The 124,197-nt window shown below is 42.6% G+C and overlaps 5 protein-coding genes and 1 long non-coding RNA gene across 6 annotated transcripts; 2 read left to right on the top strand and 4 right to left on the bottom strand.

The window, feature by feature from the left end:
* Positions 1 to 18,626: 18,626 nt before the first annotated feature.
* Positions 18,627 to 19,731, bottom strand: c8h15orf61 (chromosome 8 C15orf61 homolog). Its single transcript, XM_061076931.1, has 2 exons — positions 19,000 to 19,731; positions 18,627 to 18,906 (listed from the first exon to the last, which is right to left on the bottom strand). Exons 1-2 carry the CDS (start codon positions 19,376 to 19,378, stop codon positions 18,779 to 18,781), a joined length of 507 nt encoding a protein of 168 aa, XP_060932914.1. The 5' UTR covers positions 19,379 to 19,731; the 3' UTR covers positions 18,627 to 18,778.
* On the top strand, positions 19,278 to 32,137 carry LOC133009429 (uncharacterized). The gene is made up of 3 exons (XR_009680538.1): positions 19,278 to 19,420; positions 20,271 to 20,354; positions 31,961 to 32,137. It is a non-coding gene; the product is annotated as an uncharacterized LOC133009429 (long non-coding RNA).
* iqch (IQ motif containing H) lies at positions 21,022 to 41,347 on the bottom strand. The gene is made up of 22 exons (XM_061076930.1): positions 41,303 to 41,347; positions 40,912 to 41,031; positions 40,714 to 40,811; positions 40,523 to 40,598; positions 39,715 to 39,828; positions 38,354 to 38,359; positions 37,655 to 37,754; positions 37,397 to 37,483; positions 36,811 to 37,007; positions 36,186 to 36,731; positions 34,747 to 34,813; positions 33,702 to 33,785; positions 33,444 to 33,625; positions 32,280 to 32,552; positions 31,937 to 32,125; positions 27,383 to 27,503; positions 26,895 to 27,181; positions 23,574 to 23,726; positions 22,351 to 22,473; positions 21,855 to 21,916; positions 21,285 to 21,393; positions 21,022 to 21,105 (listed from the first exon to the last, which is right to left on the bottom strand). The coding sequence occupies exons 1-22, from the start codon at positions 41,345 to 41,347 to the stop codon at positions 21,022 to 21,024; spliced, it is 3,123 nt and encodes a 1,040-aa protein (XP_060932913.1).
* A 524-nt stretch (positions 41,348 to 41,871) lies between these two features.
* aagab (alpha and gamma adaptin binding protein) lies at positions 41,872 to 45,501 on the top strand. Its single transcript, XM_061076472.1, has 10 exons — positions 41,872 to 42,032; positions 42,315 to 42,505; positions 42,598 to 42,694; positions 42,798 to 42,887; positions 43,458 to 43,541; positions 43,737 to 43,816; positions 43,980 to 44,076; positions 44,227 to 44,331; positions 44,519 to 44,568; positions 44,949 to 45,501. The coding sequence occupies exons 1-10, from the start codon at positions 41,939 to 41,941 to the stop codon at positions 45,024 to 45,026; spliced, it is 966 nt and encodes a 321-aa protein (XP_060932455.1). The 5' UTR covers positions 41,872 to 41,938; the 3' UTR covers positions 45,027 to 45,501.
* A 634-nt stretch (positions 45,502 to 46,135) lies between these two features.
* Positions 46,136 to 54,986, bottom strand: smad3b (SMAD family member 3b). The gene is made up of 9 exons (XM_061076061.1): positions 54,576 to 54,986; positions 50,817 to 51,010; positions 50,519 to 50,653; positions 50,313 to 50,387; positions 50,178 to 50,228; positions 49,030 to 49,242; positions 48,775 to 48,912; positions 48,499 to 48,643; positions 46,136 to 47,744 (listed from the first exon to the last, which is right to left on the bottom strand). The coding sequence occupies exons 1-9, from the start codon at positions 54,776 to 54,778 to the stop codon at positions 47,621 to 47,623; spliced, it is 1,278 nt and encodes a 425-aa protein (XP_060932044.1). The 5' UTR covers positions 54,779 to 54,986; the 3' UTR covers positions 46,136 to 47,620.
* Positions 54,987 to 80,287: 25,301 nt separating this feature from the next.
* On the bottom strand, positions 80,288 to 99,994 carry smad6b (SMAD family member 6b). The gene is made up of 4 exons (XM_061076660.1): positions 98,452 to 99,994; positions 95,444 to 95,500; positions 94,731 to 94,808; positions 80,288 to 81,177 (listed from the first exon to the last, which is right to left on the bottom strand). The coding sequence occupies exons 1-4, from the start codon at positions 99,275 to 99,277 to the stop codon at positions 80,636 to 80,638; spliced, it is 1,503 nt and encodes a 500-aa protein (XP_060932643.1). The 5' UTR covers positions 99,278 to 99,994; the 3' UTR covers positions 80,288 to 80,635.
* Between the last annotated feature and the right edge of the window lie 24,203 nt (positions 99,995 to 124,197).

Raw genomic sequence — 124,197 nt, 5'->3', positions numbered from 1 at the left:
AACCATAGAAAGACATCACCTCCGGTTCTTGGAAATAGAATGGGCATTTTTACATTTTAGTTGATAAAGAATTAATCATTAGTTATAGCCCTATCCATTATGTAACGTCTATGTCAATGTTAATGACAATTCAGACAAGAAGAGAGTAAGAAAACTGGAGTGACTAATTACAAATGGGGACACTAAATTAGAGTCATCAGAATCTGGTGTTATAACACTGAATGACGACATTGGTTGACTTTAAATATGGATACGATCTAATCAATCTAATTGACACGTAAATAAAAGCTCTGAGTTTTGATCATGATAAAACAAATCCTTGCACTACAGACTCTTCAACACGTAGTCTGATGACAACCCTTTCCTTCTTTAAAGGATATGTTACCATTTATATCCTATATGCCCAACTGTGCATACAAGGTATTGTTTTCATCCCTTTTGCGTGTATGTGTGTGAAAGTAAGTCAAAAAACCATGAACAGATTTTCATTATATTTAAAGGGGTTATTAAATCAGATGGTATCTCCCGTCAAGTAACTTGTGGTCGAGGGTCAAACAAACATATGGTCAAAAAACACGTTTTCCAAAACAAATATAGGACACTTTTTAAATCCTATATTGATCTGGAAATGATTCCCTGTCATATCATTACATGTTATGAGTGGCATCATAAAGAAATCACAAAGAGGTCAAGAAGAAAATAATAACAAATATTGCTGTGCAAATTACTAATATACAAGAGAATAACAGGATTTGGAAGCAAGCCACAGTAAACACAGAGGTGAGAGGCTGTTGTGTTGTAGAATTCACGGCAGACTACATTGTCAAAAGAGCAGTGGTAAGCTCTATAGCCACAGTCAAGTGACTCAATTACCTCATTTGCTCTTTGTGTTGACCCCTCAATTAGTGTGGAACTGTAACAATCTTCCCAACAAATACAGTCATTCATCACCAACTGCCCAAGCCACCGGTCTGCCTCCGCCAGCCACCTCGGTGGAGAAGAGGGCAGACAGAGGTCAAATTAAAGTCTGGCCTTTGTAACTACCCTCCTTAATATCCTCAGTTCAACAGGACAAGCTCTGATAGGTCCACAGTCATTACACAAGCTGCGCAACAAGCCACTGGATATTAAGGGAACAAGGAGCGGACATGACTGCAAGCCTCTCGCTGCAGCACTGCTTGTTGGAGGATGGGGATTCAATATCATTCAGTATCTGACGGCAAAAGAAAGACATATATAGGTTTTTGAAGGAGCAGGTAATCTGCAGGTTATTAACTAGATTTGCACCCTCCTTCTCCAAGGTAATGAACAATGTTTAAAAGGAGTGCGGTAAGTAAGGGTAATGTAGGAGTAACTAAGAGAGTGATAGCACAGATATCCAGATAAGGTCTAAGCAGGTGTTTAGGGGGGGTGGCTGTCGCACCCCCAGCTCCCTCCTTTCTAAACCACTCAGGGCGGCTCTCAGCTCCGGGTTTCACTGTCATCACAGGCGAGCGCAGCCACGCTCCTCTTACCCCTCTCCTGCAGTGGTTAGGGTTGCAAGCCCAGTAAAAGCGAAGCAGTGATGATTTAATTATGATACTGGTTCATTCAGTCACACAGGTTAGGTTTCCAGACAAGGGTGATCTGATATGAGCTAGGGTTGGTTTAGGTTTACACAAGCACATGTTGGATTCCAAGCTGATAACATTTAATCTAGCCGGGCCGACTGGCCAGAGGGTGTGGGGTCTCTGGGGGAAAGGTCCCATTCGGGGGTCCAGCTCAGCCCCGTGGAGCCAGGCCGGTCGCTCGGGTCTCTGAGGCCTAGTTTATTCATGATAGATAACATCCATTGTCTTGCTACCTGCACCGGCTCATCTCCTGCCTGGCAAAGTGAGTGACGCTCCTCACTCTGGGGGATTGACTTCCTCACAAAACTGCTTCACAGGTTCCTGACTGACTGTTTTGATTAATGAGCAAAATCTGCTCCTGAGTGGTAACTATCATAATTGATATTCAACTCAAATGTGTCGGCTACAGTGCTACTTCACCTTATTTAACTTCATCATCTTCATAAAGCGATGTAGCCAACCAGTGTGTGGCTGCCTGTCTTTGGTCTGTCAGAGTTAATCCCTCACTGTCCACTCACGACTTTTAGTTTGACCACTTACTCCTCTTTTAACCTATAATCAATGCATGTGAAGCAAAAAAAAAAGTGATTTCTTAATTAAAACTAGCTGGAGATATCAATCTGGAGCCATTATGCACCAGGCCTTATGGTGTCTGGCATTTAGTTGTGATTACACCAGAGCCTGTATACTCATTAGTCATTAGGCTGCTGTCATCTCAACATGTTTTTTCTGGCCTCATTAACACTGCCTTCAGATTGCAACATGACTGCTACCTATAATCTTAAACTTGGAGGAGTGGTTAATTTTTCCATTAGCATTTATGAAAGGGGTTCTATTTGGGGATGGAGATGAGTCAGTCCATCACTTTGGTCCAGAAAACCACTGATGGATGTTTGTCATTAACTATATTCAGACATTCATAGTCCCCATTGATGAATCTTATTGGTAAACTTGCGATCATATGGTCAAAAATTGTGTGTAATAATTTGGACAAATAACTGGAATAACATTCCCATTACTCACAGGTGTAATTTGTGTTGAGTGCTTCTGCTGCCCCATCTCTGATCTTGACCGTGCAGGAACGCCAGATGCCACTTTTGTATCCAGGATATTTTGGCTTCATTGCTGGATAGTGGGGGAGGAAGTGGAAACATCTTTGGATCTATCTTTATATCCATCTACTTGTTGATCAGTTCCAGATTTTTGTATTTTGGTATCTGGATACATTTCCTTTCAGATCAACAAAAAGGTCAGTTTAACAAGTAATCTAGTACCACTCACATCATCAGATAAGATTATACAAAATACAAAACTAATGGTCGGGTGGTTTGCGTGAACAGGGCAGCCCCGGCCTACTCTTGTCTGCTTCAAATGAATGGGAGGGCTTTATTTCTATACTCAAGCACTATTGTCGGTATGAACACATCTTTACTCTTGTTTCTGTGCTGCTACTGGGAAATGTGCAAATAGAAAAGCCACATGAAACCGAGCTGCAGTCAGCCTGACCCTTGAAATGGTGTCCCAGTCACCTGCATCTTATTTACATCCATGTCTGGGCCACACTGAATGCTTGGACATCAACTATTCATGGAGCTTTCTAAAGCGCCCATCAGATGACAGTCATGACCCTCAGTGAGAACAGGGAGCTCTGTTACAAATACTGACACTCCAGCACCACTGGACCAAGACCAAAATCCTACTCTAATTTGAACTTTAGTGCTTTAAGTGACCACTATCCACTTTGCAATGCTGGGTTATGAATAAATAAAAACCGGACTTGTCTTTACTCAGAAGAACCGTCATCTGCTCAGTATCTAAAGACCTTACACACTTTTCTGCTCGACACCCCCTCCCCAAAAGCGGTTTTCTCAAACTAACCTGTGACTGAGGAAACACAAAACATACTTCAAGAGCTTGACACAAGGTGCCAGACTGGAAAATTATATTTAAGTAGCGGTGTTGTTCCTGGATGATTGAATTTACGTTAACACGGGTAAAATGTTCAATTGAAAATAGCTCGTAGGAGAAAGCAACATATTTCTTTCATCATCCAAGGTGCAGTCTGCAATAGCACATATTCTCTTGCACGGACTGGAACTCCCTGAGCTGTTTTTTGGTTGTTGTTTTAATTAAAAAGACAGATGGGTGAGTAAAAAAACAAGGGTGTAATTGTGTGTATTCAAACAGTTCTCTTTCTGAGTGTAAGTGCACACGATCCTGCCTGACAGATACACAGAGTAAAGGCCAACAGACCACCTGGCAGAATTATTTTCTGGAAAAGCAATCTAATGTAATATCCCCCATGACCTGCTGCACACAAATAAACCAGGCGTGGCGGTCAGCCTGGTTGGGTTTTTACAGGAGTCACTGCATGTACATGAGCTGGAGCACAAAACAAATTACAAAGTAGGTAAATGGCCACAAGGCCTCACAAGCTATACTGAATACAGCCAACAGAGGAAACATCCCACACAGCATTCATTCTGTGGAGGCTGCTGGAAGCTAAATGATATCGCCGGCGTTAATAATCAATTCTGTGGGATTAGTTAAAAGTGGAGGACAAAACACTAACAAATCAGGTGGCTTCTTCTGAAACGGCGCCATAAAGACATAGAGCAGCAGAGCATATAGATTTTCCACAGGGCTCAATTGTGTGAGAAGTTGTTGGGCTTGCATTATTGACTTTCTCAGTATGGTGGAACTGTGGTAGTTAGGTGCCTTTCTTCAACTCTAATTATGGTGTCATAAACAGGAGAGACCATTAATGAAACCCACTCATGGCTTTAAAAACCACAGATAGGATTTGGAGAGGAAAGAGGCAGGGAGGAGGAAGGGGGGGGGTGTGAGAGGTCTTAGAGTAGTCATGGTATCAATCACAGCAAACTACTCCTCTGTTGAGTAACAAGCATGAGAGCTGGTCAATAAGTCAGCCCAAGAGCCAACAGATTGTAATAGAGACACAGCGGAGGATGGGAGACGGAGGTATTTGACCTGAGACTGCCTGTCATGTTCACAGGGCGGCGGTCGTGCATCATCGGGGGGAAAAGTCACACTGCCATGTGCTTGTCCGCAAAAATCAATATCATACAATATCACTGCATTTGATGTATTTCCCATCTTTGTTAGAAAAACACTCCTCAGAATAATCCGATTTTAATTGTCTTTTAGCGGCTGGAGTGCTGACCCACAACCTTTGCCCGTGCTGTAAATCAACTTTCACTGAAATGAGATGAAACTAACTAACAAATTTGCAAAGGTCAAGCTGAAAGATTGAAATGCCAAGGCTGCATCGTCCCACCTCTTAACATCGGGGCGGGTCACCTCAAGTTCAGCTGCTGTGAGAGGTGGGAGATCAATATAACATTTGCTGTACAATAAAACCATAATACCAGGGAGCAGAAGCTGATGGACAAATCTAATGACAAATTTGTTTGGCTGGAATTGTTTCATCTGATTTTGATAAAAGCTGTCAGAGGAGAATTGTGAAAATGAAGTCCCCACACTGGAATTATTGGACATGAACAATTCTCTGAAATGGCCCAGAGATAGTGCACATTTAATTTCTTTGAAACAGAGTTACTGGTGTCAACAAAAGACTAGTAGGTCCTGTGAGTTTTCAGTTTCTGCTTGTTTATATGAAAAGACTGACCGCTCTCTTGGCCGTCGACACAAAAAAGGGAAAAGCAATCGCAATTATGGATGTCCTTTTTCGTAAATGAAAGATTATACAGTTTACAATAAAAGGGTCATTTTGGTCCATTTTCATATTTGCATAACAAGCATTTTCTGTCATTAGCTGTGACTGAAGTGTTAAAATGAAAAAGCCACAAGTGAATTATCAAGTGAAGAAGACGAGGAGATCTAAAACGTCCTTGCTGTGACCTGTCTCTTCATCCTGCCATCACGGCTGTTAGTCAAGTGAAGTCAAATTTTGTTTATATGGACCAATCCCACAAATCACTAATTTGTCTTAAGAGACTTAACAATCTGTTCAGTGAAGAGCAACACACAAGCAATAGATGTTGCATTCAAGAATGAACTATATTTGGCCAATCATAGAAAGGACAATCAAAATATATTAGACAGGTGACACAGAAGAGATCTGACAAAATGGCTGAATAAAGCACGAGAGCAAATGTAAAACTGTCTTTTTCTGCAGCTATTGAAACAGAAGCAGCATATTTTGATGCTGACTATAGAAGACTGATCCTAGGTGCTCCTGTCTTGGCTGCTCTTTACCTGCTGTACAAACAAAGTATCTAACCATCTGCAATAGTACATGTTTTTATGTACTATTTCAGTTTTTATGATGTCTGTATAACTCACAGTTATCAGTTTGGACCTGCAGCCACACGATGACACCAACTTCAAAAACTTAAAATCCAAAGTGTCTACTCTAAACGCATGCTTCATTATATGCTGTAGAAATGAAATTTAAATAATAATAGTCCACATAAAATATTAAGACTCCTGCAGTCCCGATTTAGGCATTTCTGTTTTCTCCTCATGTTTACGGGTTTGACCAGCTCCTCCAGTGATGTCGTGACACGTGGCAGGTCTACGGTATGATGGCCTGTGTAAAGCCATTCTGATTTTCTCGAGTGAGAGGCTATAAAATATAATTACAACATGTTTTACTATTAACTCCGAGACCGAGTTACAACAGCCAAAGCAATTTCATGCTGCCTGTAAAAACAGTATCCAACAAGAAGGAAAGGCAGAGTCATGGCTGAGTGGCGTGAGCGCAGACTTGATAGCCCTCCGTGGGCTAACCACAGTCGCGCTTTGTACCTTAACTAGACAAATCTATTTCAGACACATATAAGATAAATATTTATATACCATAAACTGTATCAATAAATCCCTTGGGGAGGGGAAGCTATTCCACAGCGTGTCAATAACTGATTCCAGCAGCAGATAATCATTTTTCTCTCAATGGCGGAGCTTGATATGACGTCGATACCTGCTGTCAGTGTTCATTTTGTCTGCAGCCGTTAGAGAGAGCGTCACTGAGAGGATATGGCACCCTTCTACTCAGCTCCATTGATTGGGAGGCAGTCTGTTAGTGGGGGGGGGGGGAGAAGAGCTGGCTGTCATGTCCTATGTCTTATGATGTGTGCTGTGTTAAGCTGGAGGGAGACGACGGGTCGTGTGGAGGGTCTACGGCTCCATTTGACCGCAGCGTTGCAGAGGACACAGGGGAGTCGGGTCTTTTAATTGTCTCATCGAGACCCGGCTGCATACAAGGAGCCGTGATGCACAGGAGCAGGAGCACAGAGCGGGGGTTCATGGGTCTGAAATGGCAATTGCACAACGGCGCGCTGATACGATGAACATATACAATCAGTCAGGATAAAGATCTCACCCTTGGCGGCGTGAGAGGGGGGAAGTGAGGAGAGCTCAGGAAAAATCAATACGGAACCGCTCATTTTGGAGGGACATGTGTGTCACAGTCAATAGGAGTTAATAGGCTGGGTTGTTCAGCGAAGACAGGCGGCTTGGGAGAGCAGCACACTCTGACAGCTTAATACATGCTGAATGGCAAGCTGGTTGCATGTAACAGTCACTATGGACACATCAAGTGTGGAATGGAAGCTGATGGGCGCAGGCAAGAGTTAATTATAGAATAGAGCTGAAGGTCTTACACACAGAAGTACAGAATTACCCATCCAGTAATCAGAACAGACACATGCAGCTGACCCACAGTACACACAAACACACATATCTATTCCCTGTTATTAACCATGACTGTAATATACAGTGTCTGCCATTCGGACTGATGTATTATACCAGGTGTTGAGTCATTTTTTAAGCATCTTCAGTGATTTCACAAATGTTTTCCAATGTCTTTGCACTTAAAAAAACAAATATAATGAATTATTCAAGTTCAAAAGAAAACAACAACTGAACGCATTTCGACTGAGAAAACATCACTCAACTAATTTTCATTATATTAAGAACCTGAACAATATTTTTCCTATTTCTGTTTTTATTGGCAATTAATATAATTATATTAAATTATTGATTTAGTTACTTTTCTATTTTTACAATCCCCTTTATTGCTGTAACATGGCAAATTTCCGCACAGCGCGACTAATAAAGAATTATCTTTATCTGTTATCTTTTGGTAATGTTTTATGAATTAGATAATATGCAGCTCTGCCATTCATCATGGTTTTCAAATTGCAAAGTATTGTACTTCACTTACCTAATCACTGTAATAAATCTGTATTTTGAAGCATTTTGCGGATATCATGCTCCACTGTGGTTGTGATGCAAATGACTTTTGCTTTGTGTCCTTTATGATCCTGTTGAACACCTCTTTTCTGGAAATATGTAAATAAATTACCTATAACAATGGATAAATGTGATATTAGTGATAAGAGTAAAAAGTGTTACTATCTCATCCTAATCAAATAGCTTCTTCATGTCTAAGCTGTTTTTTAGTGTCTGAATGACTAAGACTTCAATGTGTTTCAGTTCCCACTCGTGTGGATAAAGGCAACAGATAACTGCCTGTACTAACATGTGCTCACCTGAGGGCTTCTCCACAGCGTCATGTGTGGATCTCTTCCCTGCTCTAATTAATCAGCGTTGTACCAACGGGCTCGTCACAGGTTAATTGGCTTGGAGGACGGGAGGAAGCTGTAGGAAAAAAACAAACAGGAACACATTTCCAACAGTTTAGTAACAAATGTTGCTTCCTGTTGAACAAGATCCAGATTAGCCAAACACGGGGAAATGGCTAATAATAGCTTAATTAATTGGGGTCTGCAGGTCACACTGTTTGGCTCCATAAAGAAGGATTCTCCACTTAATTAGTGCCCATTAAGACCTCATTTGGATTAGTATCATCTCTTAATTCTATCCAGCTAATTATCAATTAATTACAATTTCAGTATACAGCAGTTCAAATCGTACATTTTTATTTCAAAAATGACAGCAATTCTGCAAGTCATTGTTTTATTTAGAGAAGAAGAAGCTAATCTATTCTGTAGAGCTCTTTGTATATAAACCGTATCATAACACTCATCATGAGAACACAAAGGGTTTGGAAGTTGAGAGAGGAAAGAGGAAATATCTTATTCAGTTTTACTCCTGTAGCAATGGTTAGGACTCATGGAAGGAGAGGTGAAGCAGTCACACTGCAACGAGGAAGAGTGAGAAGAGAAGTAAAAGGGTCTTGGCTCCAATTGACATTTCAATAAGTGGAACAGAGCATTAGCAATCCATTCCCAACTTTTCTGAAACAATTATTGAGATGGTACCTCCAGGCGATGTATGTTCCTGGTCCCCGGAGTCCTGCTGGCTGAAACAGTAATTGACTAAATTGTAGAACACATCAGGGCCATTTACAAATTTGCCAAAAATGAATCGTTTAAAATGAAATGAGGGTGACTCTCAAATTAGCAAGGAGTATGATTGAGATGTGGCTCTGGGAATTAAGAAACATGATTTAGAGTTGTGCAGAGGAGCATCTGTGAATAGTCCAGTGTTACTCACCAGCCTGCTCTGACTCGTATTTAAATATCACTGTGGTTTAACAGATGTTCACTAAAACACAGCGACTCATATTTAAATGTTTGACTATTCATATTTAAATGTTTCAACGTGGGATGGATAGAGTAGATAGATAGAGAGAGATAGATAGACAGAGAGATAGAGAGATAGACAGAGATAGATAGAGATATCCCCTCACTTTATTTTAGTTCCCTCTCTACTGATTCCTTGTATTATATATATAGAAATATAAATATGTGTATATAAATAAATAAATAAACAAACTCACAAACTTCTGCTTTGTTATTCATATGTTTCAAATATATGTCATTGTTTGTCGAGCTGCTGCCAAAGTGTAACATCGTCTCATTCTCACAACACGAAATGCATGATTGACTAGACGTTAAAGTGAAAAACAAAGCAAAGCAAATAACAAAAAACCACTGAGCTGTAACACTAAGCCAAAAAAAAATGAAGGAAAGCAACATTTAACCACACAGTACAGTGTATTGTAAAAATAACTGACTTCAAGCTCCAGTGGAGTCATTTGAGTCCATGAAACAGTTCCTCAGCTAAAAATACAAATTTTTCAGAGAGCAATGTGATAAATCATATGGCAGAGATCCCATTGGTTTAAACATATTGTGCTGCAAGGTGTTTGGGAAAGTGATCTTAGCTACATTTTACAAGGTGTACTCATTTCTGAAAAACAACAGCAAATTACTGTGAGTGTTAAGGGCCTGACAGTTTTGATTGATTGTTGTGCAGACACTGTGTTGATTGTTGCCTGTTGTGCCGTTCCTGTGGCTCCCAGCAGCCACTGCTTTCATCTCACCCGGGCTAAACTCTCCCAACCAGTGATGAGTAATTACTAAGTTCATTAGCCACGCCAGTGGCCTGGAGATTTATTAAAACAAGATTTGCCATCAACGCTCTCTGCTGCTTTAGAACATCTTAACTGACTACATTTGGCATAGGTGGGCAATTATTAGCTTCTCTGTTCAAATGACTTCACAGGTGAAACAGCCAAAATAAACTATTTGGGAAAATGGGTCGACAGTAAACGTTTAATTGAAAACCATTATAAGACAGTGTCAGAGGGTCTGGATGATCACAAACATCCCCAGCTTTCCAGGGAAAATGAGTAATAACACTGTTTACTTGGTATTATTTAGTCTTGTGACATAAAGGATGTTCAAAAAATATCAGATTAGCAAGTAAACTGCTGTAAAAACTCTTTGAAACCTGTTTACCTTACTAATTACCTCCACCAAGGAGCTTGTTTTTTGCTCCGTTTGTTTTTTGTTTAGTTGGTTTAAATGTTAGTGAGTTTGTTTTTAAACAAGAATCCATCAGAACAACTGATTGCATTTCCACGAAAACTTGGAAGGATGTGGGATGGGTCAGTGAAGAATCCATTACATTTAGGTGCAGAACCAGTTGAGGGAGCGGTTCCAGGGAACAATTTTTAAAACTTTCTTAAAAAATTTTACCAGTTAATAACTCAAGGAGTTTGACATACTAAGGGAACTGATATGTACGAGTGTGTGAAATTTGGTGAAGCTTGATTGGATTTTAAGAGAATGTTGGGCCTTGGCAGAGGTGTATGTGCTCTATTGAGTGCCATTCTCGTTTCGTTAATTATTCCCTGTAAAACATTAGGTGTTAATCAAATGTTCTGCTTCGGATCTGATTGAAACATGAATATAATAATGTCTCAGCTCAAGTAACGTCTTTACATGTAAAAATGTCAAGTTCAATCAGGTCAAATTTGAGGATTTGGTTGGGAGTTAAAGTACATTTAAGAAAAATAAATTACATACTTAACCTGAACCAAAAAATTATGTGACAGCAGAATATTTGTTTTGCAATAAACAACCACTTTCACTTAATTGGATGGACAAGGGGTCCAACATTAGCTCCACCTTTTTCCATTCCATATTAAAAAAAACCCACTTAATTATTACCAAACACTAGAAGGACTGAAAAGCAATAACATCTCAGATTAAATGACACAAACCTTCTTTCAACAAGAAGCCTTCCCTGCACAACTGGTCTGAAGTGAAAGAGCCACAAGCTATCTTAGTGCAATGTCCAGGTAATTTTTCTTTAATAGGAAAATGGTTACTTATTGATCTGCACTTTGTGAAGCCTTCCAGCGCTGCTCCAATCACCACAGCTGTCAAAACCACGGAAAAGGACTCTGCTCCTTTGCGATTTGATGGCACACTGATTCCCATTACTGGCACATTTCCAGCGTTAATTACCTTCAACATAACATCATGTCCCTCATAAGAGTCTCGTTCAGGCTACCAGTGTCCCGCCACAGGACAGCGGGGGGGAAAGGGGGACGGGGGGGGGGGGCTACAGTGGTATGGCAAGTGTAGAGATATCATGCTTTGCCCGTCTAGAGCTCATGTTGAATCTGTGCACCACTGAGTCCGGCCATTAGGCAGCATGATGGGCTTTTCTTTTCCAGACCATTTCCCATGGTCAAAATAGCATAAAAACACCATTTTGGTTCAATAGCAAAGACTTCAACTGAATAATCACAAGGGTGAAACTGTAACTATTACAGAGGCACCTCTGGGATAACCATACATAACAGGGGTGTCAAAAACACTGTAGGTTTTCTGGAGGGCAAAGTGTTTAAAGTGTATGCTGTTGGCGCTTGCTCTAACATCTGCTTTTAATTACTCAATTAGCGCAATCATTTAGTCTCCTTGACGTTCATCCAAATGGCAAATCATAGCCGGAAGTTGTTCGGTTTAAACAGAGCGTTAAGAAGATTCATGAAAAATGCATACACAATAATGTATATGGATACTTAACTAATTGAACCAATTAAAGGGAGGGAAGTGGTTGGAGCGAGACCAGCGCCGGCGGTGCCCTCCGGGAAGAAGCTCTGACACCTCTGATCTACAGCCTCCCCACTCCCTATTCACAGGCCCGGGCCTCAGGTCATATTTCAGCAGACAAAAGGTTTTTGACTTCAGTCAAACAGCAACAATGAAACCAAAAATGTAAAAGCCATGCAGATTGAAGGCAGTAAAAGGAAAGGATTAACCATTATGGTGCAAACTAATAACACATCCAGATTCCTTTAAGAAGACTTGCGGGGTGTTTTGAACACTGGATTTGTCCTCAGATATAGTAGGAAAATAGGATTTCAAAATAAAATTCTGTCTTCATTGCAAGGGGAACCAATACCAAACCAGAGTCCAAAACTATGCCATGCACACGGAAGTATAAACCTTTCTTTATTTGCACAGTCAGGACCTTTTTTTGTACTTTACGTCATAAAAACATTTCTTTCAGATGAGAATATTTATTTTTTATTTGAGCAGAGACATACCAGCAGATCAAGATCAGGGTTAAATGAATATCTGCTCGGTTTAAGACGAGCTGGCTTACCTCCTCCCAAAGTTAAACCGATGCAATCCCCCCACCACAAAAAAGAATGATTGTACCCCTGCGGTGGTGATTTCCTGCATGCTATGGATGCATAAATAAACATAGGCATAAATACACAGAGGACACTGACTGGGACTAGCTGGCCAAGTAGGGCAGCTGTTATTAAAAGGGCTATTTATCACTGTCACCCCTCTCAGGTTCCATCCCTCTCTGGCCTCCAGCGATGTCACTAGGCCGCACAGGAACAATGTGGCTCATCCAACCAAACCTACCCCCTCCACCATATATACACAAACACAAACACACACACACACATGCTCCTGGTCACACCTACATGGACACAAAGTAAATACGTGCAGCTTTACCAGCTTGCATATGTATATCGCAGGCAGAAACTGGAATCAACCTCTCTTTTGCTGACTCGGCTGGAACCTACAAACAAAAAAAAACAAGAACCTCGCGTTTTTTCGATTTCTGTCAAATATCTACAACACAGCTACACTGCACACACCGTTCATTTTCCGCTCGGTTACTTTATTGATTGTGGCCACAATTATCCACTTTTCTGAAACACTGCATTAAGTGAATTCCCCCTTTGTTGGACAATAAGTACAGAGGGTTGGCTAAGTCATGCTATTCCTCAGCCTGAGGGGACAGACTACTTCTCCTGCACCCTCATCATCATTAGCAAGCCCAGATAAAAACACACCTCAATTAGTCCAGCTTTGCTAGGGGAGGCATGTCAAGTGAGGCAGACGCTTCCAACTGACCTACGCCATAACTTCACCTACTGCTGCTGAGGCTGTGTCCGAACTGAGAGCCACAGTTTACATCACTGAACAGTTGCCCGATGGTTTCAGCATTAACAGAATAAAGACGCCTATTATCAAATGAAAGCCCTTAAATTTGTATCTCATAGTTAAAGTTGAAAAGAAGAATAAAAGTCCCAAACGTTACACAGAACTTGGACTAGGACAAAACACACAGCATAAAGTCAGGACAGTTATACTGACACTCAGTCAGTGGCTAAAATGCATAATAATATTGTTAGATCGATAAAAATGCCACAAAAAACCTTAACTTTCCAAAGACCCTGGTGATGTCTTGAAATGTCTTGTTATGACCAAAAGTCCAAAACCAAAATGTTTCCACCAAACCAGCAGCAATTTCTCCAGTTGGAGGAATCAGAACCAGAAAGGTTCCAACACCTTTTCACTACTTTGCTTGATAAATGACAAAAATTATCAATCAATTATTAAAATAGGTGCCAATTAGTTCTTGATTAACTAACTGATGAATCAACTAATCTTTTTAATTCTCTATTATGTGATATGTATGAGATCGCTTGGCTACATACTGAGCACCATCCCGCTCTTTCATCCACACCTTCCCTCCCTTTTCTCTCATCTAAGTACCAGCACTCTACACCACCTATAAACCTCTCTCACACAGCAATCCAGTCACGATTAATGAAGTGCTTACTTAACCAATTTAAGCCCTTAATTCCTATTAATTCAACATAATAGCCACGCTTTCTGCCAGAATTAACACTCCAGCAGAAACCCGCAAATCTCTGCAGGCCAGAAAGAGTCAAGCCAGCAGATTCCATATTCTTTGATAAATATGTAACAGTATGTATATCACTGTGAAAATGCATAACCCTCGTGTAAGACCCCCATCAAGTCTGCTTTACACCTGTATTACATTTCCCCCTCAATCAGCAGCTTTTCTCAGACAGCGGCCTCCCACGAGGAGCAGAAACCATTACATGGGACCGCAGCTCATTTGCAGAAAGATTGGAGATCACACTGCATCAGAAAGTATGTGAAGCATTTCTGAGAACAAAATTGATTTATTCCATTTCTGTGTTTGCATGCAGCATCAGTATCAGTGTACTTAATGTAAATCTCCAGTCTAGCATTGAGTTGCTGTGTGGGCAGCTGCACATTGTGCATGTAAGAAGCAAGGCAATCACAAGGGGCCTGGTCTGGTGCAAAATTAGGGTACATACGGTATTACTAATATACATAAAAGATATTTTGTCTTGAAGCAAGTGATAAAACATATATGAACGTGCAATTAATTACATCTGTCAAACAAAACCAAGCAATATGAACCTTTTGTGATCCAGCGATGCCGCTCGTTTGGGCTACAAACACATTAGGCTGTTCTTATCTTTAGAGAAAGAAAAAGGCATAAACAAATGAATAAATATTTCGGAGTATTTCAATTTTTGACTTAGGAAAAACAGATCAAGCAGAGCCTGTGGCAAGAGGAGCCCGACTGCATGCTGGTGGGGGGTAAAAGACAGCCTGGGGGTGTGTGGAGGGCGTCTGTTTTTTAATGAGCTGAAACTTTAAATACTGCATAATATATAATAAAAACGGATAGTTCATTTAACTCCGCGGATAAGTCGTGGAAAAACTATTAAAATCCACTACTCTCTTAATGTCAACAGAGTAAGCATTAAGTATGAATGAAGTGAACATGATACCACATCATCAACAAGAGAGGAAAACAAAGCAATAATCAACTTCAACTCCAGAAAAAAGGAGGTTTTGGCAGGAAGTTAAGTGCTCGGGCTTAAGGGCATCGACTAAACACAGAATAAGCAATGACAATGATAAATTAAACTCAATAAATTTAGACCCACACTACGGATACAAAATTAGCGTTTGTATCATGTTTTTGCTGTGAAGTAAATCATAAAAGACCTTGATGAAAATTGTCTGAAGATTGCATTTGTTAAAACTTTGTCCTGATGTCAGATGAGAGTGGTCATGAGGCAGAAAGCCAGAGAAGATGACTGACAGATATTTTAGCCACCCACTGACAGTAGCTTTGGAAACACTTATAGGCACAGCAGGCATATAACCCCCCTTTCCCCTACTCACACACACACACACACACACACACACACACACACACACACACACACACACACACACACACACACACACACACACACACACACACACACACACACACACACACACACACACACACACACACACACACACACACACACACACACACACACACGTCATAAAGATAAAGAAGTAAAGGGGGATGTAAAGAAAAGAATGATGGTGCTTCTTGTCATCCCTTGGGTGAAGAAATACACCATAATAGATTTTTAATGGCTTCAATACGCTACCCCACTCCAAAAGATAAAAGGAAAGGTATTTCAAATGTAAGGTAAGGCGAGAGGTGAACGATTATCAACTACTGAAAATATATTTTAACTACATCAAAACTAAGTATTTGATTTATCGCACATTACTTAAAAAGTCCTTTATTAACGCGTTCAAAGTGTTTATATGCCTTCTGGTTGAAAAGTAATGAGCTGTATGTTTTTCGGTCGTCTCATTATAATTTTGAAAAAAGGAAATGTCACGTCGAAGGGAGCGTTGCGACACTGTCGGCTGACACTTGTGTATTAAGATGTAATTCCATCGTGATCCTTAAAGTGATCTGAGTGATGGCTCCAGTACCCCTGCTGATCGTGGAGCAAGCATGGAGACGGAGCTGCTGGCCTATCCAGAGGCTTCATAATGATAACCTCACCAGCATTAGCTGCAGGGGTTGTTCACACAATAATTGTTTCTGCCAAGCTATATATCTATATGACAGAGGAAAGAAAAACATGGCGTGACTTGTCCTGCTAAATAATTGATTTAAGAATCAGCTGCATCACCTATTTCAAGGAAGTCAACATGCTGTGGACTGCTTTTTTGCTTCTCTTAACACCGAGGAATCTGATGAGTTATTAGCTAATTAGAAGATAATTACAAGTCTGTGCAAGTTGATTAGCAATTTCTCTGCTAAACATTAACAATTTACAGCAACACTACACTCAATTCCAGCACTTGTTTTGCTTTACTTACCTAAATCCTAAACAGTACAAGTATTTAAAGATTTCACCTTGACAAAACTTATTACCAGCTCCAGCGTGCAATTAAACGTGCCAAACAGGCATTCATTCTGTGTTCATTACTATGTTAGATGTGTGCTGGGTAATTTAGACTTTTCAATACAGGGCTACAATTAAAAGGCATCCATCTCACACCAAACACCGATATATTTTTGTTAATTTACAGAAGTCAATTTGCTGTCAGGATGCCCTGGAACTGCCTCGGACGGTGACAGAGGTTCAATGTGTAATGCTTTAGCCTCTGCTCGGTCCGGAGGGTTGCCCCCCCCCTTCCCTGCAGTTTCAGTTCTAGGACGAAGCCCTGAAAACAAATACAATGTGCTCACCTGCTGCACAGTTTAGATTTCACTGGCTCCCATCACCCTGTATAAAGCCACACACTAAGCTGCAGTCCGCCGCAACCCCATGCGACTGTGGGTCCGGCTGTATACGGTGGTATCAATGCATCTCGTGGGTCAAAGGGTCAATGAGTAATTAAGACATGGTTGCCTGAGCATTCCCCATGCACACCGTCAGTCCTGCTGAAAGGTTGGAAATGAAAGGAGGGGGATTTAAGTGCAGCCTGATACTATGGATCAGATTTCCATAAGTGTGTCTAAATGTTCCTCGTTCAAGGCAATTAGCATGATTACAGGATAGTGTGGTGTCATCAGGCTGTTTAACGGGATTTCGCAGATGAATTCTGCATGAGGTTTCGAAATTTGGTGCTAATGACAAAGGTTTGCATTGTTGGCAATAAAAAACCTGTGTATTTAAGGGTTTTTGTGGAAGGTAACTGAAGAGATGAACAAATTACTGCATATTCAGGAGCTTTAAACAACTGTTGGATAAATGATTTGTTAATTAAAGAGCTAAGCCAATAAGCCTTCTCGTAAGGCCTACAAATCTACGCAGCCTCCAATTGAGGTTATTCTTTTATAACCTCCTTTGAGAATGTTATGGTTTCAGCCCTGTCCATGTTTTTTGTTTGATTGTCAGCAGGATTTATCCAAAAACTTGGTGACAGGATGGGACATGCCCCAAGAGAGAACACATTCTCCAAAATTTCACACAACTAATTCAGAGATCATGATGAAAAACATCTGGCATATTAAGGAGAACGATATTTATGAGTTTGAGCATTTTGTTGCAAATAAAAATCTGTCTCTAACAGATTTAAATGTGGTTTTGTAAGGGGATAGGATTTTTCTCAGGAGCTGCACAGTTATTAATATAATTTAAATGTAAATGCTTGTGCATAGGACGTCACCCGTGAAGACGTTGTACACCATCAGATGCCAATAGGTGGATCCCGTAACCTTTAAGAGCAGAGAAGGTCAAAAGGTGCATTGATTTACATGTAGAACAAGAAATTGTTCGCATGGTTTCTTTGTTGCTGAAAACGAAGAGGCCAAGGCCAGAAAACTGAGGTCGCTGATAAACGCTATTAGTAGGAGATGCTGAGGGGTGAAGAAATCAATATGGCAGTTTGTCAACCTGCCTCTCGGAGGGAGCAGGACTCTGCGGCGGAGGTAAGTGTGCCCTGTCAGCAAAGCACATTACCAGAAATCAAAGGCCAGAGAGGGCCTGAAGGAAGGGATGTAGATGTCTCTACAGGAAGGCCACACTTTGGTAATTAAAACCTATTTTATCAGACCTGTCTTGTCACCGTTTTTTTCTCTAACACGATTGACTATCTGTTGCATGGAGAGTGATCACTAATTTACCTTTAAATAAATGAGCCGCAGTCATTTACATTCCTGTGTTTGTCACAGATACTATAGCAAAGGGCAAGGCAATTACATATAAATTATGCAACTCGATATTCATTTCAAAGCGAGAACCATCTTATCTTTTTTTTGTGTTGATCTCGATCATTTGAAGTCCCCATTGTCGTCCAAATTCCCTGTGCTGCTTTAATATTTGTTGCACAAATTACTTACAACACAGTAAGTATTGTAAGTAATCTCAGTGATACAGTGTGTACACACCCACATTAACAGCAGGCAGTAAATGAAACGTGTAGGTCAGTGAAGACATTGTGTCCAACAGTCTAATTAGAATTCCTGAACTTTACATTAAATATTGATGTAAAGTAAATGCAGTCAGCTATCTGAATCAACACTGCCCGTGTTGTATGTCAGTGCAATAACATGCATAAGTGACTCCCTCCTTTACAACCTGAAATCTTTAATAATTTAAACACAACTGAACCTGTGCTCTCACACAATGAGAAGACTTGTGACAGCGGATGCCGAAACACCACCTGAGGAAATGCTGTAAATACAGCAACTAAATAAATATATAACATATGATCTTACGATTCAAAAAAGTCTTAGGGTTAATATTGTGAGCCTTCATCTTCTTTGTAGGCGAAGTAGACTGTGACAGGTCCGACACTGGTCTGCACTGTTTCTGTAGCGCCCACTACCATCCAGCAGCCAATGCCATAGGCCAGACAGGGGATCCCTGCAAGAACAAGGTGCACAGTGAGTGTGAGAAGTCTGCAGAGCAGGAACATACTGAAATGAGTGATGCGGGGCAGCAGATGCATCCACTGACCCAGATTAATCACTTTCAGCGCGGTGAAGAACCTGTTCTCAAAGTCCAGGTTCTGTGCAGGTGCCTTGCTGCAGTGGTACTTGATGAAGGGGAAGCAGCCGGTCCTCAGGATCTGGTAGTTGGACCCCTGCACTGCCCAGTTGAAGTTGGACAGGCCGAACTGGTCGTTGTGGACCGAGCTGTAGCGGACACAGAACGAGGTCCAGGGCGGGAGGCGGCGCTGCAGCAGGTGGCAGGTCAGCACCTCGGAGGCGCGCGGCCGCGGGGGGCAGGTCAGCAGCTCGGAGGCGCGCGGCCGCGGGCCCGTCCTAAGGAGCGAGCCGGGGAACAGGACGATCTTCAGGAAGAGCCGGTGTGCTGCCCTCAGGAAGTCCGTCATGATTCGTGAGGAACGCGGCGTCACTCCCCACCTGCACCGTCTGTGAGCCACTTCCTGGGAAGCCTTAGGTTAAATGCACAGGAACCTGAAATCAGATGATGCAGGACACACGTCCTTGAGAGCAGAGCAGGAAGCAGCGTGCTGCTGCTCCCCGGTCTGTTTACATGGGAAACAAGCGAGAGCTAATGTTAGCAAACAGCACAGCCCCTGGTTCTGAGATTGGCTAAAGCTAGCAACATCACTCCCGTGCACAGAGCTACCTGTTCGGACAAACATACTATGAATCCTAACATGATTTAAACCAGCAAACAGTACAATAGAGCAGCTCCTCTGCAGCACTGCAAGAGCTGACCTGGTACTCCTTCCAAAGTCATCCGACTGGAAACGCAGTGCTGCGCCCTGGTTCCTGCTCAGCAGAAACATCAACTATCGCCTGCGTGGATAAGGATCATAGACTGTATAAGGATCATAGGACTCACCTGTTAAGCGACCGGATATTCTCCATGTGCTCAGACTGCTGTTCACTCCAGACCAGACAATCATATAATACACACCAATCCGCTGCCATAGTTTAAATGTTTGAATAGTATGTTGCTGTTTATTACATTTTTTTTTAATTTGCTTTCTGAAATGTCCTTTAGGTTTTACGATTGTAAAAAAGAAAACAAAAACAAAAAAAAGATCAAATAAACAACTCTATCAGAAACTAACATCCATCGAGACAGATAATATTTAAATCTCTTAAAGAATAAGCGTGAAGGGTTAATCAGACAGTATTGAAACGCATGGCCTACAGTGTATTTACTGACATACAAGTGATCTAAGACTTGTACATTCACAGCTAATGACAATAATAAATATTCGTTAATAATTTTCTGTGTATCATTTCCAGAGATGAAGGGGGATCGGTGAAGTCACACATCCAGTTCCTTTCTGTACTAACTGAACTCTGCCCCCTCATCTGACCCTGGATCAGGTAAAATAACGTGTACACACCTGCTGCAAATGTTATATCACACATGTAGATTTATTGTAAAATATTCACCTTTAATCTTGATATAAGTGAATAATATGTACTGACAAAGCAAGGAACCACACAGCAATTACAAAACATGATGACTTATGAACGGGCTAAAACACGAGCTGGTAAGCCCTTCACTGCAAACACAATACTGTATTTAAATTAAAAATAATAATTGATAATAAACTGTGTTACAGAAGAAATTAAGTAAATATAGTCAATGTACAAAAGAAAACATTTCAAAATCGGATCACTTTCTCAACTGTCCACAGCAGATATACAACTCCAGATACTGTACAGTTCCAGATGAAACTGCTTGTTTTGCTGTTACTTTATGAGTACTTGAACAAAGCCTTCTCATTCCTCAGTGGTATTTATTAAGTGCACAGTTTATTATATTTGTTTTCAAGTATAAACAGACAGTGTATTCAGGCTATAGATCTAGATAACAAAAACTGTTTATATGACAGATTTTAACAATGTTTCTCAGCAATTTATTTTGCTCAACATCGATAAATCTCCAGGGCCAAAACATTCCCAGTGTAATGTGACATTAAAGTTGGCAAAGACACGATGAATTAGCTTGGTATGGGCGATGTAAGCTTATCTTTGAAGCCGCCATCTAAGCGGCCGGTTTATCCTTCACCGCTCGCAGCTTGTTCTGAACAATTGTCTGCAGCACGTCCTCTATGTTCTTGGTCAGCTCCTCCAAAATACAAATAGAGAGAAACAGTGAATTTTAAGAGCTGTGAGCACCATCCTTCATTTCATCTATATTTTTACACAATAAACTCAACAAAAGAATTCCAACTGATTTTAGCTTCGCTGAATATGTAAGTTTCATGATGTAGAGAAGAGGAAATCATTAAGTCGTTAACGTGGTACCTTGAAATTGGTTTCCTCTTGCATCTTAGAAGATGATATTTCCTGATGAATGACTGACAGATTCCGAGCAAAGGTCACCAGAGCTCCCTGGAGATCCTCGGAGACCGTTCTATTAACAACACCCCAAACAAACGAGTTTTCTAATGATCCCCACGTTGCCAGCTAAGAAACAATCACCTTGTTCATCTGACGGGGGGGTTGTTAAATGAAACTTTGGGCAGACAACATCGTCAGTCTTAAGGGGGATGAGCACAGCTTGAATTAACTGTTACAGCACAGTGTAAGCTAAAGGATTTGTGTGATAAATATGTTCAAAACCCTTCTGCTGAACAACTTGTAAAGTTTATAACAACAGTTAGAAAAGCCGGAGGTGGCATCTCAATCCCCTGAAAGAATTGTCTTTACTCTCAGGCTGCAGAAGACTTTAACCCACATAATCCTTTTCTCTTGTGCTTTACTCTTTTTTAGCTTATGAGATTGGCAACCTTTATTTGATATTTTCTTAGTGGGGAAAACCGTGATTTCATCTATACGTATATGTATACATTTGATGCAAAAGGAAATACTCACATCATTCCAATCCTGCATCGCTCACTGCTGTCATAAAGAGCAAAGACGGTACCTTCCTTCCTCTGTAATTTAGGAAACACAAACAGTTTAAAGTAAATCCCTTATCATGACAGTGTTTCCCCTATAAAAGAACCCCCGCCAGGCCAAAAATATATATTTTGTAATAACAAGTAACGAAAAATAAATACCAAATAAATTACAAGCAGCAAAACTTCCATATCATGACGCCATGGTGAGATTTGTCTCCAAGTGCAGCAACAAATCATGCTCACTTCATGGTGTGCCATAGGTTACACAGATTATTTTTACACAATCAAATATTTCTGTTGTTGTTTTTAGTTAGAATAAGGTTTTTTATTCGCCGGATGCTGCGTTTATGAGCGCCACATATTTTCTTGCTCGACGTGCTCCGCTTTATGATCATCACCGGGTCAGTTGCAAAAAAAATTAGCAAGAAGGACATAAGCATAAATAGGTTAATCATGACCGTTTTTACCTTCATGTTAAATCTTATGCCATGAGCCCTGCACATCATAAGGAACACATTGTGGTACAACATGGAAAGGTTAGAGTGAAACAAGTGGCTCCCGAGAACTGCATAACGATTCACCACAGCACTCTGTAAAAGAAGAAGACACAGAAGGCACGTGTATTATCATTGGCCTGAGCCTGAAAATAATTTTATGTTCTCTTACATTTGGAGCTTCAGCGTATGTGCATGGTGTCTTGTATCTAATGGGCAGAGACCCCATAAATGACTCATAAGGGGTCTCGGGCACGTGGAGTAAACTGTTGGGTCTTTCTTAATTAACCGCGGGGAGGAACAATTAAAGCTTAGAAGACACGCCAAACACAAGATGAGGCGGAAATCGAGGAAAATACACTAAGAATGTTTGCATCCAATTCTAAATACCCATCACCATATTAGAGCGGGTTCTGGGTGTGTGAGTGTCATAAGTAACACTAGAGAGGTTGATTACTTGTAAGTGGCAGGGCTCAAGAGGATAAATATGTTCCTGGTTCTCTGGCACCTTTGGGAGACAAAGAGCACAGCCATAAGCCCCTGTGAGCTCAGGAGAGGGCCCATAACTCGCTGTGATGGCCGCGTGTTTGCAGTTGTCAAACCCGGGACTCTCACACGACAATAAAAGTGTCCAACAGGGATTTAATTGTGTTTGTAATATGCAGGCCCCTAATGATGGCCACTGCTAAAGCCATTAACCACCGCGGTGGCTCAACTGCTGCACTGAAGCACCAGGCCACCAACTAAATGAACGTTTGATAAAATAATACAAGTCGCAGATTAACAAGCGTAAACTCCGGCATACTGCTAATAAAAGGCGTCTATTGTTTAAGGCCTGGCACCAGGTTGATGAGGTGTTCAAGCATGCATACACATGCATAATGGAAATGGTATGAATTATTAATGTGTTGATTATTTAGGCTCATCTATCAAAATGATAATGAATTCAGCACCTAAACACCAATTGAGCTCAGTGCATAATTACAGCATTTAGTTGTATTTAACAAAAATGAGGAGCAGAACTTGATGTAGCTTCCCGGTATAATAATATTCTCTAAAGTATCAGCTCGCTTTAGAGGTTACTGTCTTGTCGACTGCATAAATTAACAACAATTTGCGAAAAAACACTCAAAACAAATCCAAATTCAGCATTTAAAATCCATATTCTGATGTTTAAGAAAAATAGAAAATGTTACTTTGGCTGCGGGTTGGTCTTCAGAGTATTTCTCCCCGACTGGCCCTTCTAAACAGCCTGTGTGGCAATTCAACGTTCCTCCAGTCCTCATCAGAAGCATCTGGGTCATGGCCAGCTGGTCACTGTATGTGAGGTCCAGATCAGTAGCCCACACCTGAAAAGAAGACAACATGCACCCGGTGTCAAAGCAGAGCCAAACAGACGCTGTGAAATGTGTAATTCCGATTTAATCACAAAAATGGACCCTCAAAGTATTTCACCCACCAGTCCTTATAAAGAGAAGGGTCAGTACCTTTTAATCCTCACAATCTTCTCCATGTTGAGAGGCAGGGGAAGAGGGAAAACACGGTTAATGGCGTGTGCTCGACAGAGATAGGTAAGCCAGCTGTGGAGTGACACGTGCACAAAGTAGATCCCTCCCTGCATATTTGGATTCAGTCTGCCCTGGGCTACTTTGTTTGGCTCAGGTCTGATGAGAAGCTATGTTCAGATATGTATGGTAAATGGCGTCATTATAAGTATATTAAGGGGTCAGGTATGGTCGTAGCCTCCTGCTTAAACAGGGCTAATTTCCCCAATAATAACCTAATCGCTATGCCCTCTCTTCAAAAGTGGCAAATAAATCACGAGTGAAGGAGTTGTTAATAACTAAGTGGCAGTCGGCTGCCTCCTTTTGCTGTTCCTATTTGTCAAAGTAAACGCTGCTGCCACTGAATGCAAATCGCTGCCTGTCGGAACCCTGCAGTCTGTGTAACCCGAGCACTTTATCTCCACTAACACATGGATGTCTGACCACGCACAGTCTTTCTCTTTTATATTTTACTCTCTATTAAGTTCAATGATATAACAAATCATAGGTCATGGTCGTGGGGATGCAAGTAATGATTATGTTCATAATTGATTGATAGTTCTCAATTCATATTTCTTAAAAAGTCAGAAATCACAGAATCACATATTCCAAATCGAGTTTTTCAAATCTCTTCTTTTGTCCAAACATTTGCTTTCAAAATAATCAAAAATTATGAATCAATTATCATAATTGTTGCAAATTTTTCGGTCTAGTTAAATCTATTAAAATCAAAACGAGATGTCTGAATTTTAAACAGGGTGTCATATAAAGAAATACTCAACACCTCTCGTGGAGATATTCTAAATAATATATTACGATATCATAGAGGGGAAAACAATTCTGTACGTTATAATAATTTCAGACAAGTAATCTAATTTATAGAAAAGAAATAATGCGCTTATGTGAAGTAATTCATAATCTCGTCCACAGTAGATTTTATAATTTCAATATTTTTTATAAGCTTTAAAATAGAATTTAAGCTACTGTGCACAGGAATGCTATAAAACTGAATATGATCACATAAAGTGATATCAACTATTCACATGTACATTCATTTTGAGCAACAGCTCAGCAGTATGTACCCCACTCAGTCACCTTTACTGTCGGGGCTACAGTTACCACCACTGGGTAGATGCTCTATGCATCAGATACCTGGGCCTGAGTGACGGACACACTCCGCTGGGCCATTCACTCGACTCACTAAAAATCATACTCCAATGTTCCATTGTCGCTCTTAACAAAGCAGTGGGAAATGTAAGCCTGGATTGCACCTGTTTTCTATTGCCTTGAATTTTCATTAAAAACCCTGATGCTGCAGCTGGGGCCCCACCATTCCACAATGTGAGGAACGACTGCAAGGGCAAACATATGTGACCCACTTCCTCCCATCAAATAAAGTAGGCAGCTTTTAGCAACAGGTTTGAATCTAAATTGATGTTTAAATCCAGACAGGTTTGCCCATGTGGCTCTCTTCTGTCTGAGCTGCGTGTGCGGGGGGGAGATGGTTAAGAATCTGCCTTTAATATTCCTGCTTCCATTGAAGCACATGCTGTTTATCGTCTATTCTTAATCATACTGTCTGTGATTCACATTCAATTTCAGGTCAACATTGAAACTCAAAATGTATTTTAAGGCTGTCATTATATCATTCTAAGCAGTTAAAGTAAAAAGGGAATCTTCTCAACATTTTCTGTTTGAGTCAAAGCTTTGTCACAGGAAGGGCAATTTGGTTTGACCATAAATCCTGCAAGGTAAAAAATACAGTTATGTGTGTATATATATATATATAGTATGTGCATTTTTAATACCTGAAAGGATCAATTAAATATGGTGAGCTAAATGGTCCAAATGAGGACTATTCGTCCTTAAAAAAAATATTAACTGCATTCAAAATCTAAATGAAAACAAGAATGTTAATGTGCTGTGTTAGAATCAAGTTCATTAGAAATATATTTTAAGTTTCACATTGTGTGAACACTGCTTCACTCACACTGTTAACATCTAATCCATAAGATACTACCCTCTAGTGGCAAGTGTGCCCTTAGCTACTGTCTACCCTTTTTTTAATTGGGAATACAATATGACTGTAAACATAAATAAAGCTTTAGCAGTGAACAGCAAACAAAAACAAATAACAGAGATTTATTGAAGTGTTCAGAATAAAAAAAAAGGCTGTTTTGATATTTGGTGGATTTTTTTTATGAAAGAAAAGAAATCCAAACTCTTTGAACAGGAATTGTATTGACACTCTTTCTGTGTCGTTTTTTCATACCCTTTGTGACACTGTAAAGCAGCCCCAGTGCTTTCTCCACTGTTTTACAGGTTTAGTATTTTATACACCATATTGTAAAGAGAGCATTTCATTTTACAGCTCCGGATCAATACACAGTCAATGTAGCCACATGTTAGGAGCAGCGCTTAAACCATCATAAACCAGTCCCTTTCCCCTATCATAAATCAAGGAGGTTTCCACAAAAAGTAATCCTGACGAATGAGATATACGGTTCTGATGGCGTTTTGCTATAACAGGGAGAAACATTTCAGCAGACCGAGCAGTTAGGGGTTAAACACTGACAGGGCATCGCCGTGGAGCTGCCAAATCACTTTAGAATGACCCTTTGTCTAGAAAAGATAGGTGCCTCTGAAATTCTCTGCGTCGCAAGGTTAAAGGGCAAGCCTTAAATGGCGGAATGAGTGTATTGACACAATAAGACCTGACAGTTTATTAGATGGCCTTGTCACACATGTGGTGCCTGTGCCCACTGTTTGCCTTGCCTGTTTTCCACATCCCTGGGGAGCAGAATGGGAGGCACCTATCTTCTCATATGGATCCCTGTTCCAGCCTGAGAATTGATCCCTTTCACCAGCGTGGTGATATAGAGAGCTTTGACACCATGTGTTACAACAGCTCAGGTCATATTTATCGTGGAAGCGAGTGCATAATGGCCTTGTCTTGCCCTCGCTGTGTCTCACCTCCTGCTCCATGGTGTCCTGGTTCAGGAAAGTAGCCAGGTCCACGGAGACATGACCCACGATGCAGCGCTGCAGACAGGCCCGGCCCACGCGCGTGCAGATGGAGTGCAGGGTCTCTGGGTGTACAGAGGTCTGAGGAACAGTGCAGCCTATCGCTTCCAGTTGACAGGAGCCATGAAGCTGGTCTCCACAGGACAACACGGCCACCTCGCCCCCGGGCTCCAGGAGCAGATCTACTGTCAGACAGGTGACACTGTCTGATGGAGGGTAGGCCTCCACCACTCCGCCTGGACAGACAGTGAGAGCAGAGTGTTACCCATGATACAGCTCCTGGAACTCTCCTATAATAAACAGCTAAAATAACATCACATTAAATCACATCATGAACATCTGAGGTCTAGGTAGAAAATGGGGAAAAGCTGTTAACATATTCAAATGGCTGTTTTAGCAGGTGAATAGTTTCCAGTGCCTGACAATAGATATCTGACCTTGCCTGAGGAAGGTCTTAAGGAAGCAGGCCCAGTTGGGATAGCGGGAGGTTTTAGCGGGCCGGGCGTAACGGGTCAGCCACTCTGGGATCTCATCTGAATATCTGAGCAGAACAGACTCCTGCAAAAAGAAAGTCAGGGTGCATCAGAAAGCTACTGAAAAGGATTTGGTGATATAGGCAATCATGTACGTTTGGTGAATCAAACACGAGTCGATAAGAAGTCCTGGCTACATTATTTTGTGTCGACTGCATTATTGGAAATGCTCTGGTGTTATCCGGATGACTCCAGTGACTGCTTGTTATCCGTTAGACCTTTGGTGGCTGCTTCAATTTCTGTGCGAGTGCCTGACGGATACTGCGCGAGGGCCTGTGAGTGACAGCCTATTATCAGAAGGCCTCAGGAGTCTAATGGCTTTAACTTACAGCCACAGAGACAGCACCTGCCCTCAATAACAACTCTCTCCTCATGGCAGCTGATGAATACCTAAGCTAACCCCATCTATCTGGGGATCAATCAGGGCTGGACTGGGATCGATATCACTCTTGTTTCTGTAAGTAGGAAATGCCATAATGGTTTCACCACTTAATTACGCTGTTAATTTCTAACTTTTGTTTTAGGTGTCTCTTTAACAGTCCGGCGACTCAAGTGAACCCTTTCCTCAGACACTTTTAGGTTTATGACAACAATCTAAAATAATTTTAAATAAAAGACATCCGATTTTATCAGGTTACTTGACTTATTTCTATCTTTGTCATAGGTGTTTTCAAAAATGGCAACATAGGACCTCTAGTTAACATTGTATTACAAATCTATAACTAAATGCTTACATTGACTGTATGATACAAATGCTAGGGGTTCTTTTAAATACAGGCTTCTGTATGCAATAGTGTCTTTGTATGACTAATAGACAGGAATTCCGTTTGGTCATACACAATAAAATGTGAAAACTGTCTGAGAGTTGACTAAATTCTGAATGGAAATATTATCTTTGTTCTCTCACTGTTCTACCCAGAGCATCACTTTGTTTTGAGTACACGCCGTCTGGCTTCACTGGAGACAGGACCGGAGATTATGCTGTTGACATTCCAGTCATGTAACAGCCATCATCATATTCAAGTACTGTAAGAGGCGAGGTCAAATGCGACACAGTGATTCCCCCTACACAAACCATAAAGCACACAATGGTGCGGCAAAAAGTGTAAGGGAACGGTTGTCATTTTCAACGGAAGAGCAGGCTCACCCCAGGACTTTGCCTATGCAGTTCACAGAAGCAGCGGGACAGGGGGGAGAAGAAAGAGCTGTACTCTGCAATAAATTATTTGGACTTAAACTGCGTACAGTGCCCTGTGATAGGATTCCAGCGTTGCTTTGTGTCCACATAAAACCAAGCAATCTGCTCATAAATGAAATAGATGTTGCCCCTGCCTCTGTGATTGCCATTACACACTGAGACAACTGAGAGGATCTTGAGAATAGAGCGATATAATCTGATTCGTTTTGTACGAAGATTCATTTTTCTGTGACACTGACAAACCAGTGCTTCAACTTCAAACTGCTTGACGTCGTGTCTAATTCAATGTGTAATATTAAATAAAACATTTAGTTCTCACATTATCTTCATCTGGTTAAAATCTTAGAACGGGGCGGAAGCCTTTTGTCTGTTTAAACATTGCACACAAAGCTTTTATGACTTCCAATGAATTGAGAGGAACCGACGAGCAACTGCACTAAAATGTGCACCACAAAAAAAAAAAAAAAAAAGGTAAATTCTCATTAATTGTGTTCAGGCGGATCCTTACATATTTAAACTTCTCCATGCACGCACAGGCTGCACAATATTTAGACAGAAAACATCTGTATGTTCCTCTACCTCTTCAGTGGTAGTGATTATCAAATGACCCATTTCAACGACAAACGGAACCTAAATAAGGTGTTGCTCAAGATCTGTTTGTACACAGCGTGACAAAAAGAACTACTCCATCTGTTGACGCTATTAGGTGTAATTTTTACCCTCTTGTGCCTAATGATCCATATGCAAGCTGTGTGAGCGCTTAAGTGTGTGTATGGCCCCCTTCAGGCATTGCATGGGAGCAGATCTACATGTCTTTAACCTCTCTCTGTGTAAATGCTAAAAGAGGCCCGGGGGCTTTCTGCGGGCTGTAACATTGTGCTGGAGGCCTCACAATATTTAGAGGAGCACACACACTCCGTCTCCAGACCTCCGTGTAAGCTGCTATAGTGTGGATGCGATCCCTCCTCCTCTTTCTTGTATCCTTTTAGGCTTTCTTTTGCGTTGCCAGAAGGGATCTGACTGTTGGATCTATTCAGAAAGGCCACATGGTTTTTCTTGTGAGTCGGGCTTCTTCCTGCTGAGCCCTTCAGAACAAGCAATAATTAAAAAAAATATGTGTCTGTAGGCTCAAGCCAAGTGTCCGCTCTAATCCACTCTCAGTGTTTTTTAATGGACTGTGATATCTTTTTGAACTGTGAAACTAATTTTTATTGCATAAAATTAAATCATCACTTATTTTTTGGTAAAAAATAATCTTAGTGAAGAATTATGAATTAATATTTAAAATGCTTCATTTGATAATTTGTATTACATTAATAATTAACTGTATTGCTACCATTTCCATAAACATAGCTTTAAACATCTATTAACCAAATTCCTAAATGCATGCAAATATTCAGCATTGTGAATATCTATCCTATTCACTGGCTGTCATTGGGATCGCAATTAAGTCTACTTCTTTCCAACAAAGTGCTCCATTAATGAGCATTATATCTCAGAATATACTGCCATCTTTACACATCCATCCACAGTTTCTGCTGTGAGAAGATACCCTGATATTAAATATTCATATGTTTGAATCTAATCACCAACATTGCTCTGTAATCTTTCAGCATATAGAGGCAAATTGCTATCTTCAAAATAAACTAATACAACAGCAGACGGACTTTTAAGGGGTTACTACATTTTTAGGGGACAACAATGTCATAACAAAAACATCATGCAATCAGGAGCACAGGATGTGTGCTTTGCTTTGATTAAAAGAGCAAGGTGTAGAATAAAGGCTAGTTAAAGTGTTGTGTCCATATGGCCCTCAAGCCCCGGGGCTGTCAGCCCTACACTGGGGGCCTCGGCACTCTTCCCTCTCCATGGGACCCCAGCTGGTGAAACAAACCCCATTTACTTTGCTGTGCTGCCTCCGCCACCATTATGGACCTTGGCTGTGGCTCAGCCACTCTCTGCCATAATTAACAGCACCGATGCCACAACAATTACAGCCCCGCATTGCACATACACTATGAGTCAAAGAACAAGCTAATAGGAACAAAACAGAGTGAGCCATAAGAAGCTTTGAGATGACGGCTGTTCTTTCAAATGGAATAAAAAGTAAAATCGTTGTGCTCCAAGCCCACAATCATTAGCCTGTAATTAGTTTACACAAAGCTCCGAGTTAAATGGCAAAATACGGTAATTAACACATGACAGAAAATCAAAGGCTACTATGTAAGCATATGAGAAATAAGAGCCAGGGGCTCAGGAGCTGTGTACAGATTGCACCGCTACTAATTGAATGGTTTACCAATGATTAAATACATTTATTTGTTTTGAATAGGTCTAAATGCAACCTGAATTCATTTTTGAGGTGAAAGCAAATTGTGATATTTTAGAGAATAACCACAATGTCACATTAAGTCTATCAATACCTTTTTGTATTATGAGGTTATCTTTACAAAAGGCTGAGACAAATCCAGTGAGTGTTACTGACAAACAGAAAGATCAATGTATTAAAATACTAGATCAGCTACAATTAAAGATGTTAGGTGTTTGGTGTTATTTGCACTTTAATATACTTTCAAGACATTCGTAAGTCTGTGTGACATTAATCTAAAAAATAGTTTCAGACAAATATATTCACAAGAAATGCTCTGTTGAGCAGAATGTCTGTACTGCGATTTAATTGTCAGTTCCAGGTGATTTTAGTGCCATTGTACAGGCTTTTGTTCTCCAAACCACAATGACACTAGTTGATGTGTGTGCCCCAGAGAATGGATAATGGCTGCTTGTATAAACAGATATTTTATGTATTGATTTAATGCTCTGTGGCTCTGGGGACGATGCTCAAAATACTGTACAACAGGGACTGGAATTGTGACTGTTACTTTAACACGTTTGACTCTAATCTAAATGATGGCCTCTTTGTGACCCCGGTGTGACCTGTGCTTTTGATCATTCAGTGACAGAAGGGAATCTAACCCTTCTTTGAGGTGTTGCTGAAATTTGATCTGCTAAGTATCTTGTTGTTACCATGTTTACTTTAAATGGCCAATTCCTGACTGGTATGAGAGTAATAATAATAGCAATAAACATTATTTGTATTGCGTTTTCAAAAAACCTGTTCATCACTTTACAGGGTAATAAGGTGAACAAATAAAAAATAAAAGCACAAACCTGTAATTCATGCAAATTCAATAAAACAAAAGTAATTCTACAAAAAGTGCTTCAGGAGAGAAATTACGTCATCCTCAAAGGCGCATCTTTACCTGAATCCATTTTGTGTTCCACAGCTCGACACCATGGCGACGGTATTCCTGCAGCGTCCAACTGTAGCAGCTCAGATGGCAAACATCACAGTATGCTGTACCACGGCCACTGTGCTCCGAGTCGATCTTGAAGAGCCAGCGCTGCACACCCAAGTTTTGAGTCATAATCTCTGCCAGTGCTTCATGAAGCTAAACCAAAAGAAAAAGATATGAGTAACAAACACCTACAAATAAAGGTGACGTAAACATTTTTTTAATGTGTTCTTTCATGCAATCAGTTACTGATTAGGGACCTCAGGCTGTTTTGGGGTCTGCGAATGCATTTCTGTTTTTGACCTCTGACCTTGTTTAGTGTGTAGATGTCTCCTTGACCAGGGGGAACATCAACCTCTGCTCCCTTGAAGATCCTGCGCCCCCCAGACTTGGTGCTGTAGAGTTGTGCAATAGCTGGTTCTGGACCCAGGATGGGCACTCCCAGCTCATCAGCCACTGCCAGGTCATCCACATGGGCCACTCCACCCACAATATAGGCCTGCTTCCCCTGGATCAGGTGTCTTATGCGCTTTAGGGTGCGTGGACTGTACTTTAGGAGCGTGGACAGGCACATGTTACGGGTCTGGAAGAGAGGAGAGGAGAAAGATTACTGCAGGAGCTATGGGTTCTCAGCGTGTCTTCCAAGGGTTGTTTCTTGACCTGATTTATCACAGTGTACACACAACAGATCTATTATTGTAATAGCCAGCAGGGTTTTGACCCCTCCTGTATTCCAGCAGGTTGAATTGATAAAAGCTGCCTGTGGGAGGCCTCCCCTATCCTTCACATCTTTAATGTGCGCTAGCAATGAGCTCCTTGGGAATACAACTAATTACTTCACATCTGTATTTATTTGATCCACATGGAATTATCCCTTCTGTCACTGGCAGAATGCGCTGCCAGCCGTGGGTAGCAGTGATTCATCTCAGCAACACGTCTGGCACACTTTAACAACAAAACAGCAGGAAAATCAATAGAAAGAGAAGAAGACCACGTCACGTTGCACATTCAATCTGGTGCAAATGGATGTTAAAAGATGGATAGAATGGATGGATGCCATAGAAACTTTTACAACACCTTCATTTTTTTATATTAAGGTGACCAAAACAGTTCAGGATTTCTAAAAACAAAATCACAGCAGCAACCTGGAATTAATAGTTGATGGAATGGAATATGGAATTTGACTATATGCTGCGAATCAGCAAGAGACCATTTAATTAGGTAAATCTTAATATAGCTCTAGTGTGTTTACTTTAAAACAACAAATGTAGTAAAGGGAAATTGAAAATATCAAACTGTTACAGGGTAAGAGTAGAGTAACAATCTCCTCTAGTACCCTCTAGAGGAGAATTCACAAACTACAGGTCCATGTTGCATCTCTACCGCACAAGATTGTTGATTTATCCACAGAGAGATCCTGCTGAAAACACACGTCAAGTTTACATGTACAAAATGTGAATGTGATTGACCTTACCGGGAAATAATCTACAGCCTCAGGTGTGAGGATGATAAAGGGCCTGACGGAGGATGAGGCCTCAGTAGTTCTGTGTTCAGCCCCGTCTGTGGCTCCATCACGCACCAGGAGGCTGGTGTAATAGTGCAAGATGTCCTCCCCCAGATGCCGAGGGCAAACATAGATCACCTCCACATTTTTGTCTAAAAATGTGCAAAGCGGACGCCATTAATCACATGTTCACGGGGAAGCTTACGGGGAAAGTGGGGAAGTTCCTACCTCTGATATCACACAGCCTGTTTATCTGGATGTTCTGTCGGGTGTCAAACTCCCTCAAGTTCAGCCGCTGACTCGGCGAGTATCCTGTCAAAACAAGGTCACAGCAACTCTCACAAGGCTTTCAGAGAGAGATCTGTGTCTTCTATAATTGATTCAAAATCTGTTGCTCCGCACAGATGTATGCGCTGCTAGATTTGGGGCATGAGGTAGTCAAGTCTAATCACACAGTAATGCGATCTGATGATTAATTTAGCTTCATAACTAGCAGGTGCAGAGTGTGGTGTGTGCTGGGAGTCCTGTTGCACCATGTCCAGCCACCGCTGAGCTCCATCCAGTGACACCTCCAGGATTCTATTCTATGTCTGTCTGGATTTCTGCCTGGGAGAGAATCCTCAGCTGAATCAAGGTAATTAAATGATTGGATTCATGCTAATTAACAACAATGGGGTTCAACTTTCTAATTATCCTTGCTCACACAGCACTCGGTGTAGCCACCCCAAGTGCAAATAAAGCATTCCATCTGCTAGTAATTAGGCTTAATAATTTTAGACAATCGCTCAATGATTTACAATGCACATGCCTGATTACAGTCTAAATGTGAGAGCTGAGGTAAAATTAGAACAAGAACGCAGTATAGTCTGTGTCTCGTGCAAAAACATAACAGCTTCTTCCTCTTTTGTGTGTGCTTTTTTTTTTTTTTTTGCCGTGCAATAAAATAAGACCTTTGTGCCTTTTGCAAATATTCGACAAAATGGCTTTTCATTTGCTTAATCTGCAAATTAAATGGCGATTGAGACTAAATTGTTCAGTTCCCTGGCATGGGGACTGTCATCATCCTGTGAGTGCTTTCCTGTGGAGAGTCATTTGAATGAGACGGAGTGACTCCACCAGGGCCACAGACTGGAGCAGCAGAGTGGTGAGACATGGGATGACTGCAGCTATGCATGTGTGTGCGCGCGTGCGTGAGTGTGTGTGTGTGTGTGTGCGCATGTTTGCGTGCATGTGTGTGTGTGTGTATGCGTGTGCAGCAGGCAGAGAAAGCTACCTAATGAAGGGATGTGGATAATGGTTCTCTTGGAGGACTGGATGTGTTTCCAGTTGGCTGCCAGATTCTGTGGATGGAGAAAAGGAGTGATCACAGAGGGGACTGCCTCAAACACACACACACACACAAACACACACACACACACACAAATCATCACACATCACTGCATAGCTAAAACACATCAAGCCAATCTCTCTCTGGGCTAACAGAAGCAAACCAAGCATAAAATACCACCTTAATTAAATTGAGCGTTTACTTTAGAAACATCTTCCCACAATTAATTCAATAAGGAAGGTACATGATGCCACTGCCAGGGGAAGATTATCAGGCTTAATTAACAGGGTATGAATGTTTATTGAGTGAGAACATACATTTAGTGCATGTATACACACACACGGCGATGTTAAAACTAAATTAACTTGCAGGCACTAATTAATATTATGTCAGCGCACAAAAAAGATGTTCAAGACAAATGACAGTCCAGACATTTTATCTATAGTGGACTTTTTTTTTTTAAAGTGTTAATCATGTGGAAAAAATGTGCTGTCATACTGATGAAGATTTCATGAGCTGGAGAAAAAAAAAAGAAAAAACATAAGAATTTCCATTTACAATCAGTTTTCAAATTAAAACCTACTGTCACTACAACAAAACAACTTTAATTATTTAAACTGGCTATAATATTTATTGTACGTCATTATATATTTAACTGCCTCTATTATATTTTAATAGGCCATTGGGATGGATTGTGAACTTTTTTGTCTTTGTTCTAACGCCCTCATAATCACACTTTCTACATTTGTCTTCTTTTATTTGAAGCGTGGCTCCAGTGTTTCTTTGTTCATCCGTCTCTCTCCATCTCTTTGCTGTTCTCTACTGCTCATCCGTCTCACTTGTCTCCGCTCATGTCCTGCTTAAGTGCCTCACTGTTTCTTGCTGTTGTTCCCTTTCCTTTTTGTTTCATTAGAAATGTTTTTCATTAACCTGGCTGAATGTTCTATCTTTATTAGTGTCTCTATTAATCTCAAACTGGGAGTACTAAATAAAATGACAATGATTATTAACACTGTATGCATATGGACTTGACATTCCCTCCCTTCTGTCTTCGGTCTTGTTCTTTATTTAATGTCCTAGAATAAAGACTCATAACACAGATTGTGATTGCCCCTTATTAAATCACTGGAGTTTGTAACTAAATAGGAAACAGAACTTCATACCCACAAGATGAAATGTAATAACATATCATTTTTGTCCTGAATTATAAAAACAGTAAAAGTTTTTAATTTGTAAATAAATAAAACTCTTATATCTAAATCTTTAGTCACACAAGCACAGGGTTATCTAATTTAATTTAGAAATCATGAAGAAAAGGTGAGAGAGCAATTTTAAGTAAGGGAGCGGTAGAGAGAATCGAGGCATTTGGATAAAAGCAACATCACCTGCGCTCTGCTGCGGTGACTCTCCAGCTGTCTGAGACGTCGAGCCTGCAGGGCCTTCCTGACACTCAGCATCTGAGAGCGCATCAACCATGAGATGGAGATGGTGCCCGCCGCCCACTTGCGGCGGCAGTGGCGCAGGTAGGCTGTCCGGGCCACACAGTGCCTCCAGCAGGACTGGATGTGGATGGCAGCTGCCTCGATGCCTCCTTCTCCCTTGAAGCGCTGACCTGGGCGTGATACCAGACCCAACACCTCCTCCCAGTTCTCGAGCACTGAGACGAGGCCAATCACTGGACGAGCGGTTCTCCAACCACAGTCCCAACCACGGGAGAAATCCACCAGTCGCTCCCCACTCACTTTGGCCATAGGCACAGCAAAGTCCCTGAGCAGCTTCTCCAGGGCCTCCAGAGCATGAACCACACTACTCCAACCCGAGCTGAAGCTCTGCTTGAAGAGACAGAAATCAGCTGCCAATGGATCCATCCTCCCCTCTGTGATGGTGAAGGGGTATTTGCTGATATTTACAGGAACTGGCACAAGTAAATTCTGCAGAACAAAGTCAGAGTAGTGAGAGGCCACCTAGACTTTAAATATAGGGTTAAAGGAATTTTGATATTATTCATACCTGATGATTTTTACTGAGAAGATTGTTGGCGGCTTGCATCATACTCCTGTGCTCCATGCTCTGTGAGGATGTGGAGGGAGGCGGTGTCCTGGTGGTGCAGAATGTTGTGCATTTGCTATCTGTTTCTTCGCAGGTGTATCCAGGTGTTTGTTCCCATTTCAGCTGCTTGTGACACAGAGACTTTGAGCCCATCAGACCTAAAGTCACAAACGGACAAGCTCAATTGAACTGTGTAAGTAATTAATCATCAGTCCAAATTAAAGCGGTCAAGGCCGTTCTACCAACTATGGGCTTAAAACCTAAAGACAATCAAAAACAATGAGAGAAACGGCAGAAGAGCAATGCTGATGGGCAAGTGCATATCTGTTATTGTTGTAGTAATTAATCCTGTCAAAGTATTGGATGTGAGAACGAGACACTGCAGACTTTTTTTTTTTCTAAAGACAGAGCTTTTCTTTCTGCGTACCAGAGCATTAAACCTGAACCAGTCCACAACATTTCTTTCCATCCCGCACACTTTTATGAACACAATCATTGGGAGATTTAACTATCACATAAAAATGTAAAGTCTTTAGAAAGCACTGACCTGTCTTACAAGAATATGGCTCCTGTCTTGGGTGAAGAGAAGCAGCCTTGTGCTGGATCGACATATAGAGAGAACTTGTATCTGGCACTGAAGAAAATATAAATGTAAAAAAAGCAATTTTCTAAATATGTGTCCTTGTTTATGAAAAGGTTGGGTTAGGCTGAGATAGATAATAAAATACAAGATACATAACGAGTCTGAACATCCAATCTGCAGGAGGAGAAGGACTGGTGATAAGAAGGTGAAATGTCTGCTTACGTGTCCCTGTGGCGTCCTCAAGTACAGCCAGGTTGTGATTGCCCCTTGGCCATGGTTTCAGTCTCCCTGCAGGGCCAGCGATCATTCTGGGATGTTTTGCCTGAATCGAACATGTTTATAAGCTTAGAGATTTTCGATTCAATGTATATGAAGTAAAAGAAATGCTACCAGATTCAGGTTCGTCCCTGGAAAGTTAAAGAAGCTTTCCCTTAACATCTCAAATGTGAATGCAACCATTAAAAGATTGAAGCTTGATTAAATGTGCTGTGACTTTAGTAACTTTCATCAGTCTCATGACAGCTTAGCAGCAAAAGAGATAAAATAACTTAGCAAAATTAGTACGAAGGAGAGACCTGATACATAATTATGAAAAAGCGTTTCTTAAGTGTATTAACTTTCCTGTGACCCACTTCCTTTAACAATCATGCAAACACATCAAGTCAAGATTAAAAACTGATCTTAACATACTATAACTCAGAGAAGTTTGGTTGGTAGCTGACACATTCAATGCACAGTACTGTATCAGAATTTAAAGATGTATTATAGATGTAATGTCCTAATTTAAGATAACAGGAGTTTCATCCGATGTTTCATCCATCATTACTCATAAAACCCAAGATCCTCCAGACTTGTCACCTAATGTCCTCTCCTTCGTTCTCCTCAGACCAGTGAGCTCTCTGACAGACCACAGGTAGTAGCCAGGTGCTGGGAAAATCTCCCCTCAAAGGCACACATCTGTTTCAGATGGGGTTTGGAAAAGGTGGCACCTTTTGTAAAATTGCTAAAATGCAAAAGCTCATTCCCTGGCACGGGTGTGGAGAAGAGAATAGCTGGCCTGAGATGCAGGAGGAGGCAGCAGGCAGAGAGCCAGTGGTTAGCAGTTGGGGAAGCTACGGCTGTCTTATTGGCATGCTGGACCAGGTACCCACTTCTGTCCTGAGACAGCTGTAAACCAGTAGCCCATAGCACAGCAATCAGGCGCCTGTTTCTTTAGAAGAATGCTGATGTGCTGCAATCTGCTGCTTTCCGCTTTCTGCAGCCAGTTCTTCTACTTCTCCTATATCAGAGTGACAGTCTTGGCCTCTATTTCTCATGTCAGGTATAGATTCCCAAAAACAGATTGGAGAGGAAAGTGTGTAAAATATATCTAAAACTAATGCCGACCTTTGCAAAGATTAATTTGTTTTCTGTGACAAGTGTTGGCTGTCAACACTAATGCAAGTGACCTTTGTGTCAGTGTCCCCCTGAGCAGGAGACTTGAGGAATCTTTTAATGCAAACCTGTGCCATCATTCTTCACTGCAGCATGAACCCTATTCTGGGGATTAAAGGTGACAGTATCAAGGAAAATAACAATGATATCAAATCCATCTTAACTCTAGCAGAACCTCTTGTGATACTTCCTAATCAAGTCTTTCCTGACGTATGGGCTGTATATTACAATTAACATCAACAAACCCAACAGGAGTCTATTTCTCACCGCACAAAAAAAAGCTTTTTTGCACTGACCTGTGTCTTTTATTAGAGATAAATGTGAAGTATGATGAGAATACCTGCTCCATAAGTAAGAAGGCCAATATATCAGGTGTAGCCTTTGTTCGCCACAAATAAAAAGTTCACATTCTCCTGAGTAGGTCGTTGAATTAACTGCCATCCACAGCACATAATAAGTAATGATAACGTCAATCACCTCAATTCTACATAAGGCGTAAATTGCTCTCGTGCAGACCTGCGTTTTAAACCCACCTGGAGGACAAAGCAAGTCACAATGAGAACAACAGATCTTATACTGATCTTATAGTCAAAGACAATATTTCAAGCATAGTAAGTGTAGCAATATGTATCATGATACCCAAACTATGCTGTATTTTGGAAATTAGGATTTTGTCATGCATGATCTCTTTTGAGAGCTGTGTACAATGATAACACATACATGTTAAAGATAGAAACCAATGCAATACTTAATAAAAGCTTTCTGTGTGTGTTATTTCTATAGAAAGCATAGAATACATCCTATTTATAATTCAAACTAAATTTACCTATTGTGACATTACTCACCACATTTGTTCTCTTGTGGACATCGGGAAGTGATGTCCCACTTTTCCTGTACATAATAGCTCTGTTGTTTGAGTAAGCCGGATTCCAAAGCGAATGCATGGATAACGTTGACTTGTGCTGAATGAGACAGGTGGAGGATGAGTTTAAATATTTTATAATAATAATTAGACTGACTGTAGAATCAGCAATATTCGATATTAAAATTGTAATATTCAGTCAGCTAGAAGCTCATTAAAGGTATCACTTGCGCAAAAAATTATTCAGTCTAATACAATAGTCCTTTCTTACCATTATGTTTTACTGATTACTTAAAATTGAGAGTTGCTGATTAAACTGTATGGTCATTTTGGGGGATGCAGTTTGTGGTAGTGCTGGACAGTACACAGTACAGAGAGATACTTATTTTATTTAGCTATATATAAATAAAAATGCTATGAGCAAAATAATATAAAAGACCTGCCTATATAACACAATATGACTCAACAGCACAACAAACCCCAGCTTTCAAAATGACAATAAAGTAGAATCAAAAACTCTCTAAAATAGTTCCAGTATAAAATTTACATAACTATCATGGCAACAGGATTTATTGTGGGGCTGCTGTAATGTACACTGTATTTGTTTGAGCCATGCTAAATAGAAAAGTGTCAGCGTGCTTTTTCCCCCTGTGCTGCTCTATCTACTTTTACTTTAACATGTAATACTCCAGAATAGATGGATGTCTAACATATCTGTGATTCATATTGTTAATTTTACACAATATTATATTATCAAATAAAAACAGCGTATTTAATTGTGAATAGTAATCTACCTTTTCCCTCTGAGATGCTACTGGCAGGACTTCCCTTTGTGGAGGCATATCTGGGAAACTGTCCAGATCAGGTTTCCTGTGTAAAGACTTGCTTTCAGGATAAAAATATCCATCATCAGATGTACAAATATTTGTTCACGTATCTTCAACCTGCTTAAGGAGATGCTCCCCACTTAAATACAAATACTTACCATTTGGGAATCTGCACGGCCTTTTTGTGAATGTCTTCAATGCATGGAAGAACCAGCAGCTGCTCAGTCACTGTTTTCAAATAATCTTCAGCGTGTTTCTTTTTACAATTGAAGAACATAGAGATGATCAGCCACATTCACCTGATGTCTATAACATTACATTGTTATCAGTGCTTAATCTGAATAAACCATCATCACCTTGATGCTGTTCTCTGTCTTGCGAATGGCGTCGTCCAGGGCTTGGAGGTCCAGTGTGGTTCTCTCACTGAGATGGATTTTCTCTAGATTACCTCTCAGTTGACTCAAATCATCTTGAACCTGCAATAAACAGTTTTGTGCAAACACAATTTGGCCTGACTCTTGCATATTGGGAGTTTAGCTACACATTGGTTACACATTAAGAGAAATGTTAACACACAATAGCATGCAAATATTTATATAAATCTATATATTTAAGCACTGTGGTCAGATTAGCAAACATCAAACCAAGCTAAATGCAAAACAAACAAACTTTAAGCTAATGGCCAATGGGCAAGTGTATTCTCTCAGGAAGTTAGAGTTGTTAGCTGAGCTTAACTAGAAACATTACCTGAAGTAAAACTGCTCCAAATTTATCTTGGTTTCTATGAGACATATTTTCGCATATTGGGTTAAACAGCGAACTACTGCGACCAAACTCTTTAAATTCAGTCCATCGACCAAAGTCTTTCCCTAGCTGTCATTGAAACAGTACACGTAGCCATGACAACGAGAGCTGGTGTTTTATTTGTCCCGTGAAAAGACTGTAAGGCAAACACACCTCCATTAAATGTCGCTATTATAGGCTGATCAAAACATAGATCATGACTTTATTTCCATCCTCTTCCTTCATAAACATGAATATGTATTATTTATTAATGAAGCTTTAGGAAGAGGTACTGCTCAGCCTGAAAGACCAAACTCAGGAATGACTGTCTGTCATCACTGAGAGCACACAGCATCAACTTCAATATCGCCATGAACACAAATTACACGTATTGATTATACCATATATATTTATATATTTATTGAAGTAATCGGCTCTATTGAAAATAGGTTTTAAAATACACCTGCGATCTTTAGCGAAACGCTGCACCGGAAGTGACCGGCGCATCGGCTCGGTCACAGTTGAAAGGTTGTCAAAGTTGAGCTAACGTAGCGCTAAGCTAACACCAGGGGCTAGCGCGTCTTTACATATCTTTTTAAAATGTCTGACACGGAGGAAACCACGGAGATGACCATTCCCTGCGTGCTCCTCACCAGCTGTGACAGTGGCTTCAAAGAGGAGGAGCTGATAACACGTAAGTTTAGCATCTACATGTAGGATGTGGTCAGAGAGGCTAACGCCAAACAAAGCTAACGCTCCTAGCTTGCATGGCACTAGTAACACAGGTTATTAACTCGTTTGTGTGGGGTTGTCAAGCTAGTGGGTCAAGTCAGTAACTCTTGTGCAAGTAGCGATGCTAAGGCTTTGGAACGAGGTTAAACAAACCTTGTTTCTGCAGCTAGCATGTTTAGCAGCCTAACCTAGCGTCTATTGTTGTTTTGGGTCATTTGATAGAAGAAATGTGTGTTTTCCGCAGAGATCCTCAGCTCGAAGACTCTGCCGGAGCCGATCAAGCGAGAGGACACGGTGACCTGGTACCCGTGGGAAATCAACAACAAATACTACACAGCAGACGTCAGGCTATGCGTCGTTCCCAGCACCTTCCAGATGTCATCAGAGATCGCCCAGTCCACCCAGGCTTTCATCGCTTATTTTGACAGTAAAGCGGTACGTGACCTAAAAATAAGGTCCTGTTTTTAAGATCTAGGAAGTATATCGACTGATTTCTAATGTGTATCGTGCCTGCATTGTGTTTGCAGAAGGATGGTTTGGAAAAACTCCATCCCTGGTTATCAGTGGTGGAGGATCTGAATCCGGAGGTGCTCATCCTGGTGTGTGACAGAGTTTGTGAAACAGGTTCGTTCTGCAGCACTTTGTGGTGACTTGTGATTGCAGAAAGGCACCAGAATGCACAATTTCAGGTTGTTATATGGCGTTAAAAGTGATATTCATATTGCAGGGGTCAGCAGACATGAAGCACAGCAGTGGTGTTTGGCTCATGCCTTTGAGCTGGTGGAGCTCAGTCCACTGGAGGTGCCGGATGAAGATGGTGAGCATACATCACAATCGCCATTTCAGAAATTACCTCTGGAGGATGTCTGCAGAATAAGATTAGGTCTTTGACACATGAAGAGCTCAGAAGGAGATTTTCCGCTCAGACGCGTTCACAGCTGCAGCAAATCATCCGGTGGAGGCAGGACCCAACATGTACATTCTGTGGTGTCGGCCCATATCACCCAAAGCTCTCTTGACATCCTTGTTAGGGTGGCACCTCTTTTTCATGCAGAGATATTAGTATTCTTTATTTATCATGTTTCATCAACAACCCCACTTGCTCGTGTTGAAAACTACAGAGTATCTCCTGGTGTGTTCTCACTTCGGTTCTTTCGGACTTTCTGCTGACCTCTTACTAGGGAGATGGCCGGAGAAAGTCCCCAGAAAGGCTTTTATTCGGATATTTACATTCACACATACAGCCCCTTCTTAGAATGTCTTGATGATCTCCGGAGTTCAGTGCATGTCTGAAAAAACGCTAATGACGATATAGACATGTTTTCATTCATCGTGGTTTGTAAACATTTTTATTGACATTCATCACAGTCTTTGTTTCTTTCACCAGATGACTTTCCAGAATCAACTGGAGTAAAGAGAATTGTTCAAGCTCTCAATGCAAACGTGTGGTCCAGTATGGAGATGAAAGATGGTGAGATTAAGTCCCCAGTAGAGTGTGGATAACTGACTTGAGTCTGTCGGATCCTGATGGGTCCTGAAGGGCTTGGGCCTGGTTCAGACATACATTTTGAAATGATAGACGGGTTCGGTCATGTCATCTTACTATTGAGTTTAACTGTGTATGCTGTTTGAATCGCGTGTGACAGTTGATTTCTCCTTCTAACAGAGCACAACCAGGGGTTTGGTCTGTTGAGCAGTTTGGTGGCCTCCAGACACAACAACCCACGCACCTGCCAAGATACAGCAGTGAGGAGCTTTTTCTTTAACCATTTTAATTTCTTTTGATTGAAGTTTCCCTTTGTAATCCTCTTTAACTCACTTGTTACATAAATACATTCATTTCCCCTTAAATTTAATTTTAAAATCTGTCAGTTTTCAAGCAGGCAACCTAACCTCTTATCTGTGACAGTCCTCCAGCTTGCCAGAAGAGGGCACAGTAGTTACTGAGGCCAACCATACAGAGGAGAGGAGCACAGAGACAGTAACACAAGGGCAGACAGTAGTCGGTAAGTGAACGGCTCAGGATGGAATCTGTTTTCAACATTTAGTTATTCTCTTCCTCAAAGCCATTTGGTTATCCTGCTGTCAAGTTTAATTCAATGTTTTTTCCCAAATGTGAATATCTTGATCATTTTCACTTGTGTTTATTTTCTCAGATGAATTGACTGATTTGGACATTCAGGAACTCGCTAATCTGACATCTGGAGATGCGGATGTGGATAACTTTGAACGTCTCTTTACCAAATTAAAAGAGATGAAAGGTAATGGGAGAATGAAAACACACACACGCAATACTGTCGAGAAACTATTCACAGCCTGTGTTTTTACTTTTAAAACTTAAAATCAAAAAGTGTATGTATATATATCTGTCATTGTTCATATGGAGATCAAATCTTTGCACAGCTGATGCCATTCATGTTGACTTGCTCTGTGAATTTCAACCTACAGATAAAGCTTCTTCGTTACCTCATGAGCAGAGGAAGGTTCATGCAGAGAAGGTGAGACACTGCAACATGCTCCCCACAAGACATCAAGCATGTTCATTCTTCTAGTTTTTTTTTGTAGATGCAAGTTTAAATAAACTGAATGTTTCAAAAAAATGTTATGGTATTACCATATAATTGTTTGGATGAGTGTACAAACTGGTTATTAACTTTATGTAGGGAAGATGCAATGATAATACTAGATCTAAATGCATCCCCCCCACTTGGTAGACACACAGCCTAATACGCTGTCGTGCAAACCACTCATTCAATTTTAAACATTTACCACTTGGCAACGTTTCTGTTGAAATCCATAATCGACTCAATCAAATTGTTTTAGCAAACGTACTAATGCAAAATCGAATTATTTATATTACACTAAATGTCATTCGCAGGTAGCAAAAGCGTTTTGGACGGCCATCGGTGGTGATGTGGATGAGATAGATGGATTGTCATCGGGTGAGGAAAGCTAAAAAAAGAATTGGCTTCCAGAGACTAATCTCCAGATCCTCCTCCTTTTTTGGGACTTCCACATGATCCAGCGTCCTTTCACCTGCTTCTTGCACTTGGAAAGTGGAGATGCTTACAGATGGTACTGTAGGCATAGTCATGTTTAGAAACCTTGGATTACTCAAATGAAATGATTTCATTACTGGTGTAAAAGTGAGAAGCAGATGGAAATTGATAATAGGGATACAAAGCCAGTGAGGGGCCACGACCCTCAGTCCTATTTCCTGGGTCCTGTCACTATATTTTAAGCCCTGAGTTGAACGTGAACACATGATGGTGTTACATATGAAAAAAATCATTCATTAAAGTGTGTTGGCTTTGATTAATGTATTTGTTCTTTGGGTGCAGTTGTCACATATATTTTGAAGTGACATATTGTGCCTTAGAGGAGTGGTAATGCACATTCTGTTGACTCAACATAAAGACTTGTGATTTTAATTTTGTTCCTGCTCTTTAGTGGGTGTGTGGCTCATTTATTGTGAAGACAAGACTAGCATACTACAAAAGTACATGCAGCTCAGTAGGGCACATACAGTACAGTACTTCTGCAAAAGTCCACTTATAAAACCACATTTAAATTGACTAGATCTGGATTTTTATTTGGATCTGCACCAAATTACACACACTCAATAAAAATGTTGAAATACGCCCTAACTCACACTGTTTAAGAAAGTGAAAAAGAAAAGATCCTGGATAAGTCCTCTGATCTGGATCTGCACCAAAACTTAAAGGCTTCTCTCCTGACCCATGAAGCATCTTTCCACAAAGTTCCGTGGTAATCCATCCAGTAGTTTGTATTTGATCAATGAAAACAACCCTGTCAAAGGTTAATATGCAGAACAGAAAAACACTTACAACTATGTTGCAAGGTGTGAGAGAAGCAAGAATGATTGACATATTACACTTTCTAACAAGATGACCTCCAGAAACCTGTAGGGCTGACTCTTAGTTTCTCCGACGGTAGCAATCATTACAGTAAAGTGATATTTGATTTTAATTAATGTGCAGATGTAGTTTCCCCAGTCACTGAATCAACAAGCCATTTGGTTTTAATTCAATTTCTTTACCCAGTTGCAATTTATTAAATTTTCACAGATAACAAAACAATCGTCAATTGACAACAAATATTAGACTACATGAAATAAACATGTACATAAGACTTCGAACAGAAAACCAACTGCAAACATCAAGGAACACAAGTACTGATACAGATCTAGCAACTACCTAATGCATTGCAGTACACAGTATTTCAGTTTAGCACCATGTTTTTAATGGATAACACGGTGTCTCAGTCTTATGCACTGTAAGTAAATGCAGGGTTAACTCGGTGGCTTCATAGACAATGACAGCGAGTATATGACATGCCTCATACTGTAGCAATGTACATGTAATATACAGTATTTACTGGACAAGTCAAATTACCACTGGAACTAAAGCTTTACACTGATCAACACATTAAACTTGAAGTGCATCATGTACCCACAAGGAGCATAGTGTACTACTGGCTAACGGATGGTTAAAAAACCAGCGTGGAAGAACCACAGCCACGGTTCATGCTACTAAATACTGTTCACACTGAAGTCACACTTAAATGCATTCAGTCCACTATGAGCACTCTTACTTTGTGTCATTATGAAACAACAGTATGAGCTGGTACAGTAATCCTATGTGTTAGAAAGTTTTTGGGTCATTCAAAAGTCTTGTGTTTGTGAATCTACTCATGCCAGAGGTCAGTCAGGTCCACAGTTTCAAGCAACGCATGACCACAAGAAATCACAAGCTATAAATATCTATGTACAATTATATCGAGGCAATAATAAAAATATATTCCCATGCAGGACAATATGCAAAAATAACTTATAAAATGTCTCTTTCACTGAGCAAAATAGTTTTCATACAAGGGTTCTCATCAAGAAACAATGGTGCTAATGTCTATATTTAGTTAAAAATAGATAAAATACCAATTAAATTATCATTCCAATAATTAAGTTTTCATTAATACAGATAAATCAATATGGGCAAAGTACCTTGTACTTAAAATATTAATTCTATATATTCTATTTAGTTTAGTATTTAGTGACTAAACAGAATAACTTTTTTCAAGTTAAAGCATTTTGATAAATAATCCTCCTGATTCAGTGTTTACACGAGTGGTTCTGACACCAGTGATGGCAGCTTGTTCACAATTTCAGCTAATTCATAGAATCAAAAATGAAACATGTAGATGATGACATTTCTATCCCCTGTATAAATATTTGACCAAGCACAGACATTATTTCTGAATGAACAATGAGTAAAATTAGGGTATTCTATTGAATCCTACGGCAAATACCCTGGTTCCCTGTTGAACACGTGAAAACAAAACGATGTCTTGACTCAATGGAAACACTAGATGGTTCTAGGGAAAGTGCTATGCTGTACATGTGCGGTGAAAAGTTCTAGACAAAGGAGGTGAGATACTTGACGAATGGCGTCTCTTTCGTTATCGTCACTGAAGGATACTTGAGTTTGCCCATGTGGTTTGTATTTAAGTGAGTTGGGGGACAGGGGGCCGCTCCTATGACACACTGGAGCAGTGGATGCTGGGAGAGCCCATCTGTGTGAGGACCTTGTCCAGCCACTGCAAAGGACCGTTGAGATGCAGCTCTATCCAACAGGGGGTGCTGGTCACCGTCTGCCGCCTGCAGGGAAGAAAAGGAGAGAGGCAATGCAGTTTGTTTTCAAACTTCAAGTCATGGTACCATACAAATTCAAATGACTATGAGTCATCTCAGTGTTCATATAACCTCAATGCAGTCAATGCAAAGATGCAGTCCACTATTTTAAGTTGAGCACAAACCGTGAAGCCAAATCTACCGGCTCTTCTAAGTCATTCAAGTTTCCACAAGAGATGTTTTTCTCCGAGGTGTTCGGTGCCAGAAATTTAACCCCCCCTACTCTTAGTCCAGTGGGAGTCCCCTCGCAAAGGTTGTCTGAAATGAGTTCACCTTCCCATGTCCCCCACATCCCTGCATGCCTGCTGCATTCTTCCACCGTTACTCATCCCTCTCTTACACACTCACAGCTGCACCCTCCCCCATCACCCTCTTTTTCATTTACAAGTCTGCTACCCTCTGTGTGGAAGCACCCCTTCATCCTTCTTTTTCACCCCCAAACTGAATGGAATCATCCTGATCATAAATATCAGGCCCACGCACGTTTGGTGTTCAGCTTAATAAAACTTGTGAAGTGTTATGCTGCCATTGTCTGACCTCTTATTCAGTACAAGTTTGTCATTTTTAAGCCTTTAACCATTAAATACGTTAAAACATATCAAGTAAACAACAGTAATTGTTCAACAAATGGGGCCAATACAGATACATTAAAAATGACTAGATGTAACAAATATAATTATAGATATCCATTATTTAGCAGATGAATTGATATTTTATTTACCTGTACTCCGCTCCCCAACCCTTGACAAAACTCATACGAATGGTGCACATCCTTGTGAGCTGGTAGACAGCCTCGAAGCCCTGATTGACGGACTGTGCGAGCAGCGCAGCAAACTCCTGGTTGTTGAAGATCTTCAGGTTGCAGCCTGACAGACAAAAGATTCATTATTAGGGTCATTAGCACCGAGAAGCACGTGGATTGTCGTGTCAGTGGGTCATAAGAACTGATTTATGCTCTGGTCACGTCAAGGGTTTGTACACATCTTCTCCTACTAACCTGGAGGGATTTTGCAGACAGTGGCCGGATGCCAGCTGTAGCGCTGGTTGCAGTTTGGGCTCTGGACAAAGATGGCACTGTCACTGAGACACTCTGCAAACACCTCGCCCCCGATGTAGTACAGCCTCACGCCCCGCCCTGGAAGGGGAGGAGCAAAGATTGTCGCTCAGAAACCACCTGATTATGTCAAGTGCAGATAAAAAATGCAGATTTGATCAAATCGTATGTGATACTCGTTTAAAATCAAATGGCCACCTATGTGTCTGCGTGTGAGCTCTACTGCCGAGTTGCGGTTGACGTTGGACAACAGGCCCAGACAGAAGCGCTCAGAGTTGGAGGGGTCTGTGAACCCATCCACTGTGAGGGAGGGCTGGGAGGCATGGAAGGTTTCTCCTACACGCTGGTTCAGCTCGTAGTAGGAGATGGAACACCAGAAGGCAGATTCACAGTACGTCACGGGTTGTAAGTCTGTGTGAACAGCGGGTGAGAGGGGAGAGAGAGAGATAAATGTACAAAGCAAGCTTCAGTAGGAGCCATGAGAAAAGACTTCATGGGAACAGGTAAAGTGCTTTGTGGTCAAACAACCATTTGACTGGGAAGATGTACACTGCTGATAAAAGTTCCCTTTGATTTCTCTTCGATGGCTCTTTCCCACGACCCTCACGGCCCCAGCCAGGAAGAGCTAAGACATGACACGCGTGTATATTTTCTTTAAACAGTGACCTGCTTGTGGCTTTGCACATGGATAAAATAACCAGGCAACAGGATGTTACTGTTATTGCATTATCACTAACTGTCTGTAGTTGGCCTTTCCACAGATGAGGACGGACCTGGACAAAGACTCCATTCATACCATCCTTCCTCTGTTACTGCCCCGAGGCCCTCTCAGAAGTAATCCACTTCTCCTGTATATTACTGGTCTGTCCCTCACCCACATAAACACATGCTAAAAGATGTTGGTCTACTTCAAGAGAAGCGTTTGATCACCCTATCATGGAAGAAGCATCAAAGACCACTGTTGGCCCTAGAGATATAACCAACTGTAATTCAACCAATAAGGAATGATGATTTGTCAGACATGATATATATATATATATATATGTATAAAAAATAGTCAATATATAGCAAATCTGATCTACAAATAGGAACTCTTTCTCACTGCCACATATGACAATTAATGAATTAACCTTAATATCCATGTTTTCCCCCATGCCTTAAATGTCTTGTTTATTTCTTGGTTGTATATCTTTGTTGTAAATTTAACTTATTAAAAAACCCAATACATTTAATAACCAAAATACTTTACACAGCAGAGAGGATGAATGAATGTGATTTCAGTTGAACTTATGACTGCACATAATGAAGGTTATGCTCTGTAAGTGAAGCTCACTGCCTTTGCTTACCAAGATTACTGTTTGTGGGGGACACAGGATTGGGCGACAGGCTGGGTGAACCTGAAATAGAGCAGAGATACAGGACTGGGTCATGATCTTGATGAGGCATAATTAGAAACAGTGTGAGGTTGAATTGTGTCTCACTGGTGTCCATGCTGTGGTTGAGCTGGTGATCATTGGTCTCTCCATCCTCACTCAGATACCCAGGGGGGGGAGTTTCTGTGAAAAGCATTAGTAGACTTAATGAATACTATATATTTTGTTAGAGAATTAAAAAAGGACAAAATCAATCAATGATAAGAATTAAAGTTGTTTTCTGCCTTCAGAATGAGAGGCTTGGTTTTTCTCACCAGGAATATAGTTACTCCGGGGCTCAATGCCAGCGGGGAAGTTGGTGTTCTCAGGAATAGATGGACTGTAGTCATCCAGTGGTGGGAACACTGCGGGGATGTCTGTATGCCGTGGGACAAGGACAGGAGGCAAAACTACACATATACACACACACACACACACACACAAACACACACATACACATACACATACACACAGATAAATTCATTAAAAAACATGTTCGGTTCTGTGGAGCCCTGTCAAAAGAATTATTTTGAAAACCGTAATTTGGATCACGTAGCAATTAACTGCACTCACTTGGCGTCTCCACCCTCTGGTAGTGATAGGGGTTGACGCACACTTCGTCCTTCTTGGTGTGGAAGGCAAATTCACAGTGGTCCACGGCTCTCAGCTCATGGTGGGACTGCAGATCGGGCCAGCGCCACAAGCGGCAGTAGATCACGTGGGGAAGACCTTTTCTGTGGGAGACCTGGAGACGCCCATCTAAAGATCTGAGAGATACCATCAAAAGAAACATGATACATGCGGATTAGATGTAACCACTCTGAGTTGCTTTGCTCTAATTTATGCTGAAACAATGTCTTTGAAGTACAGGATAAAATGTATAAACAATTTATTACCTTGTTCTACATAAATCAACATTACCAGTTGGGCAGAACACCAAAGCATTTCACTAACGTCAGACCAGTTCATTTTTTCCAATACACAACTTTAATATACATTTTTTTTTCATTGACTGTATTTACATAGGTTTGAAAGAGGCTCTTCTGTGCCAACCATTCCCTCAGTTCTTCCCACGCAGCAACACCAGTCAGTGAAAACATCATCTGAAGTGATGATGTTCTACTATAAAGTTGTGACTGCATAAAGAGACAGCTGTGAGCAAAAAGTGATGAAAACTCATACTAACAGTAATTATGTACCTTTGAAGTGTAGGACCATGAGTAGGTTGCCATGAAAATCAAATGACTAAAAGGGAAAAGAAGGGCTGTAACAGAGCCTTGATCTGTCTGTTCACATTGACTACACAGTGGTGACAGGTTTTTTCCACTTGAACTCGACAACAGTTCAGCTCATTGTTAACCTGTCAGACAAGCAACATATGGTTCTCATTCTTTACCACGGCCGGGCCTCCCGTGAAGTATGTCAGAGGGGGACTTGGGTTCAAGGAAAAACAAGTTATAGCTCGCTGGGCACTAGTTTTTTGAGGTGACCGACAATATATCTTATTAATGTTGTTAAATTAAAGCAAGGTACTATAATTTCCAATAAACAGTTCAGTTGGGGAATAAACCAGATAATTCCAGGATACATTAGCAATAGGTCCTCCAGGGAATTGAAGAAAATGTGATCCACTTTCTTTCTAGCTCAAAATCATAAATAAAGCATTTTCAGCCCTTTATGTAATTGAAAAAATCAAAAGCCACATCAACCAGTGGATAACCAAGAGAACCATAACAACAGGCCCTGACTCAGTTTGCACCAATCATACACAAAAAGTGCACATCTCAAAAACAAAAAGTTGATCAACTGGACTGAGATGGAGACTTTTACCATAAGGTTTGATTTTGAGATAAGCATGTCTTTTTTGTAATACTTTGTTATATATGTTTATCAGTGATTTAAACTAAATTACAGCAGGAGGCAACATTGTGTTACCTCAGAAAACAGTCAGGCAATCGGACACAAAACACCTTGTTCTAGTGAAGAGAGTAGAAAAGTGTGTGAGAGGAGATGTAAGAACTCCATATAAGAAAACAGAAAGGTGTAGAAATGGGACTATGGGTCACCGAAAAAGAAATGGCTTCAGACTAATTTTCCAGCACTGCCTCCTGCATAGAGGTTGTGTTTGTTGGGGCAGCTGAGGTCAGCACTGCCATGCCTCTGTTGAGAGACAGGCCTGGGCCTTGTCCTGTCATCCCTGATTTGTCCCTCTGACATGATGACCACTCAGCCACACAGCTGGACTGAGGCAACCCTCTTATCCAACAGACGATACAAACAACTGTACAGCTTCCAGCCGGTGATTCACCGCCATCCCATCACCAATCCTTCACCTTATCATAAGAAAATCCTGAGAGGGAGAGAAACCACCGTCTGTTGAAGAGTTTCACTGCAGGAGCAACAAAAATAAACACTTTTGATGATGTTACACAAGCAAATAAGTGTGTATGGCCCAGTACCTCCTTGCCTCCTAACAACCTAACCCTATACTTATGTTTAGAATGATTTATTTCTGTAATTTTGTCTCTCATAGTTAGCTGCCACCTCAATACTGACTAGTTAGGTATTAAAAAGCAAAAGCCCTCCAGTTATTATTAATTTCTTCTTAACCAACAAACTTTTGATACTGTCTGCAAGTTGTGTACCACATATAATAAGAGGCAATTATAAAAAGTCTTAGCTTATTGTTGTATTCTGTCAAAATAAACACATGTACCATAAGTGAGCAGGTTTGCCTTTTCACCAAACAAATCAAAAACACTAAGTTTATGGTGTAGTTATACAACTCTCCACATACTACAGAGGACCAGACAATTGATCTGCTCTTGAAACTACCACAATGGAGATGTATTAATCCATAATAATTTCCTGTTGGCTCCAGTCCACTCTAAGTTGGAGCATCTCCGGCCTGCATTTACCTCTTCTAAACGCTGACACACTGAGATTGAACCACAATCCAAAGAGTGGCCCACACCCTCCTTAAAGCCTGGAGCACATTCCCAAGAACAGAGAATTGGGTTTGAACGTAAGGTTACCTCCCATGCTCTGACTTCTCTACACACTAGGATCGCCATTCCTAGTTTTATTGATCCTGCGAGTTAAGTGATGAAATATACAAAAAGAAAAGTTCAAGGATGAATTACAACTCGAAAGTTACTGATGGGTGTATTTAACCTCCCTCAACACTGCCTCCTACCAGCGGGGCCAGTATTTGCTTGATTCACTTCATATAAGAACAAAGAGCAAAGAGAAAAAATAAATCTATATTAAAACAGGAAAATTGGAAAAGAGTGACTGTGCCAATGCCATAAATAGTTCACAATGTAGAAATGGTGAAATGTATGTACAGTCTACGCCATGTTGTTATGTCTCTGTATGTTGTTCTTTCTGGCTGAGTTTTGTGCAAACAGTATCCACTTTTATTTACAGTTACATTTTTCACATCAGGCCAGGTCAACAGGTGGAAATACACATTTGACATTTGCAGAGTTACTACAGATGGAAGAAGGGTGTCCAGTGAATGGACTTATAAAACTGCATTCATACTTATCAATCCATCACTATGTTGTGACTCATTCAAACCTCTGAGAATAAAACTGTACAAGGAACCTGCCCTCATGTGTCAGAAAAACTTACCTCAGACAGATGGGTATCTAACACGGGGAGTACCACTTTTCCACAGTGCACACACTCCAGCCTAAACATCCTCTGTGAGTCAGCCCTTCTCCTCCTGCACAACACACGTGTGAACTGTGGACACACTTGTCTATGCACACAAACCTGCAGCATGGACACTTTCAGAGACACTCCATCACATTCACTTCACAACAGGGACATTTTGGGAAAGGTTGCCTCGGGTCCACTGTGCATCCTCCTGCTGCACAACTAACGCCGGAGTGTGACATAACACAATCCAATGTGTGTGATCGTGGCTCTTTGTGCAGCACATTTGACGAACACACACACACACAAACGTGACATTTACTCGTGCATCGGTATTTCAGACTGACAATGTGACCACTGGCTGTCACCTTCCTCCCAAACAAAACGAGCTGGTTCTGCAGAAACAGCGGGCTAACTTTGCATTGATCAGCTAATGCTAGCTCTAGCTCCTCCGTGGGACTGTTTGCACCGTAGCAGCTAAAGCTAACGATCGGTGCGAAGGAAAAAAAAAATAATGCAATTATATAATTTATTTGATCTTCTCATCAATCACGTCGCATCAAACCTGTTCGAGACAACGTGAACTCGTTCTCACGCAAAACTACTCGAGCTAACTACCCAGCTAATCGGCTAATGCTAGCTGTCATTAGCGCTAGCTGCGTGTGCTACCTGGGTATGGTGATGCACTTGGTGTTGACATTCTGAGTGGTGATGGTCTTCTCCAGCTCCTCCAGCTGCCCGGTCTTCTTCAGCTTCTTCACTAGACTTTTCACCGCCTTCTCGCACCATTTCTCCTCCTGGCCGTTCTGCTCGCCTTTCTTCCAGCCCAGGAGCCGCTTCACGATCGGAGGCGTGAACGGTAATATGGACATGTTTTAAATTACAACGCAGCCAGTGACAGTGCTCCGGTCCGATTCCACCGCCCAGCGTTGAGAAAATAATTAGCTTTTTGCTGTCGGCTAGTTAGCTTAGCTCGCTGTACTTCCAGAGCAGCAGCCTCGGTCGCTGCCGGGGGCTGAGCAGCAGCAGCAGCGGCTCGACTCGCAGGTTCACTCCGCTCAAGTGCTCTGTGTGTCGGTGTGGAGCAGCTCCTCCAGCCGCCTGTCAGTCCCCTCCCCCTGGTCCCCAGTCAGCTGGTCTGTCCTCCACCTGGATCAAGTGTTTCCTCCACACATGCAGCTCAGATCTACTTTTCTACTTGTTACAGGAACACCACTAAATAACACGTGACACAGGAAAGTGAAGAAAAGCCTCATTCAGTTTGCAAGTCCAAATAAGAAATCCCTTCTTAATGGGACAGTTCACCCAAAAATGAAAATTCACCATCCTGATGAGAGCGGGTGGGTGAAGTGTTCAGTCCATAATATGCTTCTGGAGTTTCAGGGGTAAACAGCGCTGCAGCCAAGTCCAATAAAACTGAAGTCAATGGTGAACGTTTCTTCAAACAGAAACAGATATTAAGTGGCTGCATACTGCTTGTGTGGTGTCATCCAAGTGTCCGTAAGCCACGGCATTCAAATTGGACCATTTACAACATGTTTTTAGTATAAATGGCCACTGTGAAAGGTCCCCATTAACTTTAATTATTTCGGACTGCATCACTGTTTACCCCTGAAACTCCAAACGTGTTTTGTGGACTCAAACACTTCACCCACCCCTCCACCAGCAAAGTTGTGAGTAGATAATGGGGGAATTTTCATTTTTGGGTGAACTATCCCACTAAACCCAGGGAAAAACATTCAACCACCAAACTAAAATGCTTTATTGAAATCCTCCTGTGTGATGAACTCCTGTAACACAATGGGTTTTTTAGTAATTCACACACTGTCCATGTCAAACTCAGTTTCCAGTTAGGGGATTTCTCTCCCTCTTTTAACCGTGCTCTGTGCACCAACATGTATACAACTTAAGATGCACGACATGTAAAACATGCTGTAACCAGATATATGTCAACACTGCAAAGTGATCCAACTTTTTGCATCGAGTGTGTCCATGAATAGAAGAGCCTGAGGACTAATCCTTCTGATCCGCTCATAAAAGTGATTTCATTTCACTGACACATCTCTCCAGAAGAGGCTGAGGAGGTGTGACTGTGCATTCAGTAGTATTTTTGTGGTAGGGGGGGTTATGGTGTTATTGATAAGTACACCCCTGGCTGCTGCCTCCAGTAAACAGCAATGAGCCTGTGCTATAAATATCCCCCGTCCAGGACCAGCCCCTATTCCTTCTCTCTATCTATTTCTATCCTCCATCAATGAGTGCTGACTATTTCTAAGTAAGTATTTGGCATGGCTTCTTACTTCCTTCCTCTTAAATACATATTATAGCTATGTTGACAGTGCCACCTTACAAATTGTAACTCTCTGTAAAACTTTATGCATCTTAACATTTTTTTTTGTTGGCATTTTTGTATAGAACACAATATTGCATTATAAACATAAACATGAATAAATTATTTTGTTTAAAGTATTTATACATATTGATATCACAGATTAGAATATTGTGCTTGTGGTGACAGAGTAGGATTGAAGCTGTTCCATGCAGTACCTGACATGAAGACTGTCTATCACTAAATCTGTTCAAATCAAGTCAAAGCTGCAAAGAGTTCACTCTGCATTTAGAACTATTGTTAAACTGAAGAAGCTGTTGAGCGGTGACCACGTCTTCCATGTGAACTCTGTTGATTCGCTCTGGGGACAACATCTTCTACCACCGGGGGACACGAGCTGGACAGCTGGTGTGGAGAGCTTTTGCGTGTCCGTGTCTGAGTATCAATGTGTGAGTGTGTGTTAGGGAGGGAATGGAGGGGGGGGTGGCAGACAGAGGGGCAGATGGGCCACAGCATGCAGGAGAAGGTCTTACGGACAGACTGAAGTGGAGATTTTGGACAAAAGGCCCAGTAGCTGGCTGAATAAGTAATGGCTACAGACAATGTGGTGGTTAACAATGGCATTGTGATGGACCACTCATGGGCTACATGGGAAACAAGCAGGATGTGTTGGACGAGGTCCAATCAGCTGGGCTGCTGTCACAACAACATTAGATAAGGACGGAGTAGCAGGTAGAGTAAATGTGCCTTTTGTAAATCCACTTGGACAGATTGTAGAAAAATATGAAGTGTTATGAGACTAATGAATTCTTTAAAATAATTTAATTTCAAGGCACCTAATCATCTGTCTATGAGTTTTTCTTATCTGTGATCAGTGATTTCTCTCCGATATTTCTTAAGTATGATTTTAAAAAATCAGAGTAGCTCCCATTTACCCTCCACAAACCTGTAATTGGCTCAGCAGCTGTTTGCAGTGTGTTTGAATCTGATGTGACCATTCAGCACAGACCCAGAAGGGTGGGGTCGGCTTCTCCCTGCAATCTCTGCCTCTTCTTCTAATCTCCCTTCACACTGCAAGCTGTTATCTGTTGCTTGAAGCCATCAATCTGTCCCCAGACAGTGGCACCTCCAAATCTGGGGCAGCAGTGACCTTGCTCCTCCCTCTCTCTTTCTCTCTCTTTTCATCCCTCCCTCTGGCCTAAACCGACGCAACCCTCAAATCCTCCTCCTCTGGGTTCAGACCCATCAAGGTGACACATCATCACATCCACCTCCCTGTCTGCATCATCAACCTGCCTTCTCACTGGTTCCCACCATTTTGGAAATCTGTCTTCTGGTGTTTTTCCCTCACAGGTGGCTGCACGTGTGATCACCTGGGAAGTTGCAGAACCTTACAAGGTTCACTTAACAAAGTTCTAACAGATGGTTTTATCATTGGTTAACCATCCTTCATTCCTGTCTTATATATACATCAATTATTTTAAAAAGCCACCTCTTTACCACATGACGGTAACATGTATAAATGCCAACGTGACAGAAAGTAAGAAACCCAATCAGCTTCTTTAAATGGACATTTATAGCTGCATTATTGTAACCCCAAAATAATTCCCCATTATTTCCCTATAATGGATCCATAAAGCATCAGTAAATTATTTATTAAGAAATATAATTGCATTATCTACGAATGTGAGCATAAGGAGCCCCTAATTGGATAGTGGCGCAGTGTTCACTTCATTAATTAATTCGGGTACTGTGCTTATTTTAAAACAATTATCCAGAATGATTTGATCAAATCTGATAGAAATATGTAACATTTATTAGCTGATACCTTTGTTGCAATATAAGTTCCCACAAGGTAAAGAATGTGTCGCCACCTACTGGCTTTCTTTGGTTACTACAAGAGTTAATGTGATTCATCATGATACACAGCTCAGCTATTTGTTGTGAATTTTTGTGAATGTAAATATTTCCAAGTAAATTGCCATTCTGAATAATCTGTATGTGTCGCAATGTTTTAAACTGTAAACATGTTGACATGTTACAGTGTGAAAAGAACAATACATCTACATTCAGGTGTGTGTGTGTGTGTGTGTGTGTGTGTGTGTGTGTGTGTGTGTGTGTGTGTGTGTGTGTGTGTGTGTGTGTGTGTGTGTGTGTGTGCGTGCGTGTGCGTGTGCGTGTGCGTGTGTGTGTGTGTTAATGATGCCTTTGTTATTATTTGGACTTTTTTGCCGATGCACACACATGGTCTGGACTAAGTGTGGTTGTAATCTATTAGTGAATCAGTGCCATTGATTTATTCGGTTTTCCATAAACACAATTTACATGTTTATTGTGAACAACGGCCCATAACAGCATTAAGTTGATTCAGAGGCTTAGCACAATATTTCCTCATCTTACATAAGGACACGATGCAGCACTTGGCCATGATTCATTAACTTCACCTCCAGGCTAAAATGGCTTTCTGTTGGGCCCGCTCCTCTTGGCCCTGTGTTTACAAAGACAGCTCCCTCTGTGTTTCTTTTAAAGAATATCTGTTTTTATGGGCGGACATTGATATCATCAGTGATATACACTAAGCCATTTTGATTATTTATCGTATATAATGTGTACTTTCAGAGTTTGGAAAGGAAAAGTTTGGTGATTAAAGCAGATTTCCTTTGTCTGACAACACAGCATACCCTTGATAGTTCCTTTAAAACACAAAACTTCACACAGATCAGACTTTCTTCTTTTCTAACTTCCTCCCCAAAGCTGGTGGAACTTGTCATTTTCAGAAATCTGGTAAATACACTCTGTCACTCACACCACCACCAAAACTAATGATTGTGAAATTAGTTTCAGAGCAATCAGGAGCTCCCCTGCTAAGACCCACTGTATCCATATGCATGAAATTGCTTGTGTTAATACATGCTATGAATCGTGGGTAATGCAGTGAATAATTCTGACTGCACGCAATAATGCTATCTTCTATTAGATTGGGGACTGTTGTGAAACTGGAGCCCTGTGGCAATATGCTTGTAAATGGCCATGTATGGATAATTAAGCATTACTCTTGAACATTAAAACTTGCTTATTTCAGAGAACTGCAGGCAGTGCAGGGCTCTTATTGGACTCATCACCATTTCTGGTGTTTCCCGATAATGTCTTCTCATTAGTATTAGTAGGCAAGCAGTCGTTAGGTTTTTTGTTTTAGCTCTCTTACTGTATTCTGAAAAGTGATTTTCATTAGCATATCAACAATCATAATCTTTTTAAAACATCTTTAAATATACAGTTTCCATTTGAACACTAACACAAAATATGTCCCTTAAAGCCTAATAAAAAAATGATATGATGACAAAACAGTCAATTTAGGAAACAGTGGCATGATTTAGCTGTTTAATAAATCAGGAAAAAGCTTTATTTAGACATTTTTTATTATCATTCCTTTTATTATAGACATTGAGATTGTATAAGGGGCTGAAACTAAGGCAATGTAATTCTTATGTGTGTTGGACTAAAAAGCAGATGAATACTGGAGCCACCACACAACCAGATTAGGACCAAATCTTAATCCTTAATTATGTGTCACATAAAATTGCGTCTTTAAAAAAACCTCTCACATAAGAAAATCCCCTAGCGTTGTTTTAATTCAGTGGTTGAAGTAAAGAATGTGTGCGACGATGAGAAGCAGCCAGTAAAACCTTTCATCTGAGGAAGCACGAGAAGAAGTTATCTTCTGTGTGGGTGTAAAATTAAGTTTCAAGAAACTCAATTATCATGTGAATTTAACAAGGACCAAATGTCAACAGGGAACTCGTCTGTGTGTGTGAAGTTGATCTGATGTAAACTCTGGTACAAGTACCTCAAAGTAAAAATGTGGAATATGGCCAAAATGGCCACTTAATGCCAAATAGCGTATTTTTTTTCAGGACATTAACATTTCTGTTTGGTTTCCTAGCACCACACCACCAAAGTATTTCAGGGCAATTGTGAATTTCATAGTTTTTCTCTTGTTATATTTCATGTGAAGATGAAGCAGCTGAATGAGGCTGACACATCTATAATGTGTGTGGCTTTTCTTCCAGGTATATCACTCATTAAAACTACCGGCCTATTTCCCTTGTAATGGGTACGAAGTTTAATGTAGCTTAGGGGATGATTGAATGTGGCTTCTGGAAAAGAAAGCAATCAGGTTAGTTCTAGTCCTCAGCTATCATCTGCATTTATCTCTTACGCATTTGCAAGCAGCCTTTGGTCAATCCCTGCGTTCTCTGAGCGTAAGCAGCAGATTGGAGACAAAATCTATGTGGAATTATTTGTATTGGTGCTGGTAGCATCAGAAAAGTGACATATTGTTAGTAGCTTTTGGCACAAGGACCCAGTTTCCTGAGAGGCTTTGAGAAAAATAACTTTTGTGATATTCTCCCTTGATACAATCGTCATTTCCGCTCTTTCAAATGAAATAACCTACTTTTCAATATCCAACAATGGTAAATATAGTTTTTCTTGTATGAATAAGTCGATTATATTAAGACAAAAATGTTTGTGTGTAAAAGAGGAGTGTTGGAGCAGCAGCGAGGGAGACATGTGCACCAGGATTACTTTGCTTCATTAAATACACAACATAGCTGTGATGCCTGTGCTCTTTCAAATCCATATGTAAACAATTTCCTCTGCCTTCCTCCCCCCTCTTAAAACCTCTGGCTCATTAGTGCTGCCTTTATGACACGGCTTTACCTAAACGCTGTGGATTTTTCCATTCCCTTTCTGGCTCATTCCCAGGCTCTCTCTGCTCGGCAGCTGAAACAAATTCGAGCGGGAAGATCGACTCATAAGCAGAAAGACTGGGATTGAGGTTTTGTAATGTACTTACAGTAACTGGGGAATCTACACCTCCTTGATTTGAAGGCTGATTGGTTGGTTGCATGGTATCAGTTAAAGCCAACATTTTAAATGTAGTTATTCTGATGCATCTCTCGACTGTAAAGATTGTGAGAAACACAACATAGTGACACTGTTCAACTGGAACAAAAGTTCAAATTTTCAGGCCTGAAAAGTACATTTACTCAAGTACTGGATTTTGTTTAAACTTTGACATACTTGAGGTTTTCCCCATTTTCTGCGTCTTCTACTTAATTTCACTTCAGATGTGAATATTGCATTTTAACGACACCAGTTTTTTTTGACATATCTTTAAGGTTTATGCCTTTATATTAATATCAAATTGTTAAAGATTTTAACATGTTCAACCTTGAGCTAACAAATATCGCAGAAGAAGTACTTTTGCTGTACTGTCTTTTCTGTAGTTCTGTGGGCTTTAACTTGTAAAGGGGTGATTGACACTGTTGTTGAGTACTTCTTCCATGAATACACGCTTTACACACACACAGAGTGTTCATTGCTTCATTGCATCTGCTGTTCAAAGTGTTTTGTTTTGAAAATGGTTCCCTCTAAAACATTACTACTAATACACATCTCCAGAAGACAACACAGTCCACAAGAGGGCAGTGTTTGAGTGCTCTGATAAAAAAAGCGAAGTGAAAGTGTAAATTCTTTCAGTGGCCGCCTTTATACCATTGTCATTCATCAACATTGATATGATGAAACGTTTTCAATTAGCAAAGAACTCATCCACACAAACTGAAGGTCTGAGATTAAATCACATCTTTAATAATCTTTTACTGGTGTCTTTGATCGTCCCTGATTGATGATGCTGTTCCAAGATCCCAACATGTGGCTCTGTGATGATATAATTCACAATTAAACACACACAGGATTAGTCAGACAGACACAGAGGACAGGAGAGGCACAGGCTGGGAGCAGGGGCGCCCATGGCTGAGGGCGATTCCAGGAGGGGAGTGAATGTTCCACTTCTCCAACTGGCTCCTGTATTTTACAGAGAGTGGTTTAGGGTGAGAAGTTTTTTCCTGTTTATCTGTTCAGTGGAAAATAATATCCTGTAAAAAGCCAATAAGTTTATGTCTCTGAACTCGCTGCAGAGTTTTTCCTCCCCACTGGCTCGGGCCCTTTGGCGAGAGGCGAGGGTGAGCCGCCTGATGAAGGACTTCCCATCAGCCGCCTCCAACCCTCCACACATGTTTCTGATAGACCTCCACAAGCCCCAGTGATCCGAGGGCAGCTCATTCAGAGAGAGGGAGTGATTAAAAAACCGGGGTGAGAAGGAGAGGAAGGAGATGTAGGAGAGATAGATGGATAGAGAGCGAAGTGGGAGCAGGCCAAAGGGGAGGGAAACATTTCAGAGCATGTAGCTGTTATTTTCTTCTATAGAGAGAAGGCACTGTAGACCTCTCAATATAAAACAGCACAATCTGCTGTGTGAAGTACACACAGTAGTGTCTCGTGTATCTAGAACAGATACCATTAGTGTCCCATAGTGTTTTGTACAGAAGCCTCTGCCTCTTTTTGCACTGATAAAACTGTCAGTTGAGCACATACCTGTGCTAAGGCCCAGCAGTCCCCTAATGAAGCCACATCTACATTCACTGCATCCACATTTGTATAAGGATCTGCACCAAATTGAACACACTCATGAATATTATTATTTTGCAAATATCTGTCCCCTAAACATGAAAGGGATTTTGGTGTAATCTTGCTTACAAACAAACAGGGGTCCGAACATAACAGGGGTGGATCCAGAACAGGGGCTAGGGGGGCATTTGCCCCAGCTGAAATCTGATGGGCCCCTGCAGTGTCCCTTCCCATTCAGTATTCTTTTTTTTAAAGAGCTACCTACTAACACAAACAATAAATATGACAATTTGTGAAGAATTTTTATTTAGCTTAAACACAGAACAATGTTCAAATATATATTCAGTGAATGCTAAAAGCTACAGAGCCTAACAGTAAATGAGGAATGACTTAAATGTGCACATCACCGGATCAGGAATTTGTGCAGATAGATACGACTTCAGCAAAACCACACATTCATTTTTGCTTCTTCTTTTAATTTATAAAATATATGATAAAAAAGTTTTTGCATTTTTCCATCTACTACAAGAACAAGAATTTCTCCTTTAAAAATGTCTTGCTTCAATGTTCACGCCACTCTATGGTCCATAATGGTTGAATCTGTCTATCAGAGGACTCACATTTGCAGGCCAGCAGCAGCCTCTCCCGGCGAACACCACACACACGCTCTACAGGCCCGGCCGCTGCCTCAGACACAATGTAATCCTTCATGCTTAATTTCCTGCCGTCTTCCATAAATCACCCTGAGACCTGTGCGGACAGACACGCGGGTGTAAACACCTGTTGTGGTGCGTGTCACTGTTTTAACATGTGAGAGTGAACGTGAGTGAGTACCAGTGAGTGGTATAGGGGTAGTGCTGCTGGAGGGGGTGAGAGGGGGTGTTGGGAGGGGGCATTCTGAGATGCTAGCTGGGAGAGAGAGGTGGTGGTGGGGGGGTGAACTGTGAAATCAAAAACAGCCGCAGCAGGCTACAAAGGAGCCTCAGCTGGAATAACTCACTCACAAAAGTTACTCCGCTTTCCTGAGTGAGGGCTGATTGGCGCATCCCCAAACACAGGAGACCTTGATCTGTCCAGTGCCCCCCCCCCCCCCCCCCTCTCTCCTCCTCACCTCTCCCCCCTCTTCTCTCCCCTCCTCTCCCCTCCTCTCCCCTCCTCTCCTCGCTGTCTATACTTTCAGACACAGAGAAGAGAATATATGTATCATGCTTCTGGAACAAGGGAAGTCAGTCATAACAAGCTCATGCTTTACACTCACCCTCACAAAACATCCCAATAATAATGCAGCCATAAAAACCACAGAGTCCAAACTTGATGTATTTTATTCAGCGTGATGTTAAAAAAGAGCCGGACTGAGCCGATAAGACATATATATATATGATTCCCTCAGACACAAGACGATTTTTATAACTTCAAAGAACAGGTAAAGGGGTTAAAGAGAAAAAAGTGTCTTTTCAGAGATTTTTCCATGTAGTTTATCTACTGCCCTTTTAATGCTCCAATACATTAAAGCCATTAGAGAAATGATCAGGACTCTGCAGTTTTTATATGTTCTTTCATCAATATAATAAAGAACCTAAATTTATAAGGTATTTAATTTGCTGAGTTTGCTAAAACAGACAACGCTTTATGCACCAGCATCCATCTTGATTGATTTTCCAGCATATTGTCTGCATCATGGTATATATCAATACGGCAATATAACACTTTGCATACCATGAGAGAGGATGGCCGGTCCTACAGTATGTTAATAATGTCTGAATTTTTGTCACTATATGTTTTCGGATTAATTGAGAAAGACGAGGCTAAAGTGGGGAGAGAGGAATTTAAAACCAAAACAGAATTTTACATGTGAAAAAGTGTTTATTATCTTATAAACTCACAGATATTCACTGAGTGACAACAAATAAGTAATGCAATTCAGTTTAAGTTTTAATGGTGTCATATCAAAGTGAAAAATACTTTTTTGCAAGAAATTGATGATTTATCATTATACAGGATTATTATGGCTGCAAGTAACTGCAGAGAAGAAATACAGCGCATATGTAACAAAAAGTAACAACATGGAAGAAAGTGACGAATTCAACATTACTGATTATGTTGATAATTTCAATGAAAAAGCAGAAATAAGAATTTTCCATCCCTGGCTTATTTAAATTAAGAGTACTTCATTCATGTACATGTTTCCTTTTGGATGGTTTTTCATGCTCCCAAAAATGTTCCTGCTTTAACCCCTGTTTTTAGTAGTAAGTATTTTATTTGAAGTGAGAGTAGTCCAAGTTAAATTTGTCTTGTGAACTGTATTAGTCTGACATGACTAAGTTTTCTTTGCATTGATACAGAAAACGTTTTACTTTTATACTTTGACTGCATTTCAGAACCTGAACTTTTATACTTTAACTTGGGTAAAGAGGTTGAATCAGCGCTTGAGTATCTGTACTTCTTCTTGAGTAAAGAATGTGCGTTCTCTTTACCACCTCTGGTGTTAGATAACGTGGGTCGGCTGTGGCTCAGGAGGTACATAGGGTCGTCCACTTAGCAGATGGTCGGTGGTTTGATCACCAGCTCTTCGTCTGTGCTCTGTCCTTGGGCGAGATACTGAACCCCAACTTGCTCCTGATGGCCGTGTATGAATTGTGTCTAATATAAAAAGCACAGTATGAATGGATGAATGTGTGAAAGGGACTAGTGCTGTAAAAAGCATTATATATGAATAGTGCTTAAAATTAAAAATAGTCCAGTAAAGTAAAAGTATCTCGTACCTGTAGGCTTGTGCAGTACTTGAGTAAATGTACTTTGTTACATTTCACTGCAGGATTACATTTCATTGCAGTGATGTCCACAGTAACAATGTGATATGTCACAGTGTGTTGCAGAAGCTCTCTCTGACAGCTGGCGGTGAAAGTGTTAACAGGGTATTTGTAATAATAATGCAAAGCGATGCTCTAATCAAAACGCCACGGCATGCAAAGTGTGTTGACGTAGGCGTGGCGGGCGGGTCAGGTGGCCAATCAATGGTCAAGAAGAGGGAAGTCATTGTCTGCAGGGACCGAGTGACACTGCAAACACAGACGTAGACAACACAAACAAGAGACTGTTGCCTGGGGTAGGAAGTAAAGCCATTTATCTTGAGTGTGTGCAGATGTGTGTGTGTGTGTGTGTGTGTGTGTGTGTGTGTGTGTGTGTGTGTGTGTGTGTGTGCGTGTGAGGATGAAGGCGTACGTGTGCACATGGCTGTGTTTAGGGCCTCAAGGCTTGTTTAGCTGACCTCAGTGAAAGCAAACCTCATGACAGAAGGTCTGGCATTGTCTGTGTGCCCGGGCTGCTCTGGAGCCAGACGGTCTGCCGGCCGCCAGCTTTGCTTGCTTATAACGGCTGAGAACATCCGATCCCCTTGGGGAGGACAGGGGAGAGAGCGAGAGAGAGAGAGAGAGAGAGAGAGAGAGAGAGAGAGAGAGAGAGAAAGAGAGGGGAGGTGGGGGAGGCGGTGGTGGTGGTGGTGGGGTCTACTGCACCGCTCGCCACTTTCCTCTCTGTTTTTATCTCTGCTCTTTAGAGAGGGAGTAAGCATTAGCCAGGTCATCAGCTTGTATGTTTATTATGTATGTGCATGTGTGTGTGTGTGTGTGTGTGTGTGTGTGTGTGTGTGTGTGTGTGTGTGTGTGTGTGTGTGTGTGTGTGTGTGTGTGTGTGTGTGTGTGTGTTTGGGTGTGTGTGTGTGTGTGGGTGGAAGAGAGAGTGAGAAGAAAACAACAAGGGGGTAGAGAGAGGGGCGGACAAGTTTGGATACAATGACTTAAAACACAAATGGAAAATTGTATCCATGAGAAAACAAAACACACACACACACACACACACACACACACACACACACACACACACACACAGAGGGGAAAAATACTGAAGGAAGACATTTCTCTTAAATCAGATCTGGCCGCTGCTTGAGAAAAACATTCCGGCGCAGGTAATCACCGAACGTCTCAGTGTCAGAGTGTTTCATTGATGAGTGTGTCCCCTTTTATCCTGCTTTCCAGTTCACTTCCACTAATTCATCTATCACGCAGAGAGAAGGCTGCAGCTTTGTGCTCTGACAGAAACAAATGGTCTGTAATCACCACCAGACGCCCATGTTCAACCATGACAGAACACTTCCACTCCCTCCCTGAGCCGTGTGCTCGCCGAGCCTGTCCAACAAACCCTTCATGGACTCCACACGTGGCCCTGGAGAAGTGTGGGCCATCCTCGAAAAAAAAAAAACAGCAAAGAAATACGGAACGTTTTTTTATGTTTGTAAATTGCATAACTCCTGGGTGGAGTATTTTCCCACCTCAAGCGTCTCGAAATAGTACGGTTTCATTCCCTGTGCGTAGCGTAAGATGGAAAGCAAACAAGCCAGTGGGAAGGTGGGCGACTTGTTACCTCTTCCACTCCACTGTTCAGAAGTCAGTGTGGGAACAGGCGGCCATCACCGTGACGAACAGGGAAAAAAGGGAAAAACCGAGGCAAGAGGAGGACAAACTCGCAGAGGACAGATTCACGTGCTGGAGGACGGAAAGGGAAAACCTGAAAATAGTGAAGGAGGAGGTACATGAAACAAGAAGGTATTTGGCTCAGGGTGACAGACACAATATTACATTGATACACCAGCGTACAGAGCTAAAGCCAGGGGCACTTTGCATGTCAGAAGATGAAGAATGGCTACAGAGGAATGAGAAAATTACAGATTGTTTCCTTTTTGCTGACAAAGAAGAATAAGTAAGAAAAATAAGAAGAAAAAAAGATTGAGAATTGATGATTTTGATGAATCAGCAAAGAGTGTGTAAGTGCAGACAGAGGAAACTTAGCTGAAGGGATTATTGAGTTTAACTTGTGCTTTTTGAACCAAATACCCCTGTTTTATACCGAGAGAAAGAGAGCATTACTTTGTGTAATGTGCAATAGATGACTCATAGTAAGGAACGCACAGGGATTTGTTATGAGCTCTGCTGTTCTCCTCAGCTCCACAAAGCTCCTTCCTTTTCATTTTCTGACCAGTAACTTTATATTTTCTTCAATGACTCACTTTTCATTGAAAAGCTCTGACGAACTCATGACATGTTGCCTGCTTAACAAACGGGAACAAAAACTAAGGTAGTAACAAACTAATGAACATAGTTAAGCATTTCCCTTTCCTCAGGAATTGGTAGAGACCCAATCCGAGCTAAAAGGACGGTTAACATTGGACATGAAACTTTATAAGGTAATAATCTTTTTACTGCTCCTATAATTGCAGTGGAAACAGCCATGTTACGACATTTCTCAAACCCGGAGCCATCTTTTTATTATGATCACCTTCATTTCAGTTGAAAGGTTCATACAATGTTGGATTCACCCGATGAATTTGTCACAGTTTGACCTTATTCAATGTTTCTCATTTCAAAATGACTGCAGACATTTTTTGTACTTCATCCCCTATCCGTATATTTTTTACCCTCTGTATATTTCTCTGTCAGGATTACTTGTTCTTAATGATTTCATACTGAAAACAACCTTGTTTGTGTCCCACTCTGCGAGGAGCGAGCCGTCATCTGCTGCCCAGATCCCTCAGTGTGTGTCCGGTAGCTCTGCTCCTCACTACACACTTAACAACACAGGACAAGGCCCAAACAACGCTGCACATCTGGGGCCTCAGCTGGCCGCCAGCCACGAGCCCTCCCAGCTCCCTCTCCGTGCTGCACATCACAGCCCACTGGAAATGTAGATTTTCATACATGCATCCTGAACAACAAACTCATAGGGACGTCCTTTGTGGACACAGGTCAAATTAAGTTTATGCATAGTATGGGAAGAAACTCTCACGTCCGTGCAAATTCTGTTTTGCTTTTTGACGATTTCAATTGTCACAGATACGTATGTCGCCGGCATCAACAAATACTTCACAGAGATTGAACTCGCGTGTTGACATGTCCGCGGTCAGGTGCAATCTTTGGTCTGATTCGTGCCTTCGACGTGGCAGCTGTGACCGTTGACAGGCCAATGATCAGGTGGAGTGTCACGCAACCGAATGCACCAATGCAACATAGATTTCTAATCCTCAAGTTGAACGGATCAGCCTCTCAGCCGGGACTTCGTTCATGCCCTTAACAACTGTGGGAACAAACTCAACGTCAGTCGTCAAATCAGCATGACGATCTTTGTCAAGCGGCACATCAAAGCCACCACAAGGATGTTCGCATTACATACATGAGCACAGAGGCACCGTGGAACATCCCGATAGCTGAGGACATTTCATTTTTCCCATAGTAAGAGAGATTAGAAGATACAATGGAGATCATTCATGTCTGGTGAAGATAAATTGTCTACTTTGGCTCTTGCGGCCTTCATAAATACTTCTATCAGTATTTATACATGATTACAGCTTCTTTTATCACTGATATCCCATAAATTTCGCTGTAATGTATCTTCTATCTTTCCCTCTAGCGTCACCAGCAGGTTGACATTTGTGTCCACTCACTGCCTCCAAACCTGAGCGGGAGCTTGTGAGCAGGCCGCCATGCGTAGCTCCATCTTGATACGTTTAGTTTAGTGTGAGATAAACTACAAGTTTATCGTCCTTTTGAGTACATTGGAACCTCATGTGAATCTCAGAATAACTTTGCACATATCTGACCTGAGTAGGTCTTAGCAACCGCATGACTGAAAACAGATGTGTGGGTATGCCGGTTCTTTAATCTTTAATAATGCATCATATCAAATAAGTTGATTGTATGTTTTTGTCAAATAAATGTATAATATATTGACAAATAAATAGGAAATACTAAAGTACAAGTAACTCAAAACCGCACAGAGCCTCAGCATCAGAAGACATCATCCTAAACACCAGGCAAACTGTAAATGTATAAACTTCACTCTGGCTCTGTTTGTGGTTCTGGCTTGAGGCAAAGACACAACAGTCTCCTCTCCCACAGATGCAGACAGAGAGATTGTGTCCTCATTGTACGTGATGATGTTAAATATATGGGGAATCAGAAAAATGAATAGTGTTTTCATATCTGCAGCTCTTCTGCTCCTTAATAGGCTGAAATTAAGTTATTCAGTTTCATACCCACTGCCAGACACCTAAATAACCTCTTTTGTACGTTGTGTAAGAGCCAATTCCGTCCCGATCCCTTTCTCCCGCTTTCTTCATCTCCCTTTCTCACCGAACAATGGTTGACAAGTTCTTGTCGTTCCTGGCCGGTTGGAAGGCGAGCCAACAAAAGGGGCCTTGTCTGAGACTCACCCCCTGTCAGACAGTGCACTTTGATATTAAAAACTCTGCTGAGGGGTGGGTGCCAGAGTCGGGAGGGAAGAGGGGGAGCAGCAAGGGGAAGATGAAAAGGATGAAAACAAACTCCTACTGTCTCCTAAGCCCATGTCTGTAGGTGTAACCCCGTAATGGACGCACAAATATTTTTCCAGTCAAAACAAAATAAAAACCGCTCTTTGCCTGGTCGTGCAGTGAGTCTGACCGGCCTCCACCAGTGTGTCTCTAGCTTGTCTTGCTAGAACAACCACCTGCCTATTCTCCTGTATTCTCACACGCCGATAGCACTGACAAAGGGGGCCTCTCTTCAGACCAGAACAGGCCTCTTAGGCTGGACTGGAGCCATCGCCAGGGGGAAGAAATCCCCTGATACTGTACCTCGCCGACTGAGCCCGTGCCAGCGACCTGAAATACTAGCAGATGCCGGGTTGTGCCCAAAAACGTGCGCACGCCAGCAAATATAAACCAGTGCCCAGGTACCTTGCACTGGGATTAAACCCCCACCCCGAGAAGGAGAGCTTGGCATGAGAGTTCAAGGCGGCAGCTCGGACCGGAGAGGAGCTAAACCTTCACACGGCAGCAGCGCCCCATTACAGAAAACACAAGTTTCATTAGATCCCATCACAAACACATAACTCAGCCGCCAGAGTCGGGCCTCTCTTCTGGGGCGTGTGTGGGGGGGGGGGGACGAAGGACAGCAGCACACAGATAAGTCTGCACACTTTCCGAGCAGATGTGACAAGCTGCAGCATGTCGGCCGTTCGGGAAGAATGCAGAAGCAAGTGTAATGAGGATTTTCATTCTGTTTCTGCTTGCAAGGCGCCTGCTATTATCCTGATCCTGAGCAGCACCGACAGTAGTTATTACAGCATTTAGATTAATTCCCCAGGTTCGCTTCATTTGGTTTATACAGGCAGATGACAAAAAAGAGATCAAGTAGAGGACTCCCAGTGAAGAGAGGAGATAGACTGCATTGACTGGTGCTGCTCCAGGTCGGGCATTGCTGTTCCACCAATGATGATCCAATCGCTCGCTGCCTTCCTCACAAGGGAACCCACTGTACTGAAGCTGACCCGGCTCCTGCAGCTGGGGGCTCATTCCTATTAGCAATTGTTTGCCTTGTTAATGGCTGTAAGAACACCATCAGGCCCATCGGCTCTGACAGGCTGCCGCCACTGCTACCTGCAGCCACAGGCGAGGGGATGGGCGCTCACATAAATCTGCTGAGGAATCTGTGAGAACCACGCCACGGCGCTCAGCAGCGGGCTGACAGGAGCGGCACAGATAACAAAGCAAACCTTCCCCTCCACACTTCACCCTCACAGGTACGAGCCAGAGAGATGACGGCGTAGAATTATCAGAAAATGAAGGCATGTCATACTGTTAGGTATTTGATCTAAATGATGAGTTACTGCTGCAGGAACATAAATATCAGCGTAGGGAGGGTGGAGGTAGAGATGAATGAAGCACTGACTGGAAAGAGAGACACATATGTTTGAGGGATGAGGCCAAAGTATAAGACATCGCAATTCTTATTCTTCCACCTGTATTACATTTTGTTTTATAGCAAATGCACTGGTGGAAAGTACATTTGCTGAAATTACATCTTGAGGGACTTAATACCTAAATTGTGAATTTCTTTCGTCTTTCCTTTGTCTTTTTCAGGTTCAGCTAATGTATCCTTCTACTCCGCTACATTTTAAAGAATTTTTTTTTATCATGGCTGCATGAAAACTATAGTTAAAAGTTGCATTCCAGTTAATACTAAATGTAAAAATGAAAAATCTAACAAAACAAATTTTTAGAAATTAAGACCAGTGTTTTGCAGCCATTCAGAACAGTGACACCTCCGGATGTCACGTTTTCCACCGATAACATTACAAAAACTGTTTTATTAAAATATAAATCAAAAATGTGTAGCAGAAAAGGTTAGTCTTTTTCCCCCCATTAATCACATCCCAAAAGTTTAGATTTATCTTGAGATCATGTGACCTAACTCCTAAGTTGTAAACCACTGGACTGCTGAACTTAGTATAAAGTAGTTAAATCTAGTTATATCATGACCAGCTACAATCATTAAATGGTACTTGTGAATTCAAATAAATGTAAATATCTAGTCTAGCCTAACTAGAGCGGCCTTCAGGAGTGTGTAAACCTCCACCAAGACCCAACAGTCCTCTTGTGAAAAACAATTTCAATTCACTAGATCTTGTTTTGGGATCTGAGCCAAATTTCACACACTCTAAATATCACTAAACATCAATCCTCTCTGAGATCAACCCCATATCTCAAAATTTTACAGAAAGTGAAAGTAATTCCTGAATCTGGACGTCTGATCCAGATCCACACCAACATTTAATGAGTTCTTCCCCGACGCATCACATCCTTCCACCATGTTTTGTGGTTATCTGTCTTGTAGTTGTTGTGTAATGTTGCTAAATAACAAACACAGAGAAAGGAATTGTGCAACACTGTAATAATGTGTCATGGACAGGGCCAACCTTTCTGCAGAATGAATACTTTGCTCATGATACTTCTGTACTTTTATATTCAACGGAGTATATCTATGTTATTGTTTTGGTAAATTATCTCAATGTGTCTTCTCTCCCCTCGTGTCTCCTTTTCGAAATCCTCCACCCCCCCCCCCCATCTCTCTCTCCTCTCTCCTGTCTGCTCCTCTCCCTCTCCCTCTCTCCACCTCTCCTCTGCTCTCTTACTGCGAGGTGCTGACAGAAGTTAGCATTCACAATCTTTCTGTTAAGGCTCTAACAGGAGCCAGATGAAAGACGGCAGCAGATTAAGATGTTAAACAGCCTCATATGGGATGGCACGGGACGAGTGAAGCAGTCGGGGCTGGAGACAAACAAAAGCCCAGGAATGTCAGATGGAGATCCTGTTGCACGGCCCTTGAGGAATAAGACATGTTATTAACACACTGGCTGCTCTCGTCGGCTGGGAAACCCTCGGGGAAGGCTTAAGTTCTCAAGGGACCCCACAAAAGCGCAGAGGCCTGCAGGGACCGAACAAGATTTAGAAAATTGAACGGCATTAGAAAATTTACAGCTTATCGTGATCCATATAGTTTTGAGCAGATGAGCCAGCAGCTCTTGGCCAGAGGCCGCCCAGTCGTCTGCGACGGTATTGGCAAGGAGCAGAGCATCGACTGAAAGGTTACACTGGGCTCCACTTGCCAAGCCTGACGTTCATTTAAAGTACGGGATGGAGATAGCATCATGAATACTGCTTTTAAAGTCCCAGCCCGTGTCATGGCCCAAACAACTGTGACAAAGTTTGAGACCAACTAGTGCAGTGTCTGTTGTAAACCTGCCTGTTTGGAATGGCCTGTTCTCTTGGCTTGTGTTAATGCTCCAGAGCTACTTCAGAATGATTGCTTGTCAGTAGGTGCAGAGTAAAGTCAGAAAACTTTGTGTTCATCCTACCTGGTTTATCTGAAACAAGGCTTTTATAGTCATAAAGGGTTAAGGTTCATCAAATGAAACTGAATTTGCTTTAATATTGTTCACGTGTGTGCTTTTTATGCTTTACATTACATGCTGGGTTATTGCAGGGGTCTGGTAAGCAACGACACAATCTTCAGTCCCATGTTCACAACGTTTTTTCCGATATGGTGAAATAAAAACAACAACAATTGATCAAAATGTTCTGGTGGCGATTTAAACCTAAAATGACGTAGAAGATTAATTGATGTAAATATTAAATGCATCACACTTCTCCCTGGGCCACTAGGAGAACACACACCCAGGTAGATTGTCCTTATAGCTGAAAGTTTGAGGATGCACAAGCAGAACCATTTGTGAACTTTCATACTGAAACTGTCTCTTAAGAATAATTGTGACAAAGAAAGCATCACTTAAATCTAATTCATGATTTTCTCACATTTCTCACACAGACACAGTTCAAAGACAGTGAATCAAACGCTAATATAATTGAAACACTGTGTGTGTGTGTGTGTGTGTGTGGCTGGACTCGTATTCCTACCACAATAAAATGAACTAAGTACTGAAAACAAGTCAGTTTTGTTTGGCGAGGCATTTAAAAAAAAATAAAAAGCAGCCAGGTGCGCTGGTTTCCCCCCCCTCTCTGGATTCAAGGGCACCAGTCCTGGACTCCCACTCTCTCTCTGAGCCGATTGTGAATGGCGTGCGACGCGTAATGAGTGCTTGGTTTGATTTGATGAGCCCACTCCATTCTACATCTGTGTGTGCAGAGAGGAGCCCCCCCCCTCTCCCCAAGCAGCTCACTTCTATCACATCATTGTTTGCTTTGATAAGTTTCTCTATGTGTGTTTGATGATGTGTAATGGAATGTAATATGTTCCCTTTTTCACACATCAGTTTGAATGAAAAACACACACACACACACACACTCCACCACGTGCATGTGTACACAAATACACTGGAGCATGCACACACATTCCTGTCCCCCCCCCCCCCCTTGCTGGCACTCATGCACTCAGCAGGTATGCCAGTTTGGAGACAGGCGGTGGTGTGTGCCCCAGGAATGCGAAACCTGACCTCTGGGCTGGAATTTGAGCTTCCACACTCATCTTCACTCTTCTCCGAGAGATACGCTCTCATGGCTGCATGGGGCCTCACGCTGCCCCTGCAGAGCACTTCAACAGTTACATTAAATCATCCTCCAACAACTGAAGGCTTGGTTTAAGCTCTGGCATCTGCTAAATGAAGATCTCACTACGCACGAGAAGCAAAATGAGCATCGAGGTGGGAACTGCATCAGTGACTGTTTAATGAGAGCGAGCGCAGAGACCACAGGCTCACTCACATTCTTTCACCGAATCGACTACTTTTTACCAAATGGCCGAGTGTGTGACTTTAGGTGGAATCACTTCACATTTGACCACTTTTTAGTTTGAAACACAGGATGATAATCTACCACAGGATCTTTCTGTATAGTCCAGCATTGGTTACTAAAGGAATAGATACGGAATAGGAGAGAGACGGAACTCTGACAATAAGATGAGAAGATTGACACCTCTGTCTGTACACTAAATAATGACAGGAAATCGAGGTAAACAAATACTTTCAGTCAAACAAAATCCCCTCCGAAGCTCACTGATATACTGGACTTATATTTCTTGTGTTAAATAGTGAGCTTAAGAGATGTTGGTAAAAAGATTGTCATATTTTCAGACGGAACCAGGCTGTTTCCAGTCCAAAGCTAAACTAAGCTAATCTACAATAAGCTGCTGGTTGAAGACGTCGCAGCGGTATCAGATTTTTCATCTGACTCTTGGCAGGAAAGCACATCAGCGAGTTTCACAACATGTCGGCCTATTTTCTGTGTAATAAACCAGCGGAATGATTCAGCTTTCAGAAAGTTGCAACATGCAAACACAAGTGTGAGAGCAGGCCTGGATGAGAGCCGTTGCTGTGCAGTCCACATGCAATGGGGCTCAAGTGCAGGCAGAGAAACACAACACAACAGAATCATCGACGTGGACATCTCGGCTCCTGAGGAGCAGAGGAAGAAAGCCCACATGGCCGAGCCTAACCACCTCGGCAGCTCCAGCGGCCCAATCAGCCCCAGTCCACAGAACCACCGGCACTGCAGGCCAAACCTCAGACTGGAAGCTTGGAAGGCAAAGCAGTGTGACTGCATTTCCTGAGTCCACCCCATTTAAACTCACAATATGGAACATATTAGGAGCCCTGCAGGAAAAAAAAAGGGGGCCGCGTTCCTAGATCTTCTCTTTTACAGCCCCTCGGAAAAAAAAACTCTGAAAGGACAAACTGGGCCTGTGGAAAAAAGTTGTTGAGCTCTTGGAGAGATCAACGGGCACGACATACTTTAATAGAAAAGGATAACTTCTCAAAACATGTGAGACTCTATTCAAAGAATCACATTTCCAAAAACACAAAGTCAGGCACAACCACAACCATGCATCCATTAAATATGCATCAGCAGAAGAACAGGACACTGCATTAATGTTCCACTGCCTCCAAATGTAGATGGAGGGCTCTGGAGGGATTTGATAAGAGACAATAAAGCAACTCTATCAAGGGCTGGTATTAAATTATTGGAAATTCTTGAGACGATATCACACAGAACTCAGCAAATACATGTTTTCTTCTTATCAGGGAAACTTTTCAGGTCGACGGCCAGACGAAGAAAAAACCTTTGTCTCTTAAGACAGAGTGAAGCTTTAAGTAATGTCTGGTTGGATGTGTTATAGTCAAGAGAGGGTGTGACTTTACTCTGCCTGCTTCAGCTTTATACTATTTTAAAAGCAGAATTTGTAATCATCGACATCAGGTTTTTGTAGAAACATCTGCTGATCAAAAGTTAGGACGACTGTGTTTCTATGATGTGAGTTTGACAAGGGGAGGAAGGAATAGGCTGCTGATAAATGTTGTCAGGATTGAGCCTAAGGGTGTGTGTGTGCGTGTGTGTGTGTGTGCCCGTGTGTTCACTGTGGCATTCTTTTAACCTCTGTGGAAACTCACTAAAATAAATCCTTTTCGTACGTCAGAGAGGCCCCTGTGCACCCTGTAATTACCGAAGGGAGGGTGGGATCTGCAGAGGAGCATCACAACCGCGCTGCTTTTGGCTTCTGAAAAAGAAAAACCACCTAAATGCTTACTCAATGGTCTGTTCCAGGCCTCGGTTTAAAAAAGAGGCCTGCACAGTAGCAGAATCATGGTTTGCCATCAGGGAGAAGCAAAAAACACGAAAAAATGTCGTCCTGGAAGCAAAATGAAACAGCGGCCGGGCGTTCAAACGCTGTAGAGACGGGATGCACACCTGAGCAGACGAAGACGAACCCAACCCACACCAAAGCACAGACACATCAGACACACGCGGCGTCTCATCTGCCGTCTTAAACTCAAGTCTATTAAAAGGTGGAAAAGAAAAACCACCCAAAAGAAAAAGTCTTTCCCTTTTCCCGACCTGCTCTGCGCGCCGCCCCATAATCCCCTCGGAGAGCGTGGATCCCCTGTGCGACGGCATGTGTCAGCACGCCCTGTAAGTGGCGAGCATGGCAGCTGCGAGGAGCCGTAATTAACACCCTCAGCCAAGGTGAGAAGAACTTCCTTGGGCCGGCGTTCGCGAGGGAAAAGAGAGAGAGACAGAGAGAAGAGAAGAGAGGGAGAGCAGGAAGTGTTTCAGGAGGAGCTCTGTGTAATCTCTCCCTGTGTTTTCAAAAGGTGGTATTACCTCACTGAGCTTTGACTGGGGCCAGATGTGCAGGACGGGGTTGATATGATGGAGAGAATAGTGGCTCCACATCAGTGACCTACTAACTTTTCACCACTGGCTTTTGTGTCCGATTCGACATTACATTACCTTACATTTCATTTAGCTGACGCTTTTATCCAAAGCGACTTACAATAAGTGCATTCAACCCCGAGGGTACAAGCCAAGAACAACAAGAATCAAGAAAGTACAAATTCTTTAAAAATAAAGCAAAACTACAAAATGCTACAAGTAAGTGCCATTTAAGTGCTACTAAATTGTTAGTTTCAAAAACACTTGGAAAACTATTAAAAAGTTTTCTTCTTCTAATTTTTATCATTATTGTCACATTTAACCGAGGGATGTTTTTACCCACGTGCTCACCTTTTATTCCACAGGAGCAAATCGACTTAGCGACTTGATTGCTGCCGTCAGAACTCACTGCTTTGCTGCCAACTGAGAACCCAGAACCAGGCCTGAGGAGAAGCTCACAGACAAGAAAACTACAGTCGGAGGAATGTAATGAGGCTTTGGCAGGACACAAGCCATAATAACAAGGTTTCCAAAGTCAGAGTTTTAAAAAAGACGTCGTCCGCACACACACACTCACTCGGACTCATATTTGCACGTGGAAAAGCAGATATGTGTCCCCGTGTAGCATTTTACGTGCGCTTTGTGTTTTTGCGTTGTTGTGAAAAGTAACAGCCACGGTTGTTTTTTCTCCCCGACATCCGTTTCTAATCAGTGCGGTGCTGCGACTACAGCTCGGCGTATCATAAACAGTGGAACAAAATGGCGGCTTGTGGGGTTTTTTTGGGGGGGGGGGCCGAGAACGACTCAGACCGACTTCTCCAGGATATGATTGAGGGCTGCAGCCTGTTAATCAATACCATTCCTGAGCTCGTGGAGCGCACAGAGCTGCTTACATGGCTCCCCCCCCGACTCCCTTACGTCTTGCCCAGAGTTTGCAGTCGTCCTGCCACAACTATTCCAGCTCGGGAGCGGAGTGGAGCCGGCGCCTTCCCCCGGAGCTGCAGCAGCTCCAGTCGATGTGTGATGTCGCCCGGCCTCTCTCTCTCTCCCCCAGGCCTGTCTAATTAGGCCCCCCTCTCGTACCCTCTGTGGTGGCTGGTGTAATCTGCCCACTATGTGTCTTAGCTTCTTGCCCACCCCATATAATTGTCTGCCAGTTCCTCTCCAGTGGTGATGTGGGCCCTTTTTTCCCATAACAGAGACACAAAAGGAGCAGGGTAATGGCCCCCGGTTGCATGGAGGAGAGCGGAGGCGGAGGCGGAGTGGAGCCACTCCTCTCTGCTGGTTGAACTCTGCTCAGTCTTGGCTCCAGACCGGCAGCGGGCCTGGAGGAGGCCGTCTGCGCCCTGGTGAAGGAGGAGAAGGACAGAGACGCTGCACACAACAGCACACCTGAGTGGAAAGTAGCATTTTAAAATGAGAAGACATGAGCGCCTGTCATGAAAGACAGAACCTCTTCTCGCCATCTCTCCGCCCGACTCACGCAGTTCACAAACTGTTCACATAAAAAGCTCATCCAGCAGTTTTGAAAGCCCTCTTCTAAAAAAAAAACCCTACATATCCTTGTAACAGCACAGTTCAGCGCTCATTGAACCAGAATGAGTGTGTTACTGAATGCCTCCATTGCTGAATGTTGGCAGAGACCTCCGCCCCCCCCCCTCCTCCTCCTCCTCACTACCACCACCGCCAATCTGACAACCCAACACCAGCAATTACGAAGGAAGCCAGCTAAAACCACATCCACCTTGGCTGTAGTTTTTAAGATTCCAGTAGGCTTGTAAAACTCCTTGGTTTTCTCTGCATACATTCCAGTATCACTGCGCCGGTTTCACGGTGCCGCATCCCTGCTCGGTTATAACACCGTCCCATTGTCAGAAAGGCTGGCTGCGGAGAGCTCGAGCCCGGCGACCACGAGCCGGCGATGATGTGCTGAATTAGGAACACCTTTGGGAAGTGTGGCCTAAATTGCTGAGCTCGGGGAGTTTCATCATTTCCTCCTACACTGTCCTCTACTGCTCCATCTCCTCTTTAGTCCTCGTTACTTGGGCTCCTTTGGACCTCAAGGACATGTGGATCAGGCTGAGGTCGAAATATAAACATCGGTTATCTGCTTAGGTCTTTGAATGTACCACTCTATGCCTATAACTAACGACTAAATCACTCTATTCCTCAAGATTATCATCCTGATTTAACACCCTGGATCGTTCTCTGACTCGCAAAGTTCAGTAGAGTTTCAGCTCTTTGCTTTACATCATCTGCTCGAACACGAAGCAGGAAAAGTTGATGTCACCAAAGATCATTTACTTAGGGGACATCCATCCTGCTACAGATTTGCCCGGTGTCCACATTAATCCATAGTTTTAGAGCCACTGAAACAGAAAAGATTGGAAATGCCGCTGGTTCCATTTTAGTCTGGACGGGAATAAGCCAATAAGTTTGTAAATGATGACGTAGACACTCACTACCACTTGCTAATTGGTTCTGTCCGGTCAGGACATAGCACGACCCCCCCTTCCAGGAGATTAGCCTCAGTATTAGCCTCCACTACCGGTGTAGAACGCAGCATGGATAATTTATTACCACTGCTGCTGACCCTGTTGTCTTCGCTAACAGCTGTTCTGCATTTTACAAAGATACAAGTGCTTCGAGCAATCTGCGACAATTCCTCAACAACCAAATGCTTCCTGTTTACACCGGCACGCGCATGCCCACTGTATGTGTGGTCACGTGATTTGTTTTTTTTTAGGTATGTAGTGTGAACCGGAATGAAACAGTGGTGAGCCAAAACCCTCTTCTGGACAGGGATTATTTTAAACTTAGTCGTATGGATACAGCCTTGGTATAAAAGATGGTGGTGGATTCAGATTTGTGATGGTTTGCATTTCAGATCCATCACAACAGGTAGGGTTTAGCATACTGGTGTCCTCTATAACTGAAGTACCAATACGCCTGTGAATATACCTTTAATAAGAATTAAGAGTGCAAAGTTGTTCAATAAACCAAGTGCTAAAGATACAGACCAGACAAGGTATTAATATGCGAATACTTTATTATCAATGTGTGAATGGTGTTAGCTTTTTGTCTGGATATTAATAGTATATGAAAACTATACATCAAATCCAGGCTCATCCTAATTTTGCTGTATAATTTCTCAAGTTGGTATTGAAAGATTCTTTATCTTTATATATATTTATATATATAATATATATAAGCCAAAGTGCATTTTCCATTTTTTTTCCTCTTGTCCATATACACATTGCACCATACATAAATAATTACATTGTAAAAATGACTCCGTATTTACAAGTATAATATATATTTCATATAATATATAAAACTTTATATTAAATCTAGGTAGATGATATTTGGGATCGTTTATGGGGTCCGTCTGTGTTATCTGTGGTTGTTGAGGAGGATCTCCAGCCAGCAGGGGCAGGAGGTGATGAACTGTCTGGAGTAGCAGGGGCCCCAGCCCTTAGCAAAGCTGATGCGCACACTGTTGGGGTCGTAGGGTCCGTCCAGGAGCTCCGCCTCCGTGCTGTGCCTCAGGAGGCTCGAGCGCTCATAGTCAAATACCTTGATGGAGTAGCCCGGCATCACCTTGCGCACCACCAGAGTTCTGCTGCTGGGCATGTCCAGAGTAGGGGAGTTGACAAATATAGGGTGCTCGCTGCGGTTGTACGCCCACACGCCGTCCGGCTCTTTGCTGAGGAGGAGGCCGTAGCCGATTTTGCCTCGTGTGCGCTGCACGGTGCTGCTCCGGTGTTCCAGGTTGAGCTGGCCCAGGCAGAAGCCCGTGCCCTGAGGTAGATCGTAGAAGATGCTGACGGAGTGCTCGTACACCGTGTAGAGGCGACCCACCCGCGTGCGGTGCTCCCAGTACGCCACGTTACACCAGTGGCTCTGCTTGGGGGCGTCAGGCGACATACTGGCATCTAGAGGAGCAACAGAGAGAGAGAGAGAGAGAGAGAGTCATTAAACATAACATAAACAAAAGCAAACAGGGCCAGTAAAAAGGAAGGCTTGAGTTTTAAGGGATTAGCTATCTCTTTTTATTGTTCAGAGCAGATGGCCAAACTATAAATACTGACGGAGGCACTGTATTGAAATCTAAGCCTTGTATAAATACCACTGCATGCACATCCGTCTCACACACACACACACACACACACACGCGGCATTCTATACATATCCTGGCGGTGGAGGGTGTAGCGAGGTCAATCTGAAGTCCTGTATTTCTCTGCTCTGCCTCAAGAGGGCACTGTAACGACTGAGCTCTGACCACCCAGCACAGAGCCCTGTTTCAGCTGCTCACACATGCACTTTCAAAACACATCATGTTTAATAGAATCAATTCAGGATTACACACAGTGTTTGGACTGAAACTTGACAAAAACAAGTCGCTTCAGTCGTGTGACAGACTGACAATGTTCTTACTGTTTAATAAACCCGGCACTGCTCAAAACAGAACACGCGTTTCTTCTTACAGTGGGACAAAGTTGGCATCTCACTCCCAAACATCTCTGTCCAGTAAATTAGCTTGTTAATTCAGTTTTCATGGCTGCAGTCTGTGAACTCTTCTCAGTGACAGCCCCCAGCACTCCACAGTGAGTTACTGCTCCCTAGGTAGACTTCTATTTTCACCGTCCGGCACAGACACCGCTGCTGACTGCTCTCAGACGCTGCTACAGTCCACACAACCGCTCAGAGCTGTCATACACTCATGTCGCTCATAAAAAATCTGCCATATGACGAGCGGAGAGAGGAAGTAACAGAGTTCCATGATCTCACATCCGTCTCTTCACCCTTTCCTCCTGGAGAATGAGGGTGCCTCTTTCTCCTCTTCCCCTCATCTTCTTCACATTCCACAAGAGTGGGGGTGACGGCAGAGGGCCAGGCAGGGGGTCCCCCTCCCCCTCCACCAAGCTCTTCCCCCTGCTGTGGGCCCAGGGACGGCATTCAGCTCCCTGACAACTTAGCACAAGCCCGTGACCCGCTGACCCCCCAGCCTTCATGCTATCAGCTCCCATTAACTCACACACAGAGTGATGCCATTATTTTGCTTCAGAGAGTCTATTGGCACAGAGGATTTAAAGCCTGGGCCTGTGGCCCCATTCCTTTCAGTCGCTCTGCTCTCAGGGCTTAATGACCGCCCGCCCCATTAACAAACGCCTTGAAGGTGGAGCGTCGCAGATCCACACAAACCCAATGTCTCACTCACCTCCCACCCAACTAAACCTTTCTGCTGAGTGACCCACACAAGTAAAGTTTATTCAGAGATTAGCAAAAAAACTTTGACCAGACCTGCACAGACAAAGAGCCCGACTGGTTCAAGGCTCTCTGTGAGTGAGTGAGTGACTGAGCGAGCGAGCAAGTGAGCGAGAGAGAGAGAGAGAGAGAATGTGTGGGGGTGCGGGGGAAGCTGCAGACAGACTCTCTGTGTGTTTGCGCACACAGTGATGGCTGAAATGACCCCCTCTCTTCAGGGGCCCCAACATGCATGTGCCATTAGTGAATTCCACACTCCAGCTCCTCCGCTCTGAGCTCGGCGTTTACTGCAGCGTGGCTCGGCCGCACAAAGAACTCAGCCCCAACTTGTTTATGGCCCTCTATTGTCTCAAATCAAACGGAGCCCACACATCAAGGTAAACTCACTTTGAAACTGTGCACACAAACACAAAGAACCAAATGGCCACCGGCTCTTTCCTTTTTTAGATGGAAGGACTCCAGCAAAAAACTATGCGGTCGACGGTATCTAGTTTTCACACGTAGCCTGCGACGGAGGTAGCCAGTGAGACTGCGAGGACCAGGAAGAGGAATGAGCAGGACAAAGGTTAGAAATGTATCTAATGTTAAGCCTGAGGGAAGACAATGAGCACGCCATGAGCCAGGCCTTTTCCTGTCGCTCTGTTTGCCGAGCGTCTACGTGTGTGTCTGTGCGCACATGCGTCTGTTTGGAGGAGGAAGAAAATCAGCCAGCGTGTTTGTGTTTTCATCCTGAACTGTGTTTTGTCTAGGTGTGGCGGGGGGGTCTGCTCTGACAGAGGAACTCATTAGGATCTATTTTACAGCGCAGAGCGACCATCAATAGTCGGGGACAATATCACCACAGCAACCAACGCCTCCACGCCAGAGCTCACGCCGGCTTCTGTTCAGTCTTCTAGGTTTTTAAGGAAGCATTGTTTCTCCAGCCGTGTTTGGATGATCAGTAAATATTTATCTACCTTTTCCAAATTGACATAAGACAGACAGAAGCCAGGTTTAATTATGAGTATATGACGCAGATACAGGTTTGGCCAGGGCTCAGACCAGACCTAAAAGTCAGACATGAGGCAAAGGGCGGGCGTGCATCTCCCTCCTTCTGACCACAGCAGCGACACACAACTCCCTCTAACTTCAGGTCGGGCTTTCCGAGGGTCTGTTCAGGGCGGAGCCACGATGGACTGGGAGCAATTACTGGTGCTCTGCATCCATTTAACCCTGCCACCTTTTAACAGCTCCGTTTACCCATTAGAATAGTGGCGCATGTTATTATTGTTATTTTATTCTCAAAAGCCTCTTCTCTTAGTGTCACTCTCAGAGTCAATGGATGCAGCCACAACATGGCTGCTCCACTTCCTCTTCCTGTAGCCACAGGCAATGATCTGAGCTCAGATCAGCTCCCACGCCGCTAGTATCACAAAAGTGTAGATACATACAGTAGCTCTGTGGAAGCTATTTAGTCTGAAAGTGTCCATAGCCGTACAGATTGCAGAATAAAGTGGCTACTAGTGTTCTAGCACTACGATAAGGACAGTCTCTGTTTGGCTTCATTCGAGTGTTATGAAATAAGCACACAGATACAACACAATATAAAAAGCCCACTCACACATTTCATTGAATTAAAAGTAGCCTTGTAGATGCCTGTAGCTGCACGTACTACATGTCTCCGTACAATCACACAGTAAATAAGAGATATTTAACCAACGCTACTCCAGAAAGCCTTCGGCGTGGGGCGTTTGGTTTCCATGACAAGGCATGAGCTCCATGGAAACCATGTGAAAATGTAGCTTTTCAGTTTACCTCTGGTTGTTCAGATTGGCAGAATTCAGAAAATCAAAAGCAGGAAATCAGATCTGACAACCATCACACAGAGAAAGCAAACAGTGACACACGCAGAAAGGATTTCAAATGTCAGCTACAAGCGGTCTTGGTTTAACAAGTCACTATTGTGCATGAAAAATGAGAACCGACGAAGGGGGTTTAGATCAGAGCCTGACTGATATATTGGTATTGGCATTGATGTTAAACTTTTTTTTTATATAAAAAAAAGGTTCCATATATTGCGTCTAAGGACTTATTGTCAATTTTTTAAAATCGACCAAAGACTCCCCGATATCAATGTCAGCATCAGTGCCCCAAAATCCAAATTGATTGGGCTCTAGTTCCCTCACTTCAGTAGCAATACTGTCATATTACAAGATTACAGTTATAATTATTTCCTTAATTCATGAGAAAAAGACCAACACACCATCAATATAGCCCTTAATATATTTCTCCATTTAACACAACCTGCCTGAGCCCTTTTCATGTTGAAAAACACAGATAACACAGCTACGAGTTCCTTGCACTCCAGGGCAAGTCTGGGTAGTTCTGCTAAGTACACAAAAATGGGGGTTTGAAAGTTTCAACGGCAATCCTTGATGATCATCCAGTAATGCTTTTAAAGACAGCATGAAAAGGAGGGGGGGGGGGCAGAGGGAGAGGCAGAGCTGCCCCGGGGTAAACACAGCTCTGCAGCCTTGGAGTGAGATGAATGGGAGGCCGAGTGTCAGGGACAGGCAGACAAACAACAGCTTCCCCTCCGTGCTAACATTTCCCCACCAAGCTCTGGGGCCACCTCCATTATACATCATCTCTCCTAATCCAGAGCAGGGAGCAGAGCTGAACTCCAAAACTTTGCTGAGGAGGAAAGCAAAAGAAAAAACACTATTTCCAGTCCCTTTAAGCAGCACATTCAAGAAGGGGAGGGAAGCAGCAAGGAGAGAGGGGGGGAGCAGCAGTCTCTCATCCTGTGCCAAGGATTAGATTCCCCTCCAGCTATTAGACTCGACCAATGAACTAGTCTCGCATAGCCAGACCAATCTCCATAGCGCTGTGTCAGCACTGGAGAATTATCTGACTGCACCTAATATCATTCTGCTATAGAAAAAAAACCCCCGTCAGTGTTGAGGTGGAACTTGTTTCGGTGGAACCTTTGCCCTTGGGGAAGGGCGAGCACTGTTGTTAAAATGGCTGATTCCGCACAAAGAAAATACCAACACAGCACAAGACGTATGCTAATGGCACGGTTCAAATCTACCAATCTATCCAAACTAGCAACTGTCGGGGTGTAAAGGTTGTTAACTTGGAGGCTGCTGTTGCTTCTCGATGCAAGAGGAGGTTGATAAAGCTGCCAGGCTGGAAGTGGAAGGGGAGAACCTGATATACACCTGATGACACCTGATATAGGTGCAGGTTTATATGCTTAGGATAAACTGAGAGGAAAACTGGTGCCGTAGATTTTACTTTCATTTACAAGCAAACTACAAAGTGGAATGAAAGCAAAAGCCCCCCACACACACAATACCAGGGTATAATATGGCTTTAATTCTGCAGACAAAGGTTCCTACAGAGAGACTGTAACCCCTGAGCAGGCCACATTTAGGCTGGCGTCTGAGCTATCGCTGCCATCAAAGTCGGCTTTATCAGACAGACACGCTAACTGGAGCTGCTCTTATATGTCTATGGATTTTTCTCCCTGAGGTCTGGCCTTTCTCTGCCGAGAGAGGGAGAGAGGACGGGAGAGATAGCGAGAGAGGGAGAGAGATATGCTTGGAGAGAACACACTGTGGGAGCCCGAGAAACTGAATCCACTCACTAAGCCCGGCTGGTCACAATGGGAAAGCTTTACATTGTCATCCACTTCCTCTCCACTTTCCCTCTGTTTCTGTTTTCGGGATGACCCCATGAGGGAGGAAAAGTGCTGTACCCTTGATAACAGATAACAGAATCCATAAATTAAATCAATAAACAACAGAGTTGTAAAACTCACAGGAAGCTCAGGAGGCTAATATGGAGGAGCCGTCTGGGTGCGCCAGTATACGGCCACTGGTTTGAGGGTTTTGAGGCTGGGTTTCTTTTTAAGGGGAAGAGAATGTGCTGCTCATTTCCTCCAAAGCTCTGCAATGTGTCAGAGACAGAGAGCACAAGTGATGGTGGCGGGGCGAGAGAGGCGAGAGAGGCCTTATGCGAGTCTTCCAGGGCATGTACAGGCCCAGTGAGAACTGTGGGGGATGTTTGTGGATGTCATATCCACAGGCAGCGCTAAAGGCCAGCGGAGTCTGCGAGAGCACCGAAAGCAAAACACTCAGTGAACATCCTGCTGGGTGGCTGCGGCCTTTCACCTCCTCATACAACCTATCTGCTTGTGTGTGTGTGTGTGTGTGTGTGTGTGTGTGTGTGTGTGTGTGGGTGTGTGTGTGTGTGTGGGTGTGTGTGGGTGTGTGTGTGGGTGCACGCGCGAGTGTGTTTGTTTGTGAGTGTGTGACGGAGTTTCGAGCCAAGTCGGCTGGAGCGTTTGAGTCGTGGAGACCCTGCACATTCCTGAACACACACTCCACCCCCCCGACCCCTCCTGGCTGTGCCTCCTAACTTCCTACTCTGGTTAGGCCTGTGGGGGGTTGGGGTGCACCAAGAAGGTTGCCGACTTTCGTCTCCTTCAGCCGTCTTGTTCGGTGAAAGCATCTCCCCAAATCACGTCTTGTGAGAAGATGCGTCGATAGCGTGGTCTAAAACTTTGAACTATTCTTCTGTTTTAATTTATATTTTTCTTCAGAGTTGAGACACTTTTCTTCAAGGAAAATAAAGACTCTACATAATGGAGGAAGCCAACGTTAGCTGGCCTGTATACTCAAGCTATGTTGAAGGCTTGGTTTCAAATGAACAATAACAAGGAACTCTATCATTACAACTTATATTAGTCTGACTAATTTAAGGCGAAAGGCAGGTATTTGGTTTCCACCGGACTGTGAGGTGGAGCAGCAGTGATGGACAGAGTTGCTGTTCAAACAATGGTTTCCTATTGATCGGCCCAGTGGATCAGAGTCTGTGAGGAGAATGTGTTCTGTCAGGATAATGTGGCACCAGAGTTTCTGTTTCAATCACAACACTTGCCGGGCTGTAACCCACACGGCTCCACCGCGGGCACCCAGACACCAGCTCCCCAAACAAAGACAACTGTTTCCCTCATCTCCTACAAGTCTGCCCGTTCACGACCAGCGAGACGTTCATTAAAAATGCAAGAGTGAACATTTCCAATAATTCACTAAGTCCTTCCCTGTCGACATCTGCAAAAAATCTTGAAGTTAAAGGGAATGGCAGGATTTCATTAAGTAAATTATGTGCTGGCAGTCACAGAGAGGGGAAGAGGGGGAAGCTCCAGCCAGACCTCTAATCTAAACCGTACCCTGAAATGCGACAGCCTGACTGCACGTACTGAGCCGCTCAGCCAAGACTTCAGCAATACACACAAATAAAAGATAAGTAAAACACACATTACAAAAGTCAATGCGATTTTCCCTGGTGAACAATATCAATGAGAAATGTCATATGAGCATGTTTACGACTTGCAAATACAACTCGCAAAACCCTGGTCCAAGAACATAATTTACTTTGTGGAGTTGTACTCTGTGTACAACCTGAGGACATACCCTTGTACGTGCTCAGGAAATAGAATACCTCGGCGTGAAGAGTGAGGTAAGCCACTGCAAACAATGTATTATCACTATCAGCATTGATTTGTGAGACCGTCACTCAAAATAAAAGTTTCCTGTGAAGATTAAAGAAGCATCAGCTTTTAGGCACAAGATCAGAGGGAAATTATGTCAATCATTCTTGGCTCCGTGTTCGGACACAGGAGTGGAATGAAGACAGCAGATCAAGTTCAAGATAAGGACAGAGGAAAAAAACTCAAGTGACTGTCTCTCAGTTTACACGTGTATAGTGGTGAGAAAATGAAGCAGACCTCGATACGCTGGGAGAGTTTACTGTTCATCCATCCACAATGAGCTCCTCTCCTTTCCCTCTGGCTGTAAAAGGCTTGTGTAGAGATGTCGAATGACATGGGCCCCTACAGTTAATCCACACACAGCTTTCTGGAGGCTCAAAGAATGCACTGTCTATTCTGAGTTTTAAAAATACTGTCAACCAAAGGTTCAAGCACAACTGTCAATGCTCCTCTGGGGAGAAAGGGGGAAAAACATCTTAAATCTATTTTCGCCGGCAATCAAACCACAGGCCTAAATCATAGCTGGCCAAGGCCAGTGTCTGGATTTATAATTGTGGGTAAAACAGTCAGAAAAAAACAGCATCCACAACTGGCATCTCCTTCCCTACTCTTTGCCAGGCAATGCAAAGCTAGCCCATTTACAGTGGCGAGCTCAAACAGAGTATTGTTCCCCCTCTCAGTCTTGTGAGGAGGCACACTAAAACACTAAACCAACAGTTGGACATTCCATACATTTTTAATGGCATTGCACGCTCCTTATTTGTTGCTGTAACCCGGTGCCCTGAGCTGAATGAATGGGGCTATTGGTGGAGGCTGGAGCTGCGCTGTGGTGTGAAGAGGGAGAAGATGGCAACAGCAGCCTTCCACAGGATGAGCTCACTCACTTTGTTTGCTAAGGTAGAATATGGGGCAAGAATTATAGCCCGAGCACACGTCCTGTTATTTCTTCGGACTTTATTTTCTCTCTGTGTGGCAAGTCCCAAAGTGAAACACAGTCCACACTTATCCTGCAGGAGCACGGCACACTGTGCAAATTCAGATGACAAGCACAACACTGTGAGCCCAGACTCACAGGCACGTATGAGGCTGTAGATTAATCTTTATTAATCTTGAGCCCTTCAGAAGTCAAACACCCAGCAGCACTGGCACCACTCGGGTTTGCCAAGCAGACACAGATAAATACTAAGCTCAGCAGGTTCCTTTTCTGTTGACATGTAAGTTTCGGGCTACTCTGCTTTAGATTAGCACGGCTTTCACTCTGCACATAGAGGTCACATTACCTCACCACGTCTAGGAACTGTGACGCTGGTTCTGACGGGAAAGTCAACTTGAAGAGCAAATTTTGTGTGAAAAAACCCACAATGACGACTCCACTCCCTCCTTTCAAGTCTATGGGACAATTTAAGATGATGAAAAGTGCTTCGATCAAAGTCACATTTACGCCATTGCGACACAAACGACCCACACTGCAAAGAATTTCATCTGTAAACCTAAAGTAAGGCTTGTTGTAAATGCCTGTAATACATATTATTAATGAGCTTATACGTGACACATATTGTTGAGCACTCTGCGCAGGATCTTCAGTGTCATAACCCCTGCCAGAAAAAACTTGAAAGTAGACAATGCTGAGAAAGGGAAAATCAAAAAAAAAGGCTTATCGCTCTTATCAATGGCGCTCTTTCTATGTGTGTGTGTGTTACGTAAGGGGAAGTGGAAGCCAGCCTCCCAGGACAGGAACGGATACTTAAGACCAGGACTGTGGGTACGAGCTCTACGCCGCTGCAGAGCCAACACAGCACAAGACCCTTCAGGATGTAAAGCTTTACAACCCTCTGCCCTCAAAATGGACTCTCGCAAACTGGATATGACAAACGGGTGAGGAGAGCCCCCTCACGTCCCCCGAGATGCTGGCCTTCTCTTCAACATTCCTCAGTCCCCCCCCCCCACCCCCCCCCCCCCCCCCCGCTGTCAAAGGGGCAATTCACCGCCCTGCGTTGCTACAAAACCCAGGCAGCCTTTTTAAAACAGGATGTTTGTCTGAGGCCTCCTTCCCCTCAAATAAACAATCCGCAAAACCTGATTTTCGGGAGGCAGGGTGGAAGCACTCGAGTCACATTATTTCCACATCCCGTATCCTGGAGCATTGGGGCTCCTGAGGGAGTGTGGGCGGCCAGGCGCTGGGAAGGCTCAGGGCTGCGGTGGAAACCTGAGGCCATGTGCCAGGCTGCAGAGGGGAGACGAACCCGGGCTGCTTCGCTCTGGGGTCTGTGGGACGGAGGAGGGGGGGGGGGGTCATGCCTGGAGGTGGGGAGGGGGGGACATTGCTGACATGCTCATGCAGTTGTCACTCCACCTGATCGTACCCCTGTCCGCACATTGCAGAGTCAGAATACGACCACGGCCAAAGAGCATGTCCGCACAATGGGAAAGAGATACTGTTTGTACTCGACACACACCACATAATAAAGTGATGCAGAGAGAATAGAGTTACAGGCTGACAAATAGTAGTATTCAGCTGAATGTGATGGTTCCTGAGCTATAAATGTAGCATTAAGCCACCTTATGTCACTCAGCATCACACTCACACCCAGGGGAGACATTAAATAGACTTCAAAGGTCCATTCATAAAACGCTGAGGCCCCGGCAACAAACTGAAGACGTGATCTGACATGCAAACAAACACAACGAGATATTTCAGAGCAAATTAGATTTGCAATCTATCCCCAATCTTTTCGGATGTGCACTGCAGATATGGTATTTAATTAGAGTTAGCAGAAGTGGAATCACATGCCTTCACGGTCAGATCAAAACGTATAGGTCCAGTCTAATCTGCTTTGATCAAGAGAAGCATCACATGCCTGAATTAGACTTGTCTAGTTATTCCTTGCATTTTCAGGATCATTTCTGACTCTGGTACAGACAGTGGGAACGGTTTGATGCTTAGTGCTGGCCTCTGCCTGACACAGACAGGCAGGCTGCGATTAGTATTGACTGCACAATTTAATTTGCTTTGCTCTTGCTTGTGAATGTATGTCAGTATGCATCTGGACGTATACGAGGAGTGGAAGGAAGAAACATAGACTTAAAAACGTATCAATAAAATCTTTACATATGTGTTTTGTTGTCCCGGTGCCTGCGTAAACTGGACCTTCCCTGAGCAAATGGTCCAGTGCCTCATATAAGGGTCCTTCCTATCCATCTGCTAACTGCCTTGTTCTGCCTGGAAGAAGCAGTCAATACCAGAATGGATCTAACACAGTGTCGGTCTGCACTGGAGACATCCAAAGAGACAGCGCTGACCCCCTCTCCAGAGACTGGCCGGCATGTGGAGGGAGATCACGGTGTGGGAACCCTGGCTACCTGCTGTTGCTCCTCTTGCCTGTATTGAATATAGTCTGTGAGTGCGGCTTGGACTGAACCTGTCTGAGCCCGAGAGAAAACTAACCAGGCACTGAAAGACTCTCTTTCTTGTGTGCCCAAAGACGACTTGAGCCAAATTTCTTCCTCGATTACAGGCATATACAGTGTAAAAAAGTCAAGTAGAGAGCCCGGCCAATGTAACCTAACCCAATCCGAATATCATATCAACATTTTTGTCCAAATCCGACCTGATGACCCCAACGAGTACTGGTGGGCTGGGGTCGGGCGTCCACACTCTACTTTGTGTAGTCCTACTCTCAATCTCCTTCCACCTCTCCGGTCCAAAGGAAAATAAGAAAATATGAAAAGGAAATTGCCTCAGGTCAACCTGCAGTTCCTCTGTTCACTTGATCCTACAAATCTTAGTGACCCCTATATTCTTACATGTGAGCTAAACTCACACCAACATGTACACAAAGTGACACATTCCTCTGGGTTGGTTGAGGACGCATCCTCAGATGACTGAAGAATGCAGACAGACCTGGAGCCATGATCTTATACTGGTCTGAGCCGGGCACAGAGGAAAGCTCTGCATCATAGTACATTAAAACATTTAATAAGAGTAATCACAACACAAAGTGACCCTTATCTTCAAAGCCTGAAATTCAGAAGTAGAAACACAAAGTCATCTGGGCATGGCTCCTCATAATAAAGATGATAAAAAGATATAAAGAGCTGAGCAAAGCAGCGTGGTAATGAAGAAGAGTCAGAGACAATGTAAGTGACCTAATGAAGTTAGAGTGGAGGGGGAAAACACTCCCTCAGACAGTCATACAGGAAGCAATGAGACCTGCTTCAAAGAGCTTCACTCTGATGACCACACGACCAGGCCCAGGCTGTGAGGAAACAGGTGTGTGGACAGACACCACTAGAGGCCCCCCCCCCCCCCCCACACACACACACACAGCACCGAGGTACCATTCCAAAGCTGTGCCCTCTCGTGACGTAAACACACACCACAGAATGCCTGGTGCGGCTGTGTGTGACACAGCAATGTCTAAATAAATGATTGGGAATATTCGAAATGTCTTTAGCCACTAAGTAACAAAAAGTACGAGTATTAAGGCTCAGATATTAATAGAATAATGTGCATGTGAGGAAGCTTTTTAAGACTGCATGCTTAAGAACATTTTTAAAAAACTCCACCAGAGGGAGCAGACAAATCTCAACTCTAACATTCATTTAACACTGTAAAGCGTATTGATTTCAAGACATATTCTTGATTAACATGGTACCAAGTAATGTAAAGCAGCAAGAAAGCTACTTTTCAAATTTCCACGAAACGAAACCTTCTCGACACTGTTTGAAGCGGCAGAACAAGCTCGTCTACAGAACCATCCCCTCTGATCAGCTTCTCTGCCATTGTGTGATGCAGAAGAATGCTCAGCGGGTATTTACGTAGCCCCAGGCTGCAGAAATAAGCAGGCTCTGTGAGGAGGACTTCAGGCTCCTGGTTTGGCTAAACTAGGTGATTCTGAATCCCTGATGAGATGCTCATGTTTTCATTCACTCAACGTGGACTCCCTTTCTGTATCTAAAATCAAAGAACCGTCACACAGTCCACATGCAGCACGATCAGAGACAAACTGACTACACAAATTAACTCGCAGCAAGGAGAACGGCCCCCCCCGCAGAGGGCCGGTCCTTCTCCTCTCCTCTTCCGAGTCGCTGAGTGTGTCCCAGCCGATGCAGAGCGATCTGACCCGGCCTGTACAAGCAGCAACACAGTCGGAAGAAACCAAAGCCTAGCATGTCTAGATCCTCCCTCCTCACCACAGTCTCTGAGGAATTGTGGTGCGGGCTCTGACAAGCCCCTCATTTGTTGACTCAGGGAGTGTCGCCGAGCCATGCTGAGGTGGTGACAGCATGTGTACCGGTGAGGGGGGGGGGGGGTGGGGCCCTCTCTGACTGAATACTTCACTGCCAGGTAGCCATGTCAACTCCTCCGTGTCCAGGCCTCGGGACCACGGCAGAAACTTTAACGGCGAGCTCCGAAATAAGGGCTCGGACTCCCCCTGTCCACACGATACTGTGCATGCTGGCCCTAGAAAGGAGGGGGGGGTGGGGGGCGTGCTTAACTCTTTGCCATGAGAAAGGAGAGTTTCGTTTCAAATTAGAGGACAGGACTGTTTCTACTCACTTCCTCTGGTGTGGCCCCATTCACAGGAGCAACTCCATTTCCCTGAACCCCCCCCCCCCTCCCTGCAGCCCACTTACAGCCAGGCCGGAGAGAGAGTCGTACGTGTGAGTGTCCGTGCACATGCATGTGCACAGCTATGTGTGCTTGTGTGTTTCTGAGTGAGCTTGGATCTTATTACAGTTTGATCCCACTCAAATATTTCTGAAAGAAAAACAGAGGAGGGGAGAGCAGCTCTGTGGCCGCTGCACACGCCCCGCTGAACCTCTGCACCGCTCACAATGAAACCTTTCTCTTAAAAGCCGGGGCTGTTCATAATGGCCCTTAATGAGAAAGAATAAAGAACAACATCTCAATGAAATTACCAATGAAAATGTGCGCATTCATCCAGATACACTCAACAGCTCCACAGAGAACAGCTCTGAAGTGTCATTAAAGAACCCTCGGACAGGATCTTCATTCAGACATTTTAAGGAAAAACAAGACACTGTAACTTTTAAATGGCAAACGATTCATAAATTGCTTCTTATTTGTATTATTCGTACTCAAAAATAAAGTTCATGCAAGTAATTATTGTTTGTGTAGAGAAGTCTATTATTACTCAAACTATCAAGTTAACTTTTAGTTAAGCACTTCAATGTCATGATTTTGTTTTAATCAAACAATTTAGTAATAAGTTGTATATGATTCATTAAGTGAAAGCTATTCTCCTATAATATGAAAGAAATTACTCTTCATTCAGGTAACTTGAATGACACACTACACCACACCAGTGCCACTACTCCACCACAAACATCATCTTAGGGATATATCCAAAATCAAGTCAAGAAAGAAATAAAGCTGAAATACTACTGTCAAAATATCCCATATTCACACTCCCTTCTATGCATCATATAGCATGCTAAACTATACAGCATACCACAAAAAACAAATGCCCCCTACTCTTACAACAGATACAGCCTAAATAAGACAAATTAACTTGACTGACGACTTCAGTATTTACAGACGGGCTCCCTCTGGGATTATAAACCTTTGGTAATAATTAATGTCTAAAATCAGAGTGAAACTTTTCGGATATTAACTCCTTATATGGAGACTGACGACGGTTGGAGTAACACACCCACCTGAAAATTCCCCCGGTGTGATGTTTGGTGAGCTGGCGGCCTCGGTTTCAGTGTAAGACAATGTGGAGTCTGACAGATCTGTGGAGGAATAAAACAGAAATTAGCCCTCCATTTCCTGACAGCAACATCTGCTTCTCCTAACACAGCAGCTCCTCCTGTGCACGTCTGAAACCGATTCTTAGTTCCTATCAAATTCAAAACGATTAACACCATTTTGGGCTTCATCCCCACAGTGGATAACCTGGCACGTCACTGACAGGCTCTACCTGATGACACCCTCCACTAAATGCCAGCAGAAACCTCAGCCGTACTCAGGCTTGCAGGCCCAGCTCGCAGCCAGGATCCAGAGTCCTCTCAGCACATACTGCCCACACCATACTGCCCACACTGGCTCTGGCTGGCATGCTGACATTATGCCACATGCTGGCGCAGGTCTCATCTCAAAGCTACCATGCAGTTAGCTTGTAACCGTGCCCAACTGCAGCCATTCAAATTCTCCACATTGCTCGTATGCCTGTTTCTTTCTGTTGCAAAGGAACCAACACAAAAGACTCGTATTTACTTCTGATGTTTAAAAATACAAGAATCTGGTAATTACAGATCTGCAACCTATCAAATATTAATATCAAATCCAAATGAAGATCAATAACAGAGGATGAAATGCAAGGCGGGATTCAGGTGCCACAGAGTTCATCCTTGTGTTGGTCACTCACCCAGTGGCTTGTGTTCTTCATTGGGGGAAAGCCTCGAATAAGGAGGTGGGGGTGACTCTGTAACACAAAACAGTCAGGTTAAACTCACACCCTGATAAAGAGCAACACACACACACAAATACAAACACACACACATTAAAAGTGTTTTAAATTCTAAGAGGATCTATCCGACATTTAAAAAACCCTGGACTGATAGAAGTGTAAGAAAATAAGGTGAAATCCTCAAGTAAAAATATTCAGCGGCTGTTTCACTGTGAGACAAAACTGAGACAATAATTCCTGCTCTTATACTAGTGTCAAGACCACATAGTACTTGTGTTTCATTCTGCAGTAATACAAACTTAACCGAGTATTGTTTTTATATCTTGTGTGAAGTTATTGTCAGAAGACTTTGATAAATGCCTTCACAGCCAGCCACAATAGGAGCTTCAACACACAACCCACAACAGATCCATTTCAGAGTCGACAGCAGGACCCGTCTTAACTCTCACAGCTTTGTGTCTGCACCACAAACGCAGATCATTTTGCTCAGGATCCAGTTAAAAAAAAGCTAATAAAGCCGGCAGAGAAGTGCACGTCTGTTATTTAATCACATATTATTCAACTGAAGCAGTAATAACTACGACCACACACTAACCACGTCTTTTAGTTAGCAGTTTAATAAATGGAGTAGATCTCTGCTTTTTAACTTCACTGCGTTTCAAGGCCTTTGACTTTATCTCGTAAAAAAACAGGAGAAATGAAGAGAATAACTTGCACAAGAAGGAAAGCACAAAAGAAAGAAAACTTTGCGAGCACACTGTGACCTCGCCTACAGGGAAAAAAGGGGAAGGAGAAAAGCATAATAGCAGCGGGTCCTTTAAGAGTGGCGGCAGTAATTGCCAGGATCTGAACTCAGTCACTCAGATACACAGCTAGTCAGTCTGGCGCCAGTAGTATGCAAACTGTATATTATCACCACTCCTTCACCTAAATAGCATGAGGGGACCTTCTTAGGACAAAAGGGCTTTTAAAGCGCAACTTGAAACTGATCTCATTGGAAAAGTATAATGCCTGGCTAAATAAAAGGAAAAAGTTTTTTGTTCGCTTCAATCCAAGCTCTCTGCCTCACATTGTAAACTGTTTTATTCTTTTTAAAAACTCTTACATGAAACTGATGCCCGGGGTTTACTTTTAAATAATTCAACAAACCAAACAAGTAGATTTAATTACAGTTGAAAATGTCTTTGTTTTTGGGATAGGTTTGACTTTGTTTCACTAAGAGTTAAAAAAGGGTTTTGCAATTAAAATCTGTCTCATGAAAGGAGTGTTATTCTTATACAATTCCATACTTACATTCCCTTGTGCAAACAACGTAAAAAAAACAGTGGTTAAGGTCTTGATTCACAGCCCCCCTTCTTGAATAGCATGACAGAAATACCAGCTCTATTGGGCCACGCATGAGCGCATGGGAGCTATGCGTACTACAAGCCTTAGTCCCAATATGGGGTATGTGCTTCTCTCCCTCTTCTTATAATTCATCTTGCTAGTTTCAGTGGAAAGAAACACACACAGCATCGCCTGACATCCTCATCGGTAGGGACACTAACCAAACACTCGTCTATCAAAACCAGCAAACACCACGCAACCTTTATGGAGCTCTGTATAATACCGATCAGTTTGTACTGTGCACACCATATTCCTAATATTTGCGTTCTCCAAATTCTGATAGTGCTGGAGACTTCTGACTTTTAAAAGCGTGTTGCCGCCAGCTGGCCCTCGAAAACAAGAATGTTATGGAAACTCCTCCACCCGTGCCAGTGAGAAACCAGGAATACTGACGCTGTCGTCTTTACACATGATACCGTGCCTTGTCATCAGGTCAGTGGGGTCGAGTGGCCCAGTGGCCAAATCGCAGGCCTGTCCCCTGCCAAAATTTAATCTGTTTAATATAGGTCAGGAAGTTTCTGCCATAGATAGCTCATTGATGGTGGAAAACAAAGCGCTGCTCCTTCACCACACCACCAACTCACACTGACACACACAAATCTCAGTGTGTGTCTATACATTCAAGTGGTATACATGTCATACCCTGTTGATGGCATTGGCCTACATGGCAATTACCCTTCAGGAAAGAGAGGCAAGAACAGCTGTATTGACAATCCCACTCACAACAATGACATGTTCTCATATAGACGTCATGTACTGGGTGTTATTAAGGAATTCACTGAAGATTTAAACAGAGGAGCTGTAAAGACAAGACGACACCAACACCTTAAACTGAAGGGTCCAGTCGTCACAGGGCAGTGTGAGTGGTCCTCTGCTTTATCACCAAACTATATTTAAATGCAACTTCCCAAGCAACTTTAAAAGACAACTAACAACATCTTAGATGCATTTTGATATTATTTTCCTCAAATATACCGAACACAAATACTCCAGGTAGCATCAGCGTAGGACCAAACTGACAGTTTCTGTCAACCTTAGCTCAGAGTGATATTATTATTGTTCACCGTGCCATAAGGACGACCTCAGTAATCATTAACGTTTTAATCAAATGACCAGCCATTCTCTAACTCGGTGTATAAGTAAGCCAAACAATCGCAGACAAATAAAACAGCGAAAGGAAAAGACCTGCTTGAATATAGTTTTTCAATTTTAAATCTTGAAAAGTTGAGTTCTGCCTTGGAACTATGAATATGACCTTTTCAGTTGTCTTTGTAATATCTCAGGTGTAATAAGTTGGAAATATCTGAAATGCAAGTGGACCAAATGGGCCTAATGTAAAACTGCATCTGTAGGATTCAATTCAATGAGCATTTTACAAGAAATGTGTCCCAAATGAAAACTGCAAACAGAGGGAGAGAGGAAACCTGGGCAGAACATCACAGACCCGGAGGCCTTACAGTTGGCTGCTGTTGGGACTATGAAAGCTGCATGGATCTCTGTATGTGTGTGTGTGTGTGTGTGTGTGTGTGTGTGTGTGTGTGTGTGTGTGTGTGTGTGTGTGTGTTGGCAGAGGCTCTCACCTGGCCCACAGAGCCGGCTGTAGTGATAGGGGTTGCAGCAAACCGACGGACCGTCCGATGCCCCAAAGCTCTCACACTCACAGAGCGGCTTGAGCTGGGCCGAGTGCTGCAGGTCGGACCAGCGGTACAGTTTACACACCAGCAGCTGGGGGGACGCCCCCCGGCCGCCCAGCCGCAGCTCGGTCCGGGGCAGCAGCACACAGTCGCTCGGCATCCCCCCCCGGGACTCCACCGCCTCCAACAGGGTGTCCAGAGCCCGCTCCTTCAGCCGCTTCAGGAGCGAGTAGGTGGCGGACTTCAGTTCCGGATCCAGCACGGCGCGCGGCGGCATCGCGACCTCCTGCGCCTCGGGAGACCCGGGAGACCCCCCGCCGCTCCGGGGTCCCAGGCTCCTCAGCGCCAGGTGGCACGACCCCGGGTCCGGACCCCGGAGCTCGGCGTGGTCCCGGTCCCGGTCCTGGAACAGGCAGCACGTCACTGTCCTGCCCTCGCTGTCCTGCACGGACCGGGGGCTGCCGCCGTGCGCCAGGACGCACAGGGAGCCCCCCTCCTGGTCCGACGTGGCCCCCGGGCCCCGGCTCCCCCCCGCGGGGCTCCGGGGGCTCCGGGTGGTCCACAGCCCCCCCACCGTGTCCCCCCCGTGAGAGCCGCTCGGGGTCATCGGTCCGAGCTCGGTCTTGGGAACCTTCTCCGGGTTGTGGCAGAACAGAGGGTCGTCCCTGCAGCCCTCAGCAGCCTGGCCACTTCCATCTCCCCCTTCTCTGTCTGGGATCAAACGGCTTCTCCAGAGTCGCCGCACAAGACCTGAGCGTTTCGTCCTGAACATACGACAACTTGACAATCGAGATGGGGGGTCTTTTATAAGTAAGGGGTTTTCAATCTACAGATATCGGGATGTTACAGACACATGAATGGATGTGTGCGGAGCGCCGTGCGGTGCGTGCACAGGGCTGGCGGACCCGCAACATCAGACTCCAGGCTGTTCTGTTGCATCTACAACAACACAACCGCGCAGGAAATGCACCGCAACATTCCGATCACAATGCATTCATTCGGCCGATTCATCCGACGACACCGAAATCGGCTCGAAAAGTGTGATTTTTCTTATAATCCAGGACCGCAGCGGAATGGACTCGTCAAACCTCTGTTACGCACGAATGGGAGAAAGCGGAGCACACGATGAGATAACATAACCCACTGAGAAACATAATCCAGAAGCAGCAGCCTTCCGAACGAGACCCACTCGAACAGTTCGGGACTTTTAACAGCCCCGGGTTCTACTTTCTAGACCGGCACTCAGCGCAGGAGGTATACTTCGAGGAGGTTTAATCCCAGGGAAATGCACTAGAAGTCCGGATCCTTCAGATGTGTGTGCAGCTCTTCTTCTTCTTCTTCTTCTTCTTCTTCTTCTTCTTCTTCTTCTTTCTGAAACAATCCCAACAAAAGATCCATGCGAGCTGAAGCTACACGGAGAGGATCAATCCGGGGCCGAGTCGCGCTCCTGCTGCTCCACTCAGTTCCAAAGCAAACTGCAGCACGGATCCCTTTCTTTCCCCGTTTCTCTCTTTTTCTTTTTTTCCCCCCACTCTTCCTCACACACACACATGCACACGCACGTACACTCACACACACACACTCGCACACACTCACACACTCACACACACGCGGGGCCCCCGAGGAGAGCGGTGGAGCCATTGGCTGACTACCATCATGTGCTAGTCTAGACACTTTGGCGGCTGTGAGCTGCACTGATTGTTGCGCAAACAAGGTTTCAAGTTTCTTAACTCTTAAAGGCGAAACACCCACCTCTCTCGTTTTAAGTTAAAGTTACTGAAACTTATTTACATCCACTGCATCCGCTATACGTGTAGGATGTGACAGGATCTGAGCAGGGAGGGGGGAAAAATACCTTTCAAGTGGAGGAGTGGGTTCTTTTTTTTTTTTTTAAATCACCACTGAAAAGTATATTTAAACTTTAGGCACTGGTTGGGAAATGCTGGAGGTGTCAACACTTGACAAATCTTTGTTTTACTCATCACTGTTGTTTATTTAGAGCTTTTAATATGGATTATGATGAGTAAAAATAAATGAATAACAAATCATAAAAATATAGAAAGAATACACTGACATTCATAAAAACAAATCATGCAGTGGGCAATTTCATCAGAAATATTCAGCTTTAATGTAAGAATTAACACTTTACACAGCTTCAAACTCGTTTTTATTCTTTCTACCCTTTCAACCTCAATATTTTTTATTTTATTCTATTGTATTGTATTTTATTGTATTCAAATATACCGGCTGCTATGACAACTTAATTTTCCTTCGGGGATGAATAAAGTAATCTATCTATCTATCTATCTATCTATCTATCTATCTATCTATCTATCTATCTATCTATCTATCTATCTATCTATCTATCTATCTATCTATCTATCTATCTATCTATCTATCTATCTATCTATCTATCTATCTATCTATCTATCTATCTATCTATCTATCTATCTATCTATCTATCTATCTATCTATCTATCTATCTATCTATCTATCTATCTATCTATCTATCTATCTATCTATCTATCTATCTATCTATCTATCTATCTATCTATCTATCACATTCAACACACTGAACTCATGAAAGGACAGTCTGTAATATTATGGAAATACTCTTATTAAAATTAGGAATAATAAAGTTATTTCAATAAAAGGGGCGGGCCCAGGGGTGCAACTGATTGGCCCCTAAAGTGCCTCTACACAAACAACAGAAAAACAATCACTGACTGACAATATTAAAAATAAATGACAATTTATCAAAAAATATTATTCTCTAAGATTTTTGGATGTCCACAATGTGCTTGAACGAGAAATATATACGTGTGGATTTGCTCAAAGCCATAAAGCCAACAGTTAACAGGGAATGACTTAAATGTTAGACCTGACTGAATAAGCAATTGTGCATGGATGTTGGACATATAATTGGCCCCTCTGGATTAATGGTAGCCCCTTGACGACCCCTGATTTAGAAAAAATTATAAAATATAAGAATAGTTTAAATTGAATAAAAATATATGTTGAAAGCACAAAGAATCGTGTAATTTTTGCAATTGGCAACACAAGCCCAACAGCACTGCTGGGGTTGGACTCATGCATTCAAATGAATCAAATGAAGATGGCTAAATGTGTCTTCTAGCTGAAAAACAAGTGTATGTTCCAGCAAACCCCTGTGACTGAAATCTGGTGTGTGGACCCTGTGCACGTGTCCTGAAATGAAGGTCAAGAAATCAAGCGAACATCAAGGTCGTCATCAAGCTAACCACTCTTGGCTCATTGTGGATGATTTGCTCATTGGTCTGTGGGAACCCAGACACCATAATTTTCCACCTCCTTCTTGAACACAACAAAATCTGATATCAAACGTACATGTGTTCGGCCCTGGGAAGGTACATTCAAACTGTTGTTACTAAAAAGTGACTACTAGTGGTCGGTTGGGGTTGGTCAAAGTAGTGTCAAACAAATAATTGATAGACATGACAGTGCAACTAGGTAATAATCTAGACATTTGCAACTTCTAGTCATTTATTGCTGGACAAATATGCTGAAATGATTTACAAAAACCTGAGGTCAGGCCGACAGATTTATCAATCGGTCTCGACTGTAAACCTCCTGTGGGTCACACCCTTCCAGTTAAGCTTATTTTTGGCAGATGAAAGGAAGCTGCTGATGATAATCGTACAATAAGTCGACAAGATGAGATTATTTATCTCCTAGAAAACTAGAGAGTTATCAGTTACGTGGACTCCAAAACACAGGATGTCACAAATTAGGAGGAAACGAGGAACGATAATATTATCATTAAAGATATTCCTTTCATGCCTTTTCTATGAAATAGAAGTAGAGCAACGCAGCCATAATGTCTTCACATTATGTGCGTCCATATGTGGAGGTGGGGAGAGAACTGGCACAGGCACTGAGACGCTTTCATTGATTAATATTGGCTGCTGTGCTTGGATCCCTCGTCCATTGTTTCATACATCCTGGAGGTAAATAAGCAGGATACTGTAGGTTGCAACGGAGCAAAGTAAAGGTTTTCCAGTTGGATAGAGCAGACTGAGACGGAAAAAAACCTGCGTGTGAGAGGCTAAAGAACAAGCAGAGGCCTGCACCAGGTCAACAGCAACCTGCAGTGACACAATAGTGACGACACAACATTACCATGTAATCACGACCGACACAACACACGATAATACATTTCATCGTTCTCCAGCCTTTAGCTTTATGTGGCATGGGAAAAAGTAACGACACGCCTGACCTTTTCCCACTGTGAGAGCCAGCAGTCTTCACGGTGGCTGGAGACACAACAGGTGAATGCTTGCTCACTGATGTCTGCCTCCACCTTATCTCAGGCATCTTGTTTTGTCAGGGCAAACCGTAAATAACAGGGAACTCCAGTTTCTCTTCTCCGTGTGACCAGCTACTGGTTATATGGACATGCAAATTTTATATTCCAGCTGGTACATGACAGTCTGAACTACATGTGTATATTATGGTGACAAGGTTAATTTGAGTTATATTTAAGGACTCCACTTGAATCTCCTTCGCCCTGGTAGGAGTTAAATGATCCTGGCTCAGAACCCAGCGAGGCAAAACCACACCCCCAAGATATATTAACATGATCCAAGTAGCAAAAGTTCAGCAGTAAGCGCTGCTGATTGGTTGAAAAACCTTGAAGCCTTGCCCCCCTGTGAAAAACCGTCACTACCAGTATTGAATTTGTAAATTGTCAATAAAATATACTTGATTTAATCCCTAGTGACAAGACAAATATATTGTTCCACGTAAACAAGACTCTTCACTAATGTTACTCATGGGACATCAATTTTATACTGGTGAGTCTTTGAAGTTGTTCTAATTGCACAACACATCTGTAACTCTACATATAAAACTGTATCATGGAATTATCATGGCATGTGATGCCCACTGAGTCGAACCCTGAGGCTTGGGTAAATTGAAATTAATCCCATAAAAAAAGTGTTTTGTACGTTTCCGATTTGAAAGCAATGAGCTTTACGGTAAGAAAGTTGAATCTTAACGAATGTTCTAAAACACACTAATATAAATGTATATATATATATTTGAAAACATGTGGGTGAACCGGCTTCACTGAAGCTCTCAGGGTTGCACCAGTGGAGACTCGGAGGGCTGCAGCAGCACCGGTGCCAGTGTCTGAACTGGAATCAGGTTTCCCTGGCAGGCCTGGGGCTCAGGGGCAGAGGGAGGTTACTGAGGGTGGACATGGAGGCCCTCATGCCTGCACTGTGTTAGAGGCACCTGTTGCAAATGCATTCCCCTTTGTAACTCAATCACATGTCAGACAAGGAAAAGAAAACTGTTATTACAGAGTACCGCTTCATTTAAATCAGTGTCATGCAATTTTCAATTAAGTCAAAAGAAAACCCAGCTGGCTCATAAGTCACTGAGGCTGTCGGCTCGGCTCTCCCCGCTATTGGAAATGATTCACGCGAGACAAATGTCTGGAAGCATCAGCAGCAAGCAGATATATTAGATGCTCTCAATCTGGTACAGCATGAGTTACATGCAGATGATCCAGTGAGGGGATCTCCACTCAGTCAGTGTAACAGTTAGCTGACTGTAAACCTGGCACATGAAGGGGTACGACAAGTACAGGAGGAAGCTTCAGAAAAGTTGCTCTCAAAAATAATGTTATTAAAACAGAAGCAAATGTATGAACTCCAATCAAATCATCATACGCCATAATTCAGGTCAAGGATCCAAGTTTTTTTTTTTAACATTCTGTTCACCCTGAGGCTGTTTTACTCATTAAATTTAAGAACAGACACATTTACTCTGGGAGTCACTGGCTTCCACTGTGTGAGAAACTGGTACAAGACACTTTGAGCTGTTATCAGCCACAACTAAACCTCGATACATTTTCAATAGTTATCGTTTCATAAAACATGTTTGTGTTGAATATAATAGGGGTCAAATTAAGGTCATAAAGATAAACCTGTGAAATAATTATGGATGAGAAATGCAATTTGTGCATCTGTAGAAATTATTTATATTTGGGCCATAGTAGAGAATATTTGTATTAGTAAAAGAGACCACGTGAATAAAATCAGTGAACAAGTTGTTGAAGAAACATCTGTGTACTAATGCAAAGCAGAAAACCAGGTCAAAAAGTCAAAGATTCCACACTGTGTGATGTGACTTGTGACCCTGGTTTTACACCTGAATGTGACTGGTTTCATTACCTTCATCTGGGCCGCAGGTCCTGAAAGGCTGCAGATGATTTTCAAGATGGACGACGACGCAGGCTCCTCCAAGATCTGTGGGTTTGCAAACAGAAACAGCACGTCAAATGTTTTCAATCATCTTCAAAAGCATCGTGAAACATCATTTAATCACATTTTATTCACACAGTCGATACTTTTTTAAATAAACACAATAGAGTACATATTTTACAGGGTTACAAAGCTAAATGTACAACTAGTAGATAAATCACTAATAATAAATAAATAAAACACGTCCCTGACTTGCACATTTTTAAAGATTTGCAAAGGCTGATTGAAATAAACAGCTACTTTCTGAAAACCTCTGACTACAACTATGCTGTCTTTGCCCTTGAAGTTTTGCTGGTTCACAGGACAAAAATCTATACAAATATAAAATATATTTTGGTGTAGCCAAAAAATATATTTTTAAATAACTATATCCTAAATAATAAAATAAAAATACAAAGAACCATTACAGCACCAAGACGGATTGTAGAATGGAAACATTTTGTGGTTATCACACAAAGCTTTACATTGTTTTGTGTGGTTTCTGACATATATTTTAATTCCACCATCATGTAGTTGACACAGAACTGTAAAGCTAACCATTGCTTAAAATAGAGTTGAGGCCATCTCTTCGAAATGTTGCTCTGGCAGCTCGGTATCAATGTACAATCTTTTGTACCCCATGTGCTCCAGTGTTACAGTGAAATGAAAACCACTTCAGCTGAAACTCAGAATGAAATGTGGTTCTACAAAGAACCTTATGGTTTTAAATTGGACAATTATGGACTGACAACTGGTTCCTGTTGCAGCAAAGAGACCCATTTTTCAAAAAGTTTTTTAGACACTAATGATTCTATAAAACTCAATTTGAAGAAACTTTAAAGAACCTTCAATTTTTTAAAAGTGCATTTACAGAAAAAGAAGGGCACCAAAACCATCTGGCCCTTTTTTAAATTGAGAAATCAAAGTTTAGGCATTTGAACTTTTCATCTTGCAGCTATGCCTGAGCCATACTCCACTAATGTGAGCTGCATGTGTGAAAGTGTGTAAGGAAAGACTTCTTCAAAGAGTAAGACGTAACTGAGTATGAGGGTCTAAAACAGGGCACAGCTGTTCACACAGGCCTGTCCCCTTGTCTGCCCCTCTCCCTGTGAAGGGCCAGGCCCACGCACCCCTGTAGACTCCTGGGTAATAATGCAGTGGTCACGGCAGTCCAGCTCCCGACTGACACTTCAGACAAAGTGGGTGAGCAACTCAAATTAATCATGGCTGAGAGATAGATTAAACAAATGGTGGCAGTGACAAATCCAGTAGGAAAAGCCTTATAAACAATAAGTACTTTTTCTTATTATGATCTATAGTCTAGTGTAAAACTCTTACGGCCAGACTAAGGAACACATTAGCTTTGTGTAGCGCCTGCTAATTAGTGCTTCAACCCCATTACTGCAGTGACTTCATCTCTGCGACTATTTGTATTCAAAGCAGACCTCTGCTTCAAAATAAATCTCTTAACGGAAATATAGCAAACCGTCTTAATGACACCATATGCTGCTGGGAACTGAGGTGATACTGCGACAGAGATACTGGTGCCAAGAAGAGATCAGAGTCATTAAAAGCATTAACCTGTGATGGAGGAGAACATGTTCTTTGGCAAAACTGTGCTGATGAAATAAGAACCTAATTAACATGCAGTTCATTTGAAGGTGATCTCAGCCCTGTCTCACTAATTGATCATCTATGTTAATGTCCTCTTTGGAGAATACTGTAACATTAGACCTTCGTGCTTGATTGAATCCATGTTGAACTAGAACGGCACTCAGTCGAGCTCCTACCTCCGCCAAGGCCCGACAGTCCCCTTATGAAACCATGTTTAAATTCACTAGATCTGGATTTTTATCTGGATAAATATCAGTCCTCTAAACTAGCCTGATTTAACAACAACAAACAATTGTGGAGCTGATCCGGATCTGCACAAAAATGTAATGGGTTCCTCCCTGATAAAAACCTGCTAACTAACAGACAAACAAATAAACAAACGCATATGAAAACAGAACTCTTTAGTGGAAGTAGTGATAGCAAATATACCTAAGATAGTTTAATATGATGCATGAAAGTCAATACTACTCCTTTTAGCTAGGTAACTAAGTTAAATGGTTACACATGTGGTTATAATTAACCAATGTATCTAATGTCCTTATTCAGTTCATAGCTGCATATGATTCATAAAGAGTGCCAAATTATATTAATTCATCATGGATGTGACTGGCAAGCTATGTAATAGTACAATTTATTCTCGCTTCCTAAACAACAGTGCCGTGTGAGATTTTAAAGGGGAGGAAAACCAATAAAATACAGAGAATTAATGATTTATGGATACAAAATATTTTACAACACACGTGGTGAAATACAGACGGATGAAATAAGAGCGAACCCCGACTGACACGGCTCCCGAGGATCAAGGCATTGCAAAGATTGTTATGTGGTTAAAATTTCCAAAGTACTCAAACTATGGATGAGTGGCAGTTTTAAGAGTTAGGGGCACTTAAAAGAGGTGTGGTTTAGGTAAAATTAGCTTTGCAGATACATTATGTGTGTTGAAACATTAACATCTCATAGCACAAAACTGTACTGCTTGAAGACGATATCTTTATATGTATATCATTGCTGTTTATTGCAGATCAACGCTGAATTTTTTCCATAACTCATATTTATTACCTTCCCAAAGGAGGTTATGTTTTTCGACTGCGTTTGTTTGTCCGTCTGTTCGTTCGTTAGATAGCAGGATTATGTAAAAACTATTTCCAGGAAACTTAGTGGAAGGATGGGGTATTGGTCAGGGAAGAAAGTCAATAAACTTTGGTTCAGATCAAGTAATTTGTTTTCACTTTCTTATACATTGTGAGATGTGCGAGATGTGTGTTTTGGAACATTCACTGATTTCTCAGAGAATACATCTTGACAAAAAAAAAATCAGACATGTTAAGGAGAGTGATATTTATGAGGTTGTGCAATTTGGTGCAGATCTTGATAATAATCGGGTAAGTGAATTTAATCTGGTTTCATAAGAGGACTGTTGGGCCTTAGCTGAGGTAAGCGCTCTCTCTGAGTGCCATTCTAGTTTAACTTATACAACCATTTTTTAAAAACAAAATTCTGTTATAAAACACACTCACAGACATTATACTGTAAAGCTTATCTAATGTCTGTTAATTTCTGATTTCATTGAGTTCAATATCTTTGTATCCCAAAACTGCAGGGAGGGAAGATGGAACAGCCGAGGGGAAAGAAGTATAGTTAAATCTTTAATTGGAGGCAATTTGATTCATTTAGCTGCGTTGGAGACAAGGAGTCCGGGTAGACAGAGCCTGAGGCAGTGTTTTTGTCATCTTCTTTTTGTATCAGTCAGAGTAATTCATGTCCCCAGGGGCCGGCTGTCAGTAGCAAGGCTCCATGAACACATTCCTTCTGATCCAGCCCATTATCGGGCCCATTCAGCAGCGCCACAGCCTGCTTACGTGGGCCTCTCTCCGGGCTGACCTTCTGGGCCCTCGCCTGGGCCTGACTCAACACTCCCACTAATCCACACCTCAAAGACTACACACACAAACTTTGATTAAAGTCTGGGATGGAGTCACAACCAGCCACATGAGCATAACGTGATCGACACACAATCCCGTCCATAGTCCACAAGTGTACACAAGTACAACCTCACACACACACACACACACACTAAAAATAATAACCGTGGCAGTTGTCGGTAGTTGCAATGTCTACATAGCATGAGAGGGATCCTGACAATGTTCTTGTAATCATGGATCAGATGTGATGTAATGTGCATCATGTGTATCTTTGTCTTGCGTCAGCAGAGCTTTGAAATCAGGATAAAGACAAAACTTTATCATAAATATTGTTGACAATAACAAGATAATCTTTCGTTCAGCAGTTCTTTTATTCCAAGAGTTAGATACAGGGCTTTGTTATACACGTAATACAATGAATAGAAATGTCTCTGCCATTGTGATCTCATCTTAATCACTGCTACATTCCTCTTGGCTGCAAATTAGAGGCGTGTCTGACAGCAGAGGTAACAAGACCTGTGGTGGGAGCCACACCTCGTCTCGGCCTAATACAACCCCCACCCTTCTTATTATTGTTTTGGAAAATCTCCATGTGGTTGGAAGCTTTTATGTCAATATGAAACATAATCACTGGCTGCCACATCCAAGTGGTGCCACAGGTCTTCTCGTGTGGGCGCCATCTTGCCCCAAGGGTCCGAACTATATCCACAGGGGACTTTCCTGTTGCCGGCTGCTTCCATCAAGCCCTCACTTAACAGCACACTCATTGAAAAGTATTAAACCAATGTCGATGTTATCTATTTTTAATATGCTTCTGTAACTTGCCTCCAGCAAATAGGAGCTGACTGCAATTACTAAATTATAACCAACACAGGATTAAAACAGGCTGCATATTTGCACTTGGTCCTTTTGAACTGTCTCAATGTGCTTATTGCGTTCAGATATTTATTGTTGGATTGCATGTGGGCCTCCACACATGCCATGTCCAAATTTTAAAACAGTTCCAAAAGAGAAACACTTGAGACAAAACCATGTGACAGTGAGATGATTTTCACACTTCAGGAAGACAGTGCACACCCACATTCCCATACAAATTCTCTACTGCATCATTTCCACGTTTACGCTTGACAAAAAGTGGTGTTTCAAGAACTTCAATCCTGCTTGAGAACACACTCGGTTTTTTATCGGTGAGCTTCTTTTATTTATCTGTTTTACTGCTCTGCACCAACAGTGGCAGTATATTGCATGAAAACACGAGAGGGTTGGGGATACACTACAGAGAGCACAGGCACTTAGTGTGAACCACTGTACTTTTTCTTTTTTTTTTATGTTTCCCGAATGCTAGTAAATCTAAACCCTCCTAAAATCCACAGTGAAACACTCTTCCAAGTATGACATCACCCCCGCACAGACCCGTTTTATGATTTTTAACTTCATTTACAGAGACCAGGGCAGGGCAGGCCACAGAGTCCAGTTTAAAACTCAGATGCCACATTTAACGGTAGAGAGGAGTCATTCACTCCAGATTTGACTGGCAAACACAAGAGGTGGAAGAGATTAGTCGCTGTTTTCTCCGCGTCGTTTGTTGTGCTCATGTTTAAACATCTGCTGGAGTTTCGGTTAAGTTCAGTTGTGGTAGAGTTTCTCTATTGTTACTTATTACCAGAGTCAGAGAAACGCTTTGGTGCTTTTCATGTGTGTACAGTTTGAAAGTTCCATTGTACATTGTTGTTTACCTCATTAACACAACTAGATCAGATCAAGAAGGCCACAAAATACACCATGTCCAATGTGGAGGGTTTAATACACTGTAAACTGTAGCGTTAACAGTATGCTGTTAGCTGGTATTGTTGTCACATTGTTAGTCTGTGTCTGTGTGTGTGTGTCTTCCTTATTGGCACAAATATCCCAGTCCCTAGAACATAGATAAGTTTTTTAAAGTCAGGTTAAGGTTGGGCAAGTTGTATTTATTAACTGAAAGTCTCCAGGAACTGAATGCAACTGAGTGTAATGTTCTTTCATTTAGAATCAATTGTTGGTGTGTGTGTGTGTGTGTGTGTGTGTGTGTGTGTGTGTGTGTGTGTGTGTGTGTGAAAAAGTTGTTCACTTCAGGAACTGTTTACAGAATATACCAATCAACTGCTACTTAAAAACTGGCAACGGGTTCTAAAGTTGTGGCATATTGGTGTATTTCTGACTAAGTTAAGCCATGAGGCCATGGAAAATAACTAAAACCACAAAATAAGTTTTAAATCAAATTACCCATGGGCTAGAATGAACTCTTTCATAACAGGACACAGGCCACAGTTATACACTGATCGAACAGTTAGCGTTTTTAATGTAAAGCTAGGGAATTTGTGCAGATTTCATTGCTGCAAGATCCAGTCAAGAAAGTTTACAGGTGTGTAGCTGAGATAAACATAAAGGCAGCAGGTGTGGTTCCCCCCATGAGTATTGAGTAATTATATATAAACTGTTGTAATGATTATGTAGTAATTATCAAGGGATTAATTAAGCTATTTAGTCTTACATCACAAAGTAGTGACAAAAACATAAATATGATCTCAAATTTTCAACAGTCTAAACTCCAAAGGTTCAATTTAACTTATTTTAATTTAATTAAACCTTAAGACATTCTAGCCATAGTCTTCTTTGTATTGAGCCTTGTAAATAACAAAGTACTGTGTTTGAGTTAATGGTTGAATTATCAAGATGTGGCAACTGGACTGAATCTAAAAAACTAGAAATGTGGTTGAATTGATTTGCTCTAAGCCACCAGGAGCAGCGTGAAAGAACATTTATTCAAAGGTAATGGTTCACTGAACATTTTGGCAGGTTAGTGTTTAAGGTGTGTACCATATAATTTAATCACAATGTCACCAGTTTGTATCCTGGTTAGTGACCATTTCTGTTAATCATTCCTCCTCTCCACTCATTTCCTGTCTCTTCTCTTCTGTCTAAACTGTCACAGTTCAACACTTCCACTCAGACCTAAGTGAAATGTCTTCTTTAAAGTTCCTTATGCCATTGTACATTGTTGAAGTGGAGAAATGACTTTTCTCTTAGCTGGTGTATTTTGTGGAGTATTTCCTGTACTGTCAGGACCATGGATAATAGTGTTATTATTGTGCTGTGAGCCCCCCCCCCTCCGTTTCCCTGTTCAAGGATGCTCATTAGAAGACCAACTAGCTAATCTGGTGTTGGGGTCCTGATAACCGCCTGGCTTGGCGTCACTCTAGTAAATTGCCATGGCTCCCTGTTAAAAGCCGCCAGTTGATAGCAGTATCAGGAGACTGGCTGCGTCGGGGCGACAGAGTGTCCGGCTCCAAATGACCTCCGAAAATAGACAAGTGCCTCAAGACCAGGGGCCACAGGCTCCTCCAGCTGCAGACGCTGAGTGACCCCAGCCCTCAGTCTCCCACCGAGCAGAGCCTGGCCACACCACAGACAGGTCAGACGTGGTGCCGCCTGTACAGAGTGGGAGCCACTCACTACCACAGAGCTGATAATGATGATGGCCAATTCACCATTACTAACAGTGTGAGGCCTTCTGTCTCTTACCAAAGACACTGTGAACCTCCCGCAGCGTTATATATGCTTGACTATCAACTTCATATTCTGTGGAGCTTGTTTATGAGCAAATGATGCAAAGCTGAGACAGTAGGGATGAAACGGTTACTGGTTTCATGGTATACCATAGTAAAGTGCCTAATGGTTCCTTGTAGCGTTTCAATAATTACAGTGATTACCGTGGTGATTTGGTTGGCAGTGTAACAGCATGACTTGAAAGTGCTCTGACCATAGCTAACGAGTGCTAGCATCCATATCTGTTTAACAAACTGATATTTTGTCGCGACTCTCAGACGTTTGGTGTTGACGTCTGCACTCAATGTATCGAGTGGTCAACCTTCTCTCCTCCACTTCCGCTCCACTGTGCTTGTTTTGTGTTGTGATATTTAAAGTCATCAACATCTTGGATCTGTTTGCATATGGTTGTATTGTTCTTTACGAGCAAAATGCTTTGTTCATAATGCTTGAATTGTTTTTATATGGACTTTTATATCTATTAAGATTTGATTTAAACCTGTTTTAAGTTTCATATGGTGTTGGTGCTACATTGTTATTTTTTATTTGATATATTATTTAAATATAAAACTTGGTGAGCACTTTTTCAACATTTTCAACTCATTTTAATAATGGCGCAAATCAAATCATGACGCAAACTTTTAACCATCTCATATTTAAGTGACAGCAGCCATGTCTAAAGGAATATGCTGTTTTCCTCAGCCTGTGCCTTCTCTCTTCACCCATGGATAGTGTGATTCAAGCCTTGCTGGTGCAACACGGTCAGCTCTGTGCACTAACCCTGATAGAATTGTGCATAGAGGGCCCACTTTCTACCCTGTCCAAATCGACCTAGTCTTCAGTCCTCCATTCTAAGAGCCACTTGTTGAGGCCCTCACATGAAGGCCAATTACAGTCCCCAACGCTACACTTCCACAACGGGTCTGAAGGAGTAAATCAATAAGAGAGGGGAACAGGAGGCGTCGCATACAAGGCAACTCCAGTGTATCCAAAGTGGACCTGTGTGAGGGTCTGAGACGGGGAACATGAGAGCAAGTGAGTGAGAGATCCCTGTGAGTCCCTCTGACAGCTCTGAGAAAAGCCACATTGTTGATGACCCTAACAGCAGGTTTGAAAATTCCTAACGTACCTGTAGCTCAGTTACACATTACAGATAAGTGAAATTTAATGTTCCATGGTAATGGACTAACTCAGCAGATCCAATGAGATTATACTGTGAACTGGTTCCAAAAAACTGAGCGAATACTGTGACAAAACATATGGAATTAATTATTTTAAATGAAGCCCTGTGCCGAGAGAGAAACTGAAAGATTTATACCTAATTCTTTATCATTTGGCACAATGCACACAAGACAAAAGGTTATTAGCCTGCATCTGAGAGGTTTAAGGCACTTTTCTCAAAATTTGAAGGAGAGGCCTGTACAGTGTGTTAAGAGCACACACCCATCACTGGCAGTAGTTTAATGGGATATTCTCACAGATCCACTAAAACTCTGCGTGTACAGTCAGATTAGGGACCATTATTCAATGATTAACCCACTGGAATCTGAGTTCAATGGGTTCAGGGACAGAGAAGTGAACCACAGCATGTTTGATCCCAGGTGATTCTATATGTCTTTAGTGCACACTACCAGGATGGAAATTAAGTACGAAAATGTGTGATATTCACTGAAGCTATAATTCCAAATTCCTTGTTGTTATTTGGTAATTTGTAAGCAGAGAAAACACTGTACAATATCCATCCCGTTAGCTACACTGTTTATTATTTGATGGTGGCGGGATGAATCCATTCCCAACTGACATGGGGCAAGAGGCTATGCAGACCTAATTCCAGACATGACCTGGAAATTGGGTGTGGACTAGTTTGCTATTCACATATGAGGAACACAGCAAGAGATTGTCCAGGTCAAATGTGTTCACAAAAATAGGAAAATGTTCAGGTGAGAATTGGCGCCTGAATTTAATTGTCACTTCGAGCTGACATCTTCATCTATTTCATCCATAGATATTTGTATTATTTTTGTCTGTTTTATGTTCTTGCTCTTTTCTCACTATGGGGCTAAAAGGTCTGGAGCAACTAACTCAGATATTTGCATTCTCACACACAGGAAAATGGACCTCAGTGCTTCAGTCTTAAAGCAGCTCCACAAGAGCCGACACATTAAGACAAATGCTCACATTCGCACCTATGGGCAATTTAGAGTCTCCATTTAACCTAACCTGCATGGCTCTGGACTGTCTGAGGAAGATTAAGTACCCAAAGAAAACACATGCAGGCACAGTGAGAACATAGAGGTTTCAGATAACCCTGAACCCTCTTACTGTGAGGTAATGTGCTAACCACTGAACCACCACCCTGCCCACCGTACAATATAAAGACTCGTTACAACACTGATATGACTTCGCAACAAACTTTTAAGACTGCGCTTTGAAATCTAGCAGCTAAGATTTAAATCCCTTACCTCCCAGCAGGGCCTAAAGGCCAATTTACGGTTCTCCGTTTTTGAAAAAACGGACAGATAAGACCCCCCTATCCGTCGTGGAACGCCCTCTCCGAGGGCTTCGGACAGCTTTTCGTACAGGTCTTGGCTGTGATTGGTCCGCGAACGACATCATTTCCGTATGACATCATTTCCGTACGACGTCATTTCTGTTCGACGTCATTTCCGGACCTCAAACTTCCTGTTTACTTCCATGTAGCATCAAACTCAAACACAACTACGATTCTACGATTAATGTGACGTGTGTGTTAAGCCAGCGGAGTTGTCCGGCTGACGGTGGCTCGTTAGAGCACTGAGGGCATGTGTGCACGGTCACATACGGTTATAACGAGCTTTCAAAACGGCGCTAGCAGGCTAGGCTAGCTAGCGGGCTAGCAACCATGCTAACTGCGGTGCTAACAGTTCATAAACCCGCCGTCACGACTTTAATTCCACTTCTATCACGACACTGTTTATATAATACCGCCAGGTTAGAAGCAAAACTGGGTAGTAGTTAGTGCCGGGAGTCCCTGCTGACTGTGTGTGGAAGCTGGGGGGAGCTAGTTCCGTGTAGCTGCTAGCTACATGTAGCCTCAAGCAGATTCAAGCTGTGGAATCAGCAACACAGTTCGGAAACAAGACCGGGGAACCGCTGCGCTAAGAAATGTTAACATCAGCATCTTGACCCGCTGGGTGTCACTTTATTTAGTTCTGTTAGTTGCCATGGTTCAGTGTGTGGGAGGCAGGCTAACAGATAAATATAAACACAAGTGGACTTCTTCTTCCGATAATTGGGGTAGGCTTCTCTGAGCTTGTCTTCCGTTGCGCCGCCTATGGGTTTGGCGGTGAATTTTTTTCGACTTAAAGTGGTCGGAGAAGGTCGGAGAAGTAAATATCAAAAAGACTCTTGGACCCCTGTGGAGCCCTCTCCGAGAAACGGATTACGTAGAAGTATATAAGAGCCTTAAGAACCATCAGAGCTGCTGTGATCAGATCAACTATGTTTGATATTCTCCAAAATGGAGGTTATCTGAGTATTTGATCCTGTAGTTTGAGGTCATTAATGCAAATGTATACAGAAATAACTGTAAACACATACAAGGAGATAGCTTTTCACCATCATTGAGGCTTCTGAGGGTCTTGTATTTGGTTTCCAGCTTAATGTGAGATTTCCATTTTCACAGATTTGAATATGTAGTGTTATCAAATCAAACAGTTATCACTTGTCCCAGCAGAAGCAGCAGCAGCAGCAGCTGTGTCCCGATCAGCTAGTTGTCATTATAATCTTGTCATTACTCGTGCTGCGGGAGATGAATCTCCATGTGTCTAATCCAACAGGCTCCCCTGACGCTGCCAACGAATTAAAATCAATTGGTTTGTCTCTTGTCTTTATAGCCCTCGGCAGCCTGTGAAAAATGGATCCTCTTAAGAGGTAACACAGTATCCATGTGGGGCATAAGTCCAGAGCATGACTAATGGAGCTCCAGTCTATATGCTAATGCTACATAACACAACACTAATACTGGCTGCATTAAGTTAGCCATGATACCAGGATGATATCATGTTTGCTGAAAGGAGAGCCAGTCGATGAAAAACGGATGATAGCACAAAATACCATCTTCATAATGCTCCTTGTCTCAGACATAGCTGTGTGTGGCAGGGAAAGCAGCAGTGGTCATTAAGAAGCTTAAAAGGTAAAGACTCCTAACTCTAATTTACTTCATCTCCTATCTTGGAGGAAACCAGGGATCGCCTGCCAGTCTGGCGCTCACAGACTCCCTGTGACCTCAGCGAGTAAGCTTGCTCAGCGCTGACAATAGGTGGCCCAGTGTAGCCCACGTCCCTGGTGCTTCAGTAGATGACGGCCTGGAGAAGGGAAGGAAATCCTGGTAGGGAGCATAGCCGGAAGACTGTGGCCATTTCAGTTTCTCAGGTCTGTCCTTAGAGGTCAAACTGAGCTTTTCCCCCCATGGGCCTCCACTCAGTCTCCTTCCCCTCAACCCCCTCCTCCTCAAAGACATTCCTTTCTCCAAACCTTGTTCAGATCCATCAACATCTCAATACTTTCCCCTTGTATGGCCTTTCACTTGGTTATAGCACAACCAGGGTAAACATGAGTGTTCATGTCAAAAGTGAGACAAACATACAAGGGGAAAAACAGTAGTTTTCATGGGATAGATTTTCCTAGGAGGATGTCCCCTAGAGACAAGCATGAAAATAAAGTTGCAACGGAGAAAATATTTATTTGCAATCATAGTCTCACACAGGTTTCTTGGAATCCAAACGTGAACATCCCGGCTATGACAGACGTAACCAGTGCGGGTCCTCTGGAGAGATCTCAGGAGAGTGCGGAACAAAAAACACTGGGCTCATGAAATTATTGATCAGCAGGACACACAAGAGGGACGCACAGTATAATACACTTTTCAATGAGGAGTTGCAACAAACTTCTCATTGCAAAGTTTTCCTTGAGGCCATCTCTGTATCCACAAACCAAGGGTTTTCCCAATGTGTCACCCACTCGAGGGGTATTAGTGTTTGTGTTACAGTATCTCTCTGTTCTATAAACAATGTGTCTCTTGTGACAGTGAATCAGACACGGCCTGTCGGCTAGCCTCTCCAGCATGAGGCCTGCTTGCCAGAGATTGGTTGGAGGACTGCTGCAGAGCCATGCCATTTGTCATGCTGTATATTTACAGGCTGTGTCAGCACAGGGCGGGTGGAGCGAGACGTCTCCGCTCTGCGCCTGACTCCGTGGACGCCAGGCCCAGAACCTCCCCTCATTCATCTGTTTACTTTCTAAATAGGCCTCTGTTTGGACTTACATCAGTGGGGAGAGAATATCTAAGAAAACGAGGAAGGAAATCTGTGGAAAACAAAGGAAAGGGAAAGAAACTCTCTGTGATAGAGACTGCCCCTTGCTGTTCCTGATTACGGCAGAGTTGCAGAGCGCTTGGCGCCATCAAAATCGGCCATCCAGGCAGCTGGGCAGGCCAGACAGGGGAGGAAGCGTGGTGGTGACGCTTGCAAATACCAAGTAGCAGACCGTTAGGGAGCTCTTTTGGTGTTTATGTATTTTAGATGGCTGTTTTTGATTTTGTCAAGCAGGAGAAGAAAGATAGTGACTCCCCACAGCCAACCGGACTGAACATCTTATTGTTGAGATATGTTTTCGTAATGTATATATTGTATATGCTTTGGAATCACATCAAACATTATAAGCAGACAAAGGAATCCAAGTGCAAAAATAGAATGGACTCGAAGCAGCTACCAGTCATGGACCTTTCCCAGAGAAGATTTTTTTTACCTGGTATCTCATTACACATACATATAAGTATAATTTTTGGATAGATGACTTTCCCAGAATGAAAATTAACTTAGAAGTAGAGAAGTAGAATTTATTCATGCATGTAATTTGGTCTTAACACACTGGTTAATATTCAGATCCAGATACATAGCTGCTGGTACAGTGATTCAGTAAGTCACAGATACAAGGCCATTATTATATAACGTTGACCACATACTGTGCATTTTCCAAATCTGGTCTCAGACAAGGACATTTCAGTGTTATGTGACAACTGTTGGGGGGGAAAATGCGGCTTGCTGAAACAGCAGAAACTGGCTGCTGAGATTTTTTTTCAATACATGCCTTTCAGGTTATGTAAGATCAATAAGTGCAGAAACCATTCAACGTTTTACCAGGCTTAAAGTAGGTTACTTATGGTCATGGAACTTGCACAGCACTACAGGGTAAGCACAGCACACTAATGTCTAACCACAGCTGAGAGGTTAACAGTTTGTACTTTGTAAAAATCATGGAGTCGGCATAAATGCTCTGAAACACAGGATATCTAATGTGTGTGTGTGTTGTCTTTGTTCTCAAAAGCTTTGAAAGCAAAATGCAATTAATTATGCAAAATCTCCTAATATACTGTAGCGATAGGTTTACTTGTTAAGTGTAACTAATTTCAACACTCAAATATGAAAAACAGGGATCAATGGAGCATTAATTGTGTCTTGCTGTTTATCACAAAAGTATTCCTACAAACATGGCTGCACATAAGTTGGTTGAGGGAGCTCTCCTATATGTTCTGTATTTTAATTTTGCTTCGCACAAACAACTTGTCATACACATTTATGGCCAATGGTTATTGACTATAGAGTTTAACAGCATTAAGAAAAAGACTGCAAACTTTTCTTTTAAGCAGACTTTTTTGCTCCTGACTGAATTGCATTGATAAAACAGAAACATTATTTTTTCATGTAATTTAAACATTTTACACTTTTGAATTCATTATTGAGAATTCTTTAATAGTTCTATTAAAGAACATGTTCAGCAGTTCTAAAAAAAGGCTGATATTTTGTTGCTTATCACTTTTAGGTGCATTCAACCCAGCAACGCTTCTGTCTCATGTGTCGCCACAGCAGCTCTATCTAATCTCCATTAAAACAGAACAAGAACACCAAAAAACAACATGACTGGCTGGGGCTGCGGCAGGAGTGAAGAGAAAATCAGCAGTAAAGATTTGAAACAGGAAGAGCGTGGCGTCAGTACAGGCGGGAGATAAGAGCGCAGCGCTCCATACACAAACACAGGGTTTCTGTGGCTGAGTGACTCCCAGCTCTCTGGGCGCCCTCACAGTAGCTGTCCTCTCCCCCTGGCTGGCTCCGGACCACAGCCCGTCACCCAGCCTTGCACACAGCAGATCCAGGGGCCTGATACACTCAAGGTGACTCCAGGGTTTTAGGGGGGATTTGTGGAAGTCCACAGGACTGACAGGCCCCCTTAAACCGGCAAACGTGGGGTGAGCATGATGGGAACTTCTATTGCATGCTTTATTTGAACCAGCTCCCTTGGTTACATGTCATTACAGCAAAACTTCAATGTAACTAATTAACAGCAAAGCCTTTCTACTTCTTTTACTATGTTCCCTACTGTGACAAGCTGAGAAAGGTACTTTTTAAAATTAATACTACAAGTCACAGTTGAAACAATCCTGTTTCTTTAATACCCTAATGGATTATGCCAGAGTGAAACTAACCACTACTCTTCACAGAATCCTAAACTCATTGGCTCTCACGTGGTTTATTGTTTCAGGAATAAAAGAAGAAACAGTGACATCTTGGTAGCACCAACAGATAAAACAGCTTAACAAGGAAGTCGGCCCGCCCTGTGCAAGTCTCTGATGTGAATCATCAGTTGAAGTAGAATCAGCCAACTGAGATTCTTCAAGTTGAGCAATTCATTGTCAGACGATGTGCTTGTGACACTTTGGTTCCTCGAACTTGGTGCAGAGTGGGCGCTCCTCACTTTCATGCTTCTTTTCAGAGTGAAATCATTCCACATTCAGAGGTCGTCCTGTGCACTCGGTGAAGATGTTTGAGACAGTTAAAGGATCAGGGAGCAGCTGCTTGCTCACGCGTGGAGAAAACACTATTTTCAGCCTTTATCTTTAAGTGGTTAATTTACAGCTCATAGCCACTTAAGACTTCATTGCTGTAGTTGGCACAATTAGGTCGAGGGGACAACTGGGCTTGTTCATTATACTGCAGTAACCTCATTGTCACCCTGAACGCCCCACCAATCTTTGATTTAAAAAAAAAAAAAGGACCAAATCATCCAATATTTGAATGGAACAGCTAAATCTGATTCCACTGACAAAATTCTTGGAGCCAGACACTGATTTCACAATTGGCTGCTGTATGAACACACAGGAGCTGCGTCACACACTTGTTTCCTTCACCACAAAAACCACGATCTGTTGCAGCGATGCCTCAAATCCTATTATCGGAAAATCCTGAGTCAAATGTCCTCCCCAGTGAATCTCAACAGGGCCGTCATTCAGCCGGGCCGTGTGTGTTATGACAGAGAGGTAGAGAGAGCAAAGGCAAACAGCGGAGCAGACAGAGGAGCTTCTGCATGACACATATAAACAGCTAAAAGTGTAATAGCATCTAAACTCATGTTGGGCAACAGTTTTGTCCACAATTAACCTTGCTTGTGAAAAGAGCTTTGCTAATTTTCTCACAGCCACGAGGTGAGAGTCTCCAACACCGACAGAGACACCAGCGTACCGCTATAGGTTCCAGGCTCGACATGACAAAGTTTTTACCAGACAGTGTGTGTGTGTGTGTGTGTGTGCGTGCGTGCGTGTGTGTGTGCATGTGTGTGCGTGCGTGCGTGGATGAGAAACGAGGAAGCCTTTTGGCACAGGGTTGAAGGCTGGGAATCCTAGCCGGGTTAATAAAAGTGGCCCGTGGGGCACTGTTTTTCCAGGCGCTCTCTGTGATGTTTGAATGTGAACTCAAACAAGCCTTCATTATGTGGCCACAGCTCTGGAGCCCCTGGTGCTGGAAGAGAGGCCCTGCCACAGACAGCCATGGCCTGCTGGCGAGTGCAGACGCCTTTCCCTCAGCTATGTCTCTTTCTCCTTTTTCACTTCCCCCGGCCTCTGATCCCTTTCTCCACACTGCTCTTAGGCCATAATCCTGCACTCCCTCTCTCCTTCCACCTCAGTCCCTTTTATACCCACCCCCCAACTCCTATTCCTCCTTCACTATTTTCTCTTTCCACGCATTTTTCCAATCATCCTCCATGAAGCACAACTTTTACAGCGGCCCTTGCAGAACCTGGAAGCCTCTAATCCACCATTTTTTTCTGTGGGTTAGTTTGCTATGAGAGTAACTTCTGAACATCCAATGACAGCTGCCAGAGGTGCACGGCTGATGGCGTCTGGAGACCACCAAACACTTCAATGTGTTTGGTGGTCGACGAAATGCTGACCCATGCACAAAGACCAGCAACTGATATTTTAATATCACACACTCGTCCATCATAGTTTTGAGCAGTACATCATAATCTCATATTGACACTTGCGAAAACAGCCATTATTGCTCTAACACAACATTATCATTGGCTTGGTGTGTGGCTGCAGATGTTGTTTCCTGAACAGACTGAAGCCGAGCTGCTGCTTTCTCTCTGTGAGTCAGTTTCTCCAAGATCTACGGTCGAACATTACAGTGCTCTTAAAGACCGTTGTTTTCGTGTCTAAACTAAAAGAGAAGCCACAAAACAGCCGAAACACAGAGAGAAAGAGAAGGGAGAGATCTGTAATTAGTACCATCTTTTTTGCCCAGTGATTGCAGCCCACTGTTTCCCAAACCAGAGGTAAAAATAGGCCCTCCTCCTCTAGATACAGAGAGAGAGACACCCGCTGGGTCTCTCAGGCCACATTCAGACTGAAATGATTAAGAGTACTGACAATATTACACTTCTGGGAAATAAATATAAATTGATATGACATGAACGACAGTGTGTAATTCACTTCGGATGTAACACACTACAATATGTATACTTTTAATGAAACATCTATGAATCTAGAGTACCTACCGGACAGGATAATGTTGATCACACAATCTTTTATGACGTTAACTTGGACTTGAACCAATGAAAACAGACATTAGTCCTTCTAATTTGGAAATCGGAGCTCTTGACCTTATAACAGGATAATCTGCATGCTATGATGAGATCTTAAAACCACGGAAATAACCATTTGGCTCTGGTGCAATGCTTACACTTGCATACGTTGAGTGACACTAGCCTAATTCTGAGTAAAATGCTCTGGACGCAGGTTAAGTCCAGCATACAGTCACTTTGGGGGCATCAGAAATTAATCTATTGTGTGGAAAAAGAACATACACGACCCAAAATCATGTCAATCAAGGCCAGTTTTAGTGGATACATTTGCAGCGTGAGCACAAGGGGTCATGCAAAGGAGTGACGCTTAGGTCAATTTAAACTCCACCATTTTCCGATAGTCAGATCAAATCATTACAGAATATAATAATCCCATGGCATGACATGTCATATACCACACTTTAATTGTAATATAACAGTGTTTTTTAGTTGCTGGTCATTTGCAAAGACCAAACTGTGCGGACACCGTTAGCAGAGTACACAATATGAACTCGCAACATTGATAACACATTAACCTGAGGGCCATTTTCCCAGCGAAGTGATTCCGGTTATATAATGTTATCTTGGGCAGCTTGTCCAATTGTTGCTTTGCTCTACAATCCTTGAAACAATACATCCTCTCCCCTACACTGGAATTACTGGAATTTGATCACAGCCAGTGTGAGCATCTATCTGTATGGCCTCTGTAACTTCTATGTACCCAGGGGCAGCAAACAGACCCGGGCCTAATACTCCGCATAGCTCTACAACAACAAAATGATTCATTACCATAGAAACCACTAATGTGAGTCATCTTTTGAATAATCATCAATTATTCATGGCGCGAGGCTCTCAGACGGTTTTGTCTGCTTTGTAAACACAAAGTAACTAACTTCCTCCGGTTGGTTACCGAAAATGAAGCAACTGGCTGGTCCGCATCCTGCTCTGATTTCACTGATAGAGTTTGACTGAAGTGCTTAATGAAAATATATACTGCCAGGCTTTTTTTTACACATTTACTCTAAAAAGCCAAATCAACCCTTATCTCTACGGTTACTCACTAACTCTACTGACTAACATTTAAATTAGTTTTTTGAGCTATTCATGAATTTGGTGCTAAACAGTTATGTATTTAACGGTTATGTCTCCTTCGTCGGAAGGTTGGGACACAGCAGCAGAGTGTTTAATTCGTAGCTATGCTGGAACTGTGAGAGCTGTGACACCTCCTGTAGTGATGAGTCTGACTGGCATGGAAACACTAAACACTCTCCAGGAATCCCAAACGTGTGTTTCATCAAGTGGTGTTGATAAGTCAGCATATTCTGCCACGAGGATCCTGGGAGTATCTGTGTCAAAGCTCTCCCACTGTGCTGGGTCTCGCATCGGGCTATTACGAGGAATCTTGCTGATCTCTCCTGTGGTGAGCACTTGGGACAGGTCAGCTAAAACGTTCGGGTGAGCACCACACAGGAGTCTGGGCAATGTTAAGTCAACACCACCGAACAGTTTGTCCTGTTGAAAGGTCAGCCATCCTCACTTCCATGTGACCTCTGACCCATGACTTCTTGCCTCCAGCACTATGTCGTCTGCTCTACCTATCTGTCAGTCTGCCTGTGTCAATCTCAAACACATCCTCAAGCTCAACACAGACTGAAATGGATTTCACTCTGAGCAGATCCTCTCAATAAGGATAGAGGATTGGTAAACCAGCTCGTCTAGAGAAAAGTCTCAATGAAAAGCAGCAGTTTGTATTATGCTTCATTGATGCCTAAAGGAATAAGAGGAATTTGTTCTTATACTTGAAATGAAAAGTGTTCCTATGTGTTTCATTTCCACAAGAAGTTGTGTATGAATTGTCTCAGGCTAAATTAGCCTTTCAAAATATGTTTTTTTCCTGAGCTCAGGGCCAGGATGTCTGCAGCAGATTTAATTTCTGCATGAGGACTAGGTGATTTCCTTGTGTATACAGAGACATGGCCCAGTTAGATAGCACTGTCTGCACAAGCTGGAGTCAGGGCTCCTCAGCCCGCAGATAAGAGAGGGGTGGTTTTGTGTGTGCATGTTTGTGCGTGTGAGAAGAGTGAGAGAGCGCTCACAGATCCTGCATAACTCAGCAGCCCTCTGGGCAGGCCCTAGATTCTGAGTTTTCTGACACTAATGGTTATTGGAAATAAGGACGAGAACTGAATAGAATTCAGCATTTCTGAAGACTACTTTCAGCTTTGTCATGTTTCTCCTCTCTGTTGACAATACTGAGTTCTGGGTCACCTACAGGGTAGGGCTTTTTTTGGCTGGTGAACATTTTCATAAAATGTCTGTTACAGATAAGAAAGTAATGATCATGCCAG

This window comes from Limanda limanda, chromosome 8 (genome assembly GCF_963576545.1).
Source record: "Limanda limanda chromosome 8, fLimLim1.1, whole genome shotgun sequence".
Lineage (NCBI taxonomy): Eukaryota > Metazoa > Chordata > Actinopteri > Pleuronectiformes > Pleuronectidae > Limanda > Limanda limanda.
Note: the sequence above shows the minus strand (reverse complement) of the source record. Positions and strands in the feature narration are given on the sequence as shown.

Bases quoted from the DNA above. Each gene is read 5' to 3' on its own strand.
- c8h15orf61 (XM_061076931.1), bottom strand. From the start codon at position 19,378: ATGACGGACTTCCTGAGGGCAGCACACCGGCTCTTCCTGAAGATCGTC. The intron at 18,907-18,999 runs GTCAGTGGATGC...TTGTTCTTGCAG, and splicing joins GCTGAAAGTGATTAATCTGG to GGATCCCCTGTCTGGCCTAT.
- smad3b (XM_061076061.1), bottom strand. From the start codon at position 54,778: ATGTCCATATTACCGTTCACGCCTCCGATCGTGAAGCGGCTCCTGGGC. The intron at 51,011-54,575 runs GTAGCACACGCA...GGTATCTCTCAG, and splicing joins AAGTGCATCACCATACCCAG to ATCTTTAGATGGGCGTCTCC. The intron at 50,229-50,312 runs GTGAGACACAAT...GCTCTATTTCAG, and splicing joins CAACCACAGCATGGACACCA to GTTCACCCAGCCTGTCGCCC.
- smad6b (XM_061076660.1), bottom strand. From the start codon at position 99,277: ATGTTCAGGACGAAACGCTCAGGTCTTGTGCGGCGACTCTGGAGAAGC. The intron at 95,501-98,451 runs GTGAGAGCCTCT...TTTGTGTTACAG, and splicing joins CAGCCGGCTCTGTGGGCCAG to AGTCACCCCCACCTCCTTAT. The intron at 94,809-95,443 runs GTGAGTGACCAA...ATTCCTCCACAG, and splicing joins TGAAGAACACAAGCCACTGG to ATCTGTCAGACTCCACATTG.
- aagab (XM_061076472.1), top strand. From the start codon at position 41,939: ATGTCTGACACGGAGGAAACCACGGAGATGACCATTCCCTGCGTGCTC. The intron at 42,033-42,314 runs GTAAGTTTAGCA...TGTTTTCCGCAG, and splicing joins AGAGGAGGAGCTGATAACAC to AGATCCTCAGCTCGAAGACT. The intron at 42,506-42,597 runs GTACGTGACCTA...TTGTGTTTGCAG, and splicing joins CTTATTTTGACAGTAAAGCG to AAGGATGGTTTGGAAAAACT.
- iqch (XM_061076930.1), bottom strand. From the start codon at position 41,347: ATGTCTCATAGAAACCAAGATAAATTTGGAGCAGTTTTACTTCAG. The intron at 37,008-37,396 runs GTCAGTGCTTTC...TTGTGACTTTAG, and splicing joins GCCATATTCTTGTAAGACAG to GTCTGATGGGCTCAAAGTCT. The intron at 21,394-21,854 runs GTGAGTATTTCC...TGTTGTTAATAG, and splicing joins CGATGCAGGATTGGAATGAT to AACGGTCTCCGAGGATCTCC.